The following is a 144,179-nucleotide window of genomic DNA, read 5'->3' as shown; positions in this document are numbered from 1 at the left end:
ATGATAGGAGGTCCACTAGTGGTTATGCCTTTACATTTGGAAGTGCAGTGGTGAGTTGGAGCAGTAAGAAGCAACCTACTATTGCTTTATCTAGTATAGAGGCTGAATACAGGGGTGCAGCCATAGCTGCATGTGAAGGAGTATGGTTAAAGAGTCTCTTGGTTGATTTGGGTGAGCCTATTGATGGCAAGGTTGTCATCATGAGCAACATACAGTTGGCCAAGAATCCAGTCTTTCAAGCGCGGACCAAACATATAGAGGTCCACTATCATTTTGTCAGAGAGAAAGTGGTGTATGGTAAAGTGGATTTGCAGTATGTGAAGACTGAAGACCAACATCTTTACAAAGCCACTTAGCATGGAGAATTTTGAGTACTTCCGTACTATGTTGGTAGTACATGGGATGAGCTTGAGGGGGAGTGTTGAGAGCTTTGATAGCCCAAGCTCATCTACATCTTCATCTATGGCAGTACATCATGAGCTTGAGAGGGGCTATTGAGACTCAAGCTCGATGTCAGCTTGTGCCAGTTGCACTATGTGCTAGCATGTTAGGTAGCAGCATGTGTGAGAAATAAATGACCGCATCCAGCTAGTCATAGTGGTGTGGACATTAGCTAGGGTTAGGAGTATGGTTAAAGAGTCTCTTGGCTGATTTGGGTGAGTCTCTTGGCTGATTTGGGTGAGCCTATTGATGGCAAGGTTGTCATTCATTGTGACAACATGAGCAGCATATAGTTGGCCAAGAATCCAATCTTTCATGTGTGAACCAAACATATAGAGGTCCCCTATCAATTTGTCAAAGAGAAAGTGTTGGATGGTACAGTGGATTTGCACTATGTGAAGACTGAAGAGCAGGTAGCCAACATCTTTACAAAGCCACTTAGTAGGGAGAAGTTTGAGTACTTCCATACTATGTTGGGAGTACATAGGATGAGCTTGAGGGGGGAGTGTTGAGAGCTTTGATAGCCCAAGCTCATCTACATCTTCATCTATGGTAGTACATCATGAGCTTGAGAGGGGCTATTGAGATTCAAGCTCGATGTCAGCTTGTGCCAGTTGCACTATGTGCTAGCGATTTAGGTAGTAGCATGTGTGAGACATAAATGACCGCATCCAGTTGGTCATAGTGGTGTGGATAGTAGCTAGGGTTAGCTGTGTGTGGACACAACACAAGTAGTGTGTTGTAGCTTTTGGATTAGGGCTTTATGCATTGTGTGAGATGGGACATGGCTTCCCTCTATGGCTAGGGTTTGTCTAATACATTAGAGTTTGCTCCTGTGTGTGTGTCTCCTCTCCCTCTACCTTCTTTTCATCACAAGCTAGGGCCACTGCCTTAAAGAATGCATTACTAGACTTTGAGGAAGAGTCATGCAGTATCATGCCTTTGGTTTTGATGAAGATGCATATTTAGAGGTTAGTAAATACCTCAGCACTTGTTCTTATCCCTTAAATGCCATAGCTAGGGAGAAAAGGAAAATTTGCATCTCTTTGATGATGTGTTATATAGGGGATTGGTAAGGATGGGATCATTTGAAGAGCTATCACAGTGGGAAGTAGGGTTGGGTCATCATCCACAATAATGTTATGAAGGCATATGTGGAGGATATTTTGTAGTAGATTATACCTCCACATATGTGAATATGTGAAGGCATATGTGGAGGACACTTTGCAGCATATTATACCATCAAGAAGATTTTTAAAGCAGGGTATTACTAGCCAAGTATGTATAAAGATGTGTTGCAGTATTGCCAGCCTTGTGAGGCTTGCCGTTCTTGGGTAAGAAGAATCTCAATATAAAACTTTTACATCCTACTATCTAATTCATTCATGGTTTCTTGATTATAAATTTCATAAATATGAAATAAATAAGGTCTTATGGACCTTATGCTTTATTTGATAACTAAAATGAGGCTTCAAGGAATGCATAATGGCTAGAAGGTGACAACTATGAATAGCCGCCACAAGTTCTCTTAATCTCCACTTTCATTTATCCATGCTTTATTATGATAAATGAAATGAAGCTTCAAGGAATGCATAATGGTTAAATGGTGACAACTATGAATAGCCATCACAAATCCTCTTAATCTCCACCTTCACATTCCCTTCATAATCTCTTCTTCTACCCGCTCTACTCTTTACAATCTCTTCTTCTACCCGCTATACTCTTTACAATCTCCAACTTGAGTTACCCACTATACTCTTTACAATCTCCAACTTGACTCATCCATTGATTCCCTTCATGATCTCTTCTTCTACCCACTATACTCTTGTCTTTTTATGTTTTTCTTTAATTTTACTTTGAAACTTCACAATGAAAAATTTTGAGATAAGGAAGATGGCAATGAAGATTTTTTAAATATTGAAATTTGCTCTACAAGCAAAAAGACATCACTAGCTTAAAGAAGCACTAATGCTTTGATCACAACCCATCTCAACCATTAATGTAGGATATTATCCACTAACAATTTTTTTAATCATTCAAAAAATGGTTTGTTCCACACTAGCACAAAGACTCTGGCCTCAACAACACAAAATTATTGTACATTGAAAAAATGGTTTGTTCCACACTAGCACAAAGCCCCTGTCTCAACAACATAAAATTATTATACGTTGAACCTACATAGCTTCTCTTTATCCAATTCCTTTGTGAAGATGTCAACAACTGCCTAATCCTCCTCTATGCTCACATATACCAAATCATTATCACCTACTAGAACCTTCTCCCTCACAAAGTGATAATGCTCCTCAATGTGCTTTGTCATTACATGATACATTGGGTTATAAGCCAACTAATGCTACTCATGTTGTCATAATAAATGACAACATCCTTATCCATGGTTGGATCACCCATATCTACACAAGTAGTTTCTACAACTAAGCTACCTCACATGCTACCATAGTAGTTTCCACAACTAAGCTACCTCACATGCTACCATAGTAGCACTGCCTATACTCCAGCCTCTGTACTTAACAAAGCAATTTTTTGCTACTTCTTATAGTATCACTCCCAAAAGAAAACATAAAGCTGCTAGTAGATCTTGTGTTTGAGACACTACCATCCCAACAATAATATGCATATCCACGTACATGTACTTGTACATGTACTCCAACCTCATAGAAAAGTTCATATAGTATATTCTAGACTTTATGTATGTGAGTATCCTCCTAGCCGCATCCAAGTGTGGCTTCCTTGGGGTTTGCATAAAAAACTGTCAATCACTCACCAAACCAATAGTATACCTCAAATCTGGCATGGTGATAGTCATGTAAAACTCCCTATAATGCACCTATACATAATAGGGCCTTCTCAAAAGATCACATGTATCTCTGTAATTAATTTTATGTTATGCTCCAATGATACTGAGATTGCATTATTACAAGATGTCATTCAATGCTTAGACAACATGTTTAAAGCATACTACCTCTTCAAAAAGACCAAATTCCATCATGTGATCTCATCACAGTTATACCTAAAAATTATCCTAGCTCACCCAAATATTTCATTTCAAACTTCTTCTTGAGGTGCATATTCACCTCATGGATGTTAACATCACTACCCCTTGTGACAATCAAGTCCTCAACATAGATTATTACTTTCACAATGCCCTTATTAGTCTTTTTCACATAAAGTAAAAAAAAACTATTATAGATATCTAAAATCCAATAGTGATAACATCCCCTTCTATCTTATCTAAGCATGCTCTAGGTGCTACTTCAAGCCATAAAAGGCTTTACATAACCTGCAAACAAAATCTAGGTGTGCATGATGGTCCTCATATCATGGAGGTTCCACTACTAGACCTCCTCCTGTGAATCACCATGTAAAAATGCATTCTTTACATCCATTTAATGTAAAGACTATCCCCTAGTTGCTGTAGCCATAGTAATGATTGCTTTCATAGTTTCACTAGAAGTCTCCTCATAGTCACTGCCATGGGTCAGTGCATATCCCTTGGCTACTTATCTTGCCATAGTAATGATTGCTTTCATAGTTTCACTAGAAGTCTCCTCATAGTCACTGCCATGGGTCAGTGCATATCCTTTGGCTACTTATCTTGCCTTCTATCTACTCACATATCCATCTAAATTGTTCTTTACTTTGTAGACCAACTTGCATCTAATTACCTTCTTCTCCTTAGGCAAAGGCACCAAATACCATATCACATTGCATCCACTATAGCCATCTCTTCATTCATAGCATCTTTCTAATGCTTATGTCCAAGTGCCTTCTCAAAACATGTGGGTTCTATCTCTTACATTACTTTGACTATATATATGTGTAATGATGGGTTGTATACCCCTTCCACCACTAGGTGGATATCTGACCCTCGTAGATCTACATACACATGAATCATTATGAGATCACTACCAAGTGATCACAACACTACTTTTATTCTTTGTACACCAGGTGCAATGGGGTCCTTGGTAATGGAACTATGCAATGGAAAGATTTCCCTACATGTGTACCACAATGGTGTACAATAGCATGTTTAGGTCAATTTGAGGCATTACTCTTAACATATGACACGTGTCTCAAGGATTCTAGAGTGTTTAGACTACTTTGTTTTCCAATTTGGTAATGTAGCTAGGATTCCAAACTCCTCATCAAGGCTCTATTCAAAACCACTATCCCCAGCATACACATGAATCACTATGAGATCACTACCAAGTGATCACAACACTACTTTTATTCTTTGTACACCAGGTGCAATGGGGTCCTTGGTAATGGAACTATGCAATGGAAAGATTCCCCTACATGTGTACCACAATGGTGTACAATAGCATGTTTAGGTCAATTTGAGGCATTACTCTTAACATATGACACGTGTCTGAAGGATTCTAGAGTGTTTAGACTACTTTGTTTTCCCATTTGGTAATGTAGCTAGGATTCCAAACTCCTCATCAATCAAGGCTCTGTTCAAAACCACTATCCCCATCAACAAAGGAATGACCTGTTAAAGCATTAGGCATTGTGAAAGGTTGATCCACTTTCTCTCTTTCCATTTATGATACATGTGAATTTGCTGAATTTTTAGCACCTATAGTACCACAAAATGATGTGTGTGATTCTTGGCATTCTACATCAACCTTCCCGTACAAGGTCTAATAATTGACTCCCACTGCTAGAGGACTCTCCTGGTCCCACTAAGTACATATGAATTGCTACTCTCCATTCACACTTCTCCATTCACACTGTAGCCACATTACGGTTTATATGAATCATTTACTAGTGTATACTAGCTACTCATCTCATCAAACATAACATCTCTACTTACTTGCATCTCTAACATCGATAACCTTTTTGCTCAAGGGAGCATCCAATAAAGATGAATTTCTACCTTGGGATCCAATTTTCTTCTCACCTCATCCGGTACATGTATATAGGTAATCCGCACAAACACTTTCAAGTGTGCCACATCTGGTTTGCCCGGTGAACTTCTTTTCATGCATCATGCTATGAACTATTATAGTGGGGTTCTATTCATAATATAGATTACAATTGCTACTGTACAGTAATAATGAGCCATTCCTTTCTCATTTATCAGTGTATAATATGCATGTTTCTTCCTTTATGCAACCCCATTTTTTGTTGTAGGGTGTACATGTATGCAAACTACCTCTTTATTATATGCTCTCTTAGATAATTATTTAATTTATTAGAGTAATTCATTAGAGAAATATTCTCCCCCACTATCTGATCTTAGGAATTTGATGTGCATGCCTTTTTCTCAACCATATTCTAAAAATGCATAAACACTTCACTTTTCTCTTTCATCTCATGAAGTATACCTACACCTTCCTAGTGTTATGCAAGATACATAATAGTGGCATCCTTTGATAGAATTTTTCTTTATTAGTCCCCAAAAGTTATAAATGTGCATGTCTTTTTCTCAACCATATTCTAAAAGTGAATAAACACTTCACTTTTGTCTTTCATGAAGTATGCCTACACCTTCCTAGTGTGATCAATGCAAGATACATAATAGTGGCATCGTTTGATTGAAGTTACCTTTGTTGGTCCCCAAACATTATAATAATGCACAACATCCAAAGGTCTTTGACTTATATTCTTATCATGTGAAAATGTATACTTAAACTATTTTCCCAATTGGCATGCTTCACATACTTTGTAAATTCCATCCACTTTGAGTTGTGCCATTTCACCTTTCCTAAGAGAATGTTTCATGACTTATAACTTCATCCACAATAATATGTCTATGAAGGGCATAGGAAACGGATCCGATATTGTTACAACTGATTGGGCAAGTGATTGGGGAAAAGCTCTATAGTGATGGGCAAGTGATTGGGCACCATATCTCTCCTTAAGACTTGTGCAACTCACCTGCATGGCTGGGAGGAGGAAGCCAACGTTTACAAACCTCATTGATTTGATGGGAGCTTAAGAGTTAAAAATATATATAAGTAACGCCACGAAAACGTTCTCTCTAATTGCACACACTTGCGTTGCAAGAAACGGGAATCAGTCGAGCATGGAACATCAACAACGATTATAGAGCAGGTGCGGCAACGATCAAAAAGCATGGAACGTCGGCACCGCATGGTCAATGATAATAGCGATATTGCACTCTACTTATAGCTTGACGGCGGTCCGCGCATGCTCCACTGCTTGCAATGTCTTCAACTCGACGGCTTCAACTCAACGGCTTCTACTCGAAGGCTTCTACTCGGCGGACTCGACGATGTCGACTTGATTGCATGGCTCGGACTGGCCTGGCAAACTGGTTGTGTGGCTGGCTAAGCACAAGTATGAAATCAAAAGGGTTTTACAGAGCTCCCTACAGACTTAGGGTTTCGGCACAACGGGCATCTCCCCAAGCATGTTTATCAAAGGAAGGCATTTCTCGCAGAGAATCTGTGCTGCGTTCATCATCACCATCTGTGCTACATTCGTCATTCGCCATCTTGTTCAGCAGTGCGTGCCGAGTCGAAGCCGTCGAGTTGACGTCGTCGAGTCCACGCCGTCTGTAGAAGCTGTTGAGTGTAACTAGTCGACTTTGTAGGCCATCAAGTCCACGCCAGAATCGTAGGAGACACGCTTAGGCCACATCATCGGCCACGTCATATTGTCGATGCTCGGCAATATGACGTGGCCTAATTAGTTAACAAAAAAATATGCCTTCATTGCTCGAATTTGGTGATCGATTTTTACAACATGTGCTAGTCTGGTCGACATGGTTATTAGATGCCTACATGCGATGCTAATTGGTATGAATACAACAATATTTGGGTGCACATAACAAATACAAGTAAAGTATTTGAAAAGCAAGAGCTAGTGCCATCTGTGGTCCCACCATAAGCATAAAACACTAGTAGGCCATGCAAGAGCAATTAGTCCGACAAGCTATGGCCTCTATTTTAGAAACCCTAGTCTCTCTCAGAGCCCTCCCCATTACATACCCTCTCTGTATTCACAAGATGCCTTTTCTTTGGTATTAGAATGACCACCCAAATTTCTTAGAGGCATCTGAGAATAAGTGGCTAGCCGTCGTAAGCCACATGGGCAAGATATGTAAGAGAGTGATGAGGCTCCAACATTAGGAGTTGTCTAGTCCTAGTAAGCCACATGTGATGGGAGAATTAGGGTTAGGTTAAGAGTTCATGTGTGGGAGATACACAGAGAAGCAAGAGAGAGAGAGAGAGAGAGTTGTGGGGATAAGTCAACTCATGAGGCATGAGTGTGTGACTCCCATATCACACATGTATATTGCACTAGTACACATAGTGCACTTAGTACATTAAAAGTACTAAGAGTACTATGTACTATAACTTATGGGCTTGTACACACTATAAGGGTGGGCATTACGCCTTTACCCCAACAACCTCCCACTTAAAGGCAAAGTGCCCTTAAATGAAGGAAAAGAAAAATCAGCATGTACATGATAATATACAAGGCCATATCAAGGCTGAAACTGGCCTCATCCAATGCCCATCAAGTGTCTGCAATGAGCAAACCGCTCCGGAGGCAAACTCTTTATCAACAGATCACCCGGGTTGTCATCCGTATGAATCTTAACAAGCTGAATTTGCTTGTTCTCTATCACCTCTCTGATGAAGTGATACTTCACATCCACATGCTTCGTCTTTACATGAAAGACAGGGTTCTTTGCCAACTGGATGGCACTCTGACTGTCACAATGCAACAATGGAATATCCCCTGTATAGCCCAAATCAACCACTAACCGAGATAGCCATAATGCCTCCTTGCAAGCCTCTGTGGCTGCAATATACTCGGCCTCTGTAGTAGATAAGGCAGTGCACTTCTGCATCCTGGATATCCATGACACAGCACCTCCTGTGAATGTAAACACATAACCGGTAGTAGACTTCCGGTTATCTGGATGACCGGCATAATCCGAATCCGTGTAACCATGCACTAATGCATCCTATTTGCCAAAGCAAATGCACATATCCTGTGTGCCCTTCAGGTATCTCATGACACCTTTCACTGCTTCCCAATGCTTCTTGCCAGGGTTGGCCATGTATCTAGAAACCACTCCCACTGCAAATGCAATGTCCGGCCTAGTAGCAACCATGGCATACATGAGACTGCCACAAGCTAAAGCATACGAAATCTTGGCCATATCAGCCCTGTCTCTATCTGACTGTGGGCTGTCCATAGCACTGAGTTTCACATATGGAGGCAAAGGAGTACTAGTCTTCTTCCCCCCGTCCATATTGAACCTCTGCAAAACTTTGCCAATGTATTCCTTCTGAGACAAATACAACACATGCTGATTTCTGTCCCGAAGTATCTGCATACCCAAAATGTGATTTGCATCACCCAAATCCTTCATATCAAAGGTTTGATGCAGCCTCTGCTTCAAGGTATCCATCTCCTTACGAGATTTCCCGGCAATCAACATATCATCAACATACAAGATGAGGATCAATAGACTGCCATCCAAAGCTTTCTTGGTGTACAAGCAGTGATCTATGTCACTTCTCCTGAATTTCTGAGATTTCATGAATGTATCAAATTTATGATACCATTCTCTTGGTGCCTGTTTGAGCCCATAAAGACTCTTTTTCAGCTTGCATACAAGCTTCTCTTTTCCACTCACTGCATAACCCTCTGGCTGCTGCATATATATCTCCTCATGGACATCACCGTGAAGAAAAGCAGTCTTCACATCCATCTGAATCAAGTCCAGATCATCATGCGCAACCAAAGCTAACACAGCTCTAAGTGTGGTCATTTTGACCACTGGAGAGAAGATCTCATCAAAGTCCACACCATATTCCTGCTTGAAGCCCTTAGCCACTAACCTGGCTTTGTATCTTGGCTTTGCATCTGGTGCAACTTTGAGCCTGTATACCCACTTGCATGGCAAAACTTTCTTGCCTGCAGGCAAATGCACCAACTTCCATGTTCCATTTTTATGCAGAGAATCCATCTCTGACTTCATGGCACGCTCCCATAGAGCTTTGTCTGCCCTCTGTAAAGCCTCTTTATAACATGAGGGCTCCCCACAGTCAGTAAGCATCAAGTAGTCAACCCCTGGAACAAACCTGTCAGGGGCTCTGGAGGGTCTTGTGGACCTCTGTACCCAATGACCATCATTTGCAGGTTGCTGTCCAGCCTGCATATCACCCATTGGTGGCTCCTGTTCCATGCCATAAGGCTGAAATATAATGCCTGGTATCTCCTCTAACTGTGGTATATCCATAGGGATATCTTCTGCCATCTCTGGCTGTCCATTTGGACCATTTTCAGCACCATTTAAGGGCTGGTTTTCCTGCTGTAATGGCTGATTTACAGCCCTTGGTTGTTGTCCATGATGTCCATCATCATCAAAGATGACTCTGCCAGGCTCCTGTTGCCTTGCAGGCTCCTTATACATGCATGTTTCATCAAAAATGACATCATTGCTGCGTATAATCTTTCTATTCACGGGATCCCAAAGTCTATACCCCATTTCACCTCTGTCACCATATCCTAGGAATATGCATTTGTGAGACTTAGGATCAAGTTTGGTGCGCATTTCCCTGCGTATGTGCACGTACGCAACGCAACCAAACACTCTCAAGTGCTTGTATGACGGAGGCTTCCCTGTCCATACTTCTTCTAGCACTTTCCCACCAAGCCTCGTGTTAGGTGACCTGTTTATAAGGTGAACGGCTGTCATAACAGCTTCAGCCCAAAAACCATGAGGTAACGCAGCATGTGACAACATAGAACGGACCTTCTCCTGAATGGTCCTGTTCATCCTCTCTGCTGTCCCGTTTTGTGGAGGATCATAAGGAGTAGAGAGCTCCCTCTTGATGCCTTTAGCATCACAAAAGTCCTGAAACTGTTTGGACATATACTCTCCACCATTGTCGGAACGCAAAGCCTTCAGTGTTTTGCCAGTTTGATTCTCAACATGAGCAACAAACTTCTGAAACACTGAGAATATATCACTCTTCAAGCAAAGAGGATAAACCCACACCTTGCGTGTGGCATCATCAATAAAAGACACAAAGTATTTTGCCCCTCCCAAAGAAAGCTGAGGCATCTCACATACATCTGTATGCACAAGCTCTAACTGAGCATCTTTCTGTCCAAGAGCTTTCTTGTGGGGGCACTGTAGTTGCCTACCATATATACAATGCTCACAAAACTGAAAACTTGAAAACTTTAGAGAAGGCAAGTAACCCAAACGAGACAATTGCTCCATTCCTTTGACACTCATGTGTCCCAACCGGCTATGCCACATAGAAATTTCCGGCAGCTCGGTTGCATTTACATTAGCATGGTGACAACAAACACCTGCATGCATAAAGTAAAGAGTGTCCACCTTAGAGCCTCTGGCAACAACCAGTGAGCCCTTACTAATTTTCCACTTTCCACTACCAAATGTGGTAACATAATCAGCATCATCACCACCTCTGCCAAGAATTTTGCATGCATGGTTATCACCCAAATAAACCACTCCTTCATTGCCAGCAGTATACCTGACAAACAAGTCTCTGCAACCTGTGACATGAAAGGAGGCACCTGAATCAATGATCCATGAGTGCATACCATGACCACCTGTAAGAAGTGAATGGGCATCAAGTGAAGAAGTAAATAGGACCTCATCCTCACTGCCACCTGCATGTGACACATTGATTTCTTCAATCTTGACTCCACTTTTGCCCTTTGGCTTTACATCTTTGGCTTCATCCTTCTCTTTGTCTTTGTCTTTTCCCTTTTCTTTTTGATCATTTTTCCATTTGTAGCATTGCTTTTTAATGTGCCCCTTCTTGCCACAATAATGGCATTCCAAATCCTTTTTGGAGCGAGACTTGCTCCTTCCCCTTTCTTGGCTTTTCCCCCTTTGCTGGGATCTCCCACGTGCATTCATTGCATTGGACTTTCCAACAGAGTTGTTTTTCCTGTTCATCTCTTCTTGAAGAAGAGCACCCTCAACATCTGCATATGACAGCATAGCATGCGAATTGCTAGTGGCTGTCCTGAATGTGTCCCAACTCTCTGGCAAAGTGCATAACAAAAAAGTGGCTTTGAACTCATCGTCCATTGCCAACTTTTGATTTATAACTTGGCTGACAATACCATTAAACTCATTGAGATGGGCTGTCATAGATGCCCCTTCCTTCATCTGAAGACCTATGAGTTTCTTCAACCAATACACTTTGCTTGAGGCACTTTGCTGGGCATACAAGTCCTGCAATCTCTGCCACATTCCCCAAGCTGTCTTCTCTTCACGAATGCTGAAAAGTAATGAGTCTGACACAGACAACATGATAGTAGATCTTGCCAGCTCATCCATATCTTCCCACTCTTCAGCAGTAAGAGAAGCGGGCATTACACCCCTTTCTTTGATAGGCTTGTGCTGCTTTTTCTGGAGCAACACATTGTAGCACTGGGTTTGCCAAATATCATAATTATGCGAGCCTTCAAGCTTCTTGATGTGAAGCAATGAAGAGCTCTCACCTGTGGTTGCCATAGCAATATGCAACCTGTCAATGCCTGACTCCCTGCAAAAATGTGCAAACACTGCACCAAAAGCACACAAAGTGCTCACAGTTTTTCTCCCAAGCTTTATCTCCCACTGCGGAAGCAAGAATGCAACTTTTCTCCCACTTTATGTGATGAAAACACCAAAATCTGGTTGCTGCAGATTTTGGACAGCACCTTAAATGTGCTCTGTTGCCCTTCCAAAGTACTGTACAGCAGTACCAAGTGCTTACCAATGATGTACCAAACCTGTACCGGCAAGTACAGCAGCTCAAATTGAACCTTTTAGTCACTCAAAACAGTGTACAGCCATGCCAAAACATGCACAAAGATGTGCCAAATCTGTACCAGCAGGTACAGTAGCAATAAATGCTCTCCTGGCTGTCCAAATGAGTGAAAATCAGATTTTTACAGTCCTGTATACTGCATACAACAGTCCCGAACAAAAATTGGACAAAAGCCCCTTGACTGCAAGCTGATTTTTGAGGATTCAAGGCATAAATGTCTTGCCTGCTGCTTTGCCAAGCTCAACAAGCATACAAACTTGAAAAGCCCCTTGATTTAAGATCAATTTCTGATCATACATGGTACATTGACGCACATGAAGGCATCCAGAGTGTTCACGATGCTTCCCCCTGGCCACATATACATCAAATACATGAAAGCCCCTTGATTTACAGGCACATTGAGTGCTTGTAAGGCATCAACACATTATCCACAGCATCAAATGCGAGTGCCTGCATGCAAATCAACCAAATCGGCACAAAAGCCCCTTGATTTGCACTGCAATTTGCTGCAATTTGCTGCAATTTTGCCCAAATGTGCGATTTCTCACATCATACAGCATGTATGAGTGCTTAATTGCACAATTACATCAAAAGCCCCAAATTTTAACATTCAATTTCCTGCAAATTGATCCTGATTGTGACCAATTTCTTGCAAATTGATCCTGATTGTGACCAATGTCACCCAATTTTGCCAATTTTGCTCAAAATTGAGCAATTCGACACCTGTACCTGCTCAATTGTTGATTGTACTTGCTCAATTGCAAATCCCAAAAAAAAATTGAAGCAAAATACCTTGTAATTTGGGCTGAATTTGAGGGGCAATTCTGATTTGAGGGGCAATTCTGATTTGAGTGCTGATTCGTGTGGATAATTAGCTGCTCCTGCTGTAGAGGACACGTGGCTGTTTTTGAGCAGCGAAGGACCAGTTTGGGCAAGCTATGTGTGAGATGGATTCGAAGGCGTCAGCCACCAGTTCCCCAGCGAGCGAAAGGGCCCCCTGGAAGTGTTCTGCAGTTCTGCGGCTGTTGTGTGTGGCGCCGGTTGTGGTACGCAGCCTTCTCCGCCTGCGTAAATACACCCGCCTGACGTATTCGCCTAGCGCCTACACGACTAGGTGGCCGGCCAACTCCATATGCCCAGCAGCCTTCGCTCAACGCCTGGCGCTTCAGTTTCGCCTAGCGCCTTCTACACCCCGTGCGTGCGATTCAACGCTCACTTCGCCTAGTAGCCTTATGCCTTGTGGCTAAGGCTCGACTGCTCACGCTCGACCTCCGCCTAGTACCAGCTACATGTGTTTTGTTACCACAAATGCCTAACTACCTGCGGCTGGTTCAACAAGACACATAGTCGACCAGCAACCAGCTGTGCACACGCTTTGTACAGCACTCGATTTTCCTCTCTGCAAGCTTCACAGCTCTGCCGGCTGTACATAGCACTCCTCCAGGCTCTGATACCAGTTGATGGGAGAATTAGGGTTAGGTTAAGAGTTCATGTGTGGGAGATACACAGAGAAGCAAGAGAGAGAGAGAGAGAGAGAGAGAGAGAGTTGTGGGGATAAGTCAACTCATGAGGCATGAGTGTGTGACTCCCCTATCACACATGTATATTGCACTAGTACACATAGTGCACTTAGTACATTAAAAGTACTAAGTGTACTATGTACTATAACTTATGGGCTTGTACACACTATAAGGGTGGGCATTACGCCTTTACCCCAACAACATGGGCAAGACAAGAGCACAATAACACTCTAACCTGCAAATAAAGATTTGTAGATCTAACAAAGATCAAGGAAATGCTTAAAGAAGCTTAGGAGAGATGAAAAAGGTTAAAGGAAGGGATGCTCCTTTCCAAAACCAAGACCAAAAAGCTTAGAATGAGCCAGTGGTAAAGGTCACATAGGGAGTAAGTAACTACGAGCCATGCTAAAGGCCCTTTGAATACAGGTGGAAAAAGCTCAAGCTATAGCACTTGTGAAGTAGAGACCATGGTGGCTAACAAGTTTGTAGATAACAAAATAAAGAAATGGGCAGGCTTACAGTTATCAAGACCACCATTGTACTTGAATCCTTAAAGAAGATATTCAATAATAAAGGACCACAATAAGTAGAAGAGGGTTACAAGGATGAATACAACAATATTTGGGTGCACAATAAGTAGAAGAGGGTTACAAGGATGAATACAACAATATTTGGGTGCACATAACAAATGCAAATAACGTATTTGAAAAACAAGAGCTAGTGCCATCTGTGGTCACATAGGGTTTTTGCAACATATGCTAGTCGACATGGTTATTAGATCTATGCCTACATGGTATGCTAATTGGGATGAATACAATGATCTTAATGATGAGCAAAGCTCAATTTTCTTTGTTGCTAATGAGTTTGGTATAATCCTAATGATGAGTAAAAGGATTCTAATGACGAATCAATGCCTAATTATCCTTGCTAATGACGTAATAAAGCTAATCCATGATGCAAGTCACATCAATTTGAGATTTCTCATGGAATTAGAGGAATGAGATATGCCTAAAGATAAAAGTAAATATTAGAGTAGATGAATTGGCTATTAAAATACATAATATTAGGATTTAGCTTACTTTTTGGGAGATCCCATTACGAAAATCTTTTGAAAATGTAATTTATAAGGAAACTACTTTGTCCAATAACTTTGCCTCTCGATAAAACATCCTAATAACTTCTTCCATCGTTCCTAATTCCAAAATTAAAAAAACATTAAATAATGTTATAAAATTTCCACAACACAAACATGCCTTCATTGCCTTGGGAATAGAACCCACTACCTCACACAATCGATGTGCCAATCTACTTTACCCTTTTTTCCCTCACACTACTAGGGCCAAAATCAAGTCGTTAAGAATAAGAAGCATTTCCCATGACCAATTTTATGATGAGGAGTGCAAACTTTTAACACATTTGAATGAAACAAGACCTAGTAAAATGTGGTAATTCAACCAAGCACTCTTTTGAACTTTTTAGCTTCATCGGTGCAAGACTACATGTATTATGTAGATTATTTATCTTAATAAGATCCACTTTACTCATATTTTGTTAAGAACTTGAACAAGGTTCACACTTTGCTTGACTAAAAAGACATAATATGCACATCTTTTTATCAATTTAATTGGACAAGAGAAAGCACATATTAGTGTTGTGACGACACAACGCTTACATCGAGGTGTCTTCTCATATAGCACCATGATGTTGTCTAGCACTTTGCAAAATCTTTACCTTGTTAAGTTGGTATAAATCTTTCATACACTTAATTGTTATGCCAAAATAGGCATGGGTGTTTTGAATATTAGGCTTTGTTGTGTTGGAAACCTTTGAAGACTTATTTTCAAAGCTTGATTCTCATTGACCGTATATAAGCTATTAGAATGGTGTGTGTGTGTGTGTGTGTGTGTGTGTGTGTGTGTGTGCGCGCGCGCCTGTGTGTGTGTGTGTGTGTGTGTGTTGTTTTATTTGAGCTTGTATCATTTTATTGGAGTAATTTTATTTTGCTATTGAGGACAGATAAGAGAGACAAAAATAAAGAGAGAGAGAGAGAGAGAGAGAGAGAGAGAGAGAGGTACCTATGTGTTATGATTTCAAGAACACTTATTGGTGTTTTCCATGGATTTTATATTCAATGTCTCATGTATGGAAGCGAATTTTATCAATACCTCGCAAAAGTGTGCAATAAAGAGAGACGGATAAAGAAAGAGAAAAAGAGAGAGAGAGAGAGAGAGAGAGAGAGAGAGAGAGAGAGACCCATTATTAAAAAACTACTCGTCGTATTTGGGTTTATGCTTGCCCAAATTTTCTCGCCGAAAAAAATCCCCCCACATACAAGCATGCTCCTATAGACCAAAGAATCAACTCCTAATATATGCCAATTCCAAGGATATACAACTGGTAGGAGTACACATAGAAGCTGGCATATAATGAATACCTAAACAATTTCCCAAAACTGCCTGCTGCTATAAGGGGAAGAGATTGATGAAGATTGGATGAGGCAAGTCATGAGATTCTTTTTGCAGATAAGCATGAAGCTTCAAAGGATTTTCACATACATATGACCTTGTAAGATATTTACGACTCTTCTGATTTACCTAGAGAATTTTGAAGATGTAAAAATAAATAAAGGCTGGCACATTTATTATGAACACTCTTTAGCAGCTTGCTTTTGATTTTGCCCATAGGCCCAACTTATCTCGCCAAATCTATGGGTACTATAAGCGAATCCAATTTCTACTTGCCCATAATATGTAGACATTTAAGTAGTGCCTCTTGATGGAGTTTTTACAAGCCGTCATGTCTAAGTTTTTCCAGCCCTTCTCCATCAACCCACTCCTCCAATTTGAATCCCTCCACAGTTTTGCTGCCAAACCTATGGTATTTAGATAGATGCTTATGAGGGAGGAGTGAAGCTAGTCTAGGCAAGGGGTTGTTACCACTTTTTCCATTACACATGATGTGGCCCACCCTTGATTTGAATCCCTCCACAATTTTGCTACCAACCCTATGGTATTTAGATAGACGCTTATGAGGAGTGAAGCTAGTCTAGGCAAGGGGTTGTTACCACTTTTTCCATTACACATGATGTGGCCCACCCTTGATTTGAATCCCTCCACAATTTTGCTACCAACCCTATGGTATTTAGATAGACACTTCCGAGGACTGAACCTAGTTTAGGTAGGGGATTGTTACGACTTTTTCCATACACATGATGTGGCCCCCACCCTAGCTTAGGAATCTCACTCTATATATGGCCGAATTCTCAACATTGTAATGGAAGCCGGACATATAAGGCTTGTAAATGGAACAAAACTAGTAATGGACACCCCATAGGTGCTAGCGGTGGCAAACCCCATTATATATAAGTGACTTATGGAGGTTTGTAAAGGCATTCTAAGAAATATAATCTACTTTGGAGCTCAAGCTTGAGGGCTTCATTACTTGCATTGTCTTGAGGGCTTTGTTACTTGCATTTTCTTGTGCTTTCATGTCTTTTGCAACTTCCATTTTCTTGTGTGTCTATGGCTATGAATCTTGCTTGCTTTCTTGCATGCATGGTGAGTGGTGTGTTTGAGTGTATATTGAGAGCTTGGAGTTTGCTTGGTTCAAGTCTTGTGACGGCTAGTTGTGAAGAGAGAGAGAGAGAGAGAGAGAGAGAGAGAGAGAGAGAGAGAGAGAGAGAGAGGAGGAAGAGAGACATCTCCCTAGCTTCTCTCTCTGGACGGTTAGATTATAAGGACTCCAAGCAATAGGACTAATAGGGCTCAAGGGTTTGATAGCTTCCCTCTCTTGATGGTTGTATTACAAGGACTCCAAGCAATAGGACTAATAAGGCTCAAAGGTTTGATGCCCCTGAGGCTACCATTTCCCTCAAATTGATGCACTTTCATGCTCTAGATAGGTTCATAGTTCTTCTAGTTGACAGTACTTGTTTTGTGAAGCTACAACTTCTCCCTTAACACCTGCACTTTGTGTAAAGTAGTGTAAGAGTTGGTGGGCTTGGAGTGGTGGGCTTGGAGTGGTGCCATTATGGCTTTTTTTATAAGACACTCTACCACACATTAAGGTCCTTTGTAATGGAAACACTACAAGGATGGCCTTGCCCCAATTGCATTGATATCCCTACCCCTTGAGGTTTTTACTATGGCTTGGAAAATGGGGTATATGGCTTAAGACTCGGGCTGGTGTGGTGGCTTTGGGCCTCTATTAGTTTGATGTACATAGTTTCCTATCTTCTGCCTCTTCTTCCCCTTTCAAAATTTTAGTCAGCATAAGTTGGTTCATTGGAGTAAGCGGTTACAATGGTAACACCAGTGCAGCGGAGGTATGGGCCACCTTAGGAACCCTCAAAATTCCTCTTTAGGGAACATGATCTTACCCTAAGTTATCATAAGCCTGGTCTTAGCAGGGTTGGCAAGGCCAAGGGTTATCTTGCTTGAGTAGGTAAGGCTAGCGCGGCTACCCTCTTATAGGTTGGTTCTTATTATAAGAATGAGTCATGTCATGGTTTCCAATTCTTTTACAATGTACACATCAAAACCCTCCTTGCTTTTTGGTCTCAAATGTGGGAATTTAGTATGGAAAATTAAATACCTAATCAACTTGCATCTTTGATAAAGATGTGGTTTTTTATCATGCACTATCTCTTCCTAACCGAGCAACTCTCCATTGTTGGGGTGATCTATTTTGCAGAAGTGTTAGCAGCAAAGTTTTCTACCCATGGTGTGATTGGTGGCTCCTTTGCCTTTTCCCTACCTTTGAGGGTGTTGTTCCATGAAAGCCTTTAGGGAGTTTCATTGAGAGAGTTCCATGAAATGGGAACTTTCTCAATGGTCATCAAAGTTGATTATGATTTGATAGCATGGTTCAAAGGATGTGTGCTTTCTTTATATAAGGCATAGTGTTGGGATGATGTGATGTATCAAAACCAACCACAAACCTTGTATATATGAGTAGAGATAGGTAATGGACACCCACTTAAGTTGGGTGGCTAGACAAATCCCACATATATATATATATATACAGCTGTTGATAATGGGAAAAGGGAAAATTGAAGCATTTCTCAAGTGCAAAGCTTTATTCTTCTCTTGAGATCTATTCTTTCTTGCTTGATTATAGGCTCATTATAAGATGCATGCTTATGTGGGGATGGAGTGTGTTTAGTATGCATATTTGCTTGCGTGAGTGAGAGTGTGATTGAGCATGATTGGAGAAGAAGGTGGTTTAAGCTTCCTAGCTTAACCATTGCCTTTTGGAAGGATTACTTAGTTGATTAGAGAGTAGAGAATGTTAAGAAAACGTGGTGCTCATGCTAGATCAAGTGTGTGGAGGAGAGGGACTCACAAAATACAAAAACAATATCTTGCTTATTAAGTTGTTTACGAATACAACTAGACTTCTTGCTCTATACAAAATGCCTCCTAGCTTCACCTTTAAATAGGTGAGCTAGTGGACCTTAAGTCCCTTCACACACACACCCTTCTCTTCCCCTTTTACATAACCTTAGTCTCTCTTAATACCCTCCATCAATACCAACTATGAAAGAATGGAATAGGTGGTATTGGACATAGGTTGCCTTTATAACATTAGGCGTACAAGGATGTCATGGTGGTGTGGTTATCTAGGATTTACAGCTATGTTCCTAGAGCCTTAATGATGCCATCTAAGTCTTTATTTGATGTCGATAAAGATGTACATCTTAATAATGGTGCACCCCACTCTTTGTGCTTGCTTGACCTCTTGTAGTCGACATGCTTTAGACATACATGCCATTGCTTCCACATGCTTTCCACCTTGGCCATTCTCACACAATGATCAAAACAAGGCCGCCACCCTTGCTTAAGTGGTTTGCTTATAGATGTTCCTTCAACATGCTTGATGCTTCCTTGAATACCATACCTCCTCCATGGGCAATGAGGGCCTTCCTTCTTAGAGTAATGGTTATAAGGTAGATTTATATGGGAAGGGAAAGGGAGGGTCTTACCACTTGCCTTATGGATTGGTCAAGGGCAGTGTCTACTCCACAAAAACTTTTGTGCTTGGTTACATGATACCCATTAGGGTTTGAAGGTACAAGCTTAATGAAAGTGAGTAAGTGGTTGAGGTAAATGCTCAAACCAATAAGGTACATCATTCTTGGCTCAAGAAGGAGAGGGCATGGCTCATAATGTTATCTATACCTCTTACAAAGACAATGCCAAGAGATGTTTAAAATCATGACAAACAACAAAGAAGAGCACTTAGTGATGCTATGCTCAACCTTACAACTTATCTTAGAAGATAAAAATGTTGAATATGCAGTGGAATAACATGCCTTAGGCTTGGGAAATGAGAGCATATGGCTTATGACATGCCTAGGCCTCTTACAAACAAGAGCCTCAAGGGTGATACATAACAACATTAAAGATGAACACTTAGTGTACATGTGCCCAACTTTAAACCACTCAAAAACTGAGTTGTTGATGAAAAACCAGAAATCTTTAACATCTTTGGCTTATGGGATGAAGACAATGGTTCATGGTTGCACCATTTCTCCTTGGAAGCTTGCCAAGGTAAGCATAGAAGCGGGTTGACGATGAAGACTTATAATGTGGCACTTATGGTGTGTGACCGGCCTCCAATGTTGATGAAGAAGCACCTCCTTAGTGTTAAAGACCTCCTCCTTTGATGGTTAAAACCACATTAGTGTTAAGCAACACTTTATTTGATGATTAAGATCACCATTAGTGTTTAAAAAACATGAGAGCACATTTCTAGCATCTAATGACACTTGTATTGGTGATTAGATTCACCATTAGTGTTTAATAACACTCTTAGTGTTTAAAAACACTTTGGAATAACTCTCCTTTGCTGGATTAGAAGCTTCATTAGTGTTAATCAACACTATTAATGCTCATAAGCACACTTTGAAGAGATTTGAGAGCTTAAAGATGATGAGGAAGCTTGATGACGTGATGAATGAGACTTATGAATGCCTCATGTGGTTGGCCACCGCTTCAAAGTCAAGAGAAAGATCAGCAACAAGCTCTCACACTATCATCGAGCAAGAAAAAATGATAAATTTGAAGCTTTAATGGAGAGCTTCCATGGAGTTTAGGAGAGCCGCCTGGTTTTTTCAGTGTAGCAGTCGAATGCATGGACCATTTGATGTGAAACTCGAGCTGTAGACTGTTGAGAGGGTGGGTTTCAAAAGCCCTAAGGTTATGTTACCTCTAATCAGCTGTAGGTGGCATAATTGTGTACGGCCAGCAGCGTAGCAGAAAATCGGTGCCGGCTCCCTCAGTGAGCTATGCCACAGCAACGCAGGATCATTTCTGTCAATTGGCCGTACGAAATCAAATGCCCAGGCCTCCTCTACAAGTTTCTAGTTGATCACCCCACAAGTTCGTGCCTCCACAAGTTGCTGGAGGGCCTCCACCAGCAGAGGGTTGAGCTCAACACAAGAGAAGATAAGAAAAAATGAGGATTTTGACCTATTCTACACCACAAATGTGACCTACTCAACCAAAGCTCTAGATACCATGTTAAGAAAACGTGGTGCTCATGCTAGATCAAGTGTGTGGAGGAGAGGGACTCACAAAATACAAGAATAATATCTTGTTTATTAAGTTGTTTATGAATACAACTAGGCTTCTTGCTCTATACAAAATGCTTCCTAGCTTCACCTTTAAATAGGTGAGCTAATGGACCTCAAGTCCCTTCACACACACCCTTCTCTTCCCCTTTTACATAACCTTAGTCTCTTAATAGAGAAAGGGCTCAAACAAGAGGGATTGACACACCTCTTGGCCTCTTTAGCCTCTCTAATAGGGACTCTTGGCCTCTTTAGCCTCTCTAATAGGGACTTACACCCTTCTCTTCCCCTTTTACATAACCTTAGTCTCTTAATAGAGAAAGGGCTCAAACAAGAGGGATTGACACACCTCTTGGCCTCTTTAGCCTCTCTAATAGGGACTTCCATGATCCAAGACAAGTGGTCTAACCATTAGCATTATGGTTCTTTACTAGAGAGCAAGAAGGTTCTCGACATGAACAAATGGCACAAATCAAGTCTTAGAGAGGAAAGGAAGTAGAGTTGTTTTTTTATTTCTATTAAAAAATCTTCTACTATTCTCACTTTATCTTGTCCTTAAATATAAATTCTTGGTAGTAGAATGTGGAGGAAATGTGTTATGTTGGATCATCAATCCCAATTTCAAAACACCGACTTAACCCGACCTGCATTCTAGAGAGACGATCAATGAGAATAATGGGGAATAAGTTCGCACTCGTACGATAAATGAAACATATGTGTTGCAGTGCTATGGTTATCATGAAACTACAAAATTTTCCATCTATATTGACAATAATGGGGTGCTATGGTTATCATAAAACTGTAAAATTTCCCATCTATATTGACCATAATGGGGTTCTCTTGGAGGGATGGTCACTTTTAGCTATACTAGGGTGAACCAAAGATCTTGGATAATCCAAAAGTTATTGTCGCTTCACACGACAAACACGAGTTCTATGTAGAGCCAAAGGGAAATATGTTTATCCTTATGCAAGGCTCCTCTAAAATTTGACTATTTGGTGGGGCATAAGGACCTCATAATGTCCTTGAGAGTTCAAGAGCTCACGTGGAGCCAATTATGACTCAACCTGCAAATATGATATACAAATTCTTTTTTAGGGTCAATGAAGGTGATATAGGCCAATATGCGAATGCCCAGGGTAACCGCCCTTTAACATCACCAATATGAGGATGCCAAAGGAAACCTCTTTAACATCAACATATCGAGGGATGCAAGGGAAACCACAATAGTTATTAGGTGTTATCACCTTTCCAGTGAGATGAGATCAAACAACACATACATCCTAAGAGTGGATGAGGAAGTGGATTAGCCGAGAGCCTTGGAAAAGAACTAAATTGGTAATCCCTAGTCGAGCCAACAGTGCCAATTCAATTAGGATGGGGAACCACGAGAGTTGAGAGCGTGAGATAATAGGGCCTCGAGGGTACCAATATCTCATTTAACAAGAATATTTCTTTTTCGAATGATCCTTTTTGTGAATATGTATACATCATTTATTTAAAATGTTCACATAGAATTATACTAAAATTTTATTTTCTCTATTTGAACCTCGGCATTGACATGCCCTAAATTATCTATGTAAAATATGGTGAACCCTTCTCTTTTGTTACCAATTTTAATTTATGCATTTTCCTAATTAGAGGTACGATTAAAAAAATTCTCTTTTTGATAAATAAATAAAAATACCCATGTATATACATACCATGAATATACTTATTTTAAAATATGACAATTATTCCTTTTTTGATATTTAAAATATTTGTACATAGAATATCGTGAAAATTCCTCTTTTTGCATCTAGATTTTTATGCATACACATATAAAAATAAATATAACAAAATTCATCTTTTCTCCATTTAAATATTTATGCATAAATACTATAAAAGTATTTTCAAAAAATGTAACAAAATCCTTCTTTTAGCATTAAAATGCTTATGCATAGAATATGATGAGAATTCCTCTTTTTGCATTATCAATTTTATGCATAGAATTAAATTCATTTTTTAAAAAAATTTACCATAGCTTCGCTGCATTTTCTGAGAATTCTAAAAAATTATACTTCTAAATATTTATACATAATTATGAAATATGGTGAGACTTCCTCTTTTTAAACTAAAAATTTATTATGCATACATAAGCATAATTATGTTTAAATCTCTTGTTTATTTTTTTTAAAAAAATATCCATTTATCATTCCTATATGAAAATACTTACAAAAATATTAGCATAACTCTCTTTCAACTTAAAATGAATTAATATAAATTTTCTTAATCATAAACAAGCTTAAAGAGATTAATCCTCATTTTAATTAGAATAAAAATCATAAAAATACTTAATCTCTATCTCTAGCTTGTTAAGCCTAGAGTTTTGATTAAGAAAAATGAGATTAATACTAAGATCCATCCTTCCAAGAAGGATTCATCCATAAAGATGAGTAATCTTTCTAAAAGAGATATTTACTAATCAAAAATATTATATGTAAGCATAAAAGATTAGCATTAAACCATTTAAACAATATGAATCACTAGAAGCTTGGTTTTAAGAAAAAACCATTGTTTAAAATGCTTCCCAAGCATTAGAGAGGTTGGGAAGAAGATTACCATTGAAAAAGATAGAAAAACACCATTGATTTAGGCTTACCCTTTGGTTTTTGGCTTGATTCTTTAGAGAGAAGTGAAGCCCCTAAGAGAAATCTTGGCCACCAAGATGTAGAGGGTAATCTCCAAGAGAGGATGAAGATTAATGAAGCTTCAAAACTTTCCAAGAAGAGGCAAAATAGAGGGATAATAAAATTACACTAATTTGAAGATTATAATGGCATGTAAATACAAAAATATGAAAATACAAAGGAATGAGAGTTTATTTAAAAGTGAGAGAGGCCACCAACCAAGTCCAACTAGGATCTAGAGGCTTCCAGCTTCCAGCTTCCAGCTTCTAGAGGCTTCCAGCTTCCACCAACCAAAAATATGAAAATACAAAGGAATGAGAGTTTATTTAAAAGTGAGAGAGGCCACCAACCAAGTCCAACTAGGATCTAGAGGCTTCCAGCTTCAGTTTGATCCATTTTGGACAAGTTTTGGACTAGTTTGGCTCACTTTTTGATCCAATTTGAAAGAGGAGAGAGGAGAGAGGAGAGATAAAATATCTCAATTTTTTTGAATTAAAAATATGGAGTAATGATGTGAAATAGGCGCCTCCTTCATGAGCCCCCTCCCTCCTTAATGAGGTGTCAAATTTTTATTTTTTTACTAATAAACCTCATTTTTTTAACTAATAAACCCAATACTTAGTCAACTCTTCATCTTATGTGAGAATTTAAGTAAACTAACATGGAACACATTATGCACCTTGAGATGGGGAGGTAGAAGAAGTTCATAAGCTAGATCTCCTACTTTCTTAGTAATGGCGTATGACCCACAGTATCTTGGAGACAGCTTTTTATGCTTCCCTAAAGATAAAGAACTTCTCTTGGGTCGTACACGAATGAAGACCATATCTGATTCTTCAAACACTCTCTCCATTCTTTTCTTGTTTGCATACTGCTTTTGTCTGTTTTGGGCACCCTTAATATCTTTGCGGATTGCCTGCATTTGCTTCTCCATATCATCAAGCATCTGTTTGGACATCTCGACCCTGATCAATGGGTTGGACCAAGTTAATGGTGCGAGGCAATCTTGTTCGTATAGAGCTTTGAATGGGCTCATCCCGATACTTCGGTGTGATAAGAGGCATTATAAGCAAACTCCTCTAGATGTAAGTAGCTTAGCCACTTCTTGGGTTCTCTCTGCCACATGACCGAAGAATATCTTCAATTACTTGGTTTACTCTTTTAGTCTGTCCATCTATCTCAGGATGATAAGCTGTACTGAGATCTAAGGAAGTTCCCACTACTTCGAAGAATGCAGTCCAGAACCTTGATGTGAACTTAGAGTCTCTGTCGCTCACTATTCTTATGGGTAAGCCATGTAGCCTGAAAATCTCCTTGAGGAAGACTCTAGCAACATCCACTGCAAAGTAGGTTTTTTTTACTAGAATCAGATGGGAAACCTTGGTTAATCTGTCAACTACCACAAAAATGGAGTTGTAACCTGATTGCCACTGATTCAGTACACCCCTTTTGAGTCCTGCTGGCTAGAAGAAGCTCTTCTTTACAGACATGTAGGTCTTTTATGAACCCTAGATGTCCAGCTATCGGGCTATCATGGGCTTCTCTCGGAATTTTTTCCTTTATTTCCTCATCATTAGGAATGCAAGCCGATTATTATAATACATGCATCCTTTGTCCAATTTGTACCCAAGAACTCGACTCATTTCCTGAGGAGTCTTGCTTTCCTACATCAGTAGAGTAGCAATAGGGACAAAGAATCAGTCCTGCATGATCTTCTCTCTTGCTTCACTGATTAATGGATTTGACACTAATGTTATTGCAAGCAAGGAGGCTTTCCTACTGAGCACATCGACTACCACATTTTCTTTCCCTCGTCGGTACTTTATCTCAAAGTCAAATTCTTTTAGGGTCTGCATCCACCTTCTTTGACGCATGTTGAGATCCCTTTAGGTGAAGATCCACTTCAAACTTTGATGATCTATCATCAGGGTGAATCTTTATCCTCCTAAGAGATAATGTCTCCACAACTTTAGAGCATAAACTACTGAGAGTAACTCCAAGTCATGGACAACATTCTGGATTCATAGGCTACTGCATGACCTTCCTGCATAAGTGCACCTCCTAGGGCAAAACCACTGGCATCTGTCTCACTACCTCAAAGGGTAAGGAAAAATCTGGCAATTTTAGGACAGGGTTGGTTACTAAAGCTGTCTTCAGCTTATCAAAAGCACTATGACACATACAAGTCCAATGAAATAGAGTGCTCTTTGAGAAGGTTAGTCAAAGGGGATGCTATTTGAGCATACCTGGGTATAAAGATTCTATACCACTCGGTTAATCCTAGGAATCCTCTGACTTCTTTCACTATATTGGGCTCTGGCCAATCCACGACTGCTTGGATTTTAGCGGGGTCAGGAGAAATCCCATCCTTAGATACTATAAATCACAAGTATTCGACATGGTTAGCAGAGCAGAGAAAGTGCACTTGCTCTTTTTTTGCAAAGAGTTAGTGTTTCTTAGGATCTCCAGGACTTTGCGCACATGATCTTCATGATCAGCTGCATTCTTGGATTATACTAGGATGTCATCGAAGAAGACAAGAACAAATTCATCCAAGTATTCTCTGAGAATGTCCTGCATGAGGCGATTAAATGTTGTTAGGGCATTTGTCAGTCCGAATGGCATGATTGTAAATTCATAATGCCCATATCGAGTATTGATGTGGTTGTCTTGGGGATATCTTGATCGTTAACTCTAATTTGGTAATATCCGGATTTGAGATCTATCTTTGTGAACATTTGGGTTCCACTAGTCGATCCAAAAGTTCATCAATCCTAGGAATAGGATATTTATTTTTTACTGTTAAAACTGATTTAATACTCTGTAATCAATATAGAGTCTTAATTAGATTAACAACAAAAACAACAATTTAAGCTAAAAATTAAGCAAAAAAGAATTCTTTATCAAGCAAAAAGGAAAGCTATTCTACACAAAATCAATATAGAGTCTTAATTAGATTAACAACAACAAAAACAACGATTTAAGCTAAAAATTAAGCAAAAAAGCATTCTTTATCAAGTAAAAAGGAAAGCTATTCTACACAAAATCACACACAAATCTCCATTACAACCACATCTTTTTCATAGGAAACCATTAATCAAGACAATGGGCTATGGTTAATGCGTAGATTAGAGAAAAATGATGGAAAAAGCCAAGGGATGACTCCCCGTCGACAATGGTGCCAAAAATGTTATGGGTCACCCGTCACCCTAGCCCCCCTTGAAACACATAAAACAAGAGATTACCTGGTGAACCGCAAAACTGTCGTGAGGATCTTTCCAATGGTGGCCGAGCTTGCAACCTTTGAGGTCTCGAAGCTTTACAACTCCTTGAGAAGCAATTCCACCACGTCTCCTGCGAGCGTTGTCACACCGCCGCATTGCACTACGTGTACTCGTCCGTCCTCTCACCTCACTTCACTCACACACACTCACTAGCATGCATTAGAGAGAAAGATTAGCAAGAGGATTAGCAAGAGAAAGACTCTCTTGCACAATGGGAGAGTCCTTTGTATAATGAGAGATATTCACTTATATACATGGCCATAAGTGTTCACACTCATTTAAACTATGGCTGGCCGAGCACTTTAGGCTCATAAGAGGCCTAATGCTATTACAATGACTACTCTCATAATATATCCATGAAGTACATTGCTTGAGACTTCATCCTAACGTACTACCACACACTCTTGAAGCGAGAATCACCCCCATAAGTATCATCAGACCATTATGGGCACCCGTCCAAGTTGTAGATTTGGACATCATTGCTTCGTATCTTGAATGTATGACCTTTTGGTATCTACCCTTTGACTCTTTGATATAAGATAATAGTAGTAGCTCTTGTTAACCCTAGGAATGGGTTAACAAGATTATGATGAGACCTTTGCACCTACATCTTGTATGACTTCGATCAAATGTATTATTGCATTGGCAACACATCATGATTGGAATGTACATCAGTTAGATATCAAGACTGTGTTCTTGAATGGTGACTTGCATGAGGAGGTTTATGTATCTCAACCTCATGGTTTTATGGAAAAGGGGTAGTAATCTAAAAGTATACAGGTTAAGAAAGCTTTATAGCTTGGTATGAGAAGATAAACACATACTTGGTTGTAAATGGTTTTTGTAATAGTCCTACTAAAAGTACCCTCCATGTAAAGAGGAGTAAAGATTGTTTTTTGGTCATTGTTTATATGTTGATGACATGCTGGTAATATGCCCTAATGAGAAGAATATTTCAGCTTTGAAGAATGAATTACATGTGTCATTTGAGATGATAGATTTGGGCTCGTTACATTATATTTAGGTTTAGAGTTTATGCAGTGTGATGATGGTAATTATAATATTGCAGTCAAAGTACATACAAAGACTGCTTACACGGTTTGATCTTGACGACTATGTAAGCCTATTGCTACACCAGTAAAGATTGGTGCTAGGCTTAGACTTCACGAATGATGCAAGTGAAGCAATGATGTATCACTGTATGAGAAGGCTATTGGGTGCCTTATCTATCTACTAATATGAGGCTAGACACTCAGTTTTGGGTCTCCTAGTTGAGGAGGTTTATGCACAATCTCAGAAGTAAGCATTAGGGCAGTCTGCCAAGTAAGTATTCAGATACTTACAAGGTACTTAGTCCTTTGGCTTATTCTATGCTAAGGAGGGTGATGTTTTAGTTGCATTCTTTTAGTGATTTTGATTGGGCTTGATGTTATGACATGCAAGTGGAGTTTGCTTTCACTTTAGTGATTCGTGTATATCATGGCTCATCAAGAAGCAGCTAATAGTGGCCACTTTGAGCTGTGAAACTAAGTATAGGGTAGCTTTTACAGAGTGACTATGGAGTGTGTATGGCTTAGATGCCATTTGGCATATCTTGGAGAAGTCCCCCATCTCCATCTTCATTAACAGCCAGAGTGTACTAGCTGTTGTTGTGAGGAACCTAGTGTCTCATTAAGCCTGGCTTATATCTCTACACACGAAAATATGAAAGATATGTTCATATGAAGGCTCTCTCACAAGAGAGAAGTTTAAAAGCTTTGGGCTTATTACCATTTGGGGATTGATCAGCCACATATATGCCCATATCCCCAATGTCACATGTATGATATTTTGGTGTTTTAATTCAACACTCATTTCATAAAAAGCCATGCTAAAGTAGACCTATTTCATAATAATAAAAATACATTAGCCTAGTCCATACAAAAAATATGTGAGTCTACAGACAAAAGTCTATACGGATGATCCTACATCCATGAGCCTAGAGATACGAATCCACAAGGTGTGAGGCTTATAGACGTGTGATGTAAGTCTAGCTCACCAATAGACCTATGTGAGCCTATTTCATACAAAAAAAAGCATGAGTCCAATGGACATGGGATTAGAGGCACGAGTCTAAGAATGTGATCTACAAGATTGAGCCTATAGATGTGATCCTCTTTCATACAAAAAAAAAAAGAATGATTCCAACGGACATGAGATTAGAGGCCGAGTCTAGGAATATGATCCTACAAGAGTGAGCATAAAGACATGATCCTATTTTAGACAAAAAAAAAAGCACGAGTCCAATAAACATGAAACTAGAGGCATGAGTCCATTATAGAGGCTAGAGACATGAGCCTACAAGAGTCTAGTAATGTGATCCTACAAGAGTGAGCCTAGAGATGTGATCCTACACGAGTGAGCCTAGAGACGTGATCCTACAAGAGTGAGCCTAGAGATGTGATCCTACACGAGTGAGCCTAGGAAAAAAATAAGAAGTTCAAAAAACAAAAAAAAACTCAAACTCAACAAATATTATGGACTACATTTCTAGAACCAAGTATCTCCATATGAGATGCAGTCCCTATGAGATACTAGTTGATTTATAACTCGTTAATTAATTTATGATCGATCTCAAGAGAGCAAGAGAGGCTTCATGACTATCTCTACAAGAGATGGTCATGAATCCTCTTTGATTTATCACTCATTGATTGATTTATGATCAGTCTAAAGAGAGCAAGAGAGGCTTCATGATCATCTCTACAAGTCTAGACACTATCTACAAGATATGGATGTAGAAGTTGTGCACGTGAACCAAGTGAGCCTTTGGATGCATCATCCAAAGCCTTGGCAGCTAAATCAAGAACGATATGAGCATGGATGAGTTGGTAGAAAATCTACTCAACCAACAAATAAGCTAGCAGGTATGGAACCAACCTCAAGGGTAGCCTCAAGCTAGTAGTTCCTCAAAGTGGACACCCACACTTATTTCCACTAAAGAGATATGGTTTAGTGTGCAATTTGCCATAAGAACTACAAGTACAAAGTGTCCATTATAGAGGCCTAGACAACAACAATTTTGTACTTAACAACATAGCGATGGGAGCCATGACATAGCTCATTATTGGTACCAAGGAAACACAGTAGGGTGGACTCTAACACCACGATAGATGCTCTGCCAAGATAGCCATTAATCTTACTAGCACCACCAATCAGTCCTCAATCATCATAAACTCCAGTGCCTACCTATTAAGACCCCTTGTTGTTGAGAGGTTTGTATAAATCCCCACAATTTCCATATCCACCTCTGGTATTACCATCTCAACTGCTTCTCCTGAGAATCACACCAGTGTAGCAGTACTAGGCGACACTTGCCTGCAAAGACAGAAACCCATGAACATGAGATCTATGAGTCTTATGTGAAAAGGAAGACCCATACGAGTAGCAATATGATCCCTACTATATTGGTACTACCCAGAATAGGGTTCAACCATAGATTATGCATTTGTGTTCGAAGCCATGGTGCAAAGTGAGAGACCTCGACAATAAGGCATGTGGGCCACCTATGTAATACTTTTGATGCAAAGGTCCACATTGGATAATGGAGTATATGCCCTTATAAGGACCCTGCACCAAAATCCCCAAGTACTTCAAGTACTCCGAATCCGAATGTCATTCCTTTGAAGGCACATGCTACAAGTGTGGATTCAATCATGCTTGTACAAATCATCCCAATAGAGTGACAATCAATCGTGCAAGTTGAAAAAGCATTAGTTACCACTTGATGAGCCTAACCTTGTTGTGTGCCACTGTAATGAGCCCTACCTTTTTGTGTGCCACTTTGACGAGCCCTACCTTGTTGTGTAGCCTAACCTTGTCGTGTGCCACTTTCATGAGCCCTACCTTGTTGTGTGCCACTTTGACGAGCCTTACCTTACCACTTCAACAAGACTTACCCTCTTGAGTGTACAAGGAGGATGTATTCATATAGTTCCTTTTAATGCCATCACAAGGTTCCAAGCCAAGGCGAGTGTAACAACCAAGGGAGCATCTAAGGTTGCTAATAAGTAGAAAGCTCAGGCGTCAACTTCAAAGCAAGTAGTTAAAGAGCCTGAGGCACAAGCTCTAAAGGCTGTACTAGTAACCCCTAAAAAGGATGTAGTAGCCCCTAAAAAGGCTAATGAACCAAAAATCAAGGTCCAAAAAAGAAGACCTTGAAGAGCACGTGAAAACAACAGAATGGACATTTGTCCACGATTCCACTAAACGTGCTCGCATGTTTACAAGCCAAGGTGAGAACCAAAGCCGAAAAGCCTATAAAAGAGGAGAATGTCTTGAGAAAAGAACTAAAAAAGAATTCATAACCTCCTAAACCCAAGAAAGCAAGAAACTACACAAAATTTGAAGAGGTTATGACTAAACCTCAAGACAAGGGAAAGAAGCATGAAGAAAGCCTAAACCCAAGAGAGTTAAAGGCATCAGAATGCATGAGCATCGACACCAAGGACCCAATGTATGTGATGCTTGCTACAAGTGCTCAAAAGAAAATTCGTTCTTGTTGCATGGGAAAGAACACTGGGAACTTGCTACTAATCTAAGAAATATCATATAAAGAAAGGAGGTATAGCACCTCCTCACGTGCAATTGGATAGTCAAATTAAAGCACTAGACCCAACCCACCACCCCAAGATGAGAACACAACTCTTTTCAAGAGCCTTAGCAAACAACACGCTCAATTGGAAAGTCAAATCAAAACACTAGACCCGACCCACTACCCTAAGATGAGAACAAGACTCTTGTCACAATAGCCTCAAAAAACAAGCTCAAGAGACCATGCTCAATTTTATCAAGGTGTTGATTGGGTCACTAGTTGGCATTGAACCACATCTTGTTAAAACCAAAAGAAATCCCTAAAAACAACTAGAAGAGGAGTACCAATTTCCTTTTTTAGAGGAAGAGGCACTATCTACCAAACCAATCCATTGAACTATGAAGAGGATAAATCAAAGGAAGAATCTTTTGATAACATGACAACTCACTATTCAATTGAGAATAAGATTGAAAGATCTAGAGAGTCTTCGTGATGAAGGATGTTATTACACCTTCTTTCATATTTACATTGGGAGATGTAACCTCATCTTATGACAATGTAATTTCCATATTTACACCCCTCCAATCTAATCTCATGACTTGTATCGGGATCTTAAAGCCTACATAGAAGGGTATTCTAATGCCGCATGAGAACCTCCAAGGTCTTCACAAGCTTCTAAACAAGTCTCAATAAACATAGTAAGGGGACCTATAGTGCCATTGTTCACATTGAGCACCACATTGGGTACTCTTGAGAATGTTGAGAGCACAAAATGAGGAAAGCCATACTTTAGGCCAACTCTTAAGAGAACCAGGGAATGAATATCAAAGTGAATGAGAATTGAAGGTGAATATCAAAGTGAATATGAGATATCCATGATTTCATTTGAGAAGCCTATCAAAGTTTGGCTAAATTTCCCTATGGGGAAAGATTGGTGAGTCACACCATCGTATCTAGGAAAACATGGGTATCCTTGGGACAACCCCAGACATATTAATGTGATATATTCTAATGGGGAATACATGGCCTTGCCCACTAAACATAAATTTAGTGCATGCACGTGTAGGAGGGTAATCCAAATTTATGAATGATTCACATCATTGCTCAAACACTTGCATGAATTAAACAAGATCAGTGAGCATTTGTAAAAAGGTAGGACCATTTATTGTATTCGGTCACTATAGGAATTGGTGGCATAAGATTGGTCCAATGCATGGTAGATGTGCTTGGGGGTTGTACTTGAGGTATGGGTCTCAAGGGTTGGTAGGTTTCAACTATCAGGATAAAGTCCTTATGTTGGCATGTTTAACCCCTAAGGTAGGAATTGGAGTCACCAAGAGTTTGAAACCTGGTGGCGCAATTGGAGTCACTAAGGGTTTGGACTTGGTGGCACAATTGGAGGTATAAGATTGGTCCAATGCATGGTAGATAGAATTGGGGGTTATACTTGAGGCATGGGCCTCAAGGGCTGGTAGGTTTCAACTATTGGATTAAGTCTCAATGTTAGCACATTTAACCCCCTCAGGTTTGCCATTATGTCCACCATTCTCTCCTCTTTTTTTTAGGGGTTTCCTTATAGCCCCAAACAACATTTATGTGGTTGGTCTACCCCTAATCTCTAAAATGAGGGTCCATTTACATAAATTTCCTCTCAGGTGCTAGGGTATGTCAATGCCCTCTCGTAAATATTTTTCAAAATTATATGTATGCCACTGGGTTCTTAGATGGTAGAGAAGGTCTCAAAACCTATTTTCCATCACTATCAAATCATGCACTATGTCCATCATTCTCAAATCATGTGCATTTTATTAACCCCCCCCCTTGACCTCCCTCCTACCAACTTCATTTTTACCTTGTCACCCACCCTCCCTCCCCCCAATAATTCCCCTCCCTTAATTAATTTTAGAGACCCCCCACCTCTTAACCCCCCGCTTTATTTTTACCACCCCATCTATATCCCCCCCACGTCCCCCCTTTGTCGCTTTTGTAACCCCCTCCCTCATTAAATCCCCCCCAAATTTTTTATTCGTTATTAAATTCTATTCTCTTTATTTAAAAATAACAATAAAAAAATCCTCTCTCTCTCTCTCTCTCTCTCTCTCTCTCTCTAAAAAAAAACAAAAAACAAAAAAAAAACTATCTTTCCTTACAAACACCCCCCCACTTGTCTATTTTTCATCCTTTTTTATTTCTATTTTATGTTATTTAATTTTTACTTTTTATGCTTGTATTTTATTTTTAAAGATTTAAATAAATAAATATTTTTTATATCTATCAATAAAAAATACCCTTTTATTTATAAATTTTCAACACATAAATACACACATATTATAATGCTTTATATATAATTTTTTAAAATGTCTTTTTGTCATAGGGTATGCTCCTCTCACTAGCCAGTGTGACCTAATATCACTACTTAGGCCACCCAAAGCCAGCCCCACCACTGGGGTTGTCATGCCCAAGTCCACCTATCCGCACCCACCCATGCATGTGCCTTTGTGTGGCTCGACATTGTGCCACCACGACCAAGTGTGCACACTCCGAGCACCCGAGCCCCACATGTCCACCCCTATCTACACCCATGCCTACGCCTTGGTGTGACTCGATGGTGTGATTCAACACCCCCCCATAACCCTACATTTTAGTGTGCACTCGGATGCCTAGCACATAGCACCTAAAGTGACCTAGCCACATAACATCGCTAATTGTGCCACATGCCCAATAACCAATCCCAAAGGGCATCTTCCGGCTATATCAAATAGTCTACATATACTTCGAGTATACCCTTGCAACCAGAAATGGCACCATATGTGGTGTACCCACAAGACCTCTGCAATGATGAGGCACAAAAGGCCTATACCTTTTTTGGGAGCCACAAGCTTGAAGATGATGTTGAAGACTCATTAAAGGGATGTAGATCTGAGAGGTGACAAAGAAGGCTCGTCTGGCAGCATGGATGACAAAGAGGATCTAAAGGAGGGGGACTCGAAGAGCTGACACTGGTGGGTGACCTTAGATGCCACCCCACCAATCGCTCCACCTTTTACAACCCAACACCCCACCCAAAACCCTCTCACTAATCCTCAAGCATCATCATTATCCACTCAGCTATTGCTACATCCACATTCCACCACTCATTATCCACTCAGCTATTGCTACATCCACATTCCACCACTCATTCTCAGGCTTCTCCCTCACCTTAACCCTCTCATCATCACTGAGATCCATGAGCCCAAGATCATTGAACCATTCTATGAAAGGCCTAGCCTCAATGAGACACCACTGCTAATACCAAACGGGACAACCACGTAGGAAGGGAGCCTATTGAAGATCATGGGAAGGACCTAGGATTACTCTTGCGCGTCATCCATGAGCAACATACATATCCTCCTCATTCATGGGACCTCATCTCACAGGGCAACTACCTCAAGACTCTCAACCAACTCTTTAACATAGTCGAAGTCCACTTGTGAATCAACACATATAAAAGATGCTTACTAAGTAGAAGGTCGACAATCCACACCAAAGCGCCACAAACCCAAGGTTTTGTAAGGTCACATATCATACGGGAGTGTAGAGTGTAGCCCGAGTGGTACAGGATGCCCTATCTCTTAAACAATCATGAGATGTGGGAATAGTACACAGCCTTGTGCCTAGGGAAGTTCACACTAACCCAATGTTCATGCCCAATCATGCAAAGGTGGTCCAATGCAAGTTCTTGAAAATGGAGGGCAAGGGTCCCTTCTACAACTTTCATTACTTTGAAGGGCCCATGCCACTTACCATAATGGAGATGCGGCTTTGTATGAAGAATTTCAACAACCTCTACTACACCAAGGTTCTCGAGACCATGCCATAGTAGCCACTTGCCACTTCTTCATATTCATTATCCTCATCCTCGAAATGGTGCCAAAGGATAACATACTTGCAAAGAAAGCCTCATCGACCTTAACGAAGGACCCTATTCTACACCATGGTCAAATGCTTTCATGACCACCACCACCAATGTATAGTCACCTTTGAGGATATGCCAGATATTGGGTTCTAGCAGAGATTAATGGACATGCCAAGTCACCTTTATCTATGACACTGGTGACATTTTCACGGCCACTGATGTATAGTCACTTTCATTGGGGATATGCCGAATACTGGGTTTTAGAAGAGATTTGCTATGGACATGCTAATGGCTTTCACCTCTATCTACAACACTGGTGACATTTTTGGCTCCACAAGTTGGTGAGTGCCATAGCCATGCCTAGCCCAATCTCACCAAACTTCCAAACCTTCCATCTTGGGCTAGGATCCAATGCAAAATCCTCATCTTCTCAAGAGGGATGCTGTAAAGGCTTCATGAAAATTACTCCTCAAAAATAAAAGCTTTGTGACCTTGACTCCCCAAAAATAAAAGGGTTAAAAGGTAAATCAATGTAGAGGAAAGAATAAATAAGTATCAAAAAAAGTACAAGAGTTGAAGCCATCACATAGAGTTGAAGAAACCAGAAATCAGAGATGAAGAAAGCAGAAGAATTGAAGCTATCACATAGAGGATAACATAGATGGGCACAACTTTAGTGCATGCACAACACCTAAAATCATCTCACTGAAGGCTTCACAATTCACAAGCACATCTTGTGCCAAGCCTCATCATCAATAACCATCTAAGTACATATTTGGATGGGGGACAATGGTAGGCAAAAGTATGGTCCATGGTACAATCCATTGCCTAGGTCCCCTTCGAATGTGTACGAATCTCTAATATCTTTAAAGATGATGGCTCCTTACCTTCTCCATTGTTCTCTTCCTCGACTACAGCCAAAACCTCACCACGAAGGATGTAACAAGCAACAAAGAAGCCCAATCTCTAGTACCACCATGAGATTTGGGAACCATACATTGTTGCGCCCAAGAATTTTGGACCACCACCACTGGTCATAGCCAATCAAATGAAGGTGGTCTTGGCACATGAATCCTTAAAGCAAAGCCATGGGCCCTTGTCTTTGAATGGGCCCAAATCACTTACAACATGAAAGATGAGGCCTGGCATCAAGCATCAACCCTACACCACATGCAGCCTCAAAAAGCTTATTACCTTAAAGGCCAACACAAATTTTCCCCAACAAGCTTTGAAGCACGTGGATTGGCTCTTGATTACCACAAAACATCGTAAGGTAACTTTACCAACTACATCCTTGAGCATACATGCCAACTACATCCTCGACCATACATACTTCTTCGGAACCTTAAGCATCACTGGGGCTTGGTGATGTGATGACATGGTCATTAGGAAGGAGGGTATGTTAGCCACTCCATTGGTTAACATGGTTTTTCCTGCCTTAGGGTACTTCACCATTTTACCCTTATGTAATCAAGCCTATCTTTTTTAAGACAGTGCTGAACTTATGAATTGGCCTTACTTTGCACCTAATGACAAATAGGGAAGTCATAAATTTTTTGTATATACTTGCCTAAGGCTAGAAATAGTGGCCACGGACCAAGTGTGAACACTAGCTTATTTTAGCCCGTTTGTATGTAAGTCAAATTTCACATTAAGCAATTCATTCGCTTAATGACAAATAGGGAAGTCATAAAATTTTTGTATATACTTGCCTAAGGCTAGAAATAGTGGCCATGGACCAAGTGTGAACACTAGCTTATTTTAGCCTGTTTGTATGTAAGTCAAATTTCACATTAAGCAATTCATTCTCTTGCAATAGAATACTTGTGAGCTCTCCCTCGCTTGTTTATGTTTTGTTGGATCCTTGCATACCTTGATAGTTGCTTGCATGGATAGGTTTGATTGTAGGCTTCTCCCTCTCATGAGCTTCTCTTCTATCCACTACTTGTAAGTGAGAACCACAGTGAAGGCAACCTTCAATCACCTATATCAAGGTGATTGAAGCTATACCTCCACACTTAGAGTTATGAAAGCATTCTGGTACGACATGGGACGAGGATGCGAAGGGCGGCGGGCTAGCGCATCCACATGGGAGGTTGCATTTTGCGACTTTATAGAAAAGTACCCAACGACACATGTGTTGGCAAAGGCAAGGCAAGTTCTAGTCTTGAGAACATGAGCCTATTTACATGTCTTATTGGAGGGATCTCTTGCTCATAAAGGATGGTGATCCCCCTTTGCACGCTTAGTCAATCGGGGGTTGAGCTGGGGGGGGTGTTCTTGCTTTTTTTTTATATATGTGGTGTTGAGCCCCATAATATTTTTAGCGATGCTTAGTTCAATATGGATTTTAAATAAAAAATAATGGAAAAACATGCTTCTAAAAAATCTTTCTTATGCCGCGCCGCGTAAGTAAAAAATGCCTAAGTAAAAAGTGCAAAAAACAAAGCTTCAATTAGAGAAGTGATCCATGTCCTTAATAAGAGCTAGAAATGACTCTAAATGTTAAATGTCTTGAATATATAGAAAAAAGGAATATATATTATGTAGAAAAAAGGAATATTCGTAATTGATTAATTCAATTAATTGGATTATATATTTTCCCAACTACTAATAAAACCCCACAGCACGCGGTCCTTAAAATACAGGTACGTTTACACTAGCTTTCTGTTGTGTGATTTGCAAAGCATTTTTACACCCCCGTCTTGGCCGAAAAGAAGCCTGCGGCAACGTTCCCTTACAGGTAAGCATGGAAACCCTAGTAATGGTTTTTGAACATGCTTCTGGTTAACTTCGAACCTTATTTTGTGGTTAGGAAACCGTAGCAGTGGTTGGAAGCCCTCTCAGTGGCTAAAAGCTTCACTGTATCACAATTTGTTTTACCATTAGATGTAGCTCTTGGGCTTTTTTTTCTCAAATCAGTGCAGCGACTAACGGGATTTTCAGCTTAATAACTGCATTAGAAGAAGCTTTGTTCTTAATCCATGTTTAGTTGAGGGTAAGATTTTGATTTGCAGTTTTAATCTACAGAAGAAGACCTTGACGGATCACATTTCTCTTCCATGCAACACATTAGAAAGTTTGATGCTTCCCTGGTTAAGTTACTAATCAGTCCAAAGCAGGATTGGAGAACTGGCTGGCCATTTCCGTGGTATTATAGCCCCCTGGGAGTGGTGGTATTGCCAAGTTGGGCACAGCTGAGCATGCGGGGCTGTGTGGGGTGGGGTGGGGTGGGGTGGGGTGGGGTAGAGGAAATTCTTGAATCATGACAGTGCAACCGCTGTTGCATATATGTTTCTGTTGATGTGTTTTAAAAAAAATAAAAGAGGCCTATTCAATTTAGAGGTTTCACCCTTAATTGATACCAAGGGCCACAACAGCTTCATGAAATGACACTGAACTTGATAAGTACTTTTTAGTTTTGAGCAAAATAATTGAACGTGGTAATTTTTTTGTGGGATATATCATTGTGTTTGATCTGTTTAGTTTTGAACAAGTAAAAGTTGTTGGGTATGTTGATTGATTGAGATGCAGTTTGATTGGTGGGGTTAGTGGCAAATGGTATTTGAGCAGGGTAAGCTTATTGTAGAGCCAAAGGTTTCTTAATGTGGTTGTCTAGATATGTATTTATCAAGACCATATGTATTCGACAATCGAGTAGGTGTTTGCCTTACACATATCATCAGCCAATCCTTGCTGTTAGAGCATATGACAGTGGCAGAACACAGCTGCTAGGGACAGGCAATCATACCCGTCCTCATCTTGCCCATCCACATTTTGTGGACTCGTGTAAAGGACTTGTTACTAAGGAGAAATTGAGCACTTGGTTTATACTAGCTGAAGCTATTATGAGTATAGCGTATAAGGTTTCAGCCTTTGAAAGATGGCCTTAGAAAACTAAGATTAGAGTTTGGCTACATTTTGAATGTACGTACAAGTGTCATGGAAAACATCGAAAAGAATGGCCCTTAAATCACACGGCTTCAGAGTATCACCCAATTTTCTTTCCATTTCTTTTGTTACTTATTTTGCTTGAGTCGTGGTTGTCTTGCTAGTGGCTTCTTCGCAACATGCTACACAGTTGCACGAGATGGAGACAGAATATGGGGAGTCTTGGTTAGTGGTGGTTCAGTGAGTCAAAGTAACAGAATCAGTATGGCATTGGCTAAATCATAAAAAGCTTGTCCATAACAGTTTTATAAGTTTCTTTTTTGTGCAACTTCTTTTCATCCTTCCTCTCTTAAATGCCTCATCATCATATGGATACTTATTCTCAGAGAAGATGCCCAAAAAGCATGAGCCTTTTGCTTCTTTGCACGATGACCTCCGGCTTCTGTCTGTCCTTCCCAGACCTTCACACAGGAAGCTGTTCACACCGTTGCAGCGACAGCCCCCAACTGATGTACTATCAGCTGATGGTATAGCAAGAAAGATGCGCGTTCAACACTAGAACAACCTTATGGAAGATATGGTCGAGTGAAAATGTCAACTACAGCCGTGTGACCTGCTGAATGCTCCTGGCTAGTACTTCGCCTATAGAGAAACGCTATGTAGAGTCCATGTTGGAGAACAAGCCTTGTCCAAGTACAAAAGGGTAAAGTTGTGTGAACAGCCTCTAAAAGGGCTACATGTATGTGTGTGTGTGAACCCACTCTTAGAGTGGTTCACTGAAATATCTAGATGTATACTCGTAATGACCTAAGCAATGATGTCATACAGGAGAGGCTCTAAGCCTATAAAAGTATTGTACTTGACTGAAGTAATACACAAGTCACATCATTGAGTCGTACGACTTCTCTCTTTGAAACATTGTATCACTCTCTGTAGTTGACTGAAGTAATACACAAGTCACATCATTTGAGTCGTACAACTTCTCTCTTTGAAGCATTCTCTCTCTCTCTCTCTCTCTCTCTCTCTCTCACACACACACACACACACACACACACACACACACACTTCTGTGTTCATCAAATGCCATAGCCATGTTTATCTTCAAGCCTCCATAGGTCTCCCTTGAACCCTTTAAATGGTATCAGAGCTATCCCCTGGCTAGGTACACGCGCCATAATTGCTTGCGAAGCTTTGCTTTCGGTCTTCACTGTAGCAACACCGTGCGCGCATCTGACCAGATGCCCCCTGCCTCCCCGAGATGGCAGACTCAAAACTGTGAGGCACTCCCATCTAAGGTCGTCTGTGTGTGAAAACAGTATTTTTCCCAGCCCTAAAAAGGGGATTTTTCTGGGTATTTTTGGTTTTATTTGGGGTTTTTTGTCTTGGCTGCTGGCCGACCAGCTCTCCCCCCTAGTATATATAGCCTTGCCTCAGCATACATCATCTTTTACCACTTTATTGCACATGTCCGGTACCATATGTTGCTGCTGCTGCTGCTTCTGCCGGGCTTTACACAACACAGCTTCATCATCCCTCGTCTGACATTCAGCACATCAGCGTTTCTCATCTGGCCACCACACGGGACAGCAGCTCACTCTTTGCTATAGGCCACACCGTGGGACAGCAGCCCTCTCTGCTACCTTCAGCGTTTACATCAGCATTTATCAGCGCTTACATCAGCATCTACATCAGCACTTACATGAGGGTTTAATCGAGCATTGAAGTGTTGCTATAGCATGTTAAAGCAACCCCCTTGTTTAGAAACCCAAATTTTTGAAAATCCTAATTTTTCGGGGCATTATCTGTAAGGGATTACACATTGGCATCAGAAATTCATCTCTGTTAAGACATTTCTAGATTCATAGCATATCATGGCTATTCTCCACTGCTTTTACCGTGGCGTCAATACCTCTATGACCTGCATACGGTGGAGCATGACTTTCAATCATAACCTTGAGTCGCAATGGCCTGGTAACACACAGTCTGCCATGCATCAATAAAAACCCATCTCTGAGAGTATAGTGCTCATGCCGCTGACCCTCAGACATCTGATCATACAACCTTTCAAAGTCCTCATCATGGGCATACTGCTCTTTCATTTCATCAAGCTCATGATGATAAGCAAGTGAAACTGCTGAGACCTGTGGCTTGCGTGACAAAGCATCTGCCACTACATTCTTTTTGCCTTCCACATGCACAATCTGAAAGTGAAACATAGACAAAAAGTTTGCCCATCGCATATGCTTCTCTGAAAGCTTAGTTTGCGTGAGGAAATATCGCAAGGTCTGATGATCTGTCTGCACAGTGAAATCAGCCCCAAGCAAATAGTGTTTCCATGTAGAAAGAGCATGAATTACAGCCAACATCTCTTTCTCATAAACTTGTAAATGCTTCTCGGCATCTTGCAATATTCTACTCTCATAGGCTATTACATGTCCTTCTTGCATGAGAACTGCCCCAATGCTACTTCCACATGCATCACACCGGACAACAAAAGCCTTTCGGAGGTCCGGTAATACCAATACTGGGTCCGAAGTAAGCTTTTCTTTAAGCTTTTTGAAGGCTGTAATTTTCCGATCAGCCTATCTAAACGGAGTTGCCTTCTTTGTTAAGGCATGAAGAGGCGAAGCAATTTCACCAAAATACCGTATGTACCGCCTGTAATAGGAACACAATCCCAAAAAGCTGCGTACATCATGCACGGTCCTCAAATCTGGCCAATTAAGAATTGCTTCCACCTTCGCTGGATCCATACGGACTTCATGCTTAGACACAATAATTCCCAAGAAGTGAATCTCTTGCAAGAAAAACTCACTCTTCTTGCCATTAATAACTAGCCTATGGTTCCTGAGTTCTGCAAACACAATGGCCAAATGCCTTCTATGCTCTTCCTCAGTTTGTGAATGCACAATCATATCATTAAAGAATGTGCCCACAAACGCTCTATGAGGTCGGAAAATCCTGTCCATCATTCTGTTAAATGTGGCAGGTGCATTTGTCAAACCAAAGGGCATAACCAAAAACTCATACAATCCAAACGTGGTTCGAAATGCTATCTTATGCACATCCTCGGGTCTAATACGTATCTGATGATACCCGCTTTTCAAGTCAATGCGACTAAAGACTGTGGAGCCCTGTAAGCGGTCCAAAATGTCATCGATCCTTGGAATGGGGAATGGATTGGTTTCTTTGCAGTTAGAGTTCTATGAAGAAGGGTGCAGGCAAGCTCACCACTCAACCGTCCGCAAATCTTCCCAGAGCTAGGGGCTAAGGTTACACTCCCATAAGTCCATGCAAGTCAGCCGTGGCATCCCATACCACCAGTGCCTGCCCACAGGGCCCCTCGACAAGACTACCGGTGAACCGCCATGTCCATGGCAGGAGTAAGTCTCTCGGTCCATGTCGAGATCACAATGAATCAATAATAAGCCAAGACTCACATATATAGTGCTTATTGCTATTGCTGCTATAAATAAGAGTCCAGTCCAGTCATAAATAGCCAATAAGAGTCCAGTCCAGTCCAGTCCAGTCATAAATAGCCAATAACCTTGGATTTACTAAATCTGAACCTTAGTCACCTAGATTCGCCTGCTTTTCTTACTCTTAGGGCTCCCCTTACCCTCCTAGATTGGTCCCTAACACCAAGGGTTAGCACTAGGCATGTAACATTCCTTCCCACTTAGGACATTTCCACTCTTGGAAATAAATAAAGGAGAATCCAGCTACCTACATTAATTGTCTTTGAAATCAAGTTTAGACTTGTCTATTAAATCCTCTAGCAAATGATCGTGGAAACAAGAAAGAAAAACAGATCCTTCTTAGGTCCTTGAAGAACATAAATCATCCTTCAATCCTCCAACTTGTAATATGCAGCGGAAGTCTTCGTATTGGAGGATCCTATCACACAAATGCTCACACGGTCTTCTGTATCCTGAGTTTCATGAGTTTAGCAATCCAGTTTAATACTTCAAACTTTAAAGGGATATGAGAACTGTACACCAGATGGGGTCCCAAATTATCCACCGAAGGGCCCCCTATCCCGTTACCGACATAGTATTTGCTTTATTACTTTAGAGAGAATGGTTGTGGACTATAGATAAGCCAAACGCAAGATCTCGGAGGATCGGAAGCCTAGTTGAACGGTACACGGCTGTAGAAACACAACAATGAACTGATCTCGAGCCTATGCACTCTTCCCAAGGGCATGAGGAAGGGCTGCACACCTGAGGTTGAGAAGGGACTGTAGTGGACTGTTCTAAGCTATGGAAATATGCTGAAAATGCTTATGAATGCTGTGTTACCTTCACCAGATGACTGGGGCATGTGTGGATGATGCATAGAAGGTTGTAGGCTGCTGTAGGATTGTTGTAGGACTGAAAACACAAACCTGGACTGCTGTAGGACTGAAAACGCAGAGCTGTAGTGAACTGTACACAGGCCAGCTGTGAGATATGCAGAAAACGCAGATGTGTTTGCTGATTTGGGGCCTGTGGAGGTACTGAATGGCTGCGCCTAAGGACTGTAGGGACTGCTGAACTGATGTATGGTATGCTGAACTGCTGCGTTGGAGAGCTAGGGTTGACTGAAGCAAAACGCAAGTGCTCCAAGGGCTGGATGAGACTATGGTTGTAGGAGGGGATGCTCCTAGGGCTGAGGATATGAGGCGCCTGGATTCTGAGGGCTGAATGGAGAACTAAGCACAATGCTTGCCTATTTATACTAGTTGGGAGTTGGTCAAAGTTGGTTGACTGGTCATAAAGTTATTAAACTTTATGTTATAAAAATGGCATTAAATGCTAATAAAATACTATAAAATATTGGAAAAATACCAGATAAATCCTAGTTAATTTCCTAAGGCTTCTGTGATGTTCTAAGTGATGCACAGGCATATGAATGCATGCTATGCAAAATGTAGAGTGCTTTCTGATGCAAACCCTAAGGCTTCTATGGACTCTACATGCATGAATGATTCTCTCCAAGTGGGTTAAGGGACTTGACTGACTGACTGACCCGCTAAGGCTGAGGAATGACCTACGTAGCTCGTGCCTGACTTATCTTGGACTGAGGATACGACAAATATCATCCTGTTGGGTTTCTAATAATGTACAGATGTTGCACTGCTGATGATGAGCCATCTTGTCACCATGCATTGAGTGCAGAGTGCATGTGACACAACTCCTCAACCTGAAACCATCGAGACAAATATATGCCAGCTACAACATCATACCCATCCTTTCTAGGATCTGATAAAACCTCATACCTAGGGGATATCATACATCCCTCTCAGAGACTCCTTAAAGTGTGAGACACCACAATTGTGTCTCCTTCCATGCTATCAAAGTCTTGAGGGAATCTAGGTTTTAACCCAACTCCTAGCAAACATATCTAGCTATTGCCAAAACCATATGCTGAGTAGAATCATAGGCAAACTCGATCATAGGGTTTACCTCTCCCAATAAAACGGTCGCTTGGAGTCGTATACGCAAAGGATAACCTCCATTACCCATTGGGTTGAGGATGATGAGAAAAACACAAGTCCTTCAAATCTTTAGATGACTTGTTGTAGGAGTGTTGTGACAATCCCAAGGAATTTGTCGTACGACATGACCCCATTGTGAGCCCTCAGTCCAGGGACAGTGAAGCACGAGCTACCTAGGTCAGTCCCCGAGCCATAGAGGTTAACCCGCTTGGAGAATTCATCAGATAGTGCCTATGGAAGTCATCCGTAGCAGTAGGGTTTCATTACCAAGCATGTAGATTGTTGTAGATTTATCTATGGCCCATAAGCATGGCAGCCCATAAGGGCATCATCAAGGCCTTGGAAGGGCATACGCAGCCAGTCGACTGGCTGCCTACATTTGCCCCTACCAACAGTCGGCCAGCCATGGGAGCCCTAGAGCACGAGTCAGCCAGCATTGCAAGAGGGAGCGCCAGATGGCAGGGAGTCGGCCACGACTAAAGACAGCAAAAGGATGTTAACGCATTGGGACCCAATACTTTGTCGTCTACTTCTCTCTTCTCTCTCTACTCTGTGAATTGGATGCTAAAGATCTCACCACATAAAGGTATAAAGAAGGCCTTGTCGTGCGTTACCACGATCAACCTCAGTGCATGTAACATCTACTACTACCTATATGATGACCGAAGCCCAAAAGAGGGAATACATGATTTCTACAAATGATGCCTAGCATTTATATAGGCCTTGGGAGAATAGGTTGGCCAATAGAAAGGTTGTTGACTTGTTTTATATATCCACAATTGAGGAAAAACACCATTAAATGCTGGCGCTTGTTCACTTGTGTGGCCCTTGATGTTGTTCATGCTATTGACTTTGCCCATACTATTGTCCATTGCTCATTTTAGACCTTGTAATAACCTTGCTTATGCCCTAAACGTTGTCTAAACCAGGGAATATGCTGAATATGTTGAGATTTATGCCATGGCACGGGTGTGCAAGTGACACCTACAGTGTCTGCAGGAGATGTTAATCCCATCTGACATGGTTTGGAGCATTATCACCCTCTATGAGTTTGTCACCAGACGAGTGAGTCCCAAGAGATACATCACGTGACATTTTCCCCACTATTGGAGTGAAACATGTGTGCCTTCTAGCACTCACTTTTTTTGGCCTCACATTGATGAGATCTTGAGCTTCATTGACAAATTAGGCGGGGCTGGTCCCACACTGGCAGGTATATTGATCCCCTATGTAATTTCCCCAGTCGTGGTTGAGCACAATCACACACACTTAAAATATCAATGCTCGTGTCACATGCGGAAGCCTCTGTGGTGGCCAGATCATCACTCAATGGAAAACGCAGCACTCCCACTGGATGCTTGATGCACAAACAACTAGATAAAAACGCAAGAGAGAAAGCAGTGACCTAACCTACTCAAAATCTCATTCATATACTTGTCTGCTACAATGCCATGTTGGAAGCTTAGCTTCCCTTGAAAAAGGTCACTTGTACTCCTACCTATGACCCAAGTCCCAAGGGGGAACTTGAATGAATGACATAAAGACCTTGGCCCTCTTTATATAGCCCCTTGCAAATCTGGCCGACTGGACCCAAACTAGTCAACCAGCACATTCTTGGCATTTTCCTCCTGTCGGGTTGCTGCCTGGTCCACGCCTTCTCTTGGTCCCACTCAGCCCTAAAAGGTGTCTGATTTTGTCCTACTGCTTGTCCAGATCAATGCGGAAGCATGTCCACGTGGCATGCACATGACAACTCGTAAACAAAGTGATTTGGCACAACACAAAACAAGATAGCAACGTTGTAAATTTGATATGATACTTACTAGGGCCGGAAAGGGCCGACCCTCCTTGTCATACGATTTGTAGTATCAAGGAATTTTACATACAAGCTCCATGGGCAATGCTTGCTAGATTTCCAACAACATTCATGCATATGAAATCAATTTCAAACATGTTGTGTCGATGTAGAGGTTGAATCCACAACTTGCCTTGTGAAGGACCTCACTCCCCAATCCTCAGTATCTTGCCACAAGCGGCTATGCTCAATTGGCATCCATACACATTCAAGTGTGTGCCAGACATAGGAGACCTTAGATGTCCGAGAACGCAGATGTAGAGTAGGTTTAGAGAACACAAGAAGCCCTTACCCGAGATTCGGTTGCCATTCATAGACACCTTCGAGCTTTAGGTGGAAGTAGTGATGAAGAAATACTCCATAACACTCCCGACTGAAATTAGAGTTTTGTTGAATTAGGGTTTTTGTAAATATGGTTTTTTTGTTGTTGCAAAATTAGGGTTTTTGGAAAATTAGGATGATGCATCTACAAACTTTGTGCAAGAGGATTGGACCTTGATTGTAGCTATGATGCCTCCAAGGAGGACACGTCTCTTAGTGTTAACGAGACATTAGAGACGTTGCATGGTACCTTGATAGGGGTGCTTCTAGGCATATCACCTTGAGGAGGGATTTGTTTACCAAGCTAGGGGCTATACCCCAAAGGGAAAAAGAGTCTCACGTGATAATAACTCTTCTTATCGTGTGAAGGGACTTGGTGTTGTGCTCATAGCAGTGGATTGGTCGGGTCTGTGTCTTCCTAAGGTGCTGAATGTTGCGTGGATAAAGAACAATCTCTTATTTGTTTCCTCTTTTGCTAGAAGAGGACTTGGTGTGAGTTTTGAGTATGACAAATGCACAATTAGAGACCGTGAGGACTATGTGATAGTCACTTCTGGGACTTTGTACCATGGGCTATATCATCTTGATAGGTAGGAGAAGAAGATGCATGATACATGTATGGTGACTACCACTACTGCTGCCATGCAAGAGGTAGAGTTATGGCATGCACACTTTGGGCATGTAAATTTTGGTAGTTTGATGATTTTTTAGAAGTATCATATGTTGATGGATACGCCTCATGTGGAGCTGCCCCCGCGGCCCTGACGTAAATGTGGGATGCATTTTAGGCAAGATGCATTGAATGCCTTTCCATAGGATGGTTCAATAAGAGTTGTCAAGAAATTGCAGCTCATTCACACTAATGTATGTGGTCCCATGTGGACACCTTTCTTGGGAAAGCATGTGTACTTTGTGACAATTATTGACGACTTCTAGATTTGCATGAGTTTACCCCATAAAGGCAAAATTTGAGGTCTTCATGTGTTTAACATTATGTTGCCATGGCTGAAAATGAGTCAGGATGGAAAGTTGTAGACACTTTGTTCAGATAGAAAGGGCTAGTATATGTCTGATGCCTTAAAGGCATACTTGTCAAATGGGCATAAAGCATCAATGTACAGTGCCATATACACCACAACAAAACAGTGTCGTAGAGAGGAAGAATGGCACGGTGTATGGTGAAGGTCAAAGGATTGCCCCACGTTTTGGATGGAGGCAATTATGTGTGCTGGTCATGTGTTGAAGAGGAGCCCTACCAAAGCATTGAAGACTATTACACCTTATGAGGCTTGGTATGACAGGAAACCCAAAGTGGACTTCTTTAGGGTGTTCATTTGTCTTGCATATGCACATGTGCCTCAATAGATGAGAGGCAAGCTTGACAATAAGGCCACAAAGTGCATATTTGTGGGTTACAGTAGTGAGAGCAAAGGTTGCCGGCATGTGGGCTCACATGACATGTTTGATTGACTACTTCCACTGGCTCTTGACAGTAGAACAAATCAGCTAGCAGTAGAGCATAATTTGCAGCCAAATGGGTAGCATGTGGATGCTCAAAATCAGCCCAATGATGAGCCCATTGCACGTGGTGATGTTGAGGACATTGTGAGGGAAGAGAGGACAGACTGTCACCACTTCTCTGGTAGACGTCTGGAATGATGTCATGATTGAATACATGTGGAAGGGCTCCATGGAAGGATTGGTATCCTGGTGTGAGTTCCTGGCATGATTTATGAACTCATGGAAGGGTGGTAACCTTGGTGAGTGACTCTAGACTCATGGAAGGGTGGTTACCCTGGTGAGTACTTTTTGGTCCTGTGTGGACGATGCCTGTGAACGGGCTAGTTGGATGTACAAGATGTAAGTTGGGAGATTTCATCCACTATGTTTGTGCACCAGCATATGTATGTGAGTTGCACATGCATGGATGACTTGTTTTTGATGCCTGGACATTGCTTGGTATTTTGCTTGTGAATGTCCACGGGCACCGGGGACGCCTGGACAACCGTGGATACGCGTGTGCACACTTGTTTGGGACTCATATGGTTTCCTTATGTGTTTTGCAGGTGGTAAGTGTACACACTTAATCCAATTTATTCATTATTTCATGTTACTAAGGTTTATTGGGTGCAGGGTTCACATTCACTTAAAGTGTGGGCGGACACACTTATAATTTTATAAGTGAGGCTGGACTATTTTTAATGAACCAAGGCCAATTATGAGAGATGGGCACCCGGGCACTTCCAAATAGCTCCATGAGTTGCTATTCTGGGTGTGGGAGGGCCAAAGTGGGCAAGCCCCGACTTGTCGAGCACTCATCTGAAAAACGTGGGCTGTTAGGAGCTGTTTGGACAGGAAAAACAGCAAGTTTACTCATTTGCATGCGCTACAGGTGGAGTACTTGCCAAGAGCAAGAGTCCTAGGGTTGGCTGGCTGCTCTCTCTCTCTTTCTCTCTCTTTCTCTCTCTACAGGGCTGGCCGACTGCATCTATAGGACTGCAGGCTGTTAGATTTGTTTCCACGAGTTGGCGCATGGCTGTTGGGACTGTTTTTGTGCTACTCTGTTGAGAACAGGGCTTGGACGGAGTGAACAGAGCCTCAACAGGAGCTGGCCGATTGTTGTAAGGGCCATTATTGGCTGTTTTTACAGGTTTGCGGGAGTTTTCTCGTGATGAAACTTGAGCAAACGTGTCCCTAGACAAGTATCAGGCCTGGGGATGTGATCTGGTGGAACCTGTGGGTGGCCAGTGAGCCAAAACCATGGCTGGTTACTGTTTTGCAGGTTTGGAACAGCACTTTGTTAGAGGGTTGGTGACCGCTCTATCAAAGAATAGGAGTGGTTGGTGATCCCTCTACCTTGGTTGGTGATTGAGGGTATTTCTACAGGAGTGGTTGGTGATCGCTCAACCTTGGTTGGTGACCGAGGGTGTTGCAACAGGAGTGGTTGGTGACCGAGGAGTTGCAGGTAATGTGTTTACCTATGTTTTCACAGTTGGATAAATCTGGTGTCGTCTGGATGAGTGTGTACTCTCCGCGCACCCACATCTTGTACATATAAATACTTCTGTTGGTAATAAAGATACCTCGGGGGGGTGGGGGGGTGGTTGGCCCAACTTCAGCCCCTAGTGCTGTGTCATGTACAAGTTGGTTTATGTTTGTAGGATGTATATGCTCATGTAATGTTTCACAATGATGGTAATCATGTATATGCCAGGAAGGGTTGATGTATGTATGCTGTTTTGGTAGTGAATTGGTTCCATGTACACGTGCCCGTTTGTGACAATGGTATCAGAGCATTGGTTTCTTTCTTTGCTTGAGAAAGACGATTTTTGGGCATACGGAAAGCTTTTTGTTGAGCATACAGATTGTGAAACATGAGCATGCAAGCAGGGTTTGGTGAGCATTCAGATGCACAGCGGTCTACTAAATCCGCATATTTTGACCAAGCCGATGTACTTTCAGAGCTAGAGGCTCTCAAGCGTCAAGTTAGATGCTATCGTGAGGAGACAGCTGAATTGCGGTCTCTCAAGAATGAAAGTGATGTGCAAAGGGTTTTGAATGAAAAAAAGAAGGATTCAGGTGACGATGGAGCCTTTGAGGCCGTAGCAGCAGAGATGGGATATGAAGATCCTAAAGAGCTGGCCATATCTTATTTGAAAGGCAAAAAGGATGTATTGGGTGATGCAGGTACAAAAAGGACTCCCCGTGTGGAAGCACATGCAGATTCCAATACACCAGGAGATGTAGATTCTCGTCACCGTTATGCATCTTCACGTCGAGAGCATTTTTCAAGTGAAGATTCTCACCACTCCAAGAGTGTCTCGAGTACGTGGGAAGAGACACAGGCATGAGTCACCTAAGCCTAGACATGAGGCTAGAGACAGGTCTCGTTCTCAAAAGAAAAGCCGAGAGTTCAAGTCAGGAGACGAAGATGTGAAGTTTGAGAACTTCTATGGCAAGATGGATACTATGAAGGTGCTTGCTTTTGTGAGACAGTTTGAAATTGCCTTTTGCAATGAAAATTTCTCTGAGAAGTCTAAACTCAGGCATGTGGTTATGCATCTCAAAGAGACAGCTAGTCATTGGTGGATGGCCAAGCTTTTGGATGCAAGTGCTGCCCGCACATGGGATGACTTTAAAATTCAGTTTTATGCTCAATTCTTGCCTCCAAACTTTACCAAGAATGTACGCAAAGAGTGGGATTGGTTGAAGCAGGATGAAGGGGAGACAGTGCAGACATATATACCTAAGTACTGGAAGGTGCTGCTGAAAGTTACTGCCTTTATGTCTCTTTCTAATGGGGAGAAGAAACGAAAGTTTGAATCAGGTTGCACCCCATCATTCAAGAGAGCTTACAGGTGTACCCAAATCAGACTCTTCAGCAGTTGATAAACTCGGCACTCATAGCTGAAAATTTGCATATGAAGTGGGTTAAAAACAAGTCAAATTCAGATTCATTTAAGGGCAAGAGACGGTCTGGTTATGACCAGAAAAAGGGTGGACAGTCCTATAAAAGTGAGTAGAAAGATGCCTTAGATACAAAGGGAAACTCATCTAAGAAGCCGGGGGGTGAACGCAATGATTTTGGGCTCTCAAAACAGCAGAGGCTTGATTATGTACGTGATGGGAAATGTTTTGGCTGGCAGTAAGAATCACATATTTACCAAATGCCCGCAGAATCCCAAGAATGCAGATTCTAATGCAGAAAAGCCTCATGTGAATGTTGTGCCCGATGTACAGGGAAACACGGGGCAACCCCCAGATCATAGAACAATATGTAAAGCATGGGGACAGTTGAGGGATTAGCCCGCACTCTTTTTGTTTGATGATGCATCCATAGATAATTTCATTTCGGTACAGATGGCTGCTGCCATAGGTTTGGATGTATCAGATTTTGGGACTCAAATGAATGCAGACGCCGCTTTTGAGGGTAAAGGAGTTGATGTAACGCCGATCATTGGCAAACTCCGAATTCATATACAGGGATATCTTGATCATGAGAGTTTCTTAGTTGCTCCTCTCATAGGATGTGATGTTTTGTTGGGGATGCCTTTGCATGCTCGTATGGAGCCCAAGAAGGACTATAAGTCCAAGAAAATAAGCTTTGTTCATAGAGGTAGAGAGCTTGTTATAGAAGCTGGTACTCCAGGTAGTACCATACCTATTGTAAGTCATGTTCAGGTTTCCAAAATAATGAAGAAGTCAGCTTGTTCTTACTTGGTTTTTGTACGAGAACAATCTGAACATGAGAATGTAAATGTAGATCATCTAACCCGAGAGTGCGTAGACTTTTTGCGTGGTTATGGTGATTGTTTCAGGGATGCATTACCAGGAGAGTTGCCACCTGAGCGTCCCGAGGATCATCGTATTGATGTGATACCTGGGAGTACGTCCCCGAATAGACCTCCTTACAGGGTGAGTGCAAGTCAACAAGAAGAGATTATGGCGCAGGTTAATGACTTGCTTGAGAAAGGGTTGATACGTCCTAGTTCATCTCCTTATTGCTCACCTGTGTTGCTGGTGCAAAAGAAAGACATGACGTATAGGATGTGTGGGGATTATCGTGTCCTTAACAAGGTGACGATAAAGAACAGGTTTCCGATACCACGTATCGATGATATGGAGATTGGGTTTTATTAAAATTCCAAAAGGCTCGCCTTCGCAAGCAGACTGGGGAAGATGGTAACTATTCGAAGCTATCTTGCAGGTATTATGGACCATTTCAGATCTTGGAAAAGATCAATGACGTAGCTTACAGGCTGGTGTTGCCAGATCATTGGTGGATTCATAATGCTTTCCATGTCAGTCTCTTGAAGAGATATATTGGTTTTGAGCCGGTGGAGCCGGTTATGGAAGATCAACTCGAGGTTGATGAGTTGGAAGAGGTATTGCAGCTTGAGCAGATTGTTTTTCACAAGGAACGGAAAGCTGCTAGAGGTAGGCTTGTTCGTAAGTACCTTGTGAAGTTTAGGAACTATCCAACACTTGATGCGAAGTGGATGGACGAGGCATATTTTAAAGATTATCCAGATCTTCTTGCGGCCTACTTGGAAGCTTTTCAGTTTTGCGGGCAAGTGATTAGAAGCCGGGAGGAATGTCACCACTTCTTTGGCAGACGTCTGGAATGATGTCATGATTGAATACATGTGGAAGGGCTCCATGGAAGGATTGGTATCCTGGTGTGAGTTCCTGGCATGATTTATGAACTCATGGAAGGGTGGTAACCCTGGTGAGTGACTTTGGACTCATGGAAGGGTGGTTACCCTGTTGAGTACTTTTTGGTCCTGTGTGGACGACGCCTGTGAACGGGCTAGTTGGATGTACAAGATGTAAGTTGGGAGATTTCATCCACTATGTTTGTGCACCAACATATGTATGTGAGTTGCACATGCATGGATGACTTGTTTTTGATGCCTGGACATTGCTTGTATTTTGCCTGTGAATGTCCACGGGCACCGGGGACGCCTGGACAACCCGTGGATATGCGCGTGCACACCTGTTTGGGACTCCTATGGTTTCCTTATGTGTTTTGCAGGTGGTAAGTGTGCACACTTAACCCAATTTATTCATTATTTCATGTTACTAAGGTTTATTGGGTGCAGGGTTCACATTCACTTAAAGTGTGGGCGGACACACTTATAATTTTATAAGTGAGTTCACATTAGGCTGGACTATTTTTACTGAACCAAGGCCAATTATGAGAGATGGGCACCCGGGCACTCCCAAATAGCTCCACGAGTTGCTATTCTGGGTGTGGGAGGGCCAAAGTGGGCAAGTCCCGACTTGTCGAGCACTCATCTGAAAAACGTGGGCTGTTAGGAGCTGTTTGGACAGGAAAAACAGCAAGTTTACTCATTTGCATGAGCTACAGGTGGAGTACATGCCAAGAGCAAGAGTCCCAGGGTTGGCTGGCTGCTATTTCTCTCTCTTTCTCTCTCTACAGGGCTGGCCGACTCCATCTACAGGGCTGTAGGCTGTTAGATTTGTTTCCAGAAGCTGGCGCATGGCTGTTGGGACTGTTTTGTGCTACTCTGTTGAGAACAGGGCTTGGACGGAGTGAATAGAGCCTCAACAGGAGCTGGCCGACTGTTGTAAGGGCCATTATTGGCTGTTTTTACAGGTTTGCGGGAGTTTTCTAGCGACGAAACTTGAGCAAACATGTCCCTAGACAAGTATCAGGCTTGGGGATGTGATCTGGTGGAACCTGTGGGTGGCCAGTGAGCCAAAACGATGGCTGGTTACTGTTTTGCAGTTTTGGGACAGCACTTTGTTGGAGGGTTGGTGACCGCTCTATGAAAGAATAGGAGTGGTTGATGATCCCTCTACCCTGGTTGGTGATCGAGTGTATTTCTACAAGAGTGGTTGGTGATCCCTCAACCTTGGTTGGTGACCGAGGGTGTTGCAACAGGAGTGGTTGGTGACCACTCAACCTTGGTTGGTGACCGAGGAGTTGCAAGTTGTTACACGACTGAGTATTTTACCTTTTTATCTTAAGCATTGTAATCATGTTTTAAACCTGTATAGTATTTACTAATCATGTTTACCTGTAAATGCATGTGTAAGTTTGTACACGTGTGTGGATGCATGTTTGGTGTGTGTGTGTGTGTGTGTGTGTGCATGTTCATATGCATGTGTTCTTTTCTTATCCTGTTGCAGGGGCAGCATCTTTTGGGACAACACAGTCAACATCTGACGTGGCACCGCCACATGGCAGCTAACACGTGTGCAAGTACGGCTGGCTGCATAGGCTGTACCGCACGTGTGGCTGGCTGTTGCTCAGGAGCTGAGGCGGTTATGGCAGAGGCGCTGCAGCCGTACTGCACCCAAGCGCGCGCGAGAGAGAGAGAAGCGAAGTCTTGGCTGAGGTGCTGGCGGCTGGCTGCCACGCAGGCAGGCGCATATAACATGGGCAGCAACAGCAAAGCGTCATACAGTAAGCAAAAGCATGGGTGCCAGGCAGCAACTAAACGCGAAGGCGACGGGCAGCCAAAAATGCAAAGAAAAGCGCCAAAGAGAAACGCTGGGCAGCAAACGGCGAAAAAGAGAAAAAGCTACGTGGATTTCTTTTTTTTCGAAAACGCCCAAGCGCCATGTATTTTCTTTATTTTCTTTCTTTAAAAAAAAGAAAGAAAAAAAGAAAAAGAGGAGCTTTTCAATAGTCTTTTTGAGAAAAACTCTTCTAATAGATTTTTCTAAGGGGGAAAAGCATAGCTTTTTCCCCCAAACTTGTATAAATAAGGGGCCAAGGTCCTTGTATTACACAACACATCTTGGGTGAAAGCTTGAAGGAGATCTCTTTCCCGTGGATCAAGGAGGAATCTTCTCAGGAGTTGTGCAAGGGCTACGCAGACTTTGAGTTATAAATAAATACCTGTGGGGGCACCATGCTTTGGGACCAATTGGTCTTTTGTGTAGGAGCACTCTAGCTCCACTTAAATATTTTCTTTTTCTTTCAAATTTATTATTCCAGTTCATAAAGTGATTAAAGTGTGATTAAGTGTGTTCACCGCCCGTCAAGTTGTTGAAGGCGGATTCATCGTCAACTTTTTCAAGAGGGCGAGCCTGTGGTCGACACATTTAATTCTATGGCTGGAACTAGTGCAGGCCCATGTCACTGGTTGAGCAGATAGAGACTTATTGCCTTGGGTTACCCAAGGAGCTTCGAGATTATTGCATCAAAACAAAGGTCATTGATATGACTTAGATGATAGAAAATGCTCAGACTGGATATGCCATGCTTACTGGTCAGATGCCAGGATTCAAGGATCAACGTCTCTTCTCCAAGAAAGCATCAAAGGAGTCGAAAGAGACTAAAAACACTGAACCACGAGAGAAGGGGCAATCCAAGAAGAGAAAATTTCAGCCCTTACCTCAAAGGACATATGAAGAAAGGAAAGAGCTTATAGCTGGCAACAAATGTTTCTCTTGTGGAGAAGCAGGGCATCGGTACTATAGGTGTCCGAAGAGAGCACCTAAAAACACAGATGATTCACAGGAAGAGCCTAAAGCAAAGAAACAGAAACCGTCTGCGGGACTAGTACTTGACTTGATAGGGATGAAGCAAGGGGATGCATCTTCGGAGTTATGCAGAGCATGGGGAAGACTTTGAGATCAAGAGGTCTTGATCTTTTTTGATCCTGGGACTCGTGCAAACTTTATCACCCCCGAGCTTGCAGCAAAGTTGGGCATCAAAGCAGAGGAGATGGGTGTGTTGCACGAGGCTACTTTGGCTTGTCGTGGACATTCGGTTGAGGTTACACCGATCATTGGGAAATTGCGTCTCAGTGTGTGGACTTACACGGACAGAGAGGATAATTTCTTCATTATGCCTTTGGAGGGTTGTGATGTTTTGTTGGGTATGCCTTGGTGCCATAAGGTTAAAGCGGTAGTAGATACTTTCAATAGGAAAATCTCTCTCACTAATAAGAATAAGGAATACACTCTTGATGTAAAGCTTAAAGGGGAATCTATTCTTGTTGTATCGGCCTCGGTCATTTCTCGTCTAATAAAGAAACATCTTTTTGTTTACTTACTGTTTGTTAAAGAGAATCAGGATACTACAGATTCTAAACTATCTGAGTTGGATAAGGAAAGATTGGATTTTCTCAAAAGTTTTCAAGATTGTTTTTTAGAGGCTTTGCTAGGGGAATTGCCGCCTGCTAGGCCTGAGGATCATGGGATTGATTTGATTCCTGGAAGTTCACCACCGAATAAGCCACCCTATAGGGTGAGTGCAGTCCAACAAGAAGAGATTATGAGCGAAGTGCGTGACCTGTTGGACAAAGGGTTGATTCAGCCGAGTTCTTCGCCCTATTGTTCACTAGTGCTTTTGGTACAAAAGAAAGATGGTTCTTGGCGGATGTGCATTGATTACAGGGCACTGAACAAGATTACCATCAAGAATAGATTCTCTATATCTCGAATCGATGATATTTTGGATCGGTTACAGGGAGCAGCTTACTTCAGTCGCATTGATCTGAAGAGTGGATATCATCAAATTCGCATCAGGCCAGAAGATGTGCATAAGACAGCTTTCAGGATAACTTTTGGACTTTATGAGTTTTTGCTCATGCCTTTTGGTCTTACGAATGCTCCAGCGACTTTTACAGGATGATGGATCGGATTTTTTGACCCCATCGTGCTTTTGTGGACACTTTCTTTGATGATATGATTATGTTTTCTCACTCAGAGAAGGAGCATCGGGAGCATTTGACCAAAGTCTTTGAGGAACTTAGAAAGCATAGGTTGGTTGTCAATGGAGAATTGCAAGAAGAAAGGATCGATTCGGTTCGCTGAAGCTACGCCCCGTCCTTGCTTGCGCGTCCTGCACACCAGCGCCCCCCGCCATTGCGCTTGCTCTCGCCCCCCCCCCCCCCCCCCCCCCCCCCGCCTGCTGTAGTTCCTGCGCCCCCCTCCCTCGTTGCTCTACCCGCCTCCTTTCTTTCTTGCCCCCCTTCGCCTGCTTCGCTGCTGCGCCCCCCCTCCCTCGCAGCTGCGCACCCTCCTCGCCCTCTCGCCCCCCCCCCTCCTCGCCTCCTCGCCTTCTCGCCCCACCCCCTTCTTCGCGCCCACCTCACCTCTGCAACGCCCCGACCCCCCCTCCGCCAGCATTCTCCTCCCCGCCCCTCATTCGCGCAGCAGCTGCCGCCCCCCCCTCCCGGGCTTCTCCTTCGCCATTTTTATCCCCCCCTCCCTTTTCGTGCTGACTTCCGCCCCCTGGGGGTTTTGCTTTTCCTTTTTCCTCCGGTCTTCCGCCTCTCTGTGTGCAGCCTGTTTCTTGCAGGATTTCCGCCTTCGCCTCGCCTACGCCTGAGCTTCAGACTCTGATGGAGACTCCCCCCGCCTCGCATCAGAGGGACTCATCCGCAGCCCCCTCGCCCGCCCCCGAGGACACCCCCATCAGGCTTTCTCTTTCGCCGGAAGAGGAAGCGAGCCTCACCGCAGAGGTGGAACGCCTTCAGGCCCATTCCACCATCTGCCGTATAGTCGGCACTCGCCCCAGCAGAGGGGAGATCCGGGATCTTCTCCAGGCCCGCCTTCTTGCAGATGTGAGCAAGATCCTGGACGTACAGCTACTGGGCCGGGGACATTATCAGATCGAGTTCGAGACCGCCCAGAGTGTGGCCAAGGTCCTTGCCATGAGTCCCCTTGACATCAGGGGTGCTCGGGCTTTCTTCAGACCTTGGCAGCATGGCTTTGATCCAGCAGCGGCTGAGCAGCGAGAGCGCCTTTTTCATGTTACAGTTTGCTTCCCTGGACTCCGCCGGGTGTATCTTCCGCTTCTCTCTCGGCTAGGAGCATTGGTGGGCTCGGTACTCGAGACTGGCCCCACAGCAGCTTCGGTGGTGGCCAGAGCAGCTGGGCTACCCTCCGTCAGAGTTTTGGTGTCTGACATCTCCTCCCTTCCTAAGGTCATTCAGTTACCTAGGATAGGGGGGGATGGATTGATCAGAGAGTGGAGTTCTCGGGGCTCCCGAACCAGTGCTTCATATGCAGGCAGGTCGGCCATCTAGCCAAGGCTTGCCCTCGCAGGAGACCTCGACCCTCACCACAGCAGGCCCCTGATGGCCCGCCCACAGATGCGGCATGGCAGGCTGCCTCCGGGACACCTGCTCAGGCCACAGAGACCTCGGAGTGGCAGCCTGGACAGGGGCGCCGCCGAGGGAGACATTCACAGCAGCACGCACAGAGACCGCTGCAGCAGCAGCCACAGTCTCAGCCTCACTGGGTTCCCGTGAGGAACAGCTTTGCTCCCCTCCAGGAGGAGACCCCTGCAGCGACTGAGGACCAGGAGATGCCAGCACCCCCTCCTTCACCCCCCCCACCCCCATCCCCTCCCACTGCCTTGCTTCCACCTTCGCCTCCTCCCGCCCCCGCTCCGGTCTCGGCAGCGGCTCCCTCTCCGCCCCCCCCTCCTCCCCCCCACCCGCCTCGCCTTCCCGGGAGACCCTGGCGCTCCCCTGGCGCTCGCCCGCAGTCCGGAGGGCGCTGAGCACCGACCTCGCTCGAGCACCACAGAGGAGACCTACTATGCCGATTCGGGCTTCACGGATATCATCTATCCGCAGTCGGTTGAGTCGCCTCGGTGTTAGACAGCGATCGGAGGCTTTCGGTTACGCCTTCACTCGGCTTTTTGGAGCAGAGGGCCCCCATGAGCCAGCACCCATCCGAGTTCATGTAGTGATACCTCCGGCCCGCGGGGAGGAGGCACTTGATTCAGCAGTGGCCTTCTCGTTCCCCCTCTGTGGCCCTTGCGACCGGGAGTGGACTCTAGAGCTCGCTCTTAGCACTTTGAAGACTCAGGCAGTTGAGTTTTCTCATCATGTGAGCGACCTGGAGGTGACAGATGTGATAGGCCGGCTCTGGGAGTTGGCTCATTTTTTCTTGGATCCTAGGAGTGTGGATGCCTCAGGGATTCGTCATTTGGTCGTGCGTATAGTGGCAGACTTAGCACGCGACCCTGGATATGTATGTGTACACGAGGTTGCTCTGTCAGAGCGGGAGGCAGTCGCCATGGGCCACAGCCCCCACTGGCGCCTGATCCGTGATTCTTGCAGTACACCGGGTGGGCAGATTCGCAGCCGCTCGGATGGGGACTACTCTCCATCCAAGCCGCTTGCGAAGGCCCGCCGCACGGCTGAGACAGCATCTACCTCAGCAGGTCATCCATGAGGATCATCTCATGGAATGTACAGGGCCTGGGCGGAGCACATTTTATACGCTATCGAGGTTGCTTGAGGCAGGAGCTTCAGAGATGCCTGGTTGGTGGCAGCATTGATATTTTGATGGTGCAGGAGCACCACTTGGGTGAGAGCAGGATCCGGAGATATGGTTCGGTGATGCCTGGTAGATGGGATACCTTTTGGTCTGCAGGGTTTGGTCCTTTGGGTGGACAGGGAGGAGTTTGCATGGTCATTGCAGATGTATGGCGGCAGGCCATTGTGGATCGAGGGATCATTGTGCCTGGTAGAGCACAGTATGTCATTCTGAGGATGCATGATGAGCTATTGGGTGTGCTCAACGTCTATGCGCCTAATCATGCTAGTGCTAGAGCAGAGTTCTGGACCCAGGTTACGGATGCATTGCCAGAGGCCGCACATTGGTGTGTCGGGGGAGACTTCAACATGCTTGAGGACCCGGCCGATAGGGTGGGAGGCAGTCATGTTACAGTGCACGGCACGGAGCTTGCAGCTTGGGACCGGTTTTGCATGACACTGAGGATCACTGATGCATGGCAGCATGGGGCCTTCTCCCGCTCTCAGGACAGTCTTAGTTTCTCTCGGTCGGATCGTCGACAGGGAGGGACTAATCTATCACGGATTGATCGCTTTTATGTGGGCGACTGGTTAGGGGAGCGAGGGGGCTCCGTCGGCATTCTCGCTGGCACCTCATTTTCAGATCATGCGCCAGTTATCCTGACATGGGAGGAGAGGACACGGGAGCCCAGCTTGCAGTTGAGGATCCCAGAGAGGGTACTTACAGATCCCAGTCTCGCTGAGGACATTGAGAGGATCTGGCATGATAGTCAGTACTCTGACCAGGATACAGCAGGCCAGTGTGCCCAGGGACTCATCGAGCTTAGCTCTTTTCTGCACGCTGCAGCTTTGACACGGCTGGGAGAGATTCGCGAGAGGGAGCATCGGCTGAGACGCAGCCTTGCCTCGTTACAGCGCTTCCAGGAGCAGCAGCCTGCATGTGAGTGGTTGGCGTCCCAGCTGAGCCAGGCACGCCAGGAGGTTAGAGAGGCAGAGGAGCAGAGACATGAGTTTTACTATCGTCGTCAGGCCTCTCAGTGGACGCAGCTTGGTGATAGAGTGACTGGTGAGTTTTTTGAGATCACTGGACCCCGCCATGGTCGGACAAGAGTCCGTCAGCTTGGTAGACCGGATGGTTCGGTAGCTACTGAGCCGGGGGAGATCAGAGCCATTGCCACTGCATTTTATAGAGACCTGCTTTCAGCGGAGCCAGCCACTGAGGACAGAGATGCTTGCAGACAGACTGTGTGGGCCCATGTGCAGAGGAGGGTCACAGATCGTATGCGTTCAGTTCTTGGTGCGCCTCTTTCAGAGATTGAGCTTGCCGAGGCCTTGAGGGTCCTGTCGCGACATAGTTGCCCAGGGGAGGACGGACTGACGCCGGCCTTTTTTATGCGCTATTGGGACCTTTTGGGGCCAGGCCTCCGCAGGGGCTTTCAGCATGTTTTGGACACTGGGGTGATGCCGCAGAGCTTTTCAGAGGGCTTGATCTATCTTATCCCCAAGGGGGAGGGAGTATCAGATGATATTCGGCATTGGAGGCCTATTACGATCCTCAATACTGTCTACAAGGTCTTAGCAAAGGCCTTGAGTTTGAGGATCCAGCCCTTCCTGGGGGAGTTGATTCATGCTACTCAGACAGGATTTGTCAAGGAGCGCAGTATCCTTGACAACATCTTTACTTTCTGGGAGGCGACGGCCAGAGCTAGATTTCTTGGCGAGGACTTGGTCGTGATGCTTCTCGATTTTGAGAAGGCATACGATAGAGTTGATTGGGGTTTCTTAGAGGGCACTATGCTTCGCCTGGGCTTTGAGCCAGGATGGATCAGAGGGGTGGCGGCTCTGTATTCCACAGCTCGCAGCCAAGTGTTGATTGCAGGAGGACGGGGGCCGAGTTTTGAGCTGACCAGATCAGTCCGTCAGGGGTGTCCCCTCGCCCCCTTTCTTTTTCTCTTCTTTGCGGAGGCTATGAGCATGTATTTGACGGCAGAGGAGGTTGGTTTGAGAGGACTTCAGCTCCCAGTTCGGGGGGAAGACCTGCTTGATGCTGAGTTTGCAGACGACACGGGCTTATTTTTGCATGGCCAAGAGGCCAATCTTCTTCGGGCAGAGCAGTCGCTCCAGGTTTTTAGTGCAGCTTCGGGAGCATTGATCAATTGGCGCAAGACAGTGGCCTTTTGGATCAGTAGTGCTCCCACTCCGGCATGGAGCCCGGACCCCGGTTTTAGATGGATTCCTCCAGGCACAGCAGTGCGGTATTTGGGATGCCAGATTGGCCTAGATTTGTCACCTGAGCAGCAGATTGTCCCGCTTCTTCTGAGCATTCGGAAGAAGCTTTTGTATTGGAGTACAGCTCGACTATCCTTGGCTGGGAGGGTGGTGGTGGCAAATCAGGTGCTGTTAGCGACCATGTGGTACATTACGTCTTGCTGGATCTTCTCGAGCTCTTGCATCAGCTAGGTACAGAGGCTGATCAGGAACTTTCTGTGGTCTGGGCGGGACGGTCAGCCAGCTCGGGCAAAGGTTGCATGGGCAGTTATTACACTTCCGCTGGCTCAGGGAGGTTTGGGCATTATAGATCCAGTCGATCAGAGCAGAGCCTTATTGGGGAAGCTTATTGTTCGGGGGTTGCTTCCAGGCACTCAGCCTTGGAAAGAGCTCCTCTTGCAGCGGTTGCAGGCTCGGGCGCCCCCAGCAGGGGGCACTTGGGCACCAGAGATTCGCTGGATCTTCATAGAGATGAGGAGGACAGGCCTCAGTAGAGGATGGGAGGACAGATTTGCTTTGAGTATTCTGAGAGCTTGGGAGCTGCTGAGACCGGGGCTCTCTCAGCGACCTCCTCCTTGTGTTGAGGAGCGGGCCAGACAGCCGTTCATCTAGAGCCCAGCGGTTCGCACAGAGCAGGGTCATATGCTGGGTTCTCGGCCTCGTTTAGCCTGGGGGCCTTTAGCGGCAGGCCCAGCTCGTAGTTTTGGAGACTGGCAGGCCTTCTGCAGTCTCCCAGAGGAGATCCAGGTGGAGAGGCTGAGTCACTTCAGAGGGGGGTTGATTATGAGAGCTGATATTCAGGAGGCACTCACAGAGGAGTGGTTCACGCCTCTCGAGCCAGTGACCCCACGGTGGATGGGAGCCTTTACACAGTTGGAGATCCTGATTGCTGTCAGAGCTTGCACTGAGGATGGCAGTTGCCTCTACTATGAGATTCAGGATGAGGGCAGACTCCAGCGAGTGGAGGTGGAGTCGCCTTTGGTTGCAGAGTGCACCTTTCAGAGGATTCGGGTAGTGGCCGCCGCTTCTCGGAAGTGGCATATAGACCCCGATCCTGCTGATCTGCTCCCAGATTGGCGCATATGGGCATATGCAGCGCGCCCCTTGGCCCGGCTACAGTGGGACCCCGGGGAGTACGAGTGGCATGATCCTTATGCATCCCTTGAGGCCACAGAGATTACCTTTTTCCAGTATACTGTTCGGCTGGGGCGGCATATTTTGACGGCGAGGAGGACGGTCTCTCCAGCGGCAGCGGGGCATTGGCGGCTACAGGGACTCTCACAGGAGTTCCTGGAGGATTTTTGGGCTCGGCTCTGGGCTAGTCGACAGGCCCGCAGGATCTCGACTTTTCAGTGGCTGGTCGCCCACAGGGGCTCAGCAGTTGGCACTTGGCTTGTTTACAGCGGTCTTCCGGCGGCCTGCGTCCGATGCGGCCACCCTATGGAGACACAGAGACACTGCCTTTGGGATTGCCCTCAGGCGCAGCAGATTTGGCTGCGGATGCTGCGTATTCTGGCTCCCCTCTCTCCAGAGGGTATGTTTACGTGGGGTGCCGCTGCTTGGTCAACTTCGTCAGGGCCTGCTATGGGCTATGAGATGGAGCAGGGCAGTCAGGCCATCAGATTTATTAGGGGCCAGCCTCGCCTGGTTCCGGCACCGGATTTCTCGTCCGCCAGCTGGACACAGGAGCGGGATTTACGATGGGAGCTCCTCAGCAACCTCACCATCTGGTTCACCTGGAGGGCCCGGTGCTTTACGGCCTTTGAGGGGAGATTGGAGCCACCAGCAGAGACTGTACGGGGGATTTGGCAGGAGTTGATCCACACCCTACGAGGACAGTACGACCGCATCCGGGGAGACTCGGATGAGGCGATCTTGCGGCGCCAGGCCTTTCACACCACTTGGCGTTGTGGCCCCTTCTACACCTTACACACGGGATCCCCCCGTTGGCACTACAGGCCACCTGTTTGGCTCTTCCCCCCCTCTATTGTATGATTTAGCCTTTCAGTCCTTTGTACTGATGCTTGTATTTTGCAGCACCTAGGGAGAGTCTCCCGGGCTGCCATGCTGTATTCACTGCTCTGTTTCTCTTATGAGCAGGAGAGATCTTTTGTAGCCCTACGGGCGTTTTTATATAACTAATGAAAGGATCTTTTCTCGGAAAAAAAAAAAAAGGTTGGTTGTCAATGGAAAGAAGAGTGAAATCTTCATGCAGGAGATTCACTTTCTTGGGCACATAGTGTCTAAGGATGGCATCAGGATGAATCCAGCAAAAGTCGAAGCGATAAAGAATTGGCCGGATTTACAGACTATTCATGATGTGAGAAGTTTCTTAGGACTTTGTTGATATTACAAGAGGTTTATCCGATTCTTTGCAGAAATTGCTTCACCTTTACATCACCTGACCAAGAAGAATGTAAAATTTTGATGGACAGTAAAGAAAGTGGAAGTTCCCAAGTGGCATCTTCAAAAGGATAGAACTTTCATTTGACCAAAATTCTCTCAGAATTCTATTCCTGAGAACCTTTTCTCGAACATCAAGGATTTCTTCAGGTTGGAGTTCCATCTGCCCTTGGGTTGAAGAAGTTAAGATTTCATCATCAAGCACATGATTTGGGCTTGGTATATACTTTTTAAGAAGGCTGACATGAAATAAATTATGTACTTTGAGATGAGGAGGCAGAAGAACCTCGTAGGCTAAGTCACCTACTTTCTTTGTAATCAAATATGGTCCACAATATCTAGGGGATAACTTCTTGTACTTCCCAAGAGATAGAGAACTTCTTTTGGGGCGTACTCGAATGAAGACCATATCTGCTTCTTCGAATTTTCTGTCTGACCTCTTCTTATTTGCATACTGCTTCTGTCTATCCTGGGTAGCTTTTATATCTTTGTGAATTGACTGCATCTGTTGCTCCATGTCATCAAGCATCTGTCTAGACATCTCGACTCTAATCAATGGATCGGTCCAAGTTAATGGAGTTAAGAAATCTTGTCCATACAAAGCTTTGAAAGGGCTCATCCCGATACTTCTGTGATAAGAAGCATTGTAGGCGAACTTGACTAGGTGCAGATAGCTTAGCCACTTCTTGGGTTCCTTGCCACAGCATGACCGAAGTATATCTTCGATTACTTGGTTCACCCTTTCAGTTTGACCATCGGTCTCGGGGTGGTAAGCTGAGCTGAGATCCAAGAAAGTTCTTACTGCTTCGAAAAATGCAATCCAGAATCTTGACGTGAATTTGGGGTCTCGATCACTTTCTGCACAGAAGCTAAATGTCTTCTTTCAGTCCTAAGCACCTTTCATAGGAACATCTTGATGCAAAACACAAAGAAGAGAGAGAGAGAGAGAGAGAGAGAGAGAGAGCTGTATTTTCAGTATATTCCTAGTATATAAAAAAGGTTACAATGTATGTGGCCTTTGGCCTTCCAAAAAGGGGTAACAAAAACCCTATCCTAGGCCTGTGCCATGTGAGGGATTAGATGCTGAACTAAAGACTGGATGCGCCTTTATATAGGTCCCATCCTTGCCCATTAAACAGCCGACTGTTGTCGGCCAGTTAAAGGACACCGAAAACTCCAAAACGCTGCAAACCTCGTGAGTGGAAGGCTATCCAACTGGCCGAGTGACATGCTTTCCAATTTGGTTTCTTCTAGACCAAATCTAAGGCTACAAAACCCTAAATGTATTGTTTTATGCCTTGGGTTAGTCCATGTGCATGCACATGACATCCCCTCCTGCTAAACTTGATGACAGGATTCCAACCTTGACCTTGGACAATTTTGTCATCATCCTACGTCTCCACATATGGTCTCCCAAACTTGTCATCCTTCCCTTCCTAGCAACCCTTTCATTGAAAACCTTGCCATTCCTTGATTCCACTCCAAAGTGGCATCCGACTCATAGGGCTACCATTCCCCTTGGGTCTTGTGGAACACCACCAACCAACCACCTGGGAACTTCTTCCATGTCTTGTTACTCTCCTTGGACTATGCACCTTCATATGCGCGACACAATTAGCGCTTAGCCTTGCTGAGCGTGATGCTTTGATATCAATATTACATGCGTGGAAGCTCTGTGTCTTCTTTCAGCCCTAAGCACCTTTCATAGGAACATCAGGTGTATGTGGCCTTTGGCCTTCCAAAAAGGGGTAACAAAAGCCCTATCCTAGACCGGCCCCATGTGAGGGGTCAGGTGCTGAACTAAAGACTGGAGACACTTTATATATGCCCCATCCCTGCCCATTAACCAGCCGACTGGCTGTCGGGCAGTTTAAGGACACCAAAAACTCCAAAACACTGCCGACCTCGTCGGTGGAAGGCTGTCCACCTGGCCGACTGAGATGCTGTCCAATCTGGTTTCTTGTGGATCAAATGTGAGGCTACATAGCCCTAAATCTACTGTTTTATCTGCCGCCCTTAAGAGAATAGCCTTGGGTTAGGCATGTCCATGTGCATGCACATGACAATGTTCCTATGATGCCGGTCGGTCCTTCTTACTGCTGTCTTCCTGCTATTATATGGTCACGAATGCTAGGCTACCATGGCTGGTTGTAGGGCTGGCCAAAAGCCTTGCATACCACCCTTGCTAAACAATGCTTCTACATGCTTGCTATCTATGCTAAGATGAGGTACATGAACTTGACTGTTCTTTGAGTGGGTTAAGTGATAGACTCTGACACATAAGGCTTGGAAAGACCTACGCAGCTCGTGCTTGACATGTCTCTGGATGAGGGCTCACATTGGGGTCACGGTGTACGACAAATAAGGTATTAACTCTGTACTATGATGGCACTGATGATGAGTAAATGTGTCACTTGGCACCTCGGGTGCATGTGACAGGCTGCAACAAGATGGGGATGGATGGACTGACCACATGAGGGGGACTACAAGGGGGGCAGCATGGTGAGCTGGGCAGGAGGCAGCCAAGGGGATTGCATTTTGAAGACCAGTGCTCTTAGCTGACCAGCCAGAAAATGGAGAGAGAATTATGATTGAGGTTATTCGGATATCCAGTGTTCCAGGGTTGTCGTTGTCACAAATTTTTCAGCCTGTGAGGTTATGAAGCTTTTAATGTCAGGGGGATGCTTCCACCTGTTTTTGTAATGCTTAGTGATCTGGCTGCTTTTATTTTAATATTGAATCAGCTGCTTTTTCTTGACTCCATCATGAAGTGCCTTCATCTTCCATTGTGAGTTGTAGAGGTCCCATTATTTGCTTTATTGTTCGGATTGATGCTTGAAGCATTTTGAATGTACTGTGCATTCAATATATATTCTATTCAATCAAACGTTGGTTCATGAAGACACCATTGTCAAACCTTTACAGGTCTAGTTCAGATGGCTGGGTTTTCTCGTCTTCCTTTGGGAGCGCCAGGGGCTCTGCATGGTGGCCATGGTGGGAGGCCGCTTGTGGGAGGTGCAGTGGATGTTTCAGTAGCATTACTTGAGCAAAAAGTATTAACACAACATGATGAGATCCAGAGGCTTTTATCTGAAAATCAGAGATTAGCTACAATGCATGTGGCACTCAGGCAAGAGCTTGCAGTCACACAACAGGATGCTCAGCGTGTTCAGCAACTGCTTTCTGCTTTGCAGATTGAGAAAGAGCAGCAAATAAGAGCCTTGACTGATAAGGCAGTCAACTTGGAAGCACATATGCGTGCAACAGAGCCACTCAAAGCTGAGCTTGAAAATGCCAAGGCCGGTGCTCATAAGCTGCTTGCCCTCAGGCAAGAGCTTACTAACCAGATTACTCAGCTCACCCAGGAACTTCAGAAGGCTCGAAATGATGCACAAGTAGTTCCTAACATGAAAACTGAGATGGAAGCTCTTCAAGATGAGATACAGCGAGCCAGGTGCTGCTAAAAGATTGTGATTTGTGCAGTATTCTTTAGGCTGATAACTATATTTTGTGATACCTTTGTCTTTTTCCTTATGGCCTAGTGTGATAACTGGAGCAGGGCTGCCTTTGAGTACGAGAAGAAAGCCAATACCGAGTTGTTGGAACAGAGGGGAGTGATGGAGAAGAATCTTGTTTCAATGGCAAGAGAGATGGAGAAGCTTCGTGCAGAGCTGACCAATGCAGACATGAAAGCACGTGGTAATGCATTGTAGCTTAATTTATTTTCTCTGAGATTCTTGATGAGCTCTCTTGTTGAATGTACTTTGACATTCACATCCAATCTAATTTTGGTTTGCAATGATAGTGGGATCCTATGGTGGCGGGTCATTCAGTGCGGCTGACTCTGGTTATCCTCCTCTGGCATCCTATGGAGATGCCTATGGCCTTTCCCAGGTTTACAATCTTCTCAAACCGGCCAAACTTTTTGATTTGGACTGACTTGAATCTAGTGGCTTATATAACATCTCTCAAGTCTGGTTGGCCAGATGTTGGTGAAGGTGCCAATTGTTACCATGGAATTTTCAATCACCCGACTTTAACTTTTTTCTTTTGATTTGGCACTTCAGATGAGGGTGGCAGCAGAGAGTGCTGCTCTGGGGTCTGGAACTACTTGGGGAGCTTATGACATGCAGCGTGCTAGTGGAGCTCTTCTGCGGAGATGAGCTTTGTGTTTTGTTTCTAAGGTCTTGAACTTTCTTCAGGGTTTTTGAAAGGATGACACGAATTTTATTTCCTTTTTTTTGCTGAACTTTCAATCTTGGCCACCAGTGCACCTCAGTTATGTAATTTGTTTGAAACTCAAATATATGTTCCGTAGTATGACTGAAGGAAAATGGGAAAGCAGTGGCATATGCTTCTGCAAGGTTGCATCTCTTGATATCTTGGTATTGTACAGGTGTGCATCCTTTGTTGTGTTTAAAAAAATGAGCTCAGATTCCGGAAACCATGCAAGGGAAAAAAATTGAGTCTGCTTACGGTTGTGTCAACCAAAAGAGGAAAATGAGCTCATATTTGAGAAACCATGCAAGGGGAAAAAAATTAGTCTGCTCACTGTTGTGTCAACCAAATGTGGAAAAAGAACTACTTGCACCGTAGAAAGGCTTTCATGTGTGGGTGCTAAGTGAGGATAAGACAAGCCTAACTGTGTGGAGGCAGGTTTAGGAATCTTGCTTCGCTCCTTTTCTTTTTAGAGCTTGCCTGACATGCCCAGCTGTTCATTGTGCTCTCCTGTGGGGGAGCTATATTCTGAAAGATCTGCTGATTTATCCATGCATGAAGATGGACACATCTTTATGCATGAACTTGCACCTACTCTTGGGCGTGGATGACATGAGTGGAATGCCATAGATGATAGCATGTTGTCTTGCAATGCACGATGGAGTTGATGGTCTGAAGCCTTGTGAGTAAACTCTCATGGAGTCAAGATCACACTTAGGCTCTTTATAAAGGTTGGTAGATAATTTGCACTTTACATTTGCACGAGTAATGTAAAGTTTGGGCCTTACGAGTGATTCTTTAGTGATCAATGGAAATTGAAAATCAGGTGTGCAAGGAAGCTCGTCTGCTATGTTAATAATGCAGATCTCCTTTACGCCATCTGTTCATCTCCAACCTGGTGCAGGGCTGATCTACAATTTAACAGGCACTCATTTGTGCGCGCTATATTATTTAGAAAGGCTAGGCCTAGTGTTTGCTTTGCAGGGAAGCTCCTATCAATTCAGTCTTAAGTGTCTCCGCTTTCTGTGGGGGTGGCTTTCAGTGTAGTTTTGCTGGGAATTCTCACTGGCCAATAGTTCACAGGAAGGGCTAGAAACCTGAATGCAGGCTTCGTGCGTAGTGTTGTTCACTTGCACTGCTTCTTCAAAGCACAGTATTTGTACACTGGTAGATCTTTGATTTGCCCACCCGAACAACCAATTTTATAGCAAGCTCTGTGTTTGATCAGCTGTCTACAACCTCATACTATTTGATTATACAATCAATCATGATTTGCAAGTTAAACTGCTTCAATAAAGTTTTATTTTCTTTGGCTACATGTGGAACGTTTGCTCATAAAAGTTTACATATACCTTAGTTGATGTTTTGTGGCGAGTATATTGGCGACGGGGAAGTCTTTCTTGCAAGAGTTGAGGATGGTGTAACCAGTATTTTTCTCTGCATGGCTTCTTGCAATTTCCCTCCTTTTTCTCGTTTTTTCCCTCTGGTTAAAGAGAATCGGGTATAACTTGAAACGTGAATGAATGGTAATCACCATCTATCCAGCATATGATTGTTTTTCATACATGCTTCCACACATTTTTAGCTGTGTGGAAGGTGCATTTTTCCACATGCTCAGTATCTTTAGTATTGATTCTTTGTTTGACTCCTTGGTCAGCGTGTATTATTTGACTGGTATTGGCACATGCATTTGTGAGAAAAGCAACCTGATTCATGGTGTGTTGAGTTGATGGTTTCTCTTTGGCTGTAATCAATGAAATTGTTGGCTTCTCTTTGGCTGTAATCAATGAAATTGTTGTTGCCTCTCGCTTAGTTTAAGACTTGGTTTAATTTTGAGTTTTGGTGCTTTAGCAGGCCACAGCTCTATCTAAAAAAACATGTGATTACTATTCTAACTTAACCGTCTATGGAGTTTAGCCTATGCTTTTTATTTATGGTTGAGCTGAGTAGTAGGATTATGTGATTACATGGCAGGGACTGTCCTTTTTGTGAATTTGGGAGGTGCACTGTAAATCCCAAGACTGTCCATAGTGTGGCACATGCTATGATTTTGTGAGGTATGCTCTGGATAGGGATGTATTTGGTGAGCCATCTTGGCTTCTTTTTCTGCTGCATTACCCCATATTGTTGGAAGAATATCAGTTGTTGTATAGCAACAAAGTTCTATACAAGCGATAGGTTATCGGGTTTTTTTATGTCAAGCTTAAGTTTTTAATGTCTGTCAAGAATGCTATCTTTAAGCCCATTTAATTTGATGTCTAGTGAGGTAGTCCATGCCTGAAACACCTATTATGTTGCCAAACATCTTTTCATGCCTGTAATACGCGAAGCAAGATCAGAGTGAAGGGCCTTTGTATGTTTTCAGATCCTTAGGGCATTTGTTAGTCTATTGACTTGAAATTCTAGGCGGCTTTGATATCAGTCCATGCCTCTGCCAAGGCGCAAGCATTTGCAGTCCTCCTTGAAGATAACAGCTATGAAGCTCCAGCTGTTGAGGTTAAACAAAGCCTTAATCTTAGTTGGAACGCTCAACTTTATAATGTAAAAAAGGGACTCCAATCAGCCACTCAATTCATCCTCTAGATCAACCGATGGACTATCCAATCCAGCAGGCCAGATCTGATCCTTAATCTACAGGACCTTCCTGTTCATCTCGCCTTACAATAGCAATGTCTTGAGGTACTGTAAGCGCCTAACTGCACCTGGAGGACTACTGTACTAAACACTGATCAATTTTCTCCCACCTGCAGGCACGTTTCACGAATGGGTTACAGCCGATGGAGCCAGCATTGAGTTATGTCATCAATACTGCTGCATCATTGAGGCGCTCGTCTGGCTTCACGAAAGATGTTGCACAACGAACGAGGTCATTTTATACCCCCTCGACATCACCTGTGTGTGTCCCTGCTTGAGCTCTTACTACTGTGGGGCAAACCACTGATCACCTTGAAACACTTCAAGAGATGCAAAGCCATCAAATGGTTACTGGGATGCAATTTGAGTCTTACTCCCATTGATTTCATTTGGTGGTGCATAAGCTTCTCAACAACCCACACGTGATTTTTTTTTTTGGTGGGCATGTGTGTTCTAGTAATGCGTGCAAGCAATGTAGATCAAAAGATGTGTCGATGAAGCCCATGTAGATGAAGATATATCGATGAAGCCTATGAAATAGAAGTAGAGGTTGACACCCCCACCTCTAAATGAGACCAACTCCTCTATGATCCCAAGTCAAGAGATGGGGCTTCCATAATGGAATGCATGGATCATAGACAAATGATCTAAGAGCAAGTGCTCTTGATAAAGCATTAGATAAACAAAGTGAACTTGCTGATGAAGAAATTGTAGCCAAATGATAGTCCTAGTCTTGGATGCCAAGATCCCAAATGAAAGTGGTGAGAGCAGATGCTCCAGAGAAGGCCATGGATGTGTAAGTGGCCTAATGAGGATGTATGTGGAGCTGGAATAAGGCATGGAATCACAATGTATACCTTGTGGTGTGGCAAGGGCTTATTAGGACACGGGGAGAGGTGGTGTAGGTTGACTTTTATTTCAGAATACCCCCCCGCCCCCCCCAAAAAGAAGAAGAAGAAGAAGAAAAACCTTAGGGTGCACCCCTTTCCTTATTACTCTAAAAACAAGAAGCTCCTCTCACTATACTCTAGCATCCTATGGTTCACCTCCGGCTTGCACAATCCTTCCTCCCCCCCTCACCGCAAGTTCGCCTACTCTACACTTCATCTCCTTTGATACCATCTCTAGCCTACACTCCATCTACATATTGATCCTTGTATCCCTTTGTTATAGGCCAACCTTGAGATGCGTTATGAGCTAGCGTATACACATCGGGAAGTTGTAATTGTGACCCAAAAAAGGCTCAATGGCACATGATTTGGCTAAGGTAAGCTATTGAACATATTTATCATTATATGTCAACCACTTTATAGGTTAACATGGTTTTACCTGTGCATTGTGCCATGAGAAATCTTGCTGATAAAAAGAGCAAGCCAAAGGATGAGAAATAGCTGGTGTCGAGGCTATTTATTGCTGCATAGTCCATAGACATTGGCTCCAAATGATTTGAAGCAGCTGTCGATGATGAGGACAAATGAAGCTCCACCATTGATGAGAGAGAATATGGATACATGATGGGTGTGCTAATCACAACACATGCTATCTCAATGTAGGGGGAACAAGATAGGTGTCATGTTGTAGCACCTGGATGTGAAACTGTGGATACAAAAAATTCTATGTAATCCTGTAGTAAGAGGCAATGGGGGAGGCCATGTTGAGCCATATGCAATATAGAGCCTCTATACATCATATCATGATGTGCAGAGACCACGTGTCTCAAAACTCACACAAGCAAAATCCTTCCATGCCACCCTCAAGAAAGGAAGTGAGCCCCATATATGCTCATAATACCGAAAGATGCAAGTGTGTTCATGGGGGATGGGTATCTAATGAAGTAGTGAGGAATGCATGCTACATCACAAAAGGATTGGAGCAAAATGTATATTTGTGATCAATGTGCATGTGCTACCTTTTGTGCCAATATTACTTAGGTAAGCGCAAGAAGGGGTAAATAGTCTTCTCTTCTTTCTCCCCTCCCTCGCCCCCCCTTTTTTTGATATATTTTGGAAATGAAAATAAATGCAAGGGGAGAGGTTTAGTTAGAAATGGAGGGTTAGTTTTAATTAAAATATAGGTTTTGATTTTAAAAATATATATTTTTGGACTAAAATGTTAAATTTGAAAATAGGGATTAGGAAAAAAGAGAATATATACAAGTTTTAAAAAGAGAACATGGGGGGGGGGGTGATGGAGGTGTTAATGGTTGTGTAACAATCATGGGTGTGGTTTAATGATGGTGTAAGGGGGTGATAAGGGTGTTAATGTGAGTGTAAGTGGATGTAAGAGAGGAGATGGTGGTGGATTAAATGGGGGTGTAAGAGGGGTATGGGTGGGGCTTAATAAAAATAAAAGAATGGGTAGTTGTGTAGAAGTGGGAGTCTAAAGGGGGGTGCATAGGGGTTATAAAAAAATGAGGTTGAGAATTAAAAAAAAGGGGGGTGCATAGGGGTTACAAAAAAATAAAATAAAATGTTAGTGGGTTATTTTTTAAGATAAAAATTTAAGTATCAAAAAATAAAATAAGATTCTCCCTTTAGTTGCTTGCAAATGTTGTAGGCTTGATGTGAGGAGTCCGTTTATTGTTTTGCCTCCTTGTTGCGAACTTGTCCTAGCAACAGAACGATTGTTAAGCCATCACGGGTTGATGAAATACTCATGAAAGATGCTCAAGAGCTTGTCTCTCACCCAAACCCTCAAGCTAAGAATAAAGAATAATGGTAACAAGAGGAATAAGGTAATCTAAATGAATGGATAATGTATAACCTAATCTATGGGAATAAGGTAACAAGAGAAGTAACTCAACACTCATATCACACTACCACTCTCGGTACACACTCAACTCACACATCAATGGATTAAGACAACTCACACATGGCTAGGTACCATTACCACAAGCAAGAAATACCTAGAAAAGAAGCAAGGCATGCCACTCTAAGTAGTACACGCACATCAAGGACTACCACTCTAAGAAAGGCCTGCCACTCTAAGTAGTACAAACACATCAAGGACTGCCACTCTAAGTAGTACAAACACATCAACCCCTTAGTAGCTTTACACATAAGGAGGAGCTTCAACTAAGACATCAGTAGAGCTAAATGCTCAATCACATCTCACACACCCTCACACACACATGAAAACTTTCAAACTAGCAAATGAAAGGAAAAAGAAGCTAAAAGCTCAATCACATCTCTCACACATGAGAATTCTCAAACTAGCATGCCTTCTAGAAAGCAATGAAAGGAAAAAGAGTCAACCAAGCAATACTAGTAGCAAGCACCCTAAATGCCTCTCACACATAGAAGGAGCTCAAACCAACAGAGCTTCAAACACCCTAAACTATACACACACTCAAGACACACGTGAGCTCACGAGTGGATTCCACAACTAGGGAAAGAGGGGAATGCGACCTCCTTCCCCCACCATGTTACTATATAGCAAACCACTTGTCAAGCATAAGAGATTTCCACAGATTACAAGCAGCAATGAGAGGAGGCTAATGCCCATTACCCCTCTTTCCTAAGTCAAAACCTTAGGAAATGTGCACAAAAAAATACCAAAGGATGTGAAATGTACCCAATTACATGTGCAATGTGTGATGTACAATGTATATGGCTTGAAAGCCCATAGAATGTGATACATGTGCACTATACCATGCACTCATAAATGTGTAATACATGTATGGATATCCCTAGAAAGATATATATGAAGCCCAATATACAAAGACCTAATCTGTTACCCAAAAGGGTTAACAATAAGCCTCTCTAGCGTCATCCTTGGAGAGATCTTATTGAGGGTATGTGACATGAATGGTTTTTGGTGGGGTCTCTCTAGTTCTAGGGTGTGCTCATGAATATGCTATTCTTGATTGTAATCTAGATGAATGTATGATGAATAACCTAGTATGGGAATAAGGTAACAAGAGGAACAAGGCAATTTAAATGAGAAGATAATGAATAACCTAATCTATGGGAATAAGGTAACAAGAGAAATGCACCTAACTAAGGAAACGGAAAGAACCTCAACACTCACACCATTCTATTAATCTTACTACACACTCAACTCACACATGAATGGATTAGAGTGGGATTTCAACTCACACATGGTTAGGTACCATCACCACAAGCAAGGAATCCCTAGAAAGGAAGCAAGGCATGCCACTCTATCTAGTACACACACATCAACCCCTTGGTAGCTTTATATATAAGGAGGAGCTTCAACCAAGACATCACTATTGAATAGTTCAATCATGTGTCTCTCACACACATGAGAACTTTCAAACTAGCAATGAAATGAAAAATAAGCAAAAAGCTCAATCACATGTCTCTCACACACATGAGAACTCTCAAACTAGCATGCCTTCTAGAAAGTAATGAAAGGAAAAAGACGCAACCAAGCAATATTGGGTAAGAAACCCAAATAATTCTCACACATAGGAGGAGATCAAATTAACAAAGCTTCAAACACCCTATGTTGAAAATAGGGTTGCAAGAATGCGTGCATGCACACACACACACACACACACACACACACACACACACACACACAGTGGAGAAGCTCAAGGAAGCACACAATGAGATGATAGATAGATAATGAATGTGTGCTGTACAAAGAAGATAAGTATACCCCAAGATGGGTGTATACTAGCACGAGGGAAAAACCTCCTAAGAGGGAAAAAGTACCCCGGCTGGTCCTAGTGTGGTCACACACATCACTGCCAAATATGGCTACAAATCCCTCCTGAGAGTGATGATGTGAACAAGGGGTGAGCTGGCACTAGAAGTATAGAGATGTGCCAGGCTCTTTGGAATGTGATAGGGAGCCCAGACTAGTCCCCAAAGGGAAGTAAGTTAAAGCTTTGTGAAAAGTTTTAAATTTCTCCCGTGTGAGAGCCTTCGTGAACAAATCTGCCAAGTTGTCATGTGTTGGCACACAAGCCAAGTTGATTTTCCCTGTAGAGCATCTCTCCTTTGACATAATGATAGTGCACCTCAACGTGCTTTGTGCGAGCATGAAAAACTGGATTCCTTGCTGCCATAGCGCTCTGACTATGAGTGAAGATAGTAGTGGCTAAGGACTTGCCATCAATACCCAAATCAACAATAAGGTGCTTGAGTCAAAAACACTCAACTATAGCTGTAAATGCCGCCATGTACTCAACTTCACAGCTAGAAGTGGCCACAGTGGGTTTCTTCTTGTTGAGCCATGATATACGTGAATCACTAAGGCTTAAACAAAAACCACTCGTGGACACTCGTGTGTCATAACATCCAGCCTAGTCTAAGTCTGTAAATGCATGCAGTTGTGATTTACCCCCCTTAGGATAAAATAGCCCAAAGTGCTTAGTGTCCTTTAGGTAACGGAACACCCGTTTGATAGACTGCCAATGGTTTGAGCCTAGGCTATGCGTAAATCTGCTCAATATTGAGACCACATACTGAATGTCAAGCTCGGTGTTACACAAAAACATGAGAAATCCAACAGCTTCTTAATACAAGCCAGCATCTTTAAGACTTAGCCATAAACTTGGCAAAATTGAACCTCTTCAATAATCTTCAAGTGTAGCCACAGGTTTACAGTCTTCAAGATTGAACCTCTTCAACAATGCATCTATGTATTTTCTTTGCAGAGCAGCATAACATTGCTATCATTATGCTGCCAAAAATCAATGCCCAAGTAATAGTGCAATAGTCCAAGATCTGACATCTCAAAAGAATTTTCTAAATCAGCTATATAAAAGCTAAAATATGATCATCATTAGGGCTTGTGAGCAGCATGTCGTTAACGTTTAACACAATGACCAATAAAACATCCTTAGTCCCCTTAATATAGAGGGTACTGTCAGTTGGGCTATTGCAAAAACCCTGTGCAACCAATTGACATACATTTCAACCTTTATGTGTTGCAAATGCAAGGATAGTCCACATGGTAGTCATACAACATGTGGGTGCAAAGGTTTCACCATAGTCAATGTCTTTTTCTTGTGCCCTTTGCAACAAGCCTATCTTTGTATCGCTTATCAACACTGTCATCTGCTTTCCGTTTGAGCTTGAACAATAGAAGGAGAGCATCAAATATGTCATGCAAACATACATTTTGCTGTTTTTTACATGAAAGCAAGGGATGAATTGCATCTTCCACAAATATATCTCTACTCACAAGAATCCGCTTGGTAGCAGGATGATAGAGATGGTAACCCTTACTTTTTGAGATGTATTCCACAAAAATACATTTAACAACCTTATCGTCAAGCTTGTTGCAAAGTTGCTTGGGCACAATTGCATAAGCAAGACAACAAAAAATGTGTAAATGAGTCACATAGGGCTTTCTACTCTTCCAAGCTTCAAAAGGCGTAATTGAATGAGAAGCCTTTGAAGGACACATGTTCAAAACATATGTTACACACATGACGGCTTCTAGCAAGAAACTATGAGGTAACTCCTAACTTTTGACCATACAATGTGCCATCTCCATGAGAGACCTATTTTTACGTTTAGCTACACCGTTTTGCTGAGGTGTGTAGGGCACAATACATTTGTGTTTTATCCCATTATCAGCCATGTATGCATGAAACTCCCTAGACATATACACCCTCCCTCGATCAGTATGCCGGGTACCAAATCTTACATGCAAAAGCATTTTGAACCATAGCAGCAAAGTGCCTAAAGCACATAAAACCTCTGATTTTTGTTTCAATGGATATACCCAGGTACGCCTGGAATAATCATCAATGAATGTGACAACATAGAGGTAGCCCCCAATAGATGGTGTCCTCATAGGACCACATACATCACTGTGTATAAGCTACAATTTTTAGACAGCACTAACTAAACCATCTTTGGGAAATGATGCCCGCTGTGCATTTTTCCAAGAATACATCCCTCAGAAACATGTTTGATAGGGTTTTCAAGATGTGGTAGCTCAGATACCATGTCATGTTTATGCAAACGCAACAAACTTCTAAAGTTTAAGTGACCAAAGCATGCATGCCACAACTTAGCATCAACAATTGCCTTTGTGGCAGAAACTATACATGTAGCATACCTTTGTCTTTCATAAGCATCTAGCCTATAAAGGCCATGAGACAAAGTACCAGAAGTAACAATTATCTTTCCTTCATTGCGATCATGAACAATACATATGTCATCCTTAAACTGAACCACTAAGCCAACTGTAAGAGACAGATAACAAGTTCTTCTTGATCCCTGGTATATATAATACATGTGAAAGCATGATTGTTCCACCATTTACAGCAGTGAGAACAATTTTACCAACTCCTTTTACAAGATATGAGGAGTTGTTTGCACATGTTTTCGTATTTTCTTGTGGATAAGATTCAAATGATGAGAACAAACTGCGATGAGAAGTAATGTGCTTACTAGCATCACTATCAAAATACTAGACATGCACATTTGTAACAGCCATGTGTACATCCTTATGCAAAAGGTCATAACTGCATTGCAAAATGAAAGCCTAATCATCATGTGCATAGTTTGTAGATTCTTTGTTTTTTGCATTGGATGCCGATGCATCAGCTACTACAGCCATACCCGAGTCTTTCTTTTTCTCCTTCTCCAGCCATTTCTTGCACTCATTAATGTAGTGACTAGGTTTCTTGCTGCAATAGTTATATTTTTCCTTTTTCTTTGGTTTATCGCCTTCCTTGTCGCTGCATAGGCTTGCTTGATGACTCTGATTTTGGCTTGTAACTACCCTAATGAAAGGATTTACCTTTTTCTTTTTATTGACTAGCAGCAAAAGCTTGATCTCCTGTACGCATGACATATTTGTTTTGCCTGGATTGCTCTTCTTACAAGATAACATAAACCAACTCTTCAAAATTCAAGGCATCTGGATTGCCTTTCATCATAAGTGGTAGAAGCAAAACCTTGATATGAGTTTAGCAATGCATTCAAGACAGTAGGCACCAATAAACTGTTAGGATATATTTTATTAACACTGGCCAACTTCTCCTTTAAAATCCTTGATTTTTGTAAGAAAACTATCCATGGAGTCTCCCTCATCCATATGTTCTGACTCTAATTGCTTGCATATATAAGCAATATATGCTTCATTACGTACCTAGTATAATGGCAAAAGTGCATCCCAAGCATGTTTAGTAGTCTTGCAAGACCAAATGTGAGGAATGATACTTCTCTTGACTCTGACAAAGCAAACAACGCATGTGCCTGCGCATCTCTTCCATCCCACTTTGTTTATTCTTGCATAGGAGGTATGCTATCTTGTGGTAATGTACCATTTGAAACTGAGTCTATTTTTATAGATGTGCCTTTTGCATCATGTTCATCAGAAGAACCAGGAGGTTTCTCAATGCCAACCAAAAAATTCCATAGCTCTTTGGCTACCAATACATGCCGCATCATATAGGACCATAATGGGTAGTTGGTCATGTCAAGCTTATCCTCAGATAACATTCAAAATACATCACTATCTGCCATTTTTGATAATACCCAAGCAAGTAATCATGCAACCTGCAGAGTGCAGAGTGCTCTTTGATGCAACCAAGGTGGATTCTAATAACTTGGTCACTGACAATGGAGACCTGCAAGATGTGTGAAAGAAATGCAGAGTATAGTGAGTAGAAATTTTCCTTATAAGATGCAGAGATCGATGTTATTGAAGTGAAGCTCGTAGATGCTTTCTCGTGTATCTGCACACCCATCTGTCGTAGATATGATGAAACTAATCTAGAATCCGATGAAGAATAGTGGAAATCCGATCTTTGAAGATATCTGCAGAAAACCAAAAATCGCCCGAAGAACGACCTCCAAAACGTGCCCAGAATGAAAATCCGATCGAAAAACTTCAGTACAAAGTACTTCACACTTCACGATCCTCTTTATTTTCCCAAAAGGGTTCCTTGATCCGATTCAAGAAGATAGGTGACGGGGTGAGGAGTAGGCAGCAACATAGGGGTGAGGAGCGAATGCTCTGATACCAAATGTTGGAAATAGGGTTGCTGTGCGCGCGCGCGCGCACACACACACACACACACACAGTGGAGAAGCTCAAGGGAGCATACAATGAGATGATAGATAGATAATGAATGTGTGCTGTACAAAGAAGATAAGTATACTCCAAGATGGGTGTCTACTAGCATATCCTAAAGAGAGAAAAAGTACCCCGATTGGTCCTAGTGTGTTCCACACATCACTACCAAATGTGGCTACACCCTAAACTATAGACACAGTCAAGACTCACACGTGAGATCACAAGAGCAGATTTTCCACAACTAGGGCTAGAGGGAAACGAGACCACCTCCCTCCACCATGTGACTATATAGTAAACCATATGTCAAGCATAAGAGATTCCCATATATTACAAGTAATGAGAGGTGTAATATCCATTACCTCTCTTTCCTAAGTCAAAACCTTTGAAAATGTGCACTAAAATAATACCAAAGGATGTGAAATATGCCCAATTACATGTGCAATGTGTGATTTACAAAGGACATGGCTTGAAAGCCCATAGAATGTGATACACGTGCACTATATCCATGCACTCATAGATGTGCAATACATGCATGGATATCCCTAGAAAGATATACATGAAGCCCACCGATATAGAAAGGCCTAATGTGTTACCCAAACGGGTTAACAATAGGCCTCTGTGGCCGTCCTTGGAGAGATTTTATTGAGGGTATGTGACATGAATGCTTTCAATGGTGGTCTATCTAGTGCTAGGATGTTCTTAGGAATGTGTCGATCTTTGTTGTAATCTAAATTAATGGAAATGAATAACCTAATCTATGGGAATAAGGTAACAAGAGGAATAAACGTAACTAAGGAAATGGAAAGCAACTCAACACTCACACCATACTACCACTTTCACCACACACTCAACTCACACATCAATGGATTAAGGTCGGGATTACAACTCACACATGGCTAGGTTCCCATTACCACAAGAAAGGGATCCCTAGAAAAGAAGCAAGGCTTTCCACTCTAAGTATTACACGCACATGAACCCCGTAGTAGCTTTACATATAAGGAGGAGCTTCAATCAAGACATCACTAGCTAAATGCTCAATCACATGTCTCTCACACACATGAGAACTTTCAAACTAGAAATGAAAGGATAAAGAAGCTAAAAGCTCAATCACATTTCTCTCACACACATGAGAACTCTCAAACTAGCATGCCTTCTAGAAAGCAATGGAAGGAAAAAGAAGCAACCAAGCAATGTTAGGCAAGCAACCCAAATGCCTCTCACCTAAGAGGAGCTCAAATGAATAAAGCGTTAAACACCCTAAACCGTACACACACTCAAGACTCACACATGAGCTCGCAAGGGTGGTTTTTACACAACTAGGACTAGAGGGGAATGATACCTCCTCCCCCCACCATGTTACTACATAGCAAACCATATGTCAAGCATAAGAGATTCCCATAGATTACAAGCAATGAGAGGTGGCTAATGCCAATTACCCCTCTTTCCTAAGTCAAAACCTTTGGAAATGTGCACTAAAATAATACCAAATGATGTGAAATGTGCCCAATTACCATGTGCAATGTGTGATGTACAATGCATATGGCCTGAAAGCCCATAGAATGTGATATATGTGCACTATATCAATGCACTCATAGGTTTGCAATACATGCATGGATATCCCTAGAGATATACATGAAGCCCAATATACAAAGGCCTAATCTGTTACCCAAAAGGGTTAACAATAAGCCTCTGTGGCCTCGTCCTTGGAGAGATCTTATTGAGGGTATGTGACATGAATGGTTTTAATGGTGGTGCTAGAATGTGCTCACAAATATGCTAATATCAATTGTAATCTAAATGAATAGATGAAATAACCTAATCTATGGTAATAAGGTAACAAGAGGAATAAAGAAATCTAAATGAATGGACAATGAATAACCTAATCTATGGGAATAAGGTAACAAGAGGATTGAACCTAACTAAGGAAAGGGAAAGCAACTCAATACTCACACCACACTACCACTCTCAACACACATTCAACTCACACATCAATGGATTAAGGTCAGGATTGCAATTCACACATGGCTAGGTTTCCATTACCACAAGCAAGGAATCCCTTGAAAAGAAGCAAGGCTTGCTACTCTAAGTAGTACACACACATCAAGCCCTTTGTAGCTTTACATATAAGGAGAGCTTCAACCAAGGCATCATTAGCTGAAAGCTCAATCACATGTCTCTCAAACACATGAGAACTTTCAAACTAGAAAATGAAAGGAAAAAGAAGCTAAAAGCTCAATCACATGTCTCTCACACACATGAGAACTCTCAAACTAGCATGCCCTCTAGAAAGCAATGAAAGGAAAAAGAAACAACCAAGCAATGTTAGGCAAACAACCCAAATGCCTCTCACACATAAGAGGAGCTCAAACTAACAAAGCTTCAAACACCCTAAACTATACACACACTTAAGACTCACACATGAGCTCGCAAGAGTGGATTCCACAACTAGGGTTAGAGAGAAAGGAGACCTCCTACCCCCACCATGTTACTACATAGCACAGGGAGGCTATCTCTTATGCCATATGTCAACAAGCGTATAAGAGATTCCCATAGATTACAAGTAATGAAAGGTGGCTAATTCCCATCACCCCTCTTTCCTTAGTCAAAACCTTTGGAAATTTGCAATAAAATAATACCAAAGGACGTGACATGTACCCAATTACATGTGCAATGTGTGATGTACAATGGATATGTCATGAAAGCCCATAGAATGTGATACATGTGCACTATATCCATGCACTCACAAATGTGCAATACATGCATGGATATCCCTGGAAAGATATGCATGAAGCCCAATATAGAAAGGCCTAATGTGTTACCCAAAAGCGTTAATAATAAGCCTCTGTGGCTTTTGTCCTTGGAGAGACTTATAGAGGGTATGTGACATGAATGCTTTCCATGGTGGCCTCTCTAGTGCTAGGGTGTGCTCACAAATGTGCTAATCTCTATTGTAATCTAAATGAATGGATAATGAATAACCTAATCCATGGGAATATGGCAACAAGAGGACTAAGGGAATCTAAATGAAAGGATAATGAATAATCTAGTCTATGGGAATAAGGTAACAAGAGGAAGGAAACTAACTAGGGAAATGGAAAGCAACTGAACACTCACAACACACTACCACTCTCACCACAGACTCAACTCTCACCATACACTCGGCACACATCAATGGATTAAGGTTGGGATTGCAACTCACACATGGCTATGTAGCATTACTAGAAGCAAGGAATCCCTAGAAAAGTAGCACGGCAAGTCACTCTAATAAGTAGTACACACACATCAACCCCTTGGTAGCTTTACATATAAGGAGGATCTTCAACCAAGACATCAAGAGCTAAAAGCTCAATCACATGTCTCTCACACCTATGAGAACTCTTAATGAAAGGAAAAAAAAAACTAAGAGCTTAATCACATGTCTCTCACACATGAGAACTCTCAAACTAGCATGCCTTCTAGAACGCAATGAGAGGAAAAAAAAGCAATGAAGAAATGTTAACAAGAAACCAAAATGCCTCTCACATATACAAGGAAATCAAACCAACAAAACTTAAAAAACCCTAAACTATGCACATACTAAAGACTCGTACATGAGCTCACAAGAGTGGATTCCACAACTAGGGCTACAGAGGGTAATGAAACCTCCTCCCTCCACCATTTTACTATATAGTAAAGGGAGGCTATCTCCTATGCCATATGTCAAGCATAAGAGGTTCTCACAGATTACAAGCACAATGAGAGGTGGCTAATGCCCATTAAACCTCTTTCCTAAGTCAAAACCTTAGGAAATGTGCACTAAAATAATACCAAAGGATGTGAAATGTACCCAATTACATGTGGAATGTGTGATGTACAATGGATATGGCCTGAAAACCCACAGAATGTGATACATTGCACTATATACATGCACTCATAGATTTGCAATACATGCATGGATATCTCTAGAAAGATATACATCATGCCTAGTATATACAAAGGCCTAATGTATTACCCACCAAAAGGGTCAACAATAAGCCTCTATGGCATCTTCCTTGGAGAGATCTTATTGAGCGTATATGACATGAATGGTTTCAATGGTGGTCTCTCTAGTGCTAGGGTGTGTTGAAGGTATTGGTAGACTATTTGGTATAGTCAACTCATGGTGGTATTGGTTGTTGTCAATGTGCCACGAACTCGTGGGGTAGGCTAACTTCATGCCTCGTCAAATATGAGGATTTTAATGTTTGTTTTTGCTAGGGTGGAGTGCAGTGGATCTTAAGGCCAGGGAGTGGCCTTCAATTCAAGAAAGTGGTCTTCCTCCTTTTAAAGTGATTGTAATTGACAATTAAATGGCACCAACTTGACCACAACCAAGGGTGGATTGGATGTAGTAGATATGAGGTCGGGGTTCATGAATCTAATTGCTTCATCAAAAGAAGAAGAGGGTACTGAAGGTGTGCTACCTTGAGATGTCAATGCGCACGAGGATGGTGGAGAAGGTGGGGGTGAAGATTCGTATATGAAGATTTTTAATTGTAGTAGGTAGAGAAATAAACCTATTTCTAGCTTTGGTACCCTCGGGCATACATGGGAGATCAAATATTATAAATATTTGGCTTGTATATAAGTTATTTTGACTGATGGCAAGACGCATAATCCCATTTTCACAATTGAGTCTAGCTTTATGCTCTTGTTTTGATGCTTTCTTGCATGTATACTCTCTCTTTGATGCATGCTTGCTTCTTTGGATTATGAGGTGAGTGTGTAGAGTGATGCACGTTTGCTTGTTTGGATCGTGTGGTGAGTGTGTAATACCAAACGATGTGAAATGTACCCAATTACATGTGCAAAGGTGGCCTCTCTAGTGCTAGGGTGTGCTCTCACAAGTGTGCTAATCACTGTTGTAATCTAATGAATGGATAATGAATAACCTAATCCATGGGAATAAGGTAACAAGAGGAATACAATAGTGTAAATGACTGGATAACGATCAATTTAATCTATGGGAATAAGGTAACAAGAGGAAGGAACCTAAATAAAGAAATGGAGAGCAACTCATCAACTCTCACACCACACTATACATGTGATAAGCCCAAAGGATGTGAAATAATACCAAAGGATGTGAAATGTACCCAATTACATGTGGAATGTGTGACGTACAATGGATATGCATGAAAGCCCATAGAATGTGATACATGTGCACTATATAAATGCACTCATAGATGTGTAATATATGCATTGATATCCCTAGAAAGATATACATGAAGCCCAATATATACAAAGGCCTAATGTATTACCCAAAAGGGTTAACAATAAGTTTCTATGGCATCTTTCTTGGAGAGATCTTATTGAGGGTCTGTGACATGAATAGTTTAAATGGTGGTCTCTCTAGTACTAGGGTGTGTTGAAGGTATTGGTAGACTATTTGGTATAGTCAGCTAATGGTGGTATTGGTTGTTTTCCATGAGCCACCAACTGGCGGGTAGGCTAACTTCACGCCTCGTCAAATATGAGGGTTTTAATGTTTGATAGGGTGGAGTGGAGTAGATATTAAGGCCAGGGGTGGCCTTCAATTCAAAAAAGTGATCTTCCTCCTTTTAAAGTGATTGGAATTAACAATTAAATGGCACCAACTTGACCACAAATGAGGGTGGATTGGATGGAGTAGATATAAGGGTGACGTTCATGAATCTGATTGCTTCATCAAAAGAAGAAGAGGGTTGTGAAGGTGTGATACCTTGAGGTGTCGATGTGGACGAGGATGGTGGAGAAGGTGGGGGGTGGAGATTCATATATGAAGAAGTTGAATTGTAGCAAGTAGAGAAAAAAACATATTTCTAGCTTTGGGGCCCTCGGGCATTGAACATTATAAATATGAGCCTTGTATATAAGTTATTTTGACTCATGGTGGCAACACACATAATCCCATTTTCACAATTGAGTCTAGATTTTTGCTCTTGTGTTGATTCTTTCTTGCATGTTTACTCTATCTTTGATGCATGCTTGCTTGTTTGGATTATGAGTTGAGTGCGTAGAGTGATGCGTGTTTGCTTGTTTGGATCGTGTGGTGTGTAATACCAAAGGATGTGAAATGTACCCAATTACATGTGCAATGTGTGATGTGAAATGTACCCAATTACATGTGCAATGTGTGAAATGTACCCAATTACATGTGCAATGTGTGATGTACAATGGATATGGCATGAAAGCCCATAGAATGTGATACATGTGCACTATGTCCATGCACTCATAAATGTGCAATACATGCATGGATATCCCTAGAAAGATATGCATGAAGCCCAATATAGAAAGGCCTAATATGTTACCCGAAAGGGTTAATAATTAGCCTTTGTGGACTTATCCTTGGATAGACTTTATTGAGGGTATGTGACATGAATGGTTTCAATGGTGGCCTCTCTAGTTCTAGGGTGTGCTCACAAATGTGCTAATCTCTTTTGTAATCTAAATTAATGGATAATGAATAACCTAATCCATGGGAATAAGGTAACAAGAGGAATAAGGCAATCTAAATAAATGGATAGTGAATAATCTAATCTATGGGAATAAGGAAACAAGAGGAAGGAACCTAACTAAGGAAATGGAAAGCAACTCAACACTCACACCACACTACCACTCTCACCATACATTCAACTCTCACCACATACTTGACACACAACAATGGATTAAGGTTGGGATTGCAAGTCACACATGGCTAGGTAGAATTACCAAAAGCAAGGAATCCCTAGAAAAGAAGCACGGCATGCCACTCTAAGTAGTACACACACATCAATCCCTTGGTTGCTTTACATATAAGGAGGATCTTCAACCAAGACATCAAGAGCTAAGAGCTCAATCACATCTCTCTCACACACATGAGAGCTCTCAACTATCAATGAAAGGAAAAAGAAACAAAAAGCTCAATCACGTCCCTCACACATGAGAACTCTCAAACAATCATGCTTTCTAAAAGTTCAACCAGGACATCAAGAGCTAAAATCTCAATCACATATCTCTCACACACATGAGAGCTCTCAAACTATTGAAAGAAAAACAAAACTAAAAGGTCAATCACATGTCTCTCACACATGAGAACTCTCAAACTAGCATGCCTTCTAGAAAGCAATGAAAGGAAAAAGCAGCAATTAAGCAATGTTAGCAAACAACCCAAATGCCTCTCACATATAAGAGGAACTCAAACCAACAAAATTTCAAACACCCTAAACTATGCACACACTAAAGACACACATGAGCTCACAAGAGTGGATTCCATAACTAGGGCTAGAGGCGAATGAAACCTCCTCTCCCCATTGTACTATATAGCAAAGGGAGGCTATCTCCTATGCCATCATATGTCAAGCATAGGAGGTCCCTACAAATTACAAGCACAATGAGAGGTGGCCAATGCCCACATTAATCCTCTTTCCTAAGTTAAAACCTTAGGAAATGTGCACTAAAATAATACCAAAGGATGTGAAATGTACCCAATTACATGTGGAATGTGTGATGTACGATGGATATGGCCTGAAAGCCCATAGAATGTGATACATGTGCACTATATACATGCACTCATAGATGCGTAATACATGCATGGATATCCCTAGAAAGATATACATAAAGTCCAATATATATAAAGGCCTAATGTATTACCCAAAAAGGGTTAACAATAAGCCTCTATGAAGCCCAATATATACAAAGGCCTAATGTATTACCCAAAAGGGTTAACAATAAGCCTCTATGGCATCTTCCTTGGAGAGATCTTATTGAGGGTATGTGACATGAATGGTTTCAATGGTGGTATCTCTAGTGCTAGGGTGTGTTGAAGGTATTGGTAGACTATTTGGTATAGTAAGCTCATGGTGGTATTGGTTGTTGCCCATGTGCCCCCAACTGGCCCGATAGGCTAACTTCATGCCTCGTCAAATATGAGGGTTTAATTGTTTTCTAGGGTGGAGTGGAATAGATCTGAAGGCCGGGGGGTGGCCTCAATTAACCTCTTCAAAGGCCTGCATCCTGAATGATTCCATGGATGAGAATGAATAGCTCATAGATTTGGCAAAGTGTGGTTCTAAGGTTGATGTCAATGGCAAGGCATTGCACACGAGATTCATCGTATTTATGTCATTACATCAGGCCTTTCTCCTCTTTGATGTCTTGTAAACAAATATGGTGAGAGATGTCCTGAATGGAGCAATAAAGAGGATAACTAGTCTACAAATCCACTCTTATGTTGGGATCTTAACGACGGAGACTCGAATTTAGGGAAGTTGAGGAGGAGAGGGTTGATCTTCTTTTTGGCCTCATACTCCTTCCACCTCATGTGCTTGCATAATGGCATGTACATTGGATTTATTCTTTTGATTAATTAGCACAATGTAGTATGTGGCCCAGTAGGTAGTGGGAGAGGCTCCACTTGGGTTGGTTCTTCATCTCCACGCTGTTGAATGCTTTTTTGTTTGCTAGCCTCTATTAGCGTCCCTTGTATATGCCATGCTCGATAGACATACTTTGCAACCATTGCTTGAAGAGGCAGAGATGCATGAGCAAGACCTCAAGCATGTGGATATTATGGATTAGTTCACCACAAGGGAGATTCCTTACAAGCATGTAAATGGCTTCATCATAATCATGGATAGGTGGCAAGTGGGAGAGGTCAAAAGGAATATCCTCTTGCACTCCCTCTTCTACTTTAAAGAATAGATTGGTGGGATTAAAATGGCAAATTTCATGCGCAACTATGGTGCTCTATTCCTTGTGGAACCTCACCTCCTTCTTGTGAGGTGCTCTATCCCACAAGGAGGTGCTCTATTTCATGTGGGACCTCACCTCCTTCTTGTGACTTGCCTCCTTCTTGCTATGGCTATGGTGGTTCCTCAAAAGCCTCGGCATTGAGATTTGGAAAATACACCCCCTTGGGCTCGTCTTCTGTATGCTTTAGCATCCTTTGGCTGCTCATCTGTAACTTTGCAGGAGGGTGGCTCCTTGTCCCCTTTTTCTAGACCCTTGAGTTGGCATCCGCAACATCTTTGTTGGCTCCTTCATTGGGTTCTTTAGGTCCTGATTGTCCTACCTTCCCATACTTATCTCAGTAATCCTGTTGCTCCAAATTGTCAATAAAATCAAGGTCCTCATTACCCTCCATCTTGTTGAAAGTGGGGTAGGCCACTTAGAATGTAGTGAATAAGAGTGCATGGTTGCCCTTCTCTTTTTCATTTATGCCACAACATAGCGGTAAAAATTACCATGCTAATTGGGTCATATGTGGAAGCCAATTGGGTAAAAATTACCATGCTAATTGGGTCATATGTGGAAGCCAATGGGTTAGCTTGTAAAGCTCTGACATATGTTGCCCGCATATCTGCTATGCTTTTTCCGTGAAATCTATGTCTCTACATGGTCTATTATAGCCTATTGCAATCGGCTTTGCAAACTAATCTGCATTGAGAATAATTAGCTCTACATCAGACTGCGCATGGATTCTTCAAGATCAAGTACCATGCATGGTAATGGGGTGGTGCACCTCGTTGATAGTAGATATCGGTTGGTTTCCAAACAGACATCCCCTTTAAAGATCATCATGTTCATCACCCACCAGGTGCATGTATTCTATTAGCACTCTCATGCAAAGTTTAGTGACCATGTGCAGGTTCAATGGTGGCTAATCCAAAAGACATATCCTTGATATATTAACATTAATGATACCTCTTGGAGGTCCAAATGGAGGTAATGAATGGGGCTATGGTGTTGTAGCATCGCCACCTATAGGATTAACTTAATTGTTCCTCTACGTTTACCTTGCCTTTGTTGGTCCTTTTAGGTACCAATTTTTGCTTTGGCTTGGCTTGTTTATGTATTGGCTTTGAGCATGACGAGTACTCTAGCTCCTATGATTTGTTGTTAGCCACCTTGTGTTGGCTTTATCTTAGGCATCCAGATCGAGCTTTGTCCTTGATAATATCTATGAGCCTTAAGAGAACGTTTTGTGGTTATCCATCCTTGGACAAGTAGATTTTTTCTTCATTTGGTGTTTCTCCCTCTCCTTGGGATCCATTCTAGCTTATCATATATGTTGTCCATGCGGGTTTAGTATACTAGCATTTGGGATCCACACCTATTATGGTTGCTTGAACTCGGTTTTTGGATAAGTATAGGGTATAACAACTGGAATAACTAAGACTTTTGGGTACACATACTTGTCAAATTTTACCCTTGGGTAGCGGGGCAAAGCAGAGACATCAGTTATTATTTGTTTTTATGTTTTTCATGTGGTTTATTTTTACTTTTGGCTGGCTTGGGTATCATAACCTTAGGTCTAGATTTTTTCTCATAGGCCCTTTCAATGAGGCTTAGAGTTTGCAGTTAATTGAACTTAGCAGTTCGATTGGACTTGTTTGTAATAGAGAGAGAAAAATTTGGATCTCCGAGGAGACTTGTCCTAGTTCTCCTTTGTCAAGAAGAACCTTCATGGTTCTCTGTTTGAATTTGATGGTTCTGGTCCTCGTCTCTCCAGTCAATGTTGCAGTCATGTTTGGCAATCCACCCTCTTTTGAGATGATTTCTTATGGCATAGCTTCTGCAGTGATGACAGAGATACTACCTTCCATGGGATAAGATTTAATGTGGAATTTAAGCTTTATAACACCTTCACATTCATTGTATAGTCCAAAACAATCTGCACTAAGGCCTTTGTAGGCTCAAGGACTGGTTTGCCTAACAAGATCCATGTCTCTCATCATAGGACATTAGGTTTCTTTTTGCTCCAATGTTTAGTAAAGCAAGTTTGGATATACCCTTGGTGGTGGTTGTAGGAAAGTCCAAGCAAAGCCTTATGGGCTTTACTTCTTCTCTATCGTCCTTATCTACAATAACCATGTGAACAGGTAGAATGCCTCTCCACTGTTTTAGCTTGCTCCTTGCAAGCATTGGCTTCTTGTCGATGTTGTTTTTTCTTTTCTACTTCCTTCTTTTTCATGTCCTTAGCTAGGTGGATGGCTTTAAGTTTCATAGGAGAGAGGTTCGTAGAAGTTTTTGAGTTTGCTCCCATTTTGAGGAATCCTTCCATTCGGCCTCCATTTAATGTTTCCAATCAGAGAGCTCCTCTTGGTAATCTCATAGATTTCTTTAAGCTCGAGTTTCCATTTGTTTTTCTTGAGGTTATAAAGCAGGACCAAGTCCCCTACCTTGAACCTCTTGGTCTTGATGTTCATATCAAACCATATTTTTCTTCTGTTCTTTTTAGTATACATGCTCACCAATGAGTCTCCTCTAGTTTTTTAAGTTCTACGAGTCATTCAAACAACTCATGGTTGGTCAATTTCATTTGTTAGGCTACCCTCAAAGTCAAGACCTTAGAGTCGGGAGCATGAATTCTACAGGGAGGACAATTGCACCTAATCAAAAGACCAAATTGTATGGTGTAGTCTTTATCGATGTTTTCTAGGTGGTTCGACATGCCAATAATGTTGATGAAAGTTTTTGTTCCTAGTGTATTCTCGAATCTTAAATTGTTTTCAAGAGCACTGCATAGAAGACCTTGTTTGTGCTTATCGATGTTTTCTAGGTGGTTCGACATGCCAATAATGTTGATGAAAGTTTTTGTTCCTAGTGTATTCTCGAATCTTAAATTGTTTTCAAGAGCACTGCATAGAAGACCTTGTTTGTGCTCTTAGCTTGTCCATTTATGTACGGATAATAAGGGGAAGACTTATGGTGGGGACATCCATAAATTCTTCTAACAGAAACTCCACCACATCATTTAAGAAATGAGTCCCTCAATCACTATGAGTTCCTCAGTCACTTATGATTTCTAGGAGACATCCAAACCTTGTTATGATATTCTCGTGGTTGGAGGAACTTGGTAGTCGTCCTGGCATCACCCTTGGTGATTGTGGCGGCCTTAGACTTAGCCCATCTGGTTATGTAGTCTATAGCCATGACGATATATCATGTTTGCGTGCTTTTTGCTGCATGGCTAAAGGGCCTGACAAAATCCATTCCCCGTTTAGAAAATAGCATGATAGACATGATTGGTTATAAGGGCATCCTATCTCTCTATTGGTGTATTGTGAATTGGTGGAGCTCGTCACATTTTATAGTGTATCCAAAGAGTGTCAGCCATTATAGAGGACTGTATGAGCGATGATTTCACTCCCAAAGTGTCCTCCCTTCAAGGATTCTTGCCTGAGCTTGTTCAAGAATATCAATGTACTTATACTCACACACCCATAATATATACTCATACTTACACACACTGAGTCTTAGGATATCATCTCTCCCTTTTTTATGAAGTTTCTCTGAGATAAGCATATAGGGGGATTGACTAATTATCTCTTCTATTTTTAAGGACATTAATTCCTCCAATGGGAATCCATAACTGAAGAATTGAGCAATTTCATAGCTCCATCTAGGCACCAAGATAATTTGGAATAGAGGAGCATAGGAAGATCATCCTCAACTTCCATTTGTTGGCTCTTCACTCAAGATTCTTGACATAAGAAACAACCACCTAATGATTTGCTTTGTGGTGCACGGTTTGTTCACTAGATAGAGTAAGGCTTGATGGTCAACATAAAATATAAACTTATTCACCAAAAGATAATGGGAAAAATTCTTCACATCATAAACCATCGACAAACCCTCTCTCTCTGTGGTAGTATAGTTCTCTGGATCATTTAGTTATCTAGTGGTGTAGCAAACTAGGAAATCCATGTTCTTTCTCCTCCTAGTTGAGTTAATATGCATCCTATGGTATAAGTTGATACATCAATGTGCACATAGAAGATAATATCCCATCTTGGTGCTCTCAAAATTAGAGCTGAGATCAAAGCTTGCTTTAGCTTATGGAATACTTCCTTTCATTCCTCTGTCTATACAAAATAGACCAACAAGGCATATAGAGGTTTGGCAATTTCAGCATACATGAATATGAAGATTCTTTGTGTCCCATAAACCTTTGGACAACATTTGGGCTCTCTGGTCTCTTCAGTTTCATAATAACTCTCATCTTTCCTTCATCGATTGTGATCCTATTTTTGGATGCCACGCACGTCCTAGGATTCTCCTATTATGCCTAGCCATGGATTTACAAATTTTTGGGTTCTATAGTATCTATATCTCAAATACTTGCTCGCAAATGAGGGATATGCTCTCTTCTCAACTTTGAGTTTACACAGAGGTCATCCATGAAGACCTTTAAGAATTTATGTAGAAAATCCTTGTAATCACAATGGCTAGAATCCATCCCTCTTGAGGGATGAGGCTCCCTTTCATAGTACTTACTTGCAAGCATCACATACAACTTGCACGATGCGGATTTAGTTCCAATGTAAAATTCTACTTCAAAACAATCAACAATTTTGCATAGAGAGTTGTTTATTGTTGGTGATGGTAGCTGGGGATGAGGTGAGGGGTAAGTGACCTAATGAGGTCCACAACTCGCAAGACAAAATGTTATGACTAGCCTTGACACAGAGAGTTGTTTTACCGTTAGTGATGGTAGCTATGGATGGTGTGAGGGGTAAGTGACCTTATGAAGTCCATAACTCTCAAGACAAAATGTTATGACTAGCCCTGATATCACCCAAGGCTGGCCATGTAGCTAGGTGGTCTGGGGGAAACTCTAGCTCTAGGCAAGTAGGTTCCACCATTGGTTTTGTTTCAACTAGCATGAACAATGATATGATTTCAACACTATCCAACTATGCAAATTTTATCCCAAGATTTTGTGGAAGAGTGTATATGGTTGTTAGAGCATGAATCCAATCCTCAGAGTTGTCAAGCTCCAAGAGAGCTTTATATTCTGGATCCTTATCTTTACCATCCAACATTTTATTAAAATCTATACATATAACAATCAAAGCGGTGTGAGCTTCTGTGTTTTACAAGCTTCATAGGCATTAATTGAATGGCCCAAATGGTTGTGTGAGACTTGTTGACAAGAATTCCTTGACTCATGAGGATCAATCTTCCCTATTTGCAGATTTATCTTCAAGGAAGTCGCATATGCATATATAGATGTGATTGGTATCCCAATCATGAACTAGACTTACCTCTCTCATGTAGGGCCAAGAATCATGGTGTATGATAACTCTCTTCTCTGGAAACCCATTACCATGAATGTGTGGTGAAAGCTTCATCCAAAGGTCTTAATCTTTGCATTATGAGGGCACCCAATGGTTTAGTTATGTTCCCATCGGCAAGCTTTTGACCACGAGGCTTTTACCTATGAGTAGTGGGCATACAAACAAACCTTGGTTATTATGCTAACACCAATACCACCATCCAAGACTGCAAAGAGATCGTTGTCCCTTTATACACATGATAGGTAACACGACATTCATTTTATTGTATTTCGGTGTATTCAAAGCAATCTATTCTTCTTAATAGGGAAGGACTGCTGAGTGTTGGTCATTTGCACTTTGCTAGGTGATGGATATTTATTGGGATCAAAGACTTGGTGGGTTTGAGTTTGATGCGCTATTAAATATTTTATTTTTGAGTTTTTTTTTAAATGGATTTCATGCTTCTAAGTCACCGATTCAACAATACATGAAACAAATATGAAAAATCATAATGCTTGAACTATTCCACTCTAATCTACCATAATGGAGCTCAATGCTTATGTTTTTGAAACGGATTCCACTCCTAATAACAATTTCTAGGCTATTCCTTCACTCAAAACAATGAAATCTAAGCCTCTTGGATTCCAATTTAATGCAAATCACCAATGAACTATGGTTTTGCCCTTTCAATAGATAAAAACTAGAATGCCCTAATACAACAAGCTTTAAATCAAAATCAAACATAACAACTAAACACATCTAATGACTCAAACTGTATGTTTTTTGAAGTGGACAACCGCAATATATTGAACTTCATGGTGGCTTAAGCAAGATCCTAATCAAGAGAATTAAGCATGATGAATGTAGATAAAGAGTAATTAGAGTTGAGCACACATGATTAATAAGAGCTTAGCATAATGACCATATAGAGGACAAAAAAAGACTTACAAATATTAATTAGATGACAATTTATTTATAGACTTGGTATAAAAATAATTAAAAATGATTAAAAGATAATCATATTCACCTAATCCAAAAGTTGCATAAAAAAGAGCACCCATTGCTTAGAATAGAATACAGCCTAAGATCCCTTTCACACAAACTATGGTTGTTCTAGAGGTGTGGTCGTGCCCAAAAACCTTGTGCCAATTCAAGCCTCTAGATCATAAAACCATATACCCAATGTCATATGTACATTATTTTGGTGTATTATTTCAACACCCTCCCTTAACAAAATATTCATGGCTACTATGATGTTAGCTCTAGTTACAGTTTACAATGTTGGTTATGATGGCTATCCAATTGCCCGTATGTCTTACTCATGGAGGTTTTTACAATGCTAGTTATGGTGATAGATGCTAGACATCTAGTTATGATTACATTTTACATTATGTGAAACTACCACTAGGCTTACGTCACGTCTTTAGACCATGCTCACACCACATCTTGTTGGGCTCATGTCATGTCTAGTAGACTCAATAATAATTGTACTTAATAACTACCATACTCTCTCAAAAGAAAAGATCAAGTACCGCATCCAATCACCACTTGAATAAAAGCTGTAGGAAAATTCACATGCTTGTTTGACGGAAAAGCATACCTTCATAAGACAAATACATTCGAATTTACGAACTTACGAACTACTGCACTTTCATTGATAGCTACTGGGGCATACGCTCCCTCCAAAGATAAGATCATGAAATACCAGTCATTCACTGTTTTGACAAAATTATTGGAGAATTCAAATTCAAAGAGTGATTGCACTTCCATTAATAGTTGTTGGCACATACATGCCCTCAAAAGATAAGAGATCATGAAGTACCAAAACTGGTCACCACTTGGGATAACAATTCTTGGAGAATTTGCAAGTCCACTAGAGTGACCGAAAAATATACCTTCATGAGGTAGAATATATCCAAACTTACAGATTGAGAAAATAATTGCAAGCTCATTAATACAACTAGTACTCTCATCTAGTCAAGACCACTCCATGAACACAACTCTCACCCAAATGCGGGATTCTACAAGCAAAAATTATGGTGAAATCTCCTCTCTCTACACAAGAATCCTTCTTCAAGAATGGTGGAAAAAAAACAAGGTTACAACAGCATAGCTGCAATAAGGCTTTCCCAAACAAGGGCCCTGTTGTAACGTCAGCCTCATGGATGGTCATCTTAAAAGGTCATCATGCCTTTTGTTTTACTTGCCGATAAATCTGGTTCATCCAATCAGCATATCCAGTCGATCCTGTGGTACGATCCTCTACAAGGCTATATAACACCAAAAACCCTTCCCTTGGCTGATCACCTTGTCTGACCACAAGGCACTGCTGGTGAAGAGCTGGGTTGCTGAGCCTTAATGATTTCAGTAAATTCATGAACCTCATTGACAAGTCATTGTCTTGCTGCAAAACAGCCACCTACACCCATTCAAAAGTATGATGTTTAGTAGAAATTTTGAACAAGACCAAAAACTGAGTTCACAGACTAGATTGCAATGTCACATCCTGATATTATATTATCGGTTTCTTTTTTCTCTTAAGTTTATAAATGGATCTGACAAACTAAGAGTAGACCCAAAAGACTGCATCACAAAAATACTTTAACAAGTGGAGAGAGAGAAAGAAAGAAAGTTCTATTAATGTCTACAAAAGACCAAAGTCTATGAGACCAAAAGCATTACAATGTGTCCAGAAGAGACTGAATCATGGAAAAAAACATAACTAGAAAAACCCAACTAGAGCTGAAAGATAAATAGCCATGTAAGTGCCCATGGTACAATGCTACAATGCGAGGGGATCAAAGTGGGTCCTCGACATCTATGACTATATAGAGGCTCTCCACGTGCACTGCCTATGGAGGGCACTCCTATATATCTTTGGAGGATCTCTTGGATCTGAAGCTGGTGGGTGGAGTATCTCTTTGAACCAGTGGGTCTCTGGGCATCTAGCTTGCTGCTCCTGGATTGCTATGTCTAGGGAGATGCCTGGGAGGGGGTGGCATGTGTGCAGTCAATGTGCGCTGCCTGATCCGCCGAGTAGAGGCATCTGGGTGAGAGCTCCCTTGTAGTTGTCGGTGGGGTCCTCCATTCTGCGTCGGATGAAAGGAACTCATGATACAGAGCTGTGAGGTATCTGGGGTCTACATCTGTGCCTCTGCATGGCTGATCTCTTGTGCCTCTCTGCATAGATGATCTCTCTAAAGCACAACTCCATCACGTAGAGTCTGGTATGGAAAATCAAATGACCTGAGACAATGGGCCAAATCCCCCCCCTGAAGAGGCAATGAAACCTCCCTCGAATCTCATACTACACTGCATCTGAAAAGATAGTGCTACTCTGCCTTGACCTCTAGTGAACAAAATTGGCAGATCCTGGCAATGCCCTCTGCTCTCCCGCTCTCCACCCTCATGCGATGTGATGAGACTTTGATCTGGATTCTGGTCGATCACATTCCTCATGGCATGTGACATGTGTTGGTAAAAATAGCCAGACTTTTGAATGCAGCCATCCTCTATAAGCCTCATAAAGTGCTCCCGGTAAAACTGCATCTTCGTAGAAGGCTGCAGTGGATCCAGCCATGTGACATGGGTCTCTAGTCTGAAGAGGTCGGCTAGGATAAGTCAGTTAATGTCCTGATGGGTGAGAGGTAATAGCAGTGCATCCAGATAGAGGCAAGCGATACATATGAATCCCATGCAAGAGGAATCACTATGTGACCCTACCCTAACCTGTCCCATCTCAGCTAGTCGCCTAGACGACTCCAATGCCAGCTGAGGGAGTCTATCTCAGTCTAAGGTGAAGATGTGTATATGAAGGTCACTGTCTGAGAGAGGCATAGTTGCATGCAACAGAAACACAATGAAAATGGATGATGTCTCTGCAACGAAATGGCTTGAAACTAGGAAATGGAAACAGCTTGGAAACGGAATGTCTTTAGCATTATTTAGTAGATGCAAATAGAAATGATGGAAAACGTTGAGGAGAAATAGAGGAGAAACTTGGGATAGATCGTATTATATATAGAGATAATTGAGGGGAAATCACCAAAGGGAAAATGTGGGAAAATTCTGGACTTTTGGCGAGGAAGCAGTCGTAAAGAGGGATCAACTACCAAGGGGGGCTGCTCCAAACTCTACAAAAATAATGTTATTTTATGAAATTGCTTTCACATGTGAGTCAAATTGCTCATTCTGTTGGGGCCGACTGCTGTCTAAGCCTTTAAAAGGCTGCTGACTGGGTCTAAGGCACTTGTATGCCCTCTTTAAGTATGGCCTATGATGACCACAAGCCCAAGGGCTGGCCTAAAGCCTTTTAATCCTTTTGCTAAGCATCTTCTACAAGCTTCCAATGCTTGGTGTGCTAGGGTAACCTACATGCTTGATTGTTCTCCAAGTGGGTTAAGTGATAGACACTAACACCTATGGCTTGGAATGACCTACATAGCTCGTGCTTGACATGTCCCTAGACTAGGGCTCACAATGGGGGCACGCATACAACAAAGGTTCCTAAAAAGGTAGTACCTCTGTATAAGTAAAGCACTGATGATGAGCCAATGTGTCACAGTGCACCTCAGTGCACGGGTGCATCTGACATTCCGTCCTACTTAGCTTGGCAATAGTTGCATGGCCTCCAAGAAGTTTGCCAATAACTCCGAGTACTCCAAATGGTTTTGTGAGTGCCTCGGTCTCTGAACTTTGTGTAGAATTGTCTGATTCTTTGACCGGAACCATCCTTCCACTTATGGAAAATCTGCTCAAGCTCGATGATTTCTAATTCGTCGACCACTTAAAGCTACAGCTTGTTGCTAATTCGGAACCTCTTGTAAGGATGGTCCTACATATGGAAACCATGAGACGTGGAAGACATCATGCATAGTCCAACTCTCTGGCAGCTTCAACTTCATGGAGACATCACTAGGCTTCTTTACACTAGTGAATGGGCCATACCTTCGAAAAGAGAGCTTGGGACAACACTTGCTCAATTGCTTTAATTGTTGCTTCATGATGCAGAGAAATACCCAATCTCCCTCCTTGTGGTTGGCACATTGACTTGTTGGCTTGCCTAGTGTATGCTTCTTGTGCTTTGGTTAGGCGCTCCTTTGCGGACTTCATAATCTCTGAGAATATCTTTGTGGTCTTGTTGACCTCCAATGATGGCGATACCATCCTTGTAAGAAGAGACGACATCTTTGTAAGAAGAGACGAGAAACAGCGACCAACTGTTGCCTCGTATGGAGTCCTGCCAATGCTAGATGAATGAGTGTCGTTGAGGATTACATGCACCAAAGGAAGCTACTGTGCCCATTTTGACTAGACAACAATAATTTAGTCCCAAAGTGATCAAACAATGCTCTCCAAAAATGAGAAGTAAACTTGGGATCTCTATCTGAAGTAATTGTCCACGGAATCAACATGTACAATGGTTAAACATTGTGTATTCCTGGTTTCCATAGCTACTGGAAGAGGACCTACGAAGTCCATGCTGATGACTTGAAAAGGTCCCTTGGGGATAGGCAAAGGTTATAGAAACCCAACTTGCCTCAAGTGTGGAACCTTCACTTTTTGGCAAATTTGACATGCCTGGACATACTCGTAGATATCTCTTCGCATCTTTGGCCAATAAAAGAATCGCTCTAACTTCTCCAAGTTAGTGTGTTTATACCTAACTTCACCAAGTTAGTGTTTAACTTCTCACGGTGCTTTTAGCTTTCGGGCATTTTTCTTTGTGGCAAAATTCGGTAACTTTTGGTCTTGAACCCCGAGGAGGACTCCATGGCAGCCAATCCATCGTCCCCGACCAAGGTTGTCATCCCTTGCCTCTCTTTTTCAGAAAAGGACCTCCGACTCCTTGCTTCGACAGTCGCTTCTAAAAAAGAGAAGTGCTATTGGGAGAGTGATGGAATCCCCCCCGCCCCCAAATCAGTTCTTGCTCGGACGGCTGGGATTCCATCCCTTCGTATCTGCATAGCCTCTCCGGAGTCAGTGCCTCATGCCATATCGCTTCCTTGCCTTCAGAGGAACCCTAAGTTGCACAGAGTTGAGTACTCTAGCCTCCCAGGCCAATGTTTCATCTGGCAACACATGGGACACCTCGCTAGAGCTTGCCCTCGCCGGCAGTCCAGAGTGGTCCTCCCCCTTGGCTTGTGTTCACATCCTCCTAGGGGAATAAGAGGGACATAGGTCCCCAAGTACTAGAGCACAAGGACTCAACCTTGGTTGAGCCCAATGCAGGAGAGTGGCGGACCGCCAGCCCAAGACGGAACCACTAGTTGCCTTCCCAGAGCAGAATAGCATAGGACACAGGAGGTACTCTTGTGTTAGAGAACTGTTAAGAGCATTTATCTCAGTAGCCACCCAACAGTGATGCCCCCCAATCTAAAGACCGTTACCTCATCGAGATCCTCTCCAAGCTCTTAGTTTCCTGAGAGGCTCTCTGACCCTGCATAGCATTTAGTGGGTCCAACCATGTAGTCTCCCTTCCACCCCCCCCCCCCCCCCAACAGCTGTTTGCTCCGACTCTCCCCCTTGCAGGTCCCTCGAAGTTGTTGGGTTTTATGCTGTGTATGCACCCAGGGGAGTGCTAGTGATCATCAGTAGGTTACTGGGGCACTTTTTACTTCAATTAGTGGAGGTTTTTTCTCCCAGTTTTAGCTTAGTTTCACTTATAATGGTTTATAAGTGATTTGGTCCACATGGCACACTTTATGGCCGGACCATGTGAACACAACTTTTAGGTCACATATTTTATGTGGCTATTGTACTTCATTTAATCAACACTCAATACATGTGCAGTCGTGTTCTCTCTCTCTGTCTCTCACGCCTCTTTGCTGAAGTACCTTCCAAACCCTAACCCTAACAGCTCATTCCCTACATTTGGTATCAGAGCAGGTTAGCCTAGCTGTCCGTACAGGCCATAGCCATCAGTTCGCCTGTTTTCAGTTAAGCTGCAGCCACTCAGTCAGTCGCCATCAACTGCCCGTACAGTTAGTCGCCTTCAGCTGCAGCCACGTACAGGCAGTCGCCTTCAGCCGTACACTCAGTACAGGCGCCTGTCCTGTTCAGTACTCTGCTCCGTACATTGGTCCACCAGCCTGCTCAGTTCGTCGCCTAGCCCTTCGCCATCAGCTGCACGCCCAGAACCTCCAGCTCCGTACAGTACTTGCAGGCGACCTGTTCTGTTCCGTACCCTGCAGCTGCTCCGTACACAGTCGCCTGTACAAACCAGTTCGCCACAAGCAGTCCGTGCAGGTTTGCCACTAGCTGCCTGTACAGGAGCGCCACCAACTGTTCGTACAGGCTCCTGTTGTGCTCCGTACACTGCTCTGTACAGCAGACAACAGGCAACCAGCACATGCTTGCGTGTACCTACAGCCGCCGTACAGTCGACCAGTACTCTGTTCTGGACAGTCTACTCCGTACAGTCGACCAGCTACTGTTCCGTACCTGCAAAGTCACATTTTGGTAAGCCTTACATGTTTTGAAATTCGGGCATTTTCTCTGTGAAAATTTTCTGGCAGATACAGGGAGGTTTTCTTGCAAAGAAATCTCTACAGGTCTTTTGCAAGGTTTTGGGTGCAGTAATTTTGGGCATTTTTTGGGCATTTTGACACTGTGTGAGCCATTTTCATTGCTCTACTCAGTCAGTGGTGCATTTTGTTGCACATTCAGAGGATTGAGAGTGCAGGCATATTTGGGTAAGCTGTATTCAGTGGAGTATAGTTGCTTTCAGGGTTGTTGCTTTTGGGTTTTTTGATACACAGGTACAAGATTGTGCATTGGCATAATGGCAAATCAACAGCAGAGTGATGTGTTCACGTACTTGTCTAAGGAAGATAAGTTGGATGACATGAATTACTCCTTGTGGAGTTTTATGCTGAGAAACGTGCTCGTGGCAAAAGGTCTTTGGGATTTTGTTAGTGGTGATGAACCACGTCCAGGTCCATTGGCTCCAGAGACTCCTCCCCAAGGGGGTGCTCGTGGAAGAGGACAACAGGCAAAGGCACCAGGTCAGCCACTCCCTGTTCAAAGAACAAATGCTCAGAAGACATGGGATGCCAGAGATGCACAAGCTTTATCACTTATTGCATTGTCAGTACAGAGGCCTATCATACCTCATATTCGTTCAGCTGGCTCTTCAAGGAATGCATGGGTGACTTTGGAGCAAATGTATGCTGCTCGTAATGAGGCACGGATCTCATTTTTGAAAAGAGAGCTGGAAAATCAGAAGATGCATGAAGGAGATGATATGTCTAGCCACTTGAACAAGCTGCACGATTTGAGAGAGCAACTCATCAATGTGGATGAGATTATTCCTGAGACAGCTTGTATCAACCATCTTAAACTCTTTTCCAAGATCCTACTTGGCTTTTCATACCTCTTTGAACCTCAGCATGAGGAATGCTGTTGAGCCCCTTAAGTATCAAGAACTTGTTGCTCTCTTGTTACAAGAAGAGCAAATCAGGAAGAACATGAATATGAACACAAGTGCTGAACAAGCATTTACAACAGGTCAAAAAGGGAAAGGCAAATCTCAGCCAAAGAGTTCATATCAGAATTCAGGTGATGGTGGTTCATCTCAGGACACCAAGAAAGGTGATGGACAGCCCAAGAAGAAGGGCAAATGCCATTACTGTAAGAAGCCAGGTCACTACATCACAGAGTGTAGGAAGAGGATTGCCAAAGAGAAGGCAAAGGAATCTGGGATGTCTGTAAATGATGCCTCTAAAGCTCCTCCGGAGACTGCTTCTTTTGTTGAAGACAGGGATTACTGTTTCTACACATGCAGTTATGATGCCTCTTGGTCTTCACAGGCACTCAGTGTGACTGAACATGCATGTACTTGGTATTTTGATAGTGGTGCTTCAAAGCATATTACATCTCGCAGGGATTTGTTTTGTAATGTATGCCCTGCCCCTGTTGGCAAAACTGTTCAGTGTGCCAATAATGCTTCATATCCAGTTCGTGGCATTGGGGAGATTCAACTCACAACCATTGATGGCTCTATTCTTCGCCTTACAGATGTCTTATATGTACCAGGGATAAAGAAGAATTTGTTGTCCATTTCTTCTTTAGCACAGTGTGGTATGCAAGTCCACTTTGATGATGACAAATGCATGGTCAGAGACAAAGCTAATGCTTTGACCTTGATGCTTATTGGTACATTATGTCATGGACTCTATCAGTTGGATGCATTTCAGACAGTGGATCAGTCTGCTTATAATGCATTCACTCTTACTCCAGCTATGGTTGATGCGGAGTTATGGCATGCTCGCATGGGGCATGTAAATTTTGGTAGTCTTATGCTTATGCAACGACATAACATGTTGACAAACCTACCTCTTATAAAGAAGTTTAAATTTCAGGATTGCAAGCCTATTAGCACTCCTATGGAGCCTGGGATGAAACTGTCACTACAGGATGACAGTATTTTATTTGATGCCACTACATATGCTCAGGCTGTTGGGTGCCTTATTTACTTGTGTACTACATGGCCAGATATTCAGTATGCCGTATCTCAGTTGAGCAGATTCATGCACAGCCCGCGATTGTCACATTGGCAAGCTGTGAAGCGTGTATTTCGGTATTTGCAGGGTACCTTGTCTCTTGGATTGCTTTATCCTGAGGGGAGTGACATGCAGTTATATGCTTACAGCGATTCAGATTGGGCTGGTGATTTTGATACCAGACATTCCACTAGTGGAAATTGTTTCTTTCTTGGCTCTTCATGTATTTCTTGGCTAAGCAAGAAACAGACCACAGTGGCCACTTCGTCTTGTGAGGCAGAGTACAGAGCAGCTTACACTACTACCGTTGAGTGTGTCTGGCTGTGTCGTCTCATGACTGATATGGATATTTCAGTGGAGGAGCCTACACCTATCTGTACTGATAGTCAGAGTGCCATTGCCGTGGCCTGGGGCACCTTTTTACTTCAGTTAGTGGAGGTTTTTTTCCCCCCAATTTTAGCTTAGTTTCACTTATAATGGTTTATAAGTGATTTGGTCCACATGGCACACTTTATGGCCGGACCATGTGAACACAACTTTTAGGTCACATATTTTATGTGGCTATTGTACTTCATTTAATCAACACTCAATACTTGTGCAGTCGTGTTCTCTCTCTCTGTCTCTCACGCCTCTTGCTGAAGTACCTTCCAAACCCTAACCCTAACAGCTCATTCCCTAGAGAAGTTGCCTCAGTTTGAGAAATTGGCCAATCCAAAACCTTACGTATTTTCTCAAGATGTATGCTCATCCCATCTTGAGAAATCTAATGTCCTAGATATATAAGCTTTCTTTTGAAAAAATCATGTGTTATATACTTGGCATACAACTTTTCCCGTCTCAAAATCCTCAAGATGATTTGGAGATGTTTGACGTGCTCCTCTAGAGTATGACTATATATCAAAATATCATCTAGAAACTAAATAATCTCTAAAGAGATCATTGATCATCTACTTGAGAGTAGCAAGAGCATTCGTAAGCCCAAAAGGTAACACAAGAAACTCGTAATGGCCATACCATGTGCAAAATCTTGTCTTAAAGATTTCTTTCTTAGCTATCAATATCTAGTGATAACCAGTACGAAGGGCAATCTTCTAAAAATAGGAAGCTCCTTGCAACCTATCAATCAAACCATCCACTCTGGGAAGGGGATATCTATTCTTGATCGTAACTTTATTCAACTTTTTATAGTTGACATACATTCTCCAACTTCCGTCCTCCTTGTGCTTCAGAAGTACCGCTACCCCCTAAGGAGAATTACGAATTTGTGTCATTCTGAGATATTCCGATACCTGTCAGGCAGTCTCATCCTCTTCCAGTTGGCTTTTCCTGTAAGGCGCAATGCTCACAGGCTGAGACCTTGAACTAAATCAATCTTATGATCAACCGACCGACTGGGCAAAAGACCATGAGGTAACTTAGCTGGGAAAACATCAACAAACTCTGCTTTGATGATCTCTAAAGCTTGTGTCTCCCACACATCAAGACCATGGTCACCGCGAAACGTTTCAACAGCGGGTCATAGTCACCAGAAACATTTAGGGGGTTTTGAGGTTTGGGGACAAAACGTTTCGTCTTTCGGCTAAGAAACGCGGAGGTTTCGTAGTTTTTTCTATATAATACAATAAAATGGTTTAGAACTAGTTTGTAGAATTATTTGTAGGCCTACCTAGTGCTAGCTAGACACTTAAAATATGGTAAGAGCTTAGGCAATTGTCGTCACAATGGGCAATTGGGGAGTTGTGGAATTGTGACTCGTGAGAAATTGGGCAATTGAGAATTTAGGGAATTGGGAATATTGTGAGAAATTGGGGGAGAGGAGGAGGAGGAGGAGGAGGAGGAGAAGAAGAGGTGGCCAATGAGGTGATAGCTCAAGTGGTGAAGGTGTTTGCCTAGAACCAAGTGGTCCTCGGTTCAAAACCCCCTTGGTGCTTCCTCGGTGGCATCGCCTACGGGCGGCTGTCTACGGATGGTGAAATTTGGTAACTATGGGAGGATCTTCGGCCAAAGGCCAGTTGAGAAAAAAGAAGAAGAAGAAGAGGTGATTCCAGATCACGTGCAAGAGAGAGAGAAAGAAAGAGGATGTTTGGGCTGCAGGTCGTGTGTGGAGAGAGAAAGAAAGAAAGAAAGAAAGAAAGCTCTATTAACGTCTACTAGAGGCCGAACTCGACCTATGAGACAAATCAATGTACAACTGTCAATGTCTTCTAGATGTCCAGAAAAAAAAAGGACAAAATGAACATGAAATAAACTATGAAAGTACTGAGCTAGTGGGGGGGTGTGATGGATGGAGCACTACTGCTAGAGGCTCAGTATGCAACCTATATGCGCAGGGTATACAAGAATGCAATGCAGATCTGTCTAGCTCCAACCAGTACCATAATGGGGGTGTAATATGTGATACATAGGCGATGGCGAGGCAAAAATACCTCGGAGCATGATCTCCGAGTGCAGAGAGAGAGAGAGAGAGAGAGAGCCCAACATTAAAAAAACACTTAAGACAATTTTTTTAAAAAAAAAGACAATTTGTTTTTTTTAGAAACGAAAAAAATCCCAATTTCTGAAACACATTTTTGGAGTTTCGGCCGTTTCGGGGTTTCAAAGTTTCTCAACCCAAAAACGCGTTTCTATGTGACTATGCAACGGGTAGATGAACAATTATATACATAAAATCTGAAGGTTGGGGACCCAAATCTGAAATTGCTTTCAATTGGAGAGAGGAAGTGCAATTTTCCCCTCCAATTTAGGGGCCTAAATCTGAAATTTTAAATTTGGGGGTCCAATTTGGGATTCCTTGAATTGGGCAACCAATTTGGGGGTTTTGCCCCAAATTGGACAAAACCCCCAAATTTGGGTATTGAATTGACTGCCCATTTCTAAAATTTCTCAAAAATGGGCATTCAATTCAATGTCCAAATTTGGGGGTTTTCCCATTTTCCTTTCTTAAAACAAATTGGGGACCCAAAAAAATTGGCTACGGGGAGAACCCTTTCTTTTTAATTTCAAATTCTGGAAAAAAGAGGGAGAAAGAAAGAAAGAAAGAAAGTTGTATTAACGTCTTCAAAAGGCCAAAATGACCTATGAGACCAAAAGGTTACATCATATCCATAAGGTACATAATCCTGGGTACAAAATAGTAATAAAGAAAGATAACAAAAATCTAGACCTTTAAAATCTGATCTAGGTACATGAGCAGAGAGCTCTCATATCACCCTAATACATCCCTCATGGGCCGCTATGACATGGTGCTCAAGGTGGTAACACTGAGCTGGCGTGAGAAGGTCCTGCAATGATGGGAGATGATGGCCCAGATCTTCCTGTGGTGGCGTGGCTGTGGGCGAGGGCCATGGGGTCTGGGGCGTCGAGCTCTGCATAGCTCAGTGGCTCTGTCGAGTGTCACACCTCTTGGCCGAGCTCCTACACTAGCCTGTGGTCTGGGTATGATGGGTGGATCGGCCCTCGGAATGCTGGTATGGAAGAAGTCAATGAGAGCTCTCTATGCTGGTCCTCGCGCAAGTACAGCTGATCTGGATCTCACTAAGGACTCCCTGTGTCTACGGAGCTCTAGAAGAAAAAGTCCCAGGCATCTCTGATCCGGGAAGTCCATGATCCTGGACAGTGGTTCGAACCCAGCTCGGAAGAGGCAATGGAACCTCCCCCGAATCTCATAGTACACGGGGCATCGGGTCCTCTGTCTCGGGCTCTGTGTGATAGAGCTGGCATATCCTGTCCTCTGGTGCCGCTGCCCTAGGCCCATACTGGCAATCTCCACTCTCAACTGGTGGGACGAGGTGCGGATCTGGCCGATCGCACATCTCACCCCAAAGGATAGGTGTATGTCCATGTACCGTGGACGGATGATGAACCCATCCTCTGTCAGGCATAGGAGGTGATCTCTGTAGAAGGCCACCTTTGTCCCTAGTGGACGACTAGGTGAACTCCATGTCCATCTTTGTCCCTAGTGGACGACTAGGTGAACTCCATGTCCTTCCTGATAACCCTATTCCGCTCTGTGCGGCTGAGCAAATGACAGGGCCTCCATGCTGTACTGGAAGGGGGGGGAGTGCCTCCATCTGCATACCGTGCATGCCAAACCAAGTGCCTACCTGTGCATACAAGCACTCTGTATATCTCCCTCAAGTGTCAGCTGTCTCGAGGACTCCAGGGCTAGCCGGGGATATCTATCAAGTGGAAGCTCCCATAGCCTATGCCAGTATGTCACTGTCTGGAATAGAGCCTATGCCAGTATGTCACTGTCTGGAATAGAGCCTCTGTCACTATCGGTGCATCTCTGCCCGCACAATCTCATGTGGAACTGATGGTTTACTCCTAATCATGCGCGAGATCATTGCCACTAGGGGCCTCTCCATCGGCTTCCACCCATCATATACCTCCTTTGTACCTATCTCGGCCGGCTCTCTCCTCTGTCTCCTCCTATGGTGTAAGCTAGGACCCTAGATGGGGGCACCATACAGTAGTGCAAGAGTATCAAATAGCCAAAGCTTTGTCCTCGGCTCCTGAAACTGTATTTGTGAGCATTGCCTCTCTAGCGAGCCAAGGGCTGCATATCCCCTCATCAATCTAGCGTCGGTCGCCTTCCGCATCGAGAACTGAGGTCCAGCAAAAGTGATCCCAAGGTATACATAAGAGGTAACATACTCCACAGGCTCTCCACTGTATGTAAACTGTACTGCAGATCTACTTATCCACTGTGAGGAGGTGTTAAAGATCATGACCTTGGTCTTTCCAAGGTTCACAGTAAGGTCCCGGTCCTCGCAAAAGGTCTGTAATGCATCCAAATGCTGCTGCAGCCCCTCTGGTGAATCAGAAATAAGAACAATATCATATGCATACAAGAGGATCGGTATCAGGACTCCTGCCAAATGTGCTCCTGGTCCTCCCTGTCTGTCTATGGAATCCGAGATCTCGTCAATGTATAGACCAAATAGAGTAGGAGACAAGGGGCAGCCCTGCTTCACCCCGATAGTGCTGTGTATGATCTCTGAGTCACCTCCTAGAGCCCTTTCTCTGCCTGTGATTGACTCATAGAGTGTAATGATCCCCCACAGCATCTCTGCTGGCACTCCCATATCTTGCAGTCTCCTCATCAGTCTGGCCCGTGGGACAGTATCAAAAGCTTTGCGGAAATCCACAAAGCAACAATATATCCATTGCCCGTGAGCTCTCCCCTCCTCAATGATCCCTCGTAGTGTAAAGATATGATCTAGTGTGGAGTGCCCTCTCCTAAAGCCTGCCTACCCCGGTGCTCTGAGTCTTTGCTCCTCGGAACATCTACTAAGCTCATGCTCCAAAATCGAACCATAAATCTTGGCCAAGGTGTGACCAATCATGATAGTCCTATAGTTGTTGGGGTCCATGGGGTCACCTGCTTTCAAGATAGGTACAATAGTATTCGATGACCAGCTGACGGGGAAGCCTTCACATAAAGCCCTATTAAACATGTGAACTAGTAAAGGGGCTAGCGTGTCCCTAGTATGGGAGAAATGCTCGGTGAGGAGTCCATCATGATCCTGTGCTCTCCCAGTCTGCATCCTGTCAATAGCATCTCTCACCATGCTGAGGTGAAAGAAGGAAGAGTGTGGGGGATGAGGTTTGGGTGGATGGGGGAGAGGTGGCTGCTCGGGGACATGGTAGAGAGAGGTGGCATAGGTGTGCCAGGTGCTGGGTGAAGTAATTGGAGTTGGAAGGCCATGATCTTGAAAGATCCTCCAGGCCTCCTTACAGTCCCTTCCAAGAAATAGCTGGTATAGCTCCTGCTCAAGCCTTGCTAGGTAGGCTCTCTTCTTTCTCCGTGTGAGACGTCAAAAGATCACTCGCGCCTGCTTGTGAGTGGTGGATCCTAGTGCCATCTCCCGATGTAGACGGGCTTGGGTATCACGACATTCCTCGTCGTACCAGCTATTCTGTGGGACAGTCCCTCTTGGTGATGTAGGGGTGGCTCTGGAGTGTGGGAAGGCGGCTGCAGCGGACGTATGGAGGGTGGCTGAGAGGTGTGTAGTAAGCTCATCAAGTGGGATGTGGAGGTCGAGGTCGGAGAGGATGCGGTAGACGTGATCAGAATAGATGGAAGAGGTCTCTCTGGTGAAGTGGTATCTCGGACGGTGATGGGGCAAAGCAGGTGGTTGCAGAAGGCCAGGTATGCATAGTCGGCTGCAACACCGATGGGGCGAGGAGAGATGGTAAACTCCGAAATGAGTGGGATCAAAGAGAGGGATCCCATTAGGTAGTCCACTGTACTAGCTCCATGTCCGAAGGGGTAGGAGGTGAAGGAGTTGGATCTAGGCCATCTAGCTAGGTCATTATAAATGGCTAGCCTATGAGCCCCGCCGAGGCTAAGAGATACTCTCCATAGTCTGTGCACATCGTGTCAATCTCCTGGTACATGGGATCATCTGTCTCAAAGAAGGGTACTTGTGCCTGCGGTGCGGGCATTGAAGTCTCTAGCCAGGCGGATGTCCCCTAGATTGGAAAACTTCATAATGTCACCATAAAGGGGCAGGTACGGGGACTCTCCATGGGTGGCATATTTATAATTGGAGGGTGCAAAGTAACACACTGCAAGGTAGATGTATCGGGCCATCTCTATCTGGATCCTCACCCACAAAAAACCGTGCGGCCTCATCCCGTCCGACCACCTATATCACATGTTGAAGCTCCTCCCTGTATAATAAGGCCACCCTTCCCGACCCCCAGGTACCCCCTACTGTGCGTGGGTGTGGGCGGTGAACAGACTCCCATCTGTATCCTCTCACCTTTGGAAGCCGACTCCCCTCGCACTGATGAGTCTCTGTGTATAAGACCAAGTCTCTCCCTCTAAATGTCTCCTGGAACAGACCTACATCTGTCCTCAAGGCGCCATTGCAGTTCCAAACCGCAATCTCTAGCTTGGTCTCATAGGTCTCGCACCATCATTGGGCACGTCGCTCGGTGATGATCACCCTCCCATCTCTGTACATTGCCCATTTCCCTGCCTTCCGTGCATCCAAGATGCGTGGCATGCATTCCCTTATGTGTGTCACCTGTGCTAGTGTGAGATCGTCTTCGAGGTAAGTCTTTTCTCCTTTTAGTGCCCGCCTTTTGGTAAGGAATGCTTGCCTCGCCTCCAACCCCACAAACTTGAGGATGAGTGCACGTTCCTTGGTGGTGTCTTTGCCCACCCTCCATGCCTCGACGAAGGGGGTATCAGCGATTTCCAGCTTTCTCCATAGTGCTATGGCGTCCTCTTTCGGCGAGGTTCCTTCCTTCCATCCCACCACTCTCACATTACCCTAATATTCCTTCTTTTCTCCTCTTCAAGTGTGTCATTGATGATGTTTGGGGATGATGGTGGGTTCCGTTGCTTCTTGGCAACCTCAATCCAGCTGCCTGCTTCTTCCACTTGTTTCTGTGTCTTCTTAATCACCTCGGCCCATGTGGTTGCCTCATTTGCCTTCTTCTCCTCTTGTTCCTGGAGGGTCTTCAATTGTACTCTATTATTGTATTCAACTCATCATTTAGGGATAGTTGAATCTCTCCTTCTTCGAATTGAGTACGTGCCCTCAAGGTCTCGTTTTCCACTGTAAGGGTGGCGAATTGGGCCTCCAGCTACGTGATTAGTGAGGTGTGGTGGCTGGTTTTTGCGTCCAACATTTGGACCATTTCCTCCCGCATCTTGCTTAGTTGAGTTGCCATGTATGCCTGCATGTCTACCTTCCACCTATCCATCTCCTCTTGCATGGAGGCATGCAACTCATGCCTAAGGTCATCACTATCCTTGTTCTCCCCGAGCTTCTTTTGTAGGTGCTCAATGTCAGTATCCTGCATTTTGCATACTTCTCTCATGGTGGTTAGGCATGTTTTGATATGGGGGTCGCCGATCTTCTGTGAGTTCGCCCAAATCGAGCTATATTTCCTCTCCTTCTCACCTCTAGTCCTTGTTGCCGGTGAGCTGTCCATGTTGGACTGAAGGGGTCCCCCTTCTAGTACTGAATTTGCTCCTCAGCTGGTGGCCCCCATAGATGGCCAGCTGGAAGTGGGGAGGCAAGTAGCAGCAGGTAGGTATGTTGCTGCCTTGGGGGCCTGAGCAAGGGTGGGTGGGGAAAGGGAGGGAGCGAAGAGAAAGGGGGCGCAGGGAGAAAAGCGGGTGGGGAAAGAGAGAGAGAGAGAGAGAGAGAGAGAGAGAGAAAGGGAGTGCAGAGAGAAGCGGGTGGGGAAAGGGAGGGAGCGAAGAGAGAGAAGCGGAGAGAGAGAGAGAGAGAGAGAGAGAGAGAGGAAGCGCAGAGAGAGGAGCGAAGAGAGAGAAGCGGAGAGAGAGAGAGAGAGAGAGAGAGAGGAAGCGCAGAGAGAGAAGCGGGTGGCGGGAGCGAAGAGAGAGAGGCAGGTGGGGAAAGGGAGGGAGTGAAGAGAGAGAAGCAAAGAGAAAGGGGTCGAAGAGAGAGAAGGCACAGAGAGAGAAGCGGGTGGGGAAAGAGAGAGAGAGAGAGAGAGAGAGAGAGAGAGAGAGAGAAAGAAAGAAAGATTTTATTAACGTCTTCCAAAAGACCGAACTCGGCCTATGAGACAAATCGGTGTACCTGTATGGGGTATCCTCTGTCATCCCAACAAAATGAAAAAGTACTGAACTAAAAAGCTGAATCTGGGTGTGCAATAAGTACAATGAGTGGGGGAGGGGATGGAGCTCTACTACTAGGAGAATGCAAAGCTATATGCATGGAGTATACAATCATGATATGCAACCTAGCTAGCTCCATCCTGTACCATACTGGGGGTATAAAATGGCCTTGCTTCACACCTATGGTGCTAGCAATAACATCAGATATCCCCCCGGGGCATCGTTTGCGCCCGAAGACCTGCTCATATGAAGTATAGATGCCCCAAACCAACTTTGATGGGATCCCCAATGACTGTAGGCGCTAGAAGAGTCTCTCTCGTGGCACCGTGTCAAATGCTTTGCGGAAATCCACAAAGCAGCAGTATAATCTCTTCTCCCGCACCCTAGCTTGGTCAATCAGACATCTCAAAGTGAATATATGGTCAATAGTGGAGAAAGCTCGTCGGAATCCATCCAGCCTGCCCTCATGCTCGCAGTCCCTCCTCCTCTCCATATGAGCTCAACTCTGCCTCGAGCACTGCGCCATAAAGTTTGGCCAATGTATCACCATTCATGATAGTCCTCTAGTTGCTGGGGTCTAGCATGTCTCCCGCTTTGTGGAGAGGCACGATGGTGTGCATAGTCCACTCAGCTGGTAGGCCCTCCACTAGTGCCCTATTAAAGAGGTGAGCAACAAAGGGTCCCAGTGTGTCAGCTGCATAAATAAGATGCTCACTCTATATACCTGTGTGGTCAGCCGATCTCCCATGCTGTAACCGGTGGATAGCTCTCTCTACCATCGAGGCGATAAAGAAAGTAGAGGTGGTAGGGTGGGATTCTTGTGGCTGTGGTATGGGCGGCTGCTGAGGGATATGGTAGAGGCTCTTTGAATGTGTGTGCCATGTGTGTGGATCCTCAATCGGGGTACGAGGGCGAGGCTCTCTCATCCTGCGCCATGCAGTGGCTGCATCTCTGCTCATGAGTAGGTGGTATATATCCCAGTACTGTGTCTCCTCATATGCACGCCTCTTATGGCGTGTGAGGATCCTCATCTGTCGGCTCGCCTGTCTCTGTGTAATGGTCCCCAGTGCTCGGTGGGCACGGAGGTGTCTATATAGCTCTCTGCACTCATCATCATACCACCGATTCTGGGGCATGCTCCCAGATCTATCTGTGTGTGCAATGTGTGTATGATGGGGGAAGCTGCGGGTGGCAGCCGTATGTAGTAGAGATGACAGCTGGGTGGTGAGTGTGTCTAGAGGTGACAAGGGATCCATCTGGAATAGCCCGTCATATACATGATGCTCATATATGTCTGCCAAGTCATGGGTGAAGTAGAAAGTTGTATGCGATGCCTGTGTGGGTTGTGTGGGTGCTAGTGTGGAGCTCGCCAGTGACAGTAAGAGGTACGTGTGATCCGCACCAATAGGACAGGGGGGGATGGTGAAAGATGTCACTACCTGTGTGGTCTCCATGGACCCCATGATGTAGTCCACTATGCTACCCCTCCCTGATCGTGGAAAGCATGTCAGTGCTCCTGAATCCTGCTACTGTCTCATCCCGTTATAAATAACGAGATGGTGTCGCGCTCCCAGCTCAAGTAAGTGATGACCATATCTGGTGTTATCCGGCCCCATGTCCTCTAACACCCTGCAAGCTCCCGTGTCCTCCACCTCTAGTGTGTGCATCACCTCGGGGTGCTCGAAATCATAAATGTCGCACTCTCGGCTATGTGTCCGTGCATTGAAGTCCCCCATAAGGAGGACTTCCCCCAGGTTGGAGTAGTGTATGATCTCATCTAAAAGGGCTGCATATGGTGACTCTCCCAATGGCCCTGTGTCCTCCTCCTCGCCTCTACTCTCATCCTCTGCTGTCATGGCATATCTCGATCCTCTAGAAGAGAAGTAGCATAGAGCAATGTATAACACCCTGTCTGCTGAGAGCTACAGTCTAATCCACATGTATCTAGCCTCCTGGTCACGTGCTACCACCTGTAGGCGCTCCTGTAGCTCTCGCTTGAGTAGTACCGCTATACCTCCAGATCCTCTCGATGTGCTCTGCCGTGTGGTCCCCCTGTATGTAAACTCCCATTGATAGCTCTCTACTTTGGGTAGCCCCCTCTCTGGGCTCTGGTGCGTCTCTGTAAGTAGTATGATGTCTCGTCCCTCCATGAGCTCCTCCATCCTCCCAAGATGTGTCCAAAGTGCTCCATTGCAGTTCCAAACTGCTATGTGTATCTGTGAATCTGGATCCTCCATAGCTAATGTCCCATAGGCCGCCTGGCGCTAATCGGTGGCCTTGCCATCGATGATGACACGGCCATCACGATAGAATGCTCTCTTGCCCTCTTTTCGGGCCTATAGGACTCTCGGCATGCATGTTTTCCTGTGTTCTATCTGCATCCTTGTAAGGTCGTCATCCAAATAGATGGGATCTCCCTGTAATCCTCGTAGAATCACCCTCTTTCTCATGAAGGTGACCCTCTCCGTCTCTCCTGCAAACTGTAGGATGAGGGCTCCCTTACGTGTTGAGTCTTTCCCGGTTCTCCATGCTTTGGTGAAGGGGAGAGGGTCCTCTTCCCTATAGCCGAGCTTCATGCATAGAAGCTGTCCATCTTTCTCGGGAGTGGAGTCCGGTGTCTTGGCTATACCTGTGACTCGAATGTTGAGGCGGGAGACATGCCTCATCTTCTCCTCCTCAATGGTGGTGTGAATGATTTGGTGTTCTTCCCTTTGAGTCTCCTCCCTCACTTCTTTACGGATGTTTTTCTTCAGTTGATGGCCCTCCTCACCACCTCTGCTGTGAAGAAGGTAGAAGTGGGTGGACAAGGCACTGGAGGGTTCGGTAGTGGTGGCTGCTCTGGTATTGTGCAGAGGGAGGTTGCTCTCTAAGCAATCTCCAAGCCTCCCCAGAATTCTGACTCAAAAACAGCTGATACATGTCTCTCTCCAGCCGGGCTAAGAATGCTCTCTTCTTCCGCCGAATGAGGCATCGGAAGATGATGCGTGACTATCTATATGTAGTAACACCTGTGGCCACCTCTCTCTGTAGCCGGGCTCTGAGCTCCCTACAGTCATCATTATACCAACTATTCTGGGGCATGCTCCTAGGACGTGGTCGTACTGTGGGCTGCGTGTGTGGGAAGGCCGTCGCTGTAGCTGTATGTAAAGCCTCTGTCAGGATCTGTGTGAGCTCTACTAATGGCCTCTATGGATCCTCTCTGCACTCAACAAACTGTAGATCTCTGTAGTGTATACTCCATCAGTCTCTCTACAGAAGGTATATCTCGGGTGATAGAAGGATTGCCCAACCTGGCGGGTACTGTAGTGGAAATCCACCGTAAAGGAGAGAAGTGCATGATCCACCGTAACTCCGATGGGCCTGGGGCCAATCGCAAAATCCTGGATACTCGGGATGAAGGTTGGCGAGGCTAAAACATAATCCACTGTGCTGGCCCCATGTCTGTGTGGAAAGCAAGTAAAGCCACTGGCAAGTGGATACCTCTCTAGGCCATTTAAAATGGCCAGCCCATGTGCAGTCCCCATCTCCAAGAGATATCTCCCATACTCAGTACACTCCACCTCATCCTGTGATCTCCGGGTCAAACACATCTCCTCCACATCTCTCTCTCTCAACATCTCCTCCGAAGTGTCAAAGAAGGAGGTCTGGTACTGAGCCGTTCGAGCATTAAAGTCCCCAAGTATGATAACATATCCCTCCCTGGAGAACTCCCATATGTCCTCATCTAGAATCATATCTGGAGATTGCCCCTTGGGCGCTGCATAATGAGATGTGCTGGGTGGAAAGTAACATATAGCAATGTATAGGGGTCTACCCTCATCTGCCCTCACTCTGACCCACATGTACCTCGTGCTCTCATCACAGCACATAACATGGATGAGTGGCTGAAGCTCCTCTCTAAAAAGAACTGCAACTCCTCCAGATCCGCGACCACCATGCTTCGAACGGGCCTCCTGTCTACAAGTCGTCTCCCATCTGTATCCTGCCACTCTCGGTAATGTGCTGCCTGGGGCCTGATGTGTCTCCGAGTAGAAGATGATGTCCCTATCTCTGAAGTTGTCCTCAAAGGCCCCCACATCCAATCTCAATGCTCCGTTGCAGTTCCATACAGCAAGTCTCAGACTGGTCCCATAGGTCTCACACCGTCAAGTGGTGCCAATCCAATAGAAAGAAAGAAAGATTGTATTAACGTATACTAGAGGCCAAATTGGCCTATGAGACAAAACAAATGTACAAAATGTATCCATGTTCTCTGAATGTCATGGGTAAGAAAAAAAAAGTTACAGTGAATATAAAAGTAAAACTGAAAATAGATCTGTCAAGTGGGAGGATGGAGCTATACCTAGATCTATATCTAAGCTCAATGCAAGGATATCTCTAGTATGCTATAATGTGTACAATCATGCCACTAAAAACTATCCCCATCCTATGAAAGTGGGTGGGTGTAGGAGGTTATACATCGGGCATGGGGCTAGGAAAGCTCCCAAATCTGCTACATCCAGTTGGGGACGCTCCATAGCCTCCTGTCGAGCTAGCTCTGTAATGACAGGCCAAGATCTCATCAATCTATCCCTGGAGCAGGTGTTGAGGATGTGGCCCAAGTAGCTGTGGCCTCCGTGTAGCGCAGGCCTCCATGACTCTCGAGATAGTAAGCCCACTGTAACTATTTGGCCCTCCTAGCTCTATTTCACATGATGAAACCCATGCACAGACACCAGACATGTGGAAGAAGCCATGGGTACATGATCCATAAGGTTTGATTAAGAAAAAGCACCAAAAAAGAAGAAAAAGTAAAAAGTCAAACTATGTTGACCAAAAGCTGAGGGTACCATTGGAAAGAGGAGACTGAGTCGGACCAAAAAGCTAAAAGGCGCTTTCTCAAAAAGCCGCTCTAAGGCCAAAAAGTAAGGCCTTAAAGCAAACCAAAAGTTGAGTAATATTTTATTAATAAAAGTAAAAAGAGCAAAAGCAAAGGCAAGAAGGGAATTGCAAAGCATAAAAAGGCAAAGCAAAAGCATGAACAAGCTTTTGGCAAAAAGCAAGGCTTCCCCAAGGTATAAAAGAAGCATGAACCCCTCCCTTCTCATCATCCATGGAAGCTTGGAGTTTATCCTCACCTTCATTAACATCATCATCCAGGACAAGACGTGAAGATCATTGAGCAAGGCTAGGGGTTTTCCTTCATCGTCAACATCAAAGGGATGGCCTCCAACGTAGAAGGGAGAAGCTTATCACCATCTTCATCATCAAGTAACGTGGAGTCTCTTCTACCGCCACCAACCTCCTAATCATCTATGCACTGCTTGTGAAATGCTGCTGCAGCCCCCTGTCGCCATCATATCTACTGTTGGAAGCTGTGTGCATTGCCTGCCTCCGCCAGCACCTCTGACACTAGATCCGCCTCCAACTGCTGGACTTCCTGTGCCAGCTGCCTGTTGACGGGCTGCGCCATGTTGCACCACCCTGTGCAGCTAGTTGCAGCCTTGAAGCGCTGCTTCCTATACTGTTGTGCATTGCTATAGCCTGCAGCCAGCACTGTTTGCAGCCATCTTTTTCGCCTATCAGGTCCATTGTTTGGGCCGCCCCTGCCTAGTGCCTAGCCAGCGCAGCCAGCCAGCAGCTAGCATGGCCAGCCAACCAGCAGCACAGCCGGCTAGCCTGCGCCAGCCAGCCAGTCAACACCAGCAGCGCTGCCCGCCAGTGACGACCAGCACTTGATCTGCTATAACCGCCGCTCGTCATCACCAACACTTCTGCCTATCATCCAGCTGACGACACCTGAAGTACTGCCTCTGTCTCCTACAATTTGGGCATGAAGCATGGAACTTGGATATATAGCTTGGGCATGAAGCGTGGAACTTGAACATGGAACTTGGATATATAGCTTGGGCATGAAGTTTGGGCATGAAGCATGGAACTTGAACATGGAACTTAGACATATAACTTGGACATGGATTTGGATCTCGACTTGGATTTTGGACTTAGACTTGATCTAGACTTGGTTTTGGATTTGATTTGGACTTGGAACTTGGAGTTTAGACTTGGACTTGGAACTAGAGTTTGGGCTTATCATTGGATTGGACTAGAACTTGGATTGGAACTAGAACTTGGACTTGGACATAAACTTGGATTTGGATTCATTGGACTTGGATCCATTGGATATGGTACTAGCCTGGTGAGAGATACCTGTGGGTCATGCTCGGCGTCAAAGATCCTGTGCCTCGACCTCGACATCGACATCGACTTGGATATCCTACATCGGCATATCTGTTTGTTTTATATTCATTGATTGTATTGATCCTGGCTAGCATGCCCGTGTATTGTTCCGTGAATAAATTCCTGAAAGGGGGCGGGGCCTGTTCCCCGCTCAGTGTTCTCTCTCCCCCCTCTCTCTCTATATCTTTATCTCTTGGACACATGGTTGAGCCTGTCACTACACCCCGCTGGCCTTACACTCACCTCTAGCGATCGGGTGAGGAGGGCGGGGGGGCAGTCGATGGAGGTGGTAGAGGGTCGGAAGAAACTGGTGATGCAGGTCTACGATGAGCTGGGTTGCTCTAATCGTAACTGCAGGGTCCGCTCTCTATGCCGGCGTATCTCCATAAGGAACAGTCCCAAACATCGCTGATCTGGGTAGTCCATCACTCGGCATAGTGGTCCGAAACCCTCCCGAAATAAGTAGTGGTATCTCCCTCTAATCTCATAGTAGGCTGAGCATCTACATACAAAGTGCTCCTCCGACTCAACCTCCTAATGACATAGTCTGCATGTGCATGCCTCTCGTGGTACTCCTGCAGCGCGTCTTGCCTCGATCTCGAGCTTTTGGTGAGTTCTATCATGTGAAAAGAGCTAGGAGGGCCAAATAGTTACAGGAACACCACCCATCACCGAATGGGAGCCACTGTCTCCTCAAAAATATCAGTGCGGGAGATGAGGAGCCAAGGAATCCTGAGAAACCGGCTTGGTGAACAAATCTGTTGCATTCTCCGCTGAAGGACAATACTCCAAACGCAAATCTACAGCAAGAACCCGTTCACGAACATAGTGATACTGAATCTCAATGTGTTTTGTATGAGCATGAAACACAGGGTTCTTGGCAATGGCGATGCAACTCTGATTGTCACACCAAAGAAGAGTAGATCTGGTAGGAGGAAAGCCAAGCTCTCCCAATAATCTCCGCAACGAAATCACCTCACATGCAACATGAAAAACTGCATGATACTCTGCCTCTGTAGAGGAAAGTGCCACAGTAGGCTGCTTTTTACAGCTCCATGAAATGGCTCCAAACCCAAGTGAAAAAACACAACCACTGGTCGAACGCCGAGTATATGGATCTCCAGCCCAATCTGAATCAGACTATCCAAGAAGAGTGCACCCTTGGCCATAGATGATGCCAAAGTCCAAAGTACCACGCAAGTACCGAAGAACTCTGAGAGCACACCACCAATGTTGCTGACGGGGTTTGGATGTGAAAGAACTTAATAAGCTGACTGCGAAACAAATATCCAATCGGGAGTAGGTCAACCAAACCAAACAACCGACGAGAACCCAATACTGTTCCTGATCGATCCTCGAAAAGAGAGAGCTTCTCACTAGTATCCATAGGAAAAGATATTGATCTGCATCCAGTCATCTGAAACCTAATAAGTATCTCCTGTGTGTACTTCTGCTGAGAAAAAAAAAACCCTTAGGGGTTTGTCAAATCTCAAAGACAAGAAAATAATGCAAGAGGCCAAGATTCGTCATCTCTCCAAAGCATCCATGACTGAACGGATCCTCACAGAATAAGTACCTGTAAAGATGAGGTCATCAACATAGACCACAATGATAACAATACCCCCTCTCAAGGAGGATATAAAGGTTCGAATCTGCATGAGAACGGCGTAGGCCAAGCTTCTGAAAGAACTCATCAATCCGCTGGTACCAAGCCCGCGGAGCCTGCTTCAGACCATACAAAGCTTTCTTCAGCTGGTACACCTTATCCTGTTTGCCTGGAACCTCAAATCCAGGCGGCTGATCAACATACACTTCCTATGTAAGCTCTCCATTCAAGAAAGCCAACTTGACGTCCATCTGGAATACGGGCCATCTATGATGTCCTGCAAGAGTAAAAACGGTGCGAATGGTAGTCATCCGGGCCGTCGGAGTGAAGGTCTCATCAAAGTCGGCTCTAGGGCACTGAGCATAACCCTTGGCAACCAATCTCGCCTTGTGCTTGTCCAAGCTGCCATCAACTCGGTACTTCGTTTTGAAGATCTAGTGACACCAATCACCTTACGTTGCACTGGCCTAGGCACCAAAATCCAAGTGCCATTCCGTTCAATAGCATCCAGCTATGCCTGCATAGCACGATGCCAAGGCTTATGTGAAAGAGCGTTGTCCACAAAAGTGGGATCAAAAGGACCATGAATAATAGAGGACATAAGAGCATAGTTAACAAACATGTTGCCCTCATGGATTTGTTTCCCTGAAACTCTAGAAGATTACTTGACAGAACCAGGCAGAGGAGCAGAAGGATGCTCACGTAACCCACAATCACTAACGGTTTGAAAATACCATCCAAGCACAGATTTTCTCAAACTCGCTGGAGGAGGAGCAGAGTCATTATCATCTACTAAGAATCCCCAGCTGGAGGTGTAACAGAAGAAGGAGAAGGAGGAGGAGACGGAGGAAGAAGAAGCTCACCACCCCCTTCTGAAGATGTAGGAGTCTCGTTGAACACCACATCACGGCTCACAACAACTTTGCCGGTTTGCTGATCATATAGACGATATGCCTTGGACAATGCCGAACAACCAAATACCCACAAATGAACAACAGAGGGCTTCTCACCATGGAACGCCTCATATGGAGTTTTATATGGAAGAGCAACAGTAGGAGACCTATTTTGAATGTAGACAGTAGTAGAAGCCGCCTCAGCCCAGAAACATCGAGGTAATGAAGAATGCTCAAGCATAGCACGGGCCATCTCCATGATGGTCCTATTCTTCCTCTGCAACTCCATTCTGTGAAGGAGTATACGCTGTAGTAAGCTATCTCCGAATGCCATGATCCTTGCAATATTGCTGAAACTCCTGGGATGTAAATTCACCCCCTCCGTCGGTCCTGAAAGCCTTGACCGAAGAACCGGTCTCTTTTTCCACCTCAACCCTCCAATCACAAAAGTGCTGAAAAGCCTCATCCTTGGACTTCAAAAAGAAGACCCAAGTATATCTGGAGAAGTTATCCACCATCACAAGCATGTACGCCTCCTTACTCAAAGACGCGGTATTCATAGGACCACATAAGTCTGCATGAACAAGAGCAAGTGATGTCGAAGATCTGACTCCTTCGGAAAGGCGGCTCGGTGTTGCTTCCCTTGTAAACAAGAGGAACAAACAGAAGATGGAGCCTTGATGGTCGGTAAACCCTCAACCAAACCATCCTTCGAAGCTCACTGTAGAAGCTGATAGCTCAAATGGCCAAACTGGGCGTGCCAAAGAGCTGAAGAAGAACTAGAAGAAAGCAAAGTGGTCAACTTGTACAAACCACTATCTTGGACTCCCTGAGCCAAGATGCTACCAGTCTCCTTATCACGAATGGTAATCTCATAACGAGAGAAGATCACCTCCGCACCCTGACCTGTAAGAGCACTCATTGACAAAAGGTTAAATGCCAAATCTGGAATGTACAGAACATCACAAAAGTACCTCTTGTCCTCGGAGAAGCGGAAGATGGGGATGGTGCCATGTCCATGAACTGGCATAGAAGAAGAATCACCCAAAGTGATCTCACCTGTCTTGGCAGTAAAGTCCTCGAACCAATCTCGATGGGATGTCATGTGAGCAGTAGCACCACTATCGAGTGTCCACAATCCACAACCGCGATTGAGAAGTCACAAGAGCAAGTACACGACGAGTACCTGCTAATAGAAGAATAATCATTCTTCTTGGTCTGAGACACCGTTGTAGAGGTAGAGTTCTTTGCTTCTTCATCCCGCTTCTTCTTGTGACTTTGGGGCGATTTATGACCCTTCTTGCCACAGAAATGACACTCAATGTCCTTGTTTTAGAAGATCTGTTTTTGTCTGTCTTTATCCTTGTCGTTATCCTTGGAGTTCTTGTTAGAACCCCCTTTCCCTTTCTTCTGTTGATTCTTCCCTTTATCTCGTACGGCCAAAGCTCCATCAGAACCACCAAAGGTGCCAGTCTGCTCCTCAAAGTGAGACTCAATCTGCATAATGGAAGGAAGAACTTTCTCCCAAGTAACTGGAACAGGATGAGACTGAAAGTAAGCATCAAACCTCTCTGGAAGCTTGGAGAGAAGCTGAATAGCCATATCCTCCTCTGTAGAGATATCCTTGCCACAAATAGCAAGCTCGTCCCGAAGATCTTTCATCTTCGAGATGAAAGCAAATAAAGATGGAAAGGCAGAAACTGACCAATTCATAAGCTGCTTTTCCAAAGCCAAAATTCAACCCGGAGACTTAATCTCGTAAAGATTTGCAAATGCCTTCCAAACTTCGTGCAGCATTTGTTGTACGCACATGAGAGAGAATAGAATCTTGACAATTCAAGATCAAAAAAGAGAAAACACGACAATCATTTGCATGCCAAATATCAATCTGTGCTTGAGTCACACCAACGGAGGCAAGGGTGGAAGTTGGCAAGTGTAGCAAGCCAATCCCAAAGATCCACTCCACGCAAGGCTGATTTCACCTTCACCTTCCACAAAGTGTAGTTGGAGCCATCCAACTTTGCAAACTCGGAGAACATATGAAGTGTAGTCGGGGCAGCCATCACAAAAGCTCGGGCTCAATCTCAGAAGAAAAAACTACACAATCTCAAAAGAAGTGTCCAGCACAGGTACCAGATGCCACCAATCCTCAAATCAAAACACCAACTTCTGAAAAGAACACCTGTAGGGGAGAAAACGCAGCACAACAGATGTTGCTGCCCTGAAACAGAGCAGCAAACAGGTGTGCAGGGGGTTCTCAGGGGTCAAACCAGCAATGGAAGACCATGGGCTGCAGTGGAGAAGAGCCGGGAAGTGACCAGCCGACCAGCAACAAATCTGAGAAGAAAAACTCAGAGAAGAAGGTGCTGAAAACTGAGGAGAATCTGGGGCAGCAGAGTCACTCTGAACCTAGAGCAATGATACCATGAAAGAGTGCACAGAGTGGAAACATACAAGCACTAGTGTGTGCTGAGAGAGAGTGCGTATGAAGCAACTCCGAACCTAGAGCAATGATACCATGAAAGAGTGCACAGAGTGGAAACATACAAGCACTAGTGTGTGCTGAGAGAGAGTGCAAGAGAGAGAGAAAAGTATGAAGCAACTATGCTGAATATACTGCAATGAAACAGTCCCAAGCAAGATACATAAAATGTCTCATAAGTGAGGGATACAAAATGAAGACTAGACTATGAAAAAAGAGGGAGGCAAGCCCACCAAAGAGGGCTGGCTGACTGGACAACTACACCTGGCCGACTGGACAATATGAAGCTGGCCGACTGGACATGAAGTACTCGACCTAGGAAAAATGCCAAAAAAATATGGAAAAAATAGGGTGACCAACCCACAACCAAGGGCCATGAAAAGGGACCAAAGGAACTCCAAATATGAGCAGAAACTGGGGATAAATGTGCTAACAACATGGGGAAGAGTCCGTTCCTTGAGAGGTCTCACAAAGGAACATGAGACTCTAGAGAATGACATCAAGGCCTTGCTGTTCCTGGCATGCACTTTTGCTGATGTGTAAACCTTGTCCACTAGCGATGTGTGAACCTTGTCTGTATGGGTGGAAGATATTATTGCCATCAAACGAGGTTCCCGTATGATGACATGGGGAAGAATTCATTCCTTGAGAGGTCTCAAGGAATATTAGACTCTAGAGAATGACATCAGGGTCCTATTTGATGCGCACCTATTGCTGGTGATGCACAAACCTTGTCCACACTAGCAAAAATAATTTGTATGGGTGTGGAGTGGGGTACCAACCCCCTTCACACCTATCCAAAGGTCAAAATCGGCTATTTAAGGCGTTTCCAAACCGCCTGTAAATGTATGCTCTAAGAAATTTCCTTTTTGATTTTCAAAGCACTGATGATACCAGGAAAGAGAAGGGGGGTGAGGGGTGGGGGGTCGGGGGTCGGGGGTGGGGGAGATGCTGAGACACATGTATCCTTAGCCTTCCACCTGCAATAACAAGCTCACGTTGTTGCACTTCCTCCAATCACTTGCCTCACCCTCCCTTGCTGCAGTGCCCACTCCCACCCCTAACAGGCATGGGATTTTATCCTTCAATAATTTGATCAAGCAATCAGCCACAAGTTATGAAATGATGTCCTAGTAAGTTGCACAACTGAATGTAGTCAAGGAGAACATGATATAAAGATTACTAGATTCATGTAGCAATGCTTCTCAAAAGGTTTATTTGAAATCTAGAAGATGTACACAACTAAGCCCAGTCCTACATAAAGGCAATAATTCACAGAACCTTGCCCAATAAAATCTTACAGCTATGCCGAGCTTTTCACAAAGCAGGACAAGAACAGTGTACCTTGCTAAGATCCGCACTGTTTGCAGTCTCCATCCCCAGCAGGTGGACTAAAAATTCTGCTGGTAGAGCACTTCCCAACCAGACAATGAACCGCAAACCATCATTCAGAAGAAAAGCTCCACGAGGATCCAACCTTCCAGCCGTGAGTGGCAAGGGCTGAATAGAATTGACATCCCCTCCGCCCTTCATCCAAATTCAAAGACATTAAAAAAAAAACGAGTTCAAAATTATCTTCTAGCAAGCTCAGACAAATCAATAAACAAGAGATGAATGGCCTTACCTTGATAAGGTACTCATCCAGCCGAAACATGGATGGGTAGAGAAGGTTAAGAAGACAAGGAATAGACATGACCATCATGTCAAAACAAGCAGACAGGCGCTCATCTAATGTAGCACCAGCATGGCCTCCCCGCAGAGCAAGGCATTTATACAGAGACAAGCAATAGAGGGGCAAAAGCTTGAGAGACTCTGGATAGATAAGCCTCCCAGTCAAAGGATGCTGCACACCATACAAGTTCTGATACTCACGCAGGGCACGGACCAGCTTTGCCTGCACTAACTGCTGTTGCACCTCCTCTAGTTTTGAAGTGAGTGATTTCTCTAAGGCTGCAAGGAGAGCACCATCACTTAATTTTTGGCATATCCTTGACCTAGGCAATGTTGATAAAACAGCACTCGTTACTACTATGATGATAAAACCCTGCAACATAATTAGAAGAGAACCATACCTAGCCTGCCCATCAACATCACAATGGCACCAGTATCAGCACTTCGATACATTTCATTCAATTCTGAAGTAAGAGGAGCAGCGAATGTATGTATCCGGATGCGTCTCTCTCCATTTGATGATGTGTATCTTTACAAAATGGTCAAGTACATACAAAAATATCAATGCAAATTTAGAGCTGAGAAACCCATCCACAAGGCCTTTAAACTATCATCCAAATTGATGTGTTTGTTGTTCCATATGTCAGAACATGATGCTGAAAAGCTTGATGATTAAGTTGTTACATTCCTTTCGCTTGAAACCACAAGGACGTCAGTCAGGTCCAATCAAGTCATTGAGAGAATATCTACTAGACGAGTATGGAGCCTCTGTGTCTCGTGGAAGCCTTTGACCTAGAGTAATGAGTTAACTGTTCAATAAGACAGGAGAGAGAGAATACACAGACACCTATTGAGTCCCAAGACCCCCATCGACAGTTCCCCCCCTTTTAGTGTATTTGCTTATATTATGGAATTGAGACATGTACATCAGATCTTTGACCTTGACCTTCTCATCTCTCCTTCCTTTCTTGTTGACTTTGGCCAGTGGTATCCAAACTCTCCATTTTTCAGTCTTGCTGTCCAAATGGGATCCTTGTTAGAACAACCCAACTCTTGGTATTCTCTAGAATTGCCTTTGCCTTTGTCTTTTGTGAAGTGGAGTGCTATTATCTTGGTCTTGGATGCTCTTGAAAATGCTTGTAGACCTGCTTCCCAACTATGAAGTCAGACGCCAAATGAGAAAGTGGAGAGGCCTAGGCCCTGTTTATGGGATAATCCTTGTGCTAGTTGGACCAACTAACACAAGTCAGCCACCCTTTTGCAAGCCCTTCAAAAGTTACTTAACACATTCAAACTGGGCTAAAAGGTGTCCAACCCTTGGCCCCTAGACAAAGCTAGTCTACACATAGGCTGCCCAGAATTGGCCCACCCTGCTACCCATGGTGCTGTCCACCCTTCCCAAGAAAGAAATCTAATACCCGACTTGTCTGCTTGATGTTCGGCGACCGGCACTTGGCCTAATAAGCTACCACGACATCTGTACACACCTCAACTCCTAGTAGGTTACAAGACTGTGCAGAGTTCATGCACAGAGGATTGCCCAGACCTACCCAAGCCTTCTCTCTGTTGGCTTGTAGGGCTTTGAAGAGCTTGCTGCAGTGTCATGTGCAAGACATGTGCAGGCTAGTCCAAGGGCTGATCCTTGAAGGGCAACAAGATAAAGAACCAGATAAGAACCAGTTTTTGGCTCGACTCTAGAGCTATAGCAGCTAAGGCATGGGCAGGAAGGCAGTGGGAATAACCAGGAGGCTGTTGGCCAGGATGCATGAGGAGAGATCTCTGTCGGCTGTAGCAAGTTGGGGACTTTGTCCAGGGGACCTGGCCGACCTAGGTCAGCCAGCCCATCAAGGTCTTCAAGGCCTATAAATAGGCAAGGCTATGCTTCTTGTCACTCATTCAGTTCCTAGTGAACTGAGTGATAGATTTAGATGTAGATCTAGGTGTTTTACCACCTTTTGATGGGGCAGCCAGTTGGCTAGCCAAGAAAGTACCTTTTTGTACCATAGAATATACTGAATACTTAGCTATCTCTCTATCTTCTGTATGTGTTTTGCATCAACCATGTTCTAGGATGGTGTTTAGGGCTGAAAGAAGACTCCAAGAGCTTCCGCATGTGACATTGGTATCAAAGCATCAGGCTCAACAAGGCTAAACACTGATTCAGTCCTAGATGAAGGTGCTCAGTCCAAGGGAAGGAACACAAGACATGGAAGAAGTTCCCAGGAGGTTGGTTGGTGGTGTTCCACAAGGCCCAAAGGGAATGGCAGTCCTGTGACTCGGGTGCCACTTGGGGCAAACCAGGAAAGGCTTTCAGGCAACGGTTCCAAGGGAGGACGATCCTCCACGAGGTGGAGTGAGAGTGCCAGACTCCATACTCCAAAAAAGAAGTTCGAAGAAAGTGTTTAGGGACAGGGCATGAAGGGAAAGGGGACAGGATGGAACAGATGCATAGATCTTCATAATAGTTGGAGTGGATTTGGAGATCGGGCAGGGTGTTCACTGAAAAGGTTGCCATGAAGGGAAGGATGACACGTTTGGGAATCCGGGGATGGACAATGGGATGATGATAGTCATCCAAGAATAGAATTCGAAATCCCATCATCAAGTTTAGTAGAGGGGGATGTCATGTGCAAGACATGTGCAGGCTAATCCCAAGGTTGATCCTTGTAGGGCAACAAGATAAAGAACCAGTTTTTGGCTTAACTCTGGGCACCAAGGCAGTGGGAATAACCAGGAGGCTGTTGGCCAGTGTGCATGAGAAGAGATCTCTGTTAGCTGTAGCAAGTCGGGGACTTTGTCCAGGGGACTTGGCCGACAACACGTCAGCCAGCCCACCAAGGTCTTCAAGGCCTATAAATAGGCAAGGCTATGCTTCTTGTCACTCATTCACTTCCTAGTGAACCAAGTCATAGATTTAGATGTAGATCTAGGTGTTTTACCACCTTTTGATGGGGCAGCCAGTTGGCTAGCCAAGAATATACCTTTTGGTACTATACTGAATACTCAGCTATCTCTCTTTCTCTTTATCTTCTGTATGCGTTTTGCATCAAGCATGTTCTAGGATGGTGTTTAGGGCTGAAAGAAGATTCCCAGAGCTTCCGCATGTGACATGCAGGTAGCTACCACACACACAGAGAAGGAGAGTTGGCGGTGGTGGAAACCTCACGTCAATGTATGAGTGAGGATTGTTTCATTAGCTAAAGTAGAAGGCCCTAAATCAAAGGCCCAAAGGGGTCCAAGCATTATGTGCCATGTGTCCCTATAAAAGTGTAAGTGACTCTAAGGTTTTAAAAACCACTCAAAAAGGCCTAGTGTGCCTAGCACTATTACCTCCTAATTCCTACATGCAATTCCACTACAAATGTGCGTATCTCCTACACCCTCTGGTGACAAGTAACATGTCCTTGGCATGGGGATCACAACGCGGGACAATGCACATCACTCGCCCAAAAGTGGCACATAATTCTGTTGAGAACTGTCACCACCTTGGAAAAATACTCCACGCCAAATTATTGCACATTAACGTCTTAAAGGCAAAAAATTATTGCATATAAATTGCATGATTTGCATATTCTTGTGCCATCCTCCTCCATCTACAGCAACTAGGGTCCATCTTGTGTTGGAAAATCGAGTGTGCGGGTGTTCAGCTAGCAAAAGTTCACTCATGTTGTGATTTGAGGGGAGGCAAGAGTCATCCACATTATTGTGTGTGTGTAAAGTTTTATTGCTCAAAGGTTATTTGTGTGGTGAATGTAATGGAGGTTCTAAGGTTCTATATGATGTAAGAAGTGGTGCATTTGAGGAGCATCATGGGCTGATTAAGAGAATCATGGGTCAAAAAAATTAGACTCGATAGAAATATTCTAGGGAGTAAATCATGGAAATATTGTGGAATCTAGATGCTTCCTTGTTGAGCTACGAATTGATGCAACCCAATATTTATTGTCAAAGCTAAATTTAAAGATTTTAATTTCTTGCCTTGATTTGTGTGTCATTGTTTAAGTTTATCGTAATCAAAATTTGATTGGTTCAATCTTCTAGCCATGAAGTTTATTACTGGCTTTGATCCACCCTAGGTTTCTTCCCAGAGACTGGGGACGTTAGCACCTGGCTTTGGTGTGGCCCTACCTCAGAATAATTGTCACATGCATCCCGCACATCAATGCCATGGACATGACTCTACAAGAAAGTGCAAGCCCTTTGATTTGACACCCGGTCCCTTGTGAGCCCTTGTCCAGGGACATGTCAGCTAGTGTGCCACCAAACGAGGAAGTCGGAAGGCCTACAATCCTTGTCCATGGGCACGATTCGGCCAACATTTCACAAGTCCTAACAAAGTGTCGTAAAAGCAACTTAATGCGTTCAAATTGGGGTAAAAAGGTGCCCAACCCTTTGCCCCTTGGCCATACCAGCCCATGCATGCTTAGGCTGCCCAAAACTGGTCAAAAACTGCCCCATGGGCTGGCCACCATTCTGTCCATCCCTTCCCTAGCAAGTCGGCCTTGATATCCGGCACCTAGCACCTGGCCTAATAAGTTACCATGGCATCTATACACACCTCTAACTCCAAGTGGATTACAAAACTTTGCAGGGTAAACGAACAAAAGACTGCATCGATTTACCCAAGCCTACCCTCATGGGGATTGGCCTAACATGTCCCTTGACTAGGGGCTACAACAGGGTACAGTGCATATCACATGTTATGCCACATGGCACCCATGTGTGGAATGCACGTGACTTTTTTCAACTTGAGGTTCCCATAAGTGTCTGCAAAACCATTGCAGCATAGAAAGCATACGGAATGCTCATGATCAGTTCACATTGACACAAAAGCACTCTACTAGGGCACAGATGAAAGGAGATACCATGGTACATTATGATCCAATCAATAAAGACCATTCATGACAATTTGGTGGGGCTAATACACAGCCTACGGAGCATAATGGAGCAGATAAAGTGCTCATTTACGAAAGTCGAGAGCCTGCACTCCTATGTCTAATATAGATAGTCCTAGCCTTACATGCACGCATCATATGCAGCATGTAGCCCCCTAAAGACGCCCCTTGGAAGTTTAAAGGCAACCCCCCTTTTTAGCATCTTGTGTACACTAAGCACAAACACTACAGCCAGAGACTCGGTGAGATACCAGAAGCAGCCTTATGATCATGCATCAAGTTCCAAATCTTCAGCCACCAACCATTCAATAATACAGGGATACAGCAAAGCAGCTTGGAAGTAAGCCGTTTGAGAAGTCAAAAGTGTCTCTTCAAGTGTCAACTGCATCGCAAAAACCTTATCACAATCAACAGCTGGAAGTGCCATCAGATCGGAGCTGCGCAGCATGAAATGCCCATGATATGTATTGAACCTCATACCTGTAACAACATCCAATGTCCTATCTTAAAACATCTTCCAAAAACACACACATACAAGACTGACGACATCCTGTGTAAATTTGCTTTTAAAAAGCTACTTGATTTGTAGTCGGAGTCTTGCACCTTTTCCACAACGTATCCTCAGTACAGCCTCCCATGCTGTCTCTCTTGTAAGATCCCTAGCAAGCTCATAGCTAAATTTTTCTCTGCTCAAGTGTGGCTGGAAAGAGGGGTAAAAGTAAACCTGTCCAGCAGTATATTTTGCTAAAGTACCTGATGTCAACAAACCCACCTTAGTACTGAGCAAAATCTCACAGCAACAATGTGAAAAAAAGAAAAATATTCCAAACCTAAGGAGGCCAAATCGATATAATTTTCAGCAAAAGCATAGAGGTTGACGCCAATTTGAAACTTGGAAAAATCAGCTGCCATTTGTTTGTAAAAAGGTTCCTCTGGATTACGCAAAGAAGGCTCTTTGTCGGACCCATATATCCGTGGATCATCACCCCTGATTTTGAGGCGCCCAACCCCTAAGGAAGGCAAGGTGCTTTGAAAAAGTAGCAACTTGCCTCCAAGTTGGCTCTGCAGAAACGGCAGGCACTTACTAAAGCAATAGAAAGGCTATCAGAAAGATAATGAACCCCATAATACCAGCAGACATCTACTCAAACGGACTAAGCATTCAACATGGTCACATACCATGATCATAAATACTGCTCGGAGTGCAGGCCCAACAGCTGATTCTACATTTGAGTTGTCCTTAAACATGGATGGAAGGATGTTCAGCAATGTTTCCACTACTGCTCGAGACTCGGAAAGGTTTACGAGTAGATCATCTGGCATGGGTAAGAATGGATCGTCCAGATCCGCAACCACCATCATTTGAGGTTGTGTCAATGAAGACTGCCACAAACCACACAACAATCTTCAATCTGCTATTCTTGTGGTTTCTATCACCGCTACTTCTTCAGCATCAACTATGTGACCAGTCGTTCACAGGTATAAGGACTGACCTTTAGGCTGTAGAAATGTAAAGTACTGTCAAAGGTCAAAAAGCCAATTTGAGTCCTTGGATATCCAGGAAGCTTGTCCAAACAAGACCTTATCGTATCCATTGCAATCTGCATCGTTCCAAACACATGGAGTTCACTATTGATCAGCCATGTTTATCTCCCTTCCAAAACACTACTGAAAGAAACAGCAAAACCGAATCAAGCATGATTCCTGTTACCTGCAGCATACCATTCTTGATTGCAGATGAGGACACATCGATAAGAAAGAAGTACACCGGTGGCATTGGAGGCCGCACCATGTATTCAGCAGGGGCAATAAATTCTACACTTCCTTGAGATAGTTCTGGACGCTCCTCAGCATCTTTTCGCCTTCCGTTTTCATCAAGTGGGCAGTAGTACTCCGAGGGAACTGCATAGATGCAACTCATATCAAACTCCGGCAATTATTCGCAATGAAGAGCTACAATAAGGAAAGGATTGCAAGTAGCAAGAGCAAGTACACGAAAAGACACGTGCCTTCATTATTCAAACCACATAAATTACATCTCCACCGCCTTCCATTGTCTGTGAAAACCACATAGGGGTTGATATATGTTCTGCAGCGACGACAGCGAACAATGCCTGAAGTGCCAAAATCTATGACAGGCACTTCCTCCTGCAAAAACAAAGAGGAACTGGTAACCCAAGCAGATACAGTATTTGCAGCAGCATCTTCACCCATGCAATAGCAACCTTAACTTCAGCTACATACGTTCAGAGGGGCCTCAGCAAGTGGATGCACAACCGCTCCTAGAGGGAGATGCCACCTGGCTGCCACCGACTGAGAATTTGGGAGTGAACCACTTGTTAGACGGAGGTATCTACCATTACAGTTTGCTGCTGATGACAGCACAGGATATTGTGTTGCCGCTGATGGTCGCGGTAAAGAATTTGGATCAACAGTTGCTTCCATGGATCCTGGTACAGCTGCCACAGACAGGGATTGAAACTCTTCTACTAAACCTTGCATGCTTTGAAAGGGAGGATCTCTCCCATGATAAGGAAGAGAACCTAAATTTGACTGTCCATCCAATGACATGGGAGGCCGTCCTCCTATATACTGTGGATATTGTGAGGCCTGCAGTCCAGGTTGTGGGGCAACTGGCCTAAATGAAGTTGCTTGAACCACCGCTGCAGGCATATGAGGGGGCACCGCATGAGGTAAACTGTGGCTACCAGTTTGTCCTGGAAAACCAGGGGGTGCAGGCGCCGAGTTTAGCAGAGCAGGGGACTGGTAAGTTGCTGGTGTAGTAGCCTGAGGTAACACAAAGGCGGGTGGACCCCTTTGAGGAACTGCCCTCATTGCATTTGGTGGAGTTGCAACCGACCCAGATACAGTTAACTGACTCACTGGTGCAGCAATTTGGCTTGGTGGAAACGATCCTGAAATGGGTGTCTGATTCACTGGAGTAGCCATCTGGCTAGTCAAAAACGGCCCAGATACGGGAATCTGATTTGGGGCAGCCAATTGGCCCATCTGAGGTGGCCCAGAAAGAGGTGGATGATTCACTGGAGTAGCCTGAAGTGACCCAGGTATGGGTGCCTGATTCAATGGACTGGCCATTTGACCCGTGGAAAATGATCCAGAGATGCCTGGCTGATTCACTCCAGTTGGCAGAAACGATCCAGAAACGGGCGTCTGATTTGATGTAGCAGCCCATTGGCCTGTTGCAAAAGGCCCGGAGATGGCCGTCTGATTGACAGGTGTAGCTGTTTGACCCATCAGAAAAGACCCAGGGATGGGATTCTGGTTATGTGGATTTGCTGTTTGTCCCATGGATGCAGTAGGCGGAGGTGGCCGTGTCATCACTGAACCTGCCAAAGGAGGGCGTGCATTAGGAGGTGGAAAGGAAGGTAATGTGCCAGGGGCACCTGAGAATGTGGGAGGCATGGGCGCCCTTTGATATATCTGCCCCAATGCTGTCGCTGATAGCGGCCCAGTCACAGTACCTGACTGGGTTGCTGGGGCTCTAAATTTGTATGGAAAACCAGGACTCTGATCTGTTGTGAGAGGAGGCATTGGAGACCTCATCTGATACTGTGTTGGCAGTGCGTATGGTGGAGCTTGCGATGGAAAACCAGTCGTCATAGCAGAGTAGTACTGTGCCTTTGTATTTGATGCTGGATTTGGCTCGGATCCAATTCCTGCAGAGTCTTGGCGTGATGGCGTTGATGCCATCTCTACACAGCCTTTTTAAAAACAATAGCTGGGAGAAAAAACTTTCAAAACTCAAGTTTTTTGCAAATACCCTAAAAAGGAGTATATGCTTGCTCTGTCCTGTGCACAACCAAAAGCAAAACGATCTGATTTCAAGAAAAGGACGTCATAACGCAGAATTTGCTTGATCGGAGGAGATCGAGCTTCAAAGGACTGTGAAGAAGCGAGATCAAACGCGGGAAAACCCATAGAAAGATGAGAGAAAGATACCTGAAATCAAAATCTCTATTTGCCCTAAAAAGTCATAGCCAAAGCCAGACCTTCGCAAAGCTACCGTGGAGATCAGAACACCAGCTACGCCGAAGGAAATTCAGCAAAATATGCTTTGCATAAGCTAGGGTTCAGGGATGCTCTAACACGCCATAGACGTCTACTTTCGTATAGCTTCTGCAGAGCTCCGGAGATGGGCAGCTGCGACATCGTTCCCCCTCCTGTTCTTCAATGCAATACGCAGTCGTATCGTATAAGGAGCCGTATGTGTTACGTATATTGTTGGCTATTGATGTAGAGCTTTTTTTTGTTTTGTTTAAGTGTCGCCACTCTTGTGGAACCTTCAAGCTCATGCAATTTCTCATTTCAAAAAAGTTTGGCGAGAATCATTGCTTTTTATATACACTACTCACACACCTAACTCCAGTTACATGGACGCACAACACCGTAGAGAGCACCGATCGAACCCGCACCACTAGCTAGGACTTCATCCGCTTTACCCACTCCACTACAGCCGTGTTCGCACAATCTCTCATTTCGTCCTCCCTCTTCCAACAAATGTGTAAGTCACACACATAGAACACTACTCCACCTCTTCCTTCTCCTCTAGAACCACCAACTAAGCTCATGGAATTTACAATTTTCACCTCCTGCCTTCGACAGACATGAAAGTCAAAGAGAGAGAGAGAGAGAGAGAGAAAGCAAGAGAAAGAGAGAGACACGGGGGTATCACAAGAGCACATGTTTGTAGTTGAGATCTAGAGAGGTACTTAGATCGTCTCCTCTTCGTTAGTTGTCACTGTGCAGGAAAGAGAGAGAGAGAGAGAGAGAGAGAGAGAGAGGCCAAGCCCTGCGAGAGTCATAGATTGCCTTGCTCCTTTCGTGTGAGAGAAGAGAGACTACATGCATGCGTAGAGAGAGATCAGAACCTCTACAAGAAAGAGAAAGAGAGAGACAGAGGCCAAGCCCTGCAAGAGAGAGAGAGAGAGAGAGAGAGAGAGAGAGAGAGAGAATACCATGCTCCTTCCATCATCTCAAAGGAAGAGAAGACTCCTTGCATGTGTAGAGGGAAATTAAGACACATGTAGACATACTATTTGAAAAGATTATTTTCCATAATAGCAAACCTTTAAAACAATTCATATTAGGGTTTGCAAAGCTAAGAAACGTTGGAGTAAATAAAGTCTAAATAAGATTTCGGTACCATATTAAACATCCACACCTTTTTCTCTTTTTATTTGTGAAGGAAGAACACATACACCCTCTTTCACCCCTTTGTGGAGTGAGGGGGAGGGATGTGTTAGAATTATTACATCTCATGTGGGAACACTAGCTTACGTGGTGGTTGGCACTTTAGTATTTTGTCTTTTAGGCATTTTATTATTTTGTCCTCCAATCTTGTTGAGTTATGTATATAAGAGACCCTTTGTCTACCATTGTAACTCACTCATCATTGCTAATCAAGTCAAGCATTGTTTGTCTCTCTCTCTCTCTTTTCACTCGTGTGCTTGCTAATCAAGTCAAGCATTGTTCGTCTCTCTCTCTCTCTCTCTCTCTCTTTTCACTCGTGTGCTTGCTGGTGTCAATTCTGACATGGAGTTCGTGATCTCGGTGAGGGGAAAGGTGGCGGTCAACAATTGGCAAATTGGCAGATCGGCAGGTGGATCAGCAGACCAGCAAAAAAGTCGAGCAAAGGGCGACACCAAGCCTAAGAAGTGGGTAGCACAGGAGCACGAGGCAAGTAACGCCATGTGGAAGGTGAACAGGTGGAGCAGTTGTAGTGTAGCCCGAGCAGAAGAAGCAGCTCGCACAGGCGAAGCAGCCAAGCAGGAGCAGAAGGGGGAGACCCACAGTTGGCAGAGTTCGTGAACAGGCCTGTGTTTTTTTCCTTTTTAAAGACGCGCGGCAGTTTTTACAATTGACCCTTGAGTGCTTTTATGTATCGTTCCCACACTATGTTCTTGTTCATCGGATCTTGAAACATTCCCACCAAGCTTTCCCCAAAGCTGGCATCCTTTTGTGCATCCGTGCCTCGGTAATTGGTTTTACCTGAGCCAAGTATCACTTCGGTGTGTCCGAACCTACTTCAAGATGGTGCCACCATGTATGAACAAGGAGGACAAGCTTAACAAGATAAATTTTGCCCATTGGAAATTGACGATGAAAATATGGTTTCAGCAAAAGGGCTTATGGGATATCGTGGTGGACGGCAACGAGACTAGACCCCAACGCCCTGCCGGCAACAACCGATGGACCCGGCTCCAAGAGGAAGAATATCTTAAGTCAGTCGTCGACTGGGATATTCATAATTCCAAGGCCTTATCCGTAATTGTGTAGGCACTAACAAAGGAGGTGTCTCCGGCCATTCAAACATTGGAAACCGCCCATGCAATATGGTCCAAGTTGGCGAATCTCTTCGAGATTCAACTATGCGTGCAATCACATTGCTTGGACAATTGTTCAACCTCAAATTCCAAGCTCGCGGCTCCATGCAATCATTTTTTATGAAGGCAAAGCTTATCCATGATCAACTTTTGGCTATGAATAGTGCATTGTCTAGTAACCAACTAGCTGCCTTGGTTCTTACAAAGTTACCAGCAGAGTATGACGTGGTCTCTAAAGCATTGCGGTTTCAGGTTACAAAGAACAAGTTGACCTTAGTTCCTTTCTCATAGAAGAAGATACAATCTTGCTCTCCCAAGGCAAAGTGTGTATCTCACGTTTAACCGAGGATTTAGATCAAGCACTTGCTACGCAGGTAACAAAGAAGGGTAAGAGTCGTTTTAAATGTGGCAAGCAAGGTCATTTGTCACGGGATTGTACTTCAAAAGACAAGGACAAGAGCTCCTCAAAGAGCAAAGGCAAGGACACTTCCAAGAAAGGCAAGCAAAGAGGACAGTAGCAGTGACAAGGACAAGAGCTCCTCAAAGAGCAAAGGCAAGCAAGAAGACAGTAGCAGTGATAGTGATTCCGCCAAGGAATCGGAGGAGACTCACCAAGCCAAAGTGGCTCAATAGTGATTCTGCCAAGGAATCGGAGGAGACTCACCAAGCCAAAGTGGCTCAAGCCACCATGGAGTTGAAATGCAAGGACACTTCCAAGAAAGGCAAGCAAGAGGACAATAGCAGTAATAGTGATTCCGCCAAGGAATCGGAGGAGACTCACCAAACCAAAGTGGCTCAAGCCACCATGGAGTTGAAATGCAAGCAAAAGTGGGCTATGGTGGATCAAATGCAGAGATCAACATGATTAGAAGGTGATTAGAATATTATTAAGACAAGATTAGTGCTCAATAATCTAATAGCTTAATGAAGGCATGGATACACTTGATTCTCTCATCAGTAGATTCTTCTCACCTTTTCATTGCTACCCACTTAATTACAGACCCGCTTTTACAGTCTCTTGCCCTAAGGGCTTGTTCCCGCACACACCCATTCACTTGCATATTTCAACACCTCCCCTCAAGTGAATAATTCTAGCACACCTGGACCCTATACCAAGTTTCCCTCTTACTTGGTACTAGGTAGCCCGCGACCAGTGCCTCAAGTCCTGCCTTGGTTTGAGTATTCATAAAAAGGAAAAGACATTGACCCACTACTACCATATAGCACAATCCCTTAAATTCTTAGATCTTATATGTACTCAAATGCATTTATTTGGGGAAGGTCAATTATGACTTTGTAGTGTGTTTCTATCACTATGGAGAAATCTCAAAGTTTGATGGTTCCAAATATCATACATGGAGCATCAAGATGCAGATGGGATTAGTAGATTGAGAACTCTAGGCCATAGTTAATGGCACATAGAGAAGGCCTTCTAGGGATCTTGATAGTATCACTAAGTGGACGAGTAATGACTCAAAGGCATTATCATTTATCATTTGTGGGTTAGCAGATAACCAAATTCATGAAGTGAGCTCCTCCAAGAGCTCTCATGAAGTATGGACTTGTCTTAGATCCATAATTGGCCAAGTTAATGTAGCAGCAAGGATGTTTCTTTGAAAGAAGCTATATAGGCTTGAAATGGATGACAAGGAGACAGAAGCTAACCATATGAACAATGTCAAGGGTTTAAAATATCAACTCAGTGGAGCTATGGTTACCATTGATGAAGAGGAAGCAGTCTTTATCTTACTTTTTGCTAGTATGACTAATGCCTATGAGCAATGTGTGTCTGCTCTTGCCAACCAAACTAACATGACCCTGGCATCAGTTGCCTCATCTTTGATCCTTCAAGAAACCATGATGGAAGCCAAGAAGACTTCTAAGGAATCCATCTCACAAGTTCAAGTGGAATCAACTCTCATCATGGATGAGAAGAAGAAGAAGAAGTTTCTCTCGTGACTTGCTTTTACTGCAAGAGAAAGGGACATGAAGCCAAGGTTTTTTTCAAGAAGAAGCGGGATGAGGAGAACAAGAAGAAAGCATAAGGCTTTCTTCTCTTGCATTAAGGTAATCATGGTATTCATTGTTTATCACTTCTATTCATGATGTCTATTGTTCAATCTCTCATATGCTTGGTGTATTTATTCACTTATCACAATAGCATTGTGTATGCTTATGGGTGAGTTTGTTTATGTTTCTCAATCTAAGTGATTAACTATCATTAGCATTGCAATCTCATCTCCTATTTTTTAACACATCGTTAATAATTAGCAATGTAAATTGGTAAAATTAGTATGATAAACAACATGGATAAAGTTTTTATGATATATCTTATGGACAAATAAGATACACATCACTAAGAATTTGCACAAATAAGATAGGCTATGAAGTTGACAACTTAACACTAGGATCGAGCCATGAATTAAGCAAGATAAATTATACTCTAAACCCTAAAGGTGGCCTCCCTACTTTGATTAAGAAATCAAATGGCCATGGGATGCTATTAAAGAAGAGAAAGTTATGATTGAGGAGGCCATGAAATTTGATGAGTTGAATGAGGAAAGAGAGGGACACACCAAACACAAAATTAAATCAGCCTTGTGAGTAAATAGAAACAAGGGCCTACCAACACTAATGCGGTTGAGACCCAAAAATAAGTGGTAGGGCCACCATTCCCTCCTCTATTATTTGCTTAGAAAAAGCAATTGAAGAAGAGCACGTATAAGCCTTAGCCTAAAGATTTTGCAATTGACCTCTAGAGTTAGAAAATCATCCAAGGATCAAGAGCCCCTACCCCTTCCAACAAGCCCCTCAAAAATGGAAGAACGTAGGATCCATATGAAAGAGATTGCAAAATGATTCAAGTGGGTTTGATACACACCTTTGGATTAAATGTCAAATCGACCTTAGTGTAATGTCTCCCAAAACAATAAATTTATGATCATTAGCACAACAAAGGACACTAGGGTAACACCACGCATAAAGTATGTGAGCATACTTAGACTAGCTTACATATATTATTAAGTACTATAAATCAATATAACTTTATGAAGCATAAGGGTGACCATAACTTTATGAAGCATAAGAGTGACCATAAGCCTACTGATGCAAATGATGCTCCTAAAACAAAGTCATGGTAGACTATATTTCTAGAGAAATCATCATTGTGGATGTAATACTACATGGCTCCAAGGGAGAAAGGGATAAGCCCCACATACATGCCTCTTCATTGTTGAACACCATGAAAGTCTAGTGATAATAAAGAACACAAATTCAATTGGATGTTAGTTAATCTCAAGGGTAGTCACCTAGGACTAGGTTGCATATGCTCTAAACATGTGAACACTTTATTAGCCAGTATATGGATGTGCAAAATCTAGATGTTAGAGAATGCACTATGAATTGGCAACAACTTAAAGAGCCAACCACCACTTTTTGATTCCATTTTGGGAGAGCTCTCATTCAACATCAACACACTAATGGACAACTCAAGTTGACTCCATTTTGGGGAGACCTCTCATTCAACATTAAAACACCAATGGACATGGATTTCCATATATGCTATAAGACCCAACAACCACTTTGGGAGATATATGCTATAAGACCCAACAACCACTTTGGGAGAGCTCTCATTCAGCATTAACACACTAGTGGACAACTTAAGGTGCCAACCACTTTTGATTCCATTTTGGGGAGACCTCTCATTCAACATTAAAACACCAATGGACATGGATTTCCATATATGCTATAAGAGCCAACAAGCACTTTTGATTCCATTTTGGGAGAGCTCTCATTCAACATTAACACACTAATGGACAACTTAAGGTGCACACCACTTTTGATTCCATTTTGGGAGAGCTCTCATTCAACATTAACACACTAATGGACAACTTAAGGTGCACACCACTTTTGATTCCATTTTGGGGAGACCTCTCATTAACAATAAAACACCAATGGACATGGATTTCCATATAAACTACAAAGAGACAACAACCACTTTTGATTCCATTTTGGGGAGACCACTCATCAACAATAAAACACCAATGGACATGGATTTCCATATAAACTACAAAGAGACAACAACCACTTTTGATTCCATTTTGGGAGAACTCTCATTCAACATTAACACACTAGTGGACAACTCAAGGTGCCAACCACTTTTGATTCCATTTTGGGGAGAACTCTCATTCAACATTAAAACACCAATAATCACTTTCTTAGTTCCAACTTTTGTACAGGAGATGCTTCTGACTCCCTACACCATACCTCTTTTTATGCAAAGCTTTTAAAAAAGACCCAATATAAGAAAAGCAAGAACATGCTTTATCAAAAAGACCTAGAACAAGAAACAAAATGGAGTAACTTCACAAAATGCTTCTTTCTAAGCAACAACACCCAAGGTACTATATGTCATATAGGAAGGGGTATTGCCAATGAGTATCCTAGCATACTCTAAAGTTGTAATTGGGTGCAACATACATACTAGCCTCTTAATAGATTTTTGATACTTTGTGTTATTACACTAAATGTTGGTGTAGAGTGCTCGAGACGACACTAGGATATTGCCTCCAAGAATGTACCTCTACCTTAGACTACCTTAGACTACCTACATTGTACTTTAGTCAGATGTCAATAAAACATAAAACCACAGCAAAACTAAAAGACCTTAGGAAAATCCAACTAATAGAATTATTAAACCTCTCTAGATGATAGATATGAGGGCATATGGTACTAGTAGGGTTGCCTTAACTTAGGAAGTCCATTGGCTTGTGGCATTTGCCCTTGTGAAATATGTTGGTGATGGTATTGGAAGAAATTTTTATTGTCGACGTCAAGGGTGGATATGGGAGATGCTTAGATGAATAACCTACCTTACAAATGCACCCTTGCATGCCATCATGGTTTTGGGACTAACCCAATGAAAAGTAATGGATCAATGGTTCGATACAAGGATTGCAAAACAAAGTTTGGTTGCTCCTCCACCCATGGAAGTTTCTTGAAAAGTCTTGCTTAGAAATGACCCCCACTATACCCACGATGTGCTCCTTGCTCCTTATGTTAATTGCAACAAGATAATTCTACACTTTCCTATAGTCAACAAACCCTTTCTTCCCTAGGTTCAAAAACATTATAATGCAATGTGTGACATGGGATTAGAGTGGAGGACCTTCTTGACACTAGAAGATGGTTGAGTGAAGGACAAAGAAGAGATGGTTGTGATCGTTACACTTTCTTTCTATATAGTTGGGTTGGTTTTCACATCAAGGAGGATAAAAATTATGGGCACCACCTTGTTAATTGCTTTGATTAAATAAGATTACACAAAGATTCAAACTAAATGGTCATCAATTGGTATCTATTGAGCTACGATCAAAGAAGAGATTGGTCTTAATACATGTTTCACGTTGAACGATCATCAATTGATATCTGAGCTATGATTTTAGATAAAAAACCAAGGTAGTTAAAAAAAATTTATTATTTATGCTGTGCTCATTGTGTATGACTAATGTTTCTAGAAGGGGAGTGTCCTAGTTTCCCTCCTTTCCCTCTAGAGGGAAGTTTTCATGTGCATTAGGATGGAGGGTGGACAAGCCATGAATGAAGGTGTTTGGGAAATATTTGTAGGGGTGTTGTGTTTTTATATGATACTTGCATGTGATCATAAAAGCCACCAAGATCATGTGGGTCAATTGTTAGGAAGAAAAGCTATCAACATGAGCATGTGAGATCATAGAGGACCAAAAACTAGGCAAGAAACTTCAAGCAAATTCCAATAAAGAAAAGGAGAACACCTAAATACCATCATCAATGACACGATGCAACACTAATGCACAAATGATATTATGTAACACTACCTCAAAAAATAATCTCGTAAATGTGCACAACTATTGGGAATGCCAAGAAAGTAATGTGCTACAAGGAAAGTGTCATATGGTATGGGTGTGGGCTAATTAGTAGGAGAAGGAGAAGAGGGGACTTGCAATGGTTGAGATGTTACTTTGTGTCAGTGTGGGTCACCACATTAACACTACGGAGCTTGATGTTGCCGAGCATGGTTTTAATGGCCTTTTTGGATGTGAAAGGTTTTGATGAGGCGTGAGTTAGTTAGGAGGTGGGCTTCCAAAGAAGTGGTTGGCCTCTTTTTTTTGGGACCAATAATATTTATTTATATTAACTAATCGAAATCAGGCATACATCACCCCCAAAGACTTAACTCTCTACTCTTTTTTAACCTCATTCAAGATTTTACATAGAAATTCCCATCTTTCATCCTCACACAAGAAACAAGACTAATCCCACGAGATGTGATACCCTAGCAATAAGCAAGCCTCCATCATGGCCTCAATAGTGCAGCCCCGGGGGGGACTGTTTTTCTAACATACCCCCATGCTTTGACCAAACCTTGATAGTAGGTCTAGTGCCAACCGAGTTCTCAATAAAGGCAACAAATGGGTGATCCGTCTGTTTTTCCTTGCGGTACCATCTCTGAGTTTTAGGACCAAATATTGGAGGCCTTTTCTTCTCAATCCAACACTTTACCTGCTTCTGCTATACAGCCAACAATCAATCATTAGGGAGAGAACCCTAGTATTCATGAAGCTTAGCCAAAATCAGGGAAACATTCAAGGCATATTCCTCTGCAAGTTCTGAATCAAAATTCTAGAGATCTAATTTTATTTACATTACATACAAACCAACATATGCATACACATTTATACATTAACTTAGTATCCTGCAAACCTGTACATGTAGTCCTCAAAAACACAATTTCATTTTCCTACTAGGCCAGATTTCGCATAAGATGCAAGTTTTGATAATGTTAAACACCAACCCACTGAGCTCATCATTGACTACCCACTTCCCAAGTAACTAGTCCTCCCAAAAGGTTTGCATATTCAGACCCCTCTCTATCCACTTAGACATTTTGCACCAAGTGCTCCTTAGGGTTGGACATTCCCAAAACACATGCTTGCCACTTTCTATTGAAGACCTACATCTAGGGCAAATGCCACTAGCCATGTTCCTTTTTTGCAGTTTATAACCAATAAGTAATGCCCACATGCTAACCTTCCACAAAAAAACTTGAAAGTCCCTAGGGACGTGGCAATTCCATATCGTGCCATCTCTTTTTCTAGCTAGAGGCACTCCACTTTACATTCCATATTTTGTTGCAATACAGAACATTGGCATCCCCTTTTCTCATTAATGTATAAATATCCGTAGTTTTGCCCTCCTTCAGTTTGACACCATTAATCCAAGTCCAATCCTTGATCCAAACTGAAGTATCAGTAGTTGTGGAACATAATTCACTATGCAACATCTCCATCACCTG

The 144,179-nt window shown here is 43.4% G+C and overlaps 2 protein-coding genes across 2 annotated transcripts; one reads left to right on the top strand and one right to left on the bottom strand.

Annotated features, from left to right (window-relative positions):
* Positions 1-38,424: 38,424 nt before the first annotated feature.
* Positions 38,425-69,109, top strand: LOC147621580 (protein FLX-like 2). Its single transcript, XM_086824373.1, has 5 exons — positions 38,425-38,502; positions 67,657-68,185; positions 68,291-68,430; positions 68,537-68,625; positions 68,799-69,109. The coding sequence occupies exons 2-5, from the start codon at positions 67,668-67,670 to the stop codon at positions 68,892-68,894; spliced, it is 843 nt and encodes a 280-aa protein (XP_086680499.1). The 5' UTR covers positions 38,425-38,502; positions 67,657-67,667; the 3' UTR covers positions 68,895-69,109.
* A 27,262-nt stretch (positions 69,110-96,371) lies between these two features.
* LOC147621579 (protein transport protein SEC24 A-like) lies at positions 96,372-134,830 on the bottom strand. The gene is made up of 13 exons (XM_086824372.1): positions 134,463-134,830; positions 132,747-134,312; positions 132,512-132,650; positions 132,214-132,404; positions 131,996-132,103; positions 131,682-131,885; positions 131,333-131,564; positions 131,106-131,255; positions 130,826-130,982; positions 126,009-126,136; positions 125,561-125,886; positions 125,281-125,463; positions 96,372-97,047 (listed from the first exon to the last, which is right to left on the bottom strand). Exons 2-13 carry the CDS (start codon positions 134,211-134,213, stop codon positions 96,814-96,816), a joined length of 3,519 nt encoding a protein of 1,172 aa, XP_086680498.1. The 5' UTR covers positions 134,214-134,312; positions 134,463-134,830; the 3' UTR covers positions 96,372-96,813.
* Between the last annotated feature and the right edge of the window lie 9,349 nt (positions 134,831-144,179).

This window comes from Cibotium barometz, chromosome 30, assembly GCF_041138505.1.
Source record: "Cibotium barometz isolate CiBa-2024 chromosome 30, ASM4113850v1, whole genome shotgun sequence".
Lineage (NCBI taxonomy): Eukaryota > Viridiplantae > Streptophyta > Polypodiopsida > Cyatheales > Cibotiaceae > Cibotium > Cibotium barometz.
This window is presented reverse-complemented; position numbering and strand designations above follow the sequence as displayed.

Excerpts from the sequence above, each read along its gene's own strand:
- LOC147621579 (XM_086824372.1), bottom strand. The coding sequence starts at position 134,213 with ATGGCATCAACGCCATCACGCCAAGACTCTGCAGGAATTGGATCCGAG. Across the intron at positions 132,651-132,746 it reads TTGCTGAGGCCCCTCTGAAC|GAGGAAGTGCCTGTCATAGA; the intron begins GTATGTAGCTGA and ends TTGTTTTTGCAG. Across the intron at positions 97,048-125,280 it reads ACAGTGCGGATCTTAGCAAG|GTGGCTGTTTTGCAGCAAGA; the intron begins GTACACTGTTCT and ends GAATGGGTGTAG.
- LOC147621580 (XM_086824373.1), top strand. The coding sequence starts at position 67,668 with ATGGCTGGGTTTTCTCGTCTTCCTTTGGGAGCGCCAGGGGCTCTGCAT. Across the intron at positions 68,186-68,290 it reads GATGAGATACAGCGAGCCAG|GGCTGCCTTTGAGTACGAGA; the intron begins GTGCTGCTAAAA and ends TAACTGGAGCAG. Across the intron at positions 68,431-68,536 it reads TGCAGACATGAAAGCACGTG|TGGGATCCTATGGTGGCGGG; the intron begins GTAATGCATTGT and ends TTGCAATGATAG.